Source organism: Aegilops tauschii, chromosome 1 (assembly GCF_002575655.3).
Source record: "Aegilops tauschii subsp. strangulata cultivar AL8/78 chromosome 1, Aet v6.0, whole genome shotgun sequence".
In the NCBI taxonomy this organism is placed as follows: domain Eukaryota; kingdom Viridiplantae; phylum Streptophyta; class Magnoliopsida; order Poales; family Poaceae; genus Aegilops; species Aegilops tauschii.
Genome location: NC_053035.3, coordinates 102730124 through 102874302, shown reverse-complemented (window position 1 = coordinate 102874302; position 144179 = coordinate 102730124). Strand labels below are relative to the sequence as shown.

The 144179-nt window shown below is 45.6% G+C and overlaps 2 protein-coding genes and 1 pseudogene across 4 annotated transcripts; 2 read left to right on the top strand and 1 right to left on the bottom strand.

The window, feature by feature from the left end:
- The first annotated feature begins 30510 nt into the window (after positions 1-30510).
- LOC109759833 (uncharacterized) lies at positions 30511-35605 on the top strand. The gene is made up of 3 exons (XM_045233072.2): positions 30511-31627; positions 31809-34650; positions 34729-35605. The coding sequence occupies exons 2-3, from the start codon at positions 34168-34170 to the stop codon at positions 35392-35394; spliced, it is 1149 nt and encodes a 382-aa protein (XP_045089007.1). The 5' UTR covers positions 30511-31627; positions 31809-34167; the 3' UTR covers positions 35395-35605.
- A 17180-nt stretch (positions 35606-52785) lies between these two features.
- LOC109759832 (villin-1) lies at positions 52786-58815 on the top strand. Of its 3 annotated transcripts, XM_073509302.1 has the most exons (19): positions 52810-53037; positions 53485-53584; positions 53686-53754; positions 53904-54140; positions 54231-54408; positions 54492-54627; positions 54712-54874; positions 55151-55301; positions 55391-55476; positions 55545-55700; positions 55907-55975; positions 56091-56159; positions 56259-56396; positions 56749-56782; positions 56996-57006; positions 57119-57259; positions 57334-57471; positions 57603-57665; positions 58092-58815. In XM_073509302.1, exons 1-19 carry the CDS (start codon positions 52985-52987, stop codon positions 58434-58436), a joined length of 2337 nt encoding a protein of 778 aa, XP_073365403.1. In that variant the 5' UTR covers positions 52810-52984; the 3' UTR covers positions 58437-58815. The 3 variants fall into 3 exon arrangements, 2 of the variants coding, with proteins under 2 accessions (XP_073365402.1, XP_073365403.1); XR_012203545.1 differs by lacking the exons at positions 57603-57665; positions 58092-58815 and adding an exon at positions 56531-56659 and having other exon boundaries at positions 56762-56909; positions 56996-57259; XM_073509301.1 differs by lacking the exons at positions 56996-57006; positions 57119-57259; positions 57334-57471; positions 57603-57665; positions 58092-58815 and adding an exon at positions 56531-56659 and having other exon boundaries at positions 52786-53037; positions 56762-56991.
- Positions 58816-62491: 3676 nt separating this feature from the next.
- Positions 62492-114217, bottom strand: LOC109759831 (uncharacterized; annotated as a pseudogene).
- Positions 114218-144179: the final 29962 nt, after the last annotated feature.

Below are 144179 nucleotides of genomic sequence, written 5' to 3'. Positions count from 1 at the left end.
AGGGCACCACGCAATTTCGTTGAGACGACACTGTATGAACTATGGTTTAGAGAAACCTAAGCTGTCGTTTCTTAAAAGTTTGGGGCTGCGACGCTTATGTGGAAAAGTTTCAAGCTGATAAGCTCGAACCCAAAGCGGATAAATGCATCTTCATAGAATACCCAAAACAGTTGGGTATACCTCCTATTTCAGATCCGGAAGCAAAGTGATTGTTTCTAGAAACATGTCCTTTCTCGAGGAAAAGTTTCTCTCGAAAGAATTGAGTGGGAGGATGGTGGAGACTTGATGAGGTTATTGAACCATGACTTCAACTAGTGTGTAGCAGGGCACAGGAAGTTGTTCCTGTGGCACCTACACCAATTGAAGTGGAAGCTTATGATAGTGATCATGAAACTTCGGATCAAGTCACTACCAAACCTCGTAGGACGACAAGGATGCATGCTACTTCAGAGTGGTACGTAATCCTGTCTTGGAAGTCATGTTGCTAGACAACAATGAACCTACGAGCTATGGAGAAGCGATGATGGGCCCGGATTCCGATGAATGGCTCGAGGCCATAAAATCCGAGAGAGGATCCATGTATAAAAACAAAGTGTAGACTTTGGAAGAACTACTTGATGGTCGTAAGGCTGTTGGGTGCAGATGGATTTTAAAAGGAAGACAGACAATGATGGTAAGTGTCACCATTAAGAAAGCTCGACTTGTCGTTAAGATGTTTTCCGGCAAGTTCAAGGAGTTGACTGCGATGAAACTTTCTCACTCGTAGCGATGCTAAGAGTCTGTTGGAATTATATTAGCAGTTACTGCATTATTTATGAAATCTGGCAGATAGGATGTCAAAACATTGTTTCCTCGACGATTTTCTTGAGGAAAGGTTGTATGTGATACAACCAGAAGGTTTTGTCAATCCTGAAAGATGCTAACAAGTATGCAAAGCTCCAGCAATCCTTCTAAGGATTGGAGTAAGCATCTCGGAGTTGGAATGTACGCTTTGATGAGATGATCAAAGATTTTGGGTTTATACAAAGTTTATGAGAAACTTGTATTTCCAAAGAAGTGAGTGGGAGCTCTATAGAATTTCTGATGAGTATATGTTGTTGACATATTGTTGATCAGAAATGATGTAGAATTTCTGGAAAACATACAGGGTTGTTTGAAAAGTGTTTTTCAATGCAAAACCTGGATTAAGCTACTTGAACATTGAGCATCAAGATCTATAAGGATAGATCGAAAACGCTTAATAGTACTTTCAAATGAATGCATACCGTGACAGGATTTTGAAGGAGTTCAAAATAGATCAGCAAAGAAGGAGTTCTTGGCTGTGTTACAAGGTGTGAGTATTGAGTAAGACTCAAGACCTGACCACGGCAGAAGAGAGAGAAAGGATGAAGGTCGTCCCCTATGCTTTAGATGTAGGCTCTACAGTATGCTATGTTGTGTACCGCACCTGAAGTGTACCTTGCCATGAGTCAGTCAAGGGGTATAAGAGTGATCCAGGAATGGATCACATGATAGCGGTCGAACTTATCCTTAGTAACTAGTGGACTAAGGAATTTTCTCGATTATGGAGGTGGTGAAAGAGTTCGTCGTAAAGGGTTGCGTCGATGCAAACTTTAACACTATCCGGATGACTCTGAGTAGTAAACCGGATTCGTATAGTAGAGCAGTTATTTGGAATAGCTCCAAGTAGCGTGTGGTAGCTGCATCTACAAGATGACATAGAGATTTGTAAAGCACACACGGATCTAAAAGGTTCAGACCCGTTGACTAGTAACCTCTCTCACAAGCGAGATATGAACAAACCCCATGGGTGTTGGATTCATTACAATCACATAGTGATGTGAACTAGATTATTGACTCTAGTGCAAGTGGGAGACTGTTGGAAATATGCCCTAGAGGCAATAATAAAATGGTTATTATTGTATTTCCTTGTTCATGATAATTGTCTATTGTTCATGCTATAATTGTATTAACTGGAAACCGTAATACATGTGTGAATACATAGACCACAACATGTCCCTAGTAAGCCTCTAGTTGACTAGCTCGTTGATCAATAGATGGTTATGGTTTCCTGACCATGGACATTGGATGTCATTGATAACGGGATCACATCATTAGGAGAATGATGTGATGGACAAGACCCAATCCTAAGCATAGCACAAGATCGTGTAGTTCGTTTGCTAAGAGCTTTTCTAATGTCAAGTATCGTTTCCTTGGACCATGAGATTGTGCAACTCCCGGATACCGTAGGAATGCTTTGGGTGTACCAAACGTCACAACGTAACTGGGTGGCTATAAAGGTGCACTACAGGTATCTCCGAAAGTGTCTGTTGGGTTGGCACGAATCGAGACTGGGATTTGTCACTCCGTATGACGGAGAGGTATCTCTGGGCCCACTCGGTAATGCATCATCATAATGAGCTCAATGTGACTAAGGAGTTAGCCACGGGATCATGCGTTACAGAACGAGTAAAGAGACTTGCCGGTAACAAGATTGAACGAGGTATTGGGATACCGACGATCGAATCTCGGGCAAGCAACATGCCGACAGACAAAGGGAACTGTATACGGGATTGATTGAATCCCCGACATCGTGGTTCATCCGATGAGATCATCGTGGAACATGTGGGAGCCAATATGGGTATCCAGATCCCGCTATTGGTTATTGGCCGAAGAGGTGTCTCGGTCATGTCTGCATGGTTCCCGAACCCGTAGGGTCTACACACTTAAGGTTCGGTGATGCTAGAGTTGTTATGGGAAATAGTATGTGGTTACTGAAGGTTGTTCGGAGTCCCGGATGAGATCCCGGACATCACGAGGAGTTCCGGAATGGTCCGGCGGTGAAGATCGATATATTGGATGAAGGGTATTGGAGTCCGGAAGTGTTCCGGGGGTACCAGGCTATGGCCAGCATGACCGAAAGGTGTTTCGGGAGCCCCGGCAAGTGTTGGAGGGCCTCATGGGCCAAAGGGGAAGGGGCAAACCAGCCCACTAAGGGGTGGTGCGCCCCCCACACCCTTTCCCACGTTACTTGGGGAGGTGGGGCGCCTCCACCTGCTTGGCTCGGGGGGCAAGTCTCCCTAGGATTTTCCCTAGGGAGATCCAATCTGCTTGGCCGCCGCCCCCTAGGGGAAACCCTAAGGCGCCTCCCCCTCTCCCCTTGCCCCTATATATAGTGGAGGGGTGGGAGGGCAGCCGCACCTCTTCCCTGGCGCAGCCCTCCCTCCTCATACACCTCCTCCTCCTCCTCCGTAGTGCTTAGCAAAGCTCTGCCGGAGAACCACGAGCTCCATTGCCACCACGCCGTCGTGCTGCTGGAGTTCTCCCTCAACTTCTCCTCTCCCCTTGCTGGATCAAGAAGGAGGAGACGTCCCCGGGCTGTACGTGTGTTGAACATGGAGGCGCCGTCCGTTCGGCGCTAGATCGGATCTTCCGCGATTTGAATCGCTACGAGTACGACTCCATCAACCGCGTTCTTGTAACGCTTCCGCTTAGCGATCTTCAAGGGTATGAAGATGCACTCCCTCTCTCTTGTTGCTAGCATCTCCTAGATTGATCTTGGTGACACGTAGGAAAATTTTGAATTATTGCTACGTTCCCCAACAAATTACTGCAGTTTTTAATACATTGATTTATATAGTACTATGCTATCAAACACAGCCTTATTTTGGGACTGAGGGAGTATAATATATTGGTTTTCGTGAGTCAAACCAATATATGCTTGTTCAAGATTATAGTATAGAATGTCAACATCTATAATGTAAAAATATGTTTGATGATGGATCTAAGGCCATCACTTTGAGAGATCAAATTGGTGAAATGACAAAGATGAAGGAGAACATGTTGACCAAACACCGAGATGCTAAAGTGGTTATGGCCGAGAAGAAAGAGAAGCACAAGGAGGAGGAGTTGTAGAAGAGGTGTGCCTTTAAGAAGGACAAGATAATCCCTAAAGTATTCCTGGTGATCTGAAGTATCTCCCATTATCAAGTTGAATGCCGATTTATCAGGATTATCAAAGTTGTATTTAATTTTTTCCACATAACCATCATCGGGGGTTTTAGGAGGTTCCTCATCTACAAGTACAACTATTTTTTTTGTTATTTCGTGTTCGAAATCCATAACTAAAGATATAAACAAGTTAGAACAGAAAATAAAAACTACTAACTAATAAAGCCAACAAGAGCACACGAGAATATTCACCCCACGCTATTGCTCCCCAACAACAGCGCCAGAAAAATGTCTTGATAACCCACAATTATTTGAGATCAGTTGTAGTCTTTTTTGATAAGTAAGACTGTCGAACCCGATGAGGAGCTAAAGTTAGAATTAATATTCTCTCAATTTTCTATCGACCATGGATACAACCCTACGCACATTTAACGTTCCTTTACCTAGAATAAGAATAAAACTACTTTGTACGTGTAATAGGATAAGTTTGCAAGAATAAACTACAAGTACTTTGCGAGATAATAAAAATTAATTATTTAGTGGAGAGCTTTTTGTAGAACAATAAGAAGAATTGTCCATAGGCAATTGAATATGACATGTGTGATACTTATTATATGCAATAAGGGAGAGACATACACTAACATATTTTTCGTACTTGGATCATATGCTCTTACGATTGAAACTCTAGCAAGCATCCACAACTACTAAAATTCGTTAAGGTGAACCGAACCATAGCATTAAGTAACAAGTCCCCTTTACTACCATACGCAACAATTCTCTTACTCGGGTTTAGGCTCCGTCACCCCGCAACCCACTATAAGCGAATCATGAACATATTGCAACAACCTACAACGGTAATCCCACATGCTTACCCGACAAGGAGGACACCATAGGACAACACCATAATAACATACAACTCATATCAATCACAACATACCACAATTAACCCGTGAGACAAAAAGGGTCTACTCAAATATCATAGGATGGAAACACATCATTGAATAATAATATGTGGCATAAAGCGCCATGTTTTAGTAGAGATTACAGTAGTGAGAGAAAGGTTACACCACTATAAGGAGAGGGAGAGAGTTGATGATGACGGCGGCGAAGTTGTTGGTATAGATCGCCGTCAGATGATTCCCCGACGCCACCAGGAGAGAGGGGCATTGAGCCCCCTCCTTCTTCTTCTTCTTCTTCTTCCTAGGCCTCCCCCTAGATGGGAGGAGGGTTTCCCCTCTAGTCCTTGGCCGCCGTGCCTCCCGAAGGTCAGGAGCCCTCCGATATTGGATCTCTCTCTCTCTCTCTCTATTTCTCTTCTGTTTCGTGTTCCTATATTCTGGCCCTTCACCGTTTCTTATATTCCGAAGATCCATAACTCCGATTGGGCTAAAATTTTGAGGGTACTTTTGCCAGGATATTAGCTTCCTTGCGGCAGAAGGACACCCCAACTGACCTTCGAGGCGGCCACAAGCCTGATTGGCACGCCACGGGGTAGGGGCGCACCGTGTGAGCTTGTGGGCACTTCGAGCATTATCCTGCGTTTATTCTTTTTTTCCAAAAATCACATATATTCGGAAAAAAATCTCCGCAAAATTTTATCGTGTTCGGATTTCGTTTGTTATGGATTTTCTGCGAAACAAAAAACATGCAACAAGCAGGAACTTGCACGGGGCACTCAATTAATATGTTAATCCAAGAAAAATCATATAAATTGTTGCCAAAAGTATATTGAAGTAGTAAAATATTAGTATGAAACAATGAAAAATTATAGATACGATAGAGACGTATCACTCCCCACTTTTCCAAGTGGGGAGGCCGAATTTGTGTGTGGGGGGGGGGGAGGGGGAGTCCTACTCCTCCCCTTGACCGGCGCACCAAGGAGGGGCTTCCCCTCCTTGGTGGCAGCCTCTCCTCTCCCCTCTAACCTATATATATACATGAGGTGTTGGCCCTTTTGTATACACAAGTTTTGGAGCCTCCTTTAGTTCATCTAGCCCTAGTTACAGTTGGTCCTAGTTGACTAATTAGAGCTTGATCTAGGTCCTCTAATCCTCATAATTAAAAGCCCAGCGTGGTATTAATCTCCTCTCTCTAATTGTCCGGCGACGATTAGCTGTGGACGGCAAAGCGTCGCCGGACCCTGAAGACCGCACGTTTGCAACCAAGTAGAGAGGTACCGGTTCTGCTTTCATTCTTCCGTTCGAGGGATTGTTCAAGGGCGGTTCGCAAGATCATCATAAATAGTTCAAGGGACTCCAAGTACGATCTACGCCGACTCGTCTACTTCCGATGCAACTTCGGAGTCGGTAACGATCATTGATCCAAACCCTATATGCATCTTCATATTGTACGTGGGTGATCATAGGGCGATTTTTTTCTACTATGTTTCCCAACAGTTCGGGCCTCCAAAGAGTAATACCCTACATCCCACTTCTTCTTGTTATTCATGGTGAGGGGATACCTCATGCAGAGGATTATGATGGTGTACGGGATTGCTACCGAGAGTTTGGATCTAAGATTGGATGATGAATGAGGACCCTAGACCTCCCTTTATATATACAAGAGAGGTCTAGGTTTGCACAGGGGTAGATGTGATCTTGGGCACCGTGCCCCCTGTTGGGGAACGTAGTAGTTTCAAAAAAATTCCTACGCACACGCAAGATCATGGTGATGCATAGCAACGAGAGGGGAGAGTGTGTCCACGTACCCTCGTAGACCGAAAGCGGAAGCGTTAGCACAACGCGGTTGATGTAGTCGTATGTCTTCACGATCAGACCGATCAAGTACCGAACGCACGGCACCTCCGAGTTCTACACACGTTAAACTCGATGACGTCCCTCGAACTCCGATCCAGCTGAGCTTTGAGGGAGAGTTCCGTCAGCACGACGGCGTGGTGACGATGATGATGTTCTACCGACGCAGGGCTTTGCCTAAGCACCGCTACGATATTATCGAGGTGGACTATGGTGGAGAGGGGCACTGCACACGGCTAAAAGATCCAAGAGATCAATTGTTGTCTCTATGGGGTGCCCCTCTCCTCCGTATATAAAGGGGGGAGGAGAGGGTCGGCCAAGGGGAGGAGGCGCGCCCAAGGGGGGAATCCTACTCCCACCGGGAGTAGGACTCCTCTTTTTCCTATTTGGAGAGGGAGAGGGAAGGAAGAGGAAGGAGGGAGGAAGGAAAGGGGGGGCCGGCCCCCCTCCCAATTCGGATTGGGCTTGGGGGGGCGCGCCCCCTCCCTTGCTCCTTTCCCCTCCTTTCCACTAAAGCCCATTAAGGCCCATATACCTCCCGGGGGGTTCCGATAACCTCCCGGAGCTCCGGTATTATCCCGATCTCACCCAGAACCATTCCGGTATCCAAATATAGTCGTCCAATATATCGATCTTTACATCTCGACCATTTTGAGACTCCTCGTCATGTCCGTGATCACATCCGGGACTCCAAACAACCTTCGGTACATCAAAACACGTAAACTCATAATATAACCGTCATCGAACTTTAAGCGTGCGGACCCTACGGGTTCGAGAACTATGTAGACATGACCGAGACACGTCTCCGGTCAATAACCAATAGCGGAACCTGGATGCTCATATTGGCTCCCATATATTCTACGAAGATCTTTATCGGTCAAACCGCATAACAACATACGTTGTTCCCTTTGTCATCGGTATGTTACTTGCCCGAGATTCGATCGTCGGTATCTCAATACCTAGTTCAATCTCGTTACCGGCAAGTCTCTTTACTCGTTCCGTAATACATCATCCCACAACTAACTCATTAGTTGCAATGCTTGCAAGGCTTAAGTGATGTGCATTACCGAGTGGGCCCAGAGATATCTCTCCGACAATCGGAGTGACAAATCCTAATCTTGAAATACGCCAACCCAACAAGTACCTTCGGAGACACCTGTAGAGCACCTTTATAATCACCCAGTTACGTTGTGACGTTTGGTAGCACACAAAGTGTTCCTCCGGTAAACGGGAGTTGCATAATCTCATAGTCATAGGAACATGTATAAGTCATGAAGAAAGCAATAGCAACATACTAAACGATCGAGTGCTAAGCCAACAGAATGGGTCAAGTCAATCACATCATTCTCCTAATGATGTGATCCCGTTAATCAAATGACAACTCTTTGTCTATGGCTAGGAAACATAACCATCTTTGGTCAACGAGCTAGTCAAGTAGAGGCATACTAGTGACACTCTGTTTGTCTATGTATTCACACATGTATCATGTTTCCGGTTAATACAATTCTAGCATGAATAATAAACATTTATCATGATATAAGGAAATAAATAATAACTTTATTATTGCCTCTAGGGCATATTTCCTTCACCCCTAGCCTTGGAGAGCATGAAGGTCGGATCCGCCTCTTAGGGCTTCCTTCTAGTTTTGGGCCTAGTGGGCCCTATGTATTTGAGGAGGCCGGGCTCCCTTATGTGAGATACGCTGGGTACAGGACCCTGTCACCGAGCCAACTCCTCGCTCATGTATTGTGTTTCCATCTTTGCTCTCTGCAAAAACAATCAGCAAATACGATCTGAAGTGAGCCTCAAGTCGGCCACTCGTGCCCAACCTAAGCCCTCGGGGCTACTGGGATCAACATCTATTAATTTGGTATGGTTTTCTCCTCAGGATTACGATCCTCAGGTCGGCCACGCGTGCTCGGCCTGAGTCTCGGGGGTTACTAAGATCAGTGTCAGATATGTTTTTATCGAATGGCTCACAAACATCTCCAAACTTTGCAACTTGGCCCATGATACAAAGCAAGCGAGTGCAACATGGGGCTTGTTACAAAGGCTGCACCTGACTCGAGGGTAGATCAGATGGAGTAGGTTGCTATTGATACAAAATGATTCGACCATTGCAACAAGAGAAGAGGTATATTGCAAAATAAGCAGATGCAACATGGTGCTTGTTCCAAAGGTTGCAGCTAACTCGGTAGTAGATCGAAAGAAGTAGTTTGCGGTTGGGATGAGATAGTTCGACCATTTCAACAAGGGGTATGTTGCAAAGCAAGCGAGTGCAACATGATACTTGTTGCAAATGTTGTAGGACTTGACGCTAGATCGGACAAAGCAGGTTGTGATTGGTGTTAAGCATCCAACCATTGCAACAAAGGGTTGTTTGCAAAGCAAGCGAGCACAACATGATGCTTGTTGCAAAGTCTGCGGTTTACTTGGCAGTAGGTTGAAGAGCGGTCTCACGCTTCATCGAACAACTATCGAGGCGGCCGTTCTAATCCAGTCTTCACTCGGTCGACGCGTAGCGTACACCAAAGAAAGAACACAATGTTTCTTACTACTATCATCATTCTGGTTTACTAGTCTCATTCATATTTTGGGTCATATTTTTATCATAATTTTAACAAATAAAATATAAGTTAAAAAACACCGGAGCACGGTTAGGAAGTGCATCGAATCCACGAGAAATGTCCAGTGATCCACTCCTCGATTACTTTGGTACCTTCCTGCTAAACTAATAGCAAGGCACACATTAGGTCTGGTACACAGCATTGCATACATGATAGAGCCTATGGCTGAAGCATAGGGAACATCTTTCATTTTCTCTCTATCTTCTGCAGTGGTCGGGCATTGAGTCTTACTCAACTTCACACCTTGTAACACAGGCAAGAACCCTTTCTTTGCTTGATCCATTTTGAACTTCTTCAAAACTTTGTCAAGGAATGTGCTTTGTGAAAGTCCAATTAAGCGTCTTGATCTATCTCTATAGATCTTGATGCCCAATATATAAGCAGCTTCACCGAGGTCCTTCATTGAAAAACTCTTATTCAAATATCCTTTTATGCTATCCAGAAATTCTATATCATTTCCAATCAATAATATGTCGTCCACATATAATATCAGAAATGCTACAGAGCTCCCACTCACTTTCTTGTAAATACAGGCTTCTCCAAAAGTCTGTATAAAACCATATGCTTTGATCACACTATCAAAACGTTTATTCCAACTCCGAGAGGCTTGCACCAGTCCATAAATGGATCGCTGAAGCTTGCACACTTTGTTAGTTCCATTTGGATCGACAAAACCTTCCGGTTGCATCATATACAACTCTTCTTCCAGAAATCCATTCAGGAATGCAGTTTTGACATCCATTTGCCAAATTTCATAATCATAAAATGCGGCAATTGCTAACATGATTCGAACAGACTTAAGCATCGCTACGGGTGAGAAGGTCTCATCGTAGTCAATCCCTTGAACTTGTCGAAAACCTTTTGCAACAAGTCGAGCTTTATAGATAGTAACATTACCGTCAGCGTCAGTCTTCTTCTTGAAGCTCCATTTATTCTCGATGGCTTGCCGATCATCGGGCAAGTCAACCAAAGTCCATACTTTGTTCTCATACATGGATCCCATCTCGGATTTCATGGCCTCAAGCCATTTTGCGGAATCTGGGCTCACCATCGCTTCTTCATAGTTCGTAGGTTCGTCATGGTCTAGTAACATAACCTCCAGAATAGGATTACCGTACCACTCTGGTGCGGATCTTACTCTGGTTGACCTACGAGGTTCAGTAACAACTTGATCTGAAGTTTCATGATCATCATCATTAACTTCCTCACTAATTGGTGTAGGCGTCACAGGAACCGGTTTCTGTGATGAACTACTTTCCAATAAGGGAGCAGGTACTGTTACCTCATCAAGTTCTACTTTCCTCCCACTCACTTCTTTCGAGAGAAACTCCTTCTCTAGAAAGGATCCATTCTTAGAATGAATGTCTTGCCTTCGGATCTGTGGTAGAAGGTGTACCCAACAGTTTCCTTTGGGTATCCTATGAAGACACATTTCTCCGATTTGGGTTCGAGCTTATCAGGTTGAAGCTTTTTCACATAAGCATCACAGCCCCAAACTTTAAGAAACGACAACTTTGGTTTCTTGCCAAACCACAGTTCATAAGGCGTCGTCTCAACGGATTTTGATGGTGCCCTATTTAACGTGAATGCGGCCGTCTCTAAAGCATAACCCCAAAATGATAGCGGTAAATCAGTAAGAGACATCATAGATCGCACCATATCTAGTAAAGTACGATTACGACGTTCGGACACACCATTACGCTGTGGTGTTTCGGGTGGCGTGAGTTGCAAAACTGTTCTGCATTGTTTCAAATGTAGACCAAACTCATAACTCAAATATTCTCCTCCACGATCAGATCGTAGAAACTTTATTTTCTTGTTACGATGATTTTCAACTTCACTCTGAAATTCTTTAAACTTTTCAAATGTTTCAGACTTATGTTTCATTAAGTAGATATACCCATATCTGCTTAAATCATCTGTGAAGGTGAGAAAATAACGATACCCGCCGCGAGCCTCAACATTCATTGGACCACATACATCAGTATGTATGATCTCCAACAAATCAGTTGCTCGCTCCATAGTTCCGGAGAACGGCGTTTTAGTCATCTTGCCCATGAGGCATGGTTCGCAAGTACCAAGTGATTCCAAAAGTCCATCAGTATGGAGTTTCTTCATGCGCTTTACACCAATATGACCCAAACGGCAGTGCCACAATAAGTTGCACTATCATTATTAACTCTGCATCTTTTGGCTTCAACATTATGAATATGTGTATCACTACTATCGAGATTCATCAAAAATAGACCACTCTTCGAGGGTGCATGACCATAAAAGATATTACTCATATAAATAGAACAACCATTATTCTCTGATTCAAATGAATAACCGTCTCGCATCAAATAAAATCAAGATATAATATTCATGCTCAACGTTGGCACCAAATAACTATTATTTAGGTCTAATACTAATCCCGAAGGTAGATGTAGAGGTAGCGTGCCGACAGCGATCACATCGACTTTGGAACCGTTTCCCACGCGCATCGTCACCTCGTCCTTATCCAGTGTCTGCTTAATCAGTAGTCCCTGTTTTGAGTTGCAAATATTAGCAACAGAACCAGTATCAAATACCCAGGTGCTACTGCGAGCTCTTGTAAGGTACACATCAATAACATGTATATCACATATACCTTTGTTCACCTTGCCATCCATCTTATCCGCCAAATACTTGGGGCAGTTCCGCTTCCTGTGACCAGTCTGCTTGCAGTAGAAGCACTCAGTCTTAGGCTTAGGTCCAGACTTGGGTTTCTTCTCTTGAGAAGCAACTTGTTTGATGTTCCTCTTGAAGTTCCCCTTCTTCTTCCCTTTGCCCTTTTTCTTGAAACTAGTGGTCTTATTGACCATCAACACTTGATGCTCCTTCTTGATTTCTACCTCTGCAGCCTTTAGCATTGCGAAGAGCTCGGGAATCGTCTTATCCATCCCTTGCATGTTATAGTTCATCACGAAGCACTTGTAGCTTGGTGGCAGTGATTGAAGAATTCTGTCAATGACGCTATCATCCGGAAGATTAACTCCCAGTTGAATCAAGTGATTGTTATACCCAGACATTTTGAGTATATGCTCACTGACAGAACTATTCTCCTCCATCTTGCAGTTGTAGAACTTATTGGAGACTTCATATCTCTCAATCCGGGCATTTGCTTGAAATATTAACTTCAACTCCTAGAACATCTCATATGCTCCATGACGTTCAAAACGTCGTTGAAGTCCCGATTCTAAGCCGTAAAGCATGGCACACTGAACTATCGAGTAGTCATCAGCTTTGCTCGGCCAGACGTTCATAACATCTGGTGTTGCTCCTGCAGCAGGTTTGGCACCTAGCGGTGCTTCCAGGACGTAATTCTTCTGTGCAGCAATGAGGATAATCCTCAAGTTACGGACCCAGTCTGTGTAATTGCTACCATCATCTTTCAACTTTGCTTTCTCAAGGAACGCATTAAAATTCAACGGAACAACAGCACGAGCCATCTATCTACAACAAACATGGACATGCAAAATACTATCAGGTACTAAGTTCACGATAAATTTAAGTTCAATTAATCATATTACTTAAGAACTCCCACTTAGATAGACATCCCTCTAATCATCTAAGTGATCACGTGATCCAAATCAACTAAACCATAACCGATCATCACGTGAAATGGAGTAGTTTTCAATGGTGAACATCACTATGTTGATCATATCTACTATATGATTCACACTCGACCTTTCGGTCTCAGTGTTCCGAGGCCATATCTGCATATGCTAGGCTCGTCAAGTTTAACCTGAGTATTCTGCGTGTGCAAAACTGGCTTGCACACGCAAGTAAATGGACGTAGAGCTTATCACACCCGATCATCACGTGGTGTCTGGGCACGACGAACTTTGGCAACGGTGCATACTCAGGGAGAACACTTTTATCTTGAAATTTAGTGAGAGATCATCTTATAATGCTACCGTCAATCAAAGCAAGATAAGATGCATAAAAGATAAACATCACATGCAATCAATATAAGTGATATGATATGGCCATCATCATCTTGTGCTTGTGATCTCCATCTCCGAAGCACCGTCATGATCACCATTGTCACCGGCGCGACACCTTGATCTCCATCGTAGCATCGCTGTCGTCTCGCCAACTATTGCTTCTACGACTATCGCTACCGCTTAGTGATAAAGTAAAGCAATTACAGGGCGATTGCATTGCATACAATAAAGCGACAACCATATGGCTCCTGCCAGTTGCCGATAACTCGGTTACAAAACATGATCATCTCATACAATAAAATATAGCATCATGCCTTGACCATATCACATCACAACATGCCCTGCAAAAACAAGTTAGACGTCCTCTACTTTGTTGTTGCAAATTTTACGTGGCTGCTACGGGCTGAGCAAGAACCGTTCTTACCTATGCATCAAAACCACAACGATAGTTCGTCAAGTTAGTGATGTTTTAACCTTCTCAAGGATCGGGCGTAGCCACACTCGGTTCAACTAAAGTTGGAGAAACTGACACCCGCCAGCCACCTGTGTGCAAAGCACGTCGGTAGAACCAGTCTCGCGTAAGCGTACGCATAATGTCGTCCGGGCCGCTTCATCCAACAATACCGCCGAACCAAAGTGTGACATGCTGGTAAGCAGTATGACTTGTATCACCCACAACTCACTTGTGTTCTACTCATGCATATAACATCAACGCATAAAACCTGGCTCTGATACCACTGTTGGGGAACGTAGTAATTTCAAAAAAATTCCTACGCACACGCAAGATCATGGTGATGCATAGCAACGAGAGGGGAGAGTGTGTCCACGTACCCCCATAGACCGAAAGCGGAAGCGTTAGCACAACGCGGTTGATGTAGTCGTACGTCTTCACGATCCGACCGATCAAGTACCGAACGCACGGCACCTCCGAGTTCTGCACACGTTCAACTCGATGACGTCGCTCGAACTCCGATCCAGCCGAGCTTTGAGGGAGAGTTCCATCAGCATGACGGCGTGGTGACGATGATGATGTTCTACCGACGCAGGGCTTCTCCTAAGCACCGCTACGATATTATCGAGGTGGACTATGATGGAGAGGGGCACCGCACACGGGTAAAAGATCCAAGAGATCAATTGTTGTCTCTATGGGGTGCCCCTCTCCTCCGTATATAAAGGGGGGAGGAGAGGGCCGACCAAGGGGAGGAGGCGCGCCCAAGGGGGGAGTCCTACTCCCACCGGGAGTAGGACTCCTCCTTTTCCTATTTGGAGAGGGAGAGGGAAGGAAGAGGAAGGAGGGAGGAAGGAAAGGGGGGTCGGCCCCCCTCCCAATTTGGATTGGGCTTGGGGGGCCCTCCCTTGCTCCTTTCCCCTCCTTTCCACTAAAGCCCATTAAGGCCCATATACCTCCCGGGGGGTCCGATAACCTCCCGGAGCTCCGGTATTATCCCGATCTCACCCGGAACCATTCCGGTATCCAAATATAGTCATCCAATATATCTATCTTTATGTCTCGACCATTTCGAGACTCCTCGTCATGCCCGTGATCACATCCGGGACTCCGAACAACCTTCGGTACGTCAAAACACATAAACTCATAATATAACCGTCATCGAACTTTAAGCGTGCGGACCCTACGGGTTCGAGAACTATGTAGACATGACTGAGACACGTCTCCGGTCAACAACGAATAGCGGAACCTGGATGCTCATATTGGCTCCCACACATTCTACGAAGATCTTTTTCGGTCAAACCGCATAACAACATTCGTTGTTCCCTTTGTCATCGGTATGTTACTTGCCCGAGATTCGATCGTCGGTATCTCAATACCTAGTTCAATCTCGTTATCGGCAAGTCTCTTTACTCGTTCCGTAATACATCATCCCGCAACTAACTCATTAGTTGCAATGCTTGCAAGGCTTAAGTGATGTGCATTACCGAGTGGGCCCAGAGATACCTCTCCGACAATCGGAGTGACAAATCCTAATCTCGAAATACGCCATCCCAACAAGTACCTTCGGAGACACATGTAGAGCACCTTTATAATCACCCAGTTACGTTGTGACGTTTGGTAGCACACAAAGTGTTCCTCTGGTAAACGGGAGTTGCATAATCTCATAGTCATAGGAACATGTATAAGTCATGAAGAAAGCAATAGCAACATACTAAACGATCGAGTGCTAAGCCAACGGAATGGGTCAAGTCAATCAAATCATTCTCCTAATGATGTGATCCCGTTAATCAAATGACAACTCTTTGTCTATGGCTAGGAAACATAACCATCTTTGATCAACGAGCTAGTCAAGTAGAGGCATACTAGTGACACTCTGTTTGTCTATGTATTCACACATGTATCATGTTTCCGGTTAATACAATTCTAGCATGAATAATAAACATTTATCATGATATAAAGAAATAAATAATAACTTTATTATTGCCTCTAGGGCATATTTCCTTCACCCCCTAGCCTTGGAGAGCACGAAGGTCGGATCCGCCTCTTAGGGCTTCCTTCTAGTTTTGGGCCTAGTGGGCCCTATGTATTTCAGGAGGCCGTGCTCCCTTATGTGAGATACGCTGGGTACAGGACCCTGTCACCGAGCCAACTCCTCGCTCATGTATTGTGTTTCCATCTTTGCTTTCTGCAAAAACAATCAGCAAATACGATCTGAAGTGAGCCTCAGGTCGGCCACTCGTGCCCAACCTAAGCCCCGGGGCTACTGGGATCAACATCTATTAATTTGGTATGGTTTTCTCCTCAGGATTACGATCCTCAGGCCGGCCACGCGTGCTCGGCCTGAGTCTCGGGGGTTACTAAGATCAGTGTCAGATCTGTTTTCATCGAATGGCTCACAAACATCTCCAACCTTTGCAACTTGGCCCATGATACAAAGCAAGCGAGTGCAACATGGGGCTTGTTACAAAGGCTGCACCTGACTCAAGGGTAGATCAGATGGAGCAAGTTGCTATTGATACAAAATGATTCGACCATTGCAACAAGAGAAGAGGTATATTGCAAAATAAGCAGATGCAACATGGTGCTTGTTGCAAAGGTTGCAGCTAACTCGGTAGTAGATCGAAAGAAGTAGTTTGTGGTTGGGATGAGATGGTTCGACCATTTCAACAAGGGGTATGTTGCAAAGCAAGCGAGTGCAACATGATACTTGTTGCAAATGTTGTAGGACTTGACGCTAGATCGGACGAAGCAGGTTGTGATTGGTGTTAAGCATCCAACCATTGCAACAAAGGGTTGTTTGCAAAGCAAGCGAGCACAACATGATGCTTGTTGCAAAGTCTACGGTTTACTTGGCGGTAGGCTGAAGAGCCGTCTCACGCTCTATCGAACAACTATCGAGGCGGCCGATCTGATCCAGTCTTCACTCGGTCGACGCGTAGCGTACACCAAAGAAAGAACACAATGTTTCTTACTAGTATCATCATTCTGGTTTACTAGTCTCATTCATATTTTGGGTCATATTTTTATCATAATTTTAACAAATAAAATATAAGTTAAAAAACACTGGAGCACGGATAGGAAGTGCATCGAATCCACGAGAAATGTCCAAACTTAGAAAAGAAATGTTTTTTTGCAGGGAAGAAAAGAAATGTTTACATGTTCTAATGAATCAGGTACTATGACCTTTAGATTGGGAAATTCGTGGAACAAGGCGTTTGAAGGCGAGCTTTAATTTGGAGGAAGACGAAACGAAGCCGTTTGGACTTCGTATGGAGCGATAAATGGTCGACAATGTACCAGTGATCGATGGGATAATAAAACGGAATCAATAACTTCCGAACGACCTGTTTTTCTCGTTCTCATCCTGTGACGCCCCCGATTTGACCGTACACTAATCATGCACGCAAATGTGTACGACCAAGATCAGGGACTCACGGGAAGATATCACAACACAACTCTAAAACATAAATAAGTCATACAAGCATCATAATACAAGCCAGGGGCCTCGAGGGCTCGAATACAAGTGCTCGATCATAGACGAGTCAGCGGAAGCAACAATATCTGAGTACAGACATAAGTTAAACAAGTTTTGCCTTAAGAAGGCTAGCACAAAAGTAGCAACGATCGAAAAGGCAAGGCCTCCTGCCTGGGACCTCCTAACTACTCCTGGTCGTCGTCAGCGGCCTGCACGTAGTAGTAGGCACCTCCAGTGCCGTGGGAGTCGTCGTCGACGGTGGCGTCTGGCTCCTGGACTCCAACATCTGGTTGCGACAACCAGATAGAAAGGAAAGGGGGAAAAAGAGGGAGAGAAGCAACCGTGAGTACTCATCCAAAGTACTCGCAAGCAAGGAGCTACACTACATATGCATGGGTATATGAGTAAAGAGGCATATCAGTGGACTGAACTGCAGAATGCCGGAATAAGAGGGGGATAGCTAATCCTGTCGAAGACTACGCTTCTGGACATCTCCATCTTGCAGCATGTAGAAGAGAGTAGATTGAAGTCCTCCAAGTAGCATCGCATAGCATAATCCTACCCGGCGGTCCCCTCCTCGTCACCCTGTTAGAGAGCGATCACCGGGTTGTATCTGGCACTTGGAAGGGTGTATTTTATTCAGTATCCAGTTCTAGTTGTCATAAGCTCAAGGTACAACTCCGGGTCGTCCTTTTACCGAGGGACACGGCTATTCGAATAGATAAACTTCCCTGCAGGGGTGCACCACGTAACCCAACACGCTCGATCCCATTTGGCCGGACACACTTTTCTGGGTCATGCCCGGCCTCGTAAGATCAACACGTCACAGCCCCACCTAGGCTCAACAGAGAGGTCAGCACGCCGGTCTAAACCTATGCGCGCAGGGGTCTGGGCCCATCGCCCTATGCACACCTGCACGTTGCGAACGCGGCCGCGAGCAGACCTAGCAACCCACACGATCACGGCGGTTACGTCAAAGCGGTCCAACACGGCGCGCGCCACTCAGTCGCTGACGTCAAAAGAGCTTCGGCTGATACCACGACGTCGGGATACCCATAACTACTCCCACGTAGATGGTTAGTGCGTATAGACCAAATGGCCAGACTCAGATCAAATACCAAGATCTCGTTAAGCGTGTTAAGTATCCGCGAACGCCGACCAGGGCCAGGCCCACCTCTTACCTAGGCGGTCTCAACCTGCCCTGTCGCTCCACCACAAAGATCCACTTGCGGGTACTCCTACGAGCCGACCCGACTTTAGTCATCACATGTATCATGTATATAGTATATAAGTATATGCCCGTGATCACCGCCCAGGTGATCACGGCCCGATAGTATAGCACAGCAGACGGACAAGAATGTAGGGCCACTGATGGAAATCTAGCATCCTAGACTAAGCAGATAGGATTGCAGGTAAAGGTAACAACAGTAGTTAGCAAGGATAGGCTATGCATCAGAATAGGATATCGAAAGTAGTAACATGCTACACTACTCTAATGCAAGTAGTAGAGAGTAGAGTAGGCGATATATGGTGATCAAGGGGGGGCTTGCCTGGTTGCTCTGGCAAGTAGGAGGGGTCGTCGACTCCGTAGTCGAACTGGGCAGCAGCAGTGTTGGTCTCGTAGTCTACCGGAGAGAAGGGGGGAAGAAACAGTAAATACAATGCGAACATAAGCATGACGATGCGTGACATGAGAATGAGCGGTGCTAGGGGTGCCCTAACGCGACAGTAGGTGTTACCGGGGAAGGGGGGGAACATCCAGGAGGTATTCCCGATGTTTCGCGTTTTCGGACAGACGGACCGGAGGGGGAAAGTTGCTAGTTCGATAGGTTAGGGAGGTGTGGTGGAGGAACGGACTGCGTATTCGGATTCGTCTCGTCGTTCTGAGCAACTTTCATATAGAAAACAATTTCATCCGAGTTACGGTTTAAAAGATATGAATTTTCAAAGTTTATTTGAATTTCTGGAATTATTTATATTCAGAAAAATGAATTATGACGTCAGCATGAGGTAATGCTGACGTCAGCAGGTCAACTGGTCGGCTGACCAGTCAAACCAGACAGGTGGGTCCAGTGGGACCCACATGTCAGCCTCTGTTAGTCTAATATCTATTTAAATTAATCTAACAGTATAATTAGAGGGGTGGGCCCCATATGTCAGTGAGTGATTAGTTAAAATAATTATTTTTATTTATAAAACATTTTCTTTTTAATTTTCTTTTTTAGTTTTTGCGGCGGGGCCCGCATGTCAGTGACTGGGCCTGCCCAGTCAGCAGTTGACTGGGTCAACCCAGTCAACTGGGCCCGTGGGGGCCACTGGCAGTGACCCAGGGGTGGGGCCCGGCCGGCCACGTCGGCAGGGCACCGGAGAGGGGCTCCGGCGAGCTCCAGCGCGGCGGCGATGCGCGGGTGAGCTTCGGGTTTCGCCCACAGTGGGTTTGCGGGGGCGGGGCTGGGCGCGTACGACGCGGCTCGACGTCGCGCGTCCAACGGCGGTGGCCGGAGGGGCTGGAACGGCCGGAGACGTGCGCTACGAACTCGCCGGCGGCGAGGAGCTACGGGTGCCCGAGGGGAGCTACGCTAGAGCGCGCGAACGGCCGAACTAGCTAGCTAGGTGGGTGCGGCACGGTGCGGTCGGGCTAGCGGGCCAACGCCCGTGACCATTTGGTCACCGGAGACACGCCGGCGGCGAGCTCCGCGGCGTGGCGTTCGGGCGCGCGCGGGGAAGTAGCTACGGAGCGCGAGCGAGCTAGCGGAGAGAGGGAGGAGGTAGAGGAGCTCACCGCGCGGCGCAAGAAGGGCCCGTGGGTGCTTAGGAGCAGCAGGTCGTCGCCGGGGAAGAAGGGGGTCGCCGGCGTCCGAAGATGAAGGCGAGCTTGGTGTGTTCGTTGTAGGGGCTCCGGTCTCCAACGGGCTGCACCAGACGCAGCAGCGGGCGACGGCGGTCCTTGGAGACACCTTGGGGCGGCGAGGCGGGTACGGTGGCCGTGTGAACGACGGTGAACGGCGGCGAGCGCTCTCGGGCAGAGGGGAACGGAGGGGAGAGGGAGGGGGATCTGGCGGGGGAGAAGGCGCAGAGGCCGAGGGAGAGCGGGGGCGAGTGGGAGAGAGGCCCGAGGAGGCGGGGGAGCTGGCGCCCTTATCCTCCCCGTCGCCGGCGAGGGGGTGCGGCGGGGACGGCCACTGTTCCGTCCCGGTCGGGGGAACAGGAAGGGGACGCGGGGGGGGGAGGTGGGCTGGGCCGGGGCGCGGGTGGCGGCCCAGCTTGGGCCGGGGGGGGTTTGGGCCGCGGGTCCAGTGGGGGGGAAAGGCCTGCTCCCCTTTTTTTTCTTTTTCTCTGACTGTTCCTGTTTTCTGTTTTATTTCATTTAAAAGTATTTAGACATTTTATAAAAATGTGTTTTCTCCACCATAATTACCAGTGTATTATTTAGAACCCACTGGACATTTTTGTTTGAATTTTTGAAAACTTTTATTTTCCACTTTAATTATATTTGAAGTTTGAACTAGGAGTTTGAAAAGGAAGGTGATCCAAATGTGATCAAGCCCTGTTTAGCACATGATTAGCTTAATCACAGGGGGTTACTGTAGCATGATTCTCAGGGTGTTACAAATCTCCTCCACTACAAGAAATCTCGTCCCGAGATTTAGGAGGTAGAAGGAAACAGTGTGGGGTATTCTTCGCGCAGACGATCCTCTCGTTCCCAAGTGGCCTCATCTTCAGAATGGTGCGACCACTGGACTTTGAGAAACTTGATCGCCTTCTGACGTGTGCGGCGTTCAGCTTGGTCGAGAATGCGGACCGGATGCTCCTTATAGGAGAGGTCTTGCTGCAATTCGAGCACTTCGTGATCCACCGCTCGGATTGGATCCTTGAAGCAACGGCGGAGCTGTGACACATGGAACACATCGTGAACCTGAGAAAGGTTCGGTGGTAGTTCCAGTTGGTATGCCACTTTTCCACGCCTTTCGAGAATAGTGAATGGGCCAATATAGCGAGGAGCTAGTTTGCCCTTGATCCCGAAGCGGTGAGCACCCTTCATAGGTGTGACTCGAAGATAAGCCTTTTCGCCAGGTTGATAGACCATGTCTTTATGATGACGGTCATACTGACTCTTCTGACGTGACTGAGCAGTCTTGAGATTCTCGCGAATAATGCGGACTTGTTCTTCGGCATCTTGGATAATATCCGGACCGAAGAGTGGACGTTCCCCAGTTTCTGACCAGTTCAGGGGGGTTCGGCACTTTCGTCCATATAACACTTCGAAGGGGGCCATCTTCAGACTAGCTTGATAGCTATTATTATAAGAGAACTCAGCATACGGGAGAGATTCCTCCCATTTCTTGCCGAAGGAAATAACGCAAGCTCGAAGCATGTCTTCGAGAACTTGATTGACGCGTTCAACTTGTCCTTGCGATTGAGGATGAAACGCAGTACTAAATGACAGATGAGTGCCCATAGCTTCTTGGAAACTTGCCCAGAATCTTGAAGTGAATAAGCTGCCACGGTCTGAACTGATAACCAATGGAATACCGTGGAGTGAAACAATCCTGGACATATAGAGCGTTGCCAACTGGCTAGCAGTGATCGTTTCTTTGACTGCCAGGAAATGTGCAACTTTGGAAAGCCGGTCAATGACGACAAGAATAGCATCATTACCTTTCTGCGATTTGGGAAATCCAGTGACGAAGTCCATCTCAACATGGTCCCATTTCCATTCAGGAATAGAGATAGGTTGCAGAGTTCCAGCAGGCCTTTGATGTTCTGCTTTGATACGACGGTAAACGTCACACTCAGCAACATAACGAGCAATGTCTTGCTTCATATTAGTCCACCAGAATCTCTGACGGATATCTTGATACATCTTTGTACTACCAGGATGGATACACAGAGGCGTATCATGAGCTTCTTTCATAACTTCCTGTGTCATATCCAGGTTTTTCTCTGCACATGGCACCACTAGGCGGCCCTTGAAGTATAGGGTGCCATCTTCAGAAATGGTGAAGAATGAGGGCTTTCCTCCTGCGAGGTAGCGCTTAATCTTGTAGGCTTCAGAGTCATACTTCTGTAGCCTTTTGATGCTGTCCTCGAGATCTGGTTTAGCAACTAGGGTATTGAGGGAACCCTGGGTAACAACGTGGAGGTTCACCTTGCCAAATTGTTTAGGAGGGGGAGCGAGTGCACCCGGAGGAACAATATGGAGGTTCAGCTTCCTGAATTCTTCAACAAGCGAGGGCTGAACTTTATGAACCTGGAGGTGGTTGCAGTAAGACTTGCGGCTCAAGGCATCAGCCATTACATTAGCCTTGCCTGGCGTATAGGAGATACCCAAGTCAAAGTCTGCAACAAGCTCCATCCACCTCTGTTGACGGAGGTTCAGATCTGGCTGAGTAAACAGATACTTCAGACTTTGGTGGTCAGTGAAGATCTCGCAACGATTACCGAGAAGGTAATGTCGCCACTGCTTCAGCGTATGAATGTCGGCAGCAAGTTCGAGGTCGTGAACTGGGTAGTTCTCTTCGTGAGGGCGCAATTGTCGAGAGGCATAAGCAATCACTCTGCGGTCTTGCATTAGGACACAGCCTAATCCTTGACGGGAAGCGTCGCAGTAAATGACAAAGTCCTTCTTAGTATCAGGTGGAGCTAGAACTGGAGCAGAAGTCAACTTGTCTTTGAGTGCTTGGAAACTTTCCTGACATTTGTCTGTCCATTGGAACTTGACGCCCTTATGCAACAGGTTAGTCAGAGGCCTGGCGATCTTGGAGAAGTTCTCGACAAATCGACGGCAATAGCTGGCGAGACCGAGAAAACTTCTGACTTGCTTAACGTTCTTGGGAGGGGTCCAATCAAGAATAGCCTGAACTCGCTCGGGGTTGACGGCAATACCATCCTTAGAGATGACATGCCCCAGATAGGTTACTTCGGGTAGCCAGAATTCACATTTGGAGAACTTGGCATAAAGTTGATGTTCTCGTAGCTTTTCCAGCACAAGACGAAGATGTTCAGCATGTTCTTCTTCGTTCTTGGAAAATATCAGGATATCATCCAGATAAACCACGACGAACTTGTCGAGGTAATCCATGAATATGTAGTTCATCAGACGAGAGAAGGTGGCTGGAGCATTGGTTAAACCGAAAGACATGACGGTGTACTCGTATGAACCATAGCGAGTCACGAAGGCGGTCTTTGGGATATCCTCTTCGCGAACACGGATCTGGTGGTAGCCCAACCTCAAGTCGAGCTTAGAGAACACTGACGAACCCGCCAGTTGATCATACAGATCATTGATCCGAGGAAGAGGGTATTTATTTTGAATGGTAGCTTGGTTTATAGGACGGTAGTCTTGAACTAACCGGTTTGTCCCATCCTTCTTCTTGACAAAGAGAGAAGGTGCTCCCCAAGGAGAGCAACTTGGGCGAATGAATCCTTTGCGAAGAGACTTGTCGATTTCCTCCTTAAGCTCAAGGAGTTCATGCGGCGGCATTTTGTAGGGTCGCTTGGCTATAGGAGTGGTGCCTGGTTTCAAGTCGATGATGAATTCGACAGCTCTAGCAGGGGGAATCCCCGGAAGTTCTTCAGGAAAGACGTCGAGGAATTCACGCACGACGGGAATGTTTTCAATGCCCTCGAGTGGTGCAGCGTTCAATGCATTCAATGCATAGAGCCTTGCCTCGGCATTTTGCACCAGATGGGCTTGGTAAGTAACTATCTCATCCGAAGGGTGTAGCAGATGGACGGTCTTAGTGGTGCAAACGATTGAAGCAGTATGCGCTGTTAACCAATTCATTCCCAGAATGAGATCAATGCTACAGGACTTCAGTACGATGGGAGAGACAAGAAATTCCAGTCCTTCAATTTCAACAGTAACATCGCGACTAACCATAAAGGTTTGACATTGGCCCGCTGGGGTGTGTACCACTAGCGGAGTGTTTATCTCTTCGTGATTAATGCCATGCAGGAATGCAAATTCTGCTGAAATGAATGAATGGGATGCTCCTGTATCAAATAAAACGGATGCTGGTACTGAATTTACGAGGAGTGTACCCATCACAGTAGCAGGCTGGTCTTGAGCTTCGCTGAGATCAACGTGGTTGGCATGAGCACGACCATAAGACTTAGCATTGTTGTTGCGGGGCTGGTTGTTACCACGGCCAGCTGCTGGAAGGGCCAGTTGATTCTGATTCTGATAGCAGTTCCTGGCAAAGTGACCCGGTTGACCACACTTGAAGCACAGACCATTATCGGGAGTGGGAACAGGAGCCCCAGGTGGGGGAGCTAGTAGCTTTGACTGCTTAGATGGTGGAGGAGGCAGACGCGGTGCAGCATAAGATTTCCTGGGAGCAGGTGCATTTGGACGATACATGCTGTTCGGGATCCATATCTTACGCTTCTGTGAGGGCGAGCCCGAAGATGAGCCCGTGTCACGGTTGCGCCTCTGAGAGCTCTGGTATTCCTGCAGACCAGTCTCGACATTGATGGCCTTATTCACCAAGGTGGCGAAATCGGCAAAGTCATGCACTAGAAGTGCGAGCTTGATGTCAGCTTGAAGGCCATCACGGAACTTCTCCTGTCTGCGTGCATCAGTTGCAATGTCTTCTTCAGCATAGCGGGACAAGTCCAGAAACTCCCGCTGATAAGCTTCGACAGTTTTGTTGCCTTGGGTGAGGTTGCGGAACTCACGCTTCTTCCGGTCCATGACTCCCTGAGGAATGAAGCGGGCACGGAAAGCTGCTTGGAAGTCTGGCCATGTGATGATTGTTCCAGCTGGCAGAGTACGCCTGTGGCTGTCCCACCATTGAGCTGCGGGTCCCTTCAAGAAGAAGGAAGCAAAATTGACATAGCTGGCAGGGGCTACATCAGCAGACTCCATCTCATAGGTGATGTCACGGAGCCAGTCATCAGCATCCAAAGGCTGAGTTGAGCTGCGGTAGATGGTTGGGTTGAGGCGTATGAAATCTTGAAGAGTAACTTGGGCTGGCTGCTGGTTCATATTGGGGCGAGGAAACTGAGCCATCATATTTTCCATGAATTGGCGGTTCAGTTCAAACTGTTGGATCATACCAGCCATGTACTCAGGTGGTGGTGGGGCATCGCCACCACGACCACGACCACCTGGTCTAACCATCCTGCTAATATATAACAGGGGTAGTTCAGCATTGAGAAAATTGGCAATGACAAGAATCATTCATGATGAAACATGCATAATGAAAGGAGCACGATAGCTACTACATAGTAGTCGGCATAGCTTACAAAAGGGGTCATGCATAGAGTTCAGTACACAGAGTTCAGTACATAGACTAAAACATCATAGGCGGCACACAGGCTCGCGGCGAATGCCTTTAACACTACAAACAAGCCTACATCAGTCCCAAGAGGTACTGTGGAGGTAATCGTAGCCCGACAGCTGGTAGTGAGGCAACGGATAGCTCTCCACATCAGCAGACTGGGGGCCGCGGATACTCAGGTGTAGAGCCCGACGCTCAGGTGGCAGAAGAGGACCAAGTGCGGGAGAGTAGCCTCCCACCTCTGGCCAACCGACACCGTGGGGCATCACGGTCCTGGCTGGGTAGATCGCAGAACGCGGTACCTGTCCAGACCGGACAAAGGGGTGCAGCAGCGTCAGAGCACGGTAAAGGTGCTGACGGGTGGTGTACATCTCGTGGCGAAGAGCTCGGTTAGCTCGATCCAGCCCATCAGTATGCAGAACCAGGTGCTGATGGTAGAAGGGTTCTCGGGTGACAGTGGAGTAGGCAGCAGTATAGTATCCCTCTGCACCAACATCAGAGGCGATAGCAATGTGCCTGAAAGGGGAGGTGTCCAACTCCCGATACTCTCCACGAAGACGTGTCAGAGCAGCATAGGCTGCATCGTGGACAGCCATATCGATGGTCACACCAACACCATGTGCGGTGTGCAGCACAGTAGTGGAGTCGTACTCCCGAGAGTAGAGGTGGACGATGGCACGGTACTGCTCCTGGTTAAAGTCCTGGTACTCCTCGTAGACGGTGTACTCAGGGTGCCAGCGATAACCCAGATAGGTCATCATCTCAGCTAGCACCGCAGGTGATCCCGAGGCACCAATGGCCATCGTGTGGCGAACAACCTGCCTCGTGGGTTCCATCTGAAAGCAAAGACGTTTCAAAGGAGTCAAATGACAGTGTGTGAATTGATCAAAATACTATTCTGAGAAACAACTATGGCTTATCCAACTTTGGGGTGAATGTGGTCACGGGATCCTAGTGTTAGAGTTAGTAAATTCGTTTAACCCGAGTAGAAGAGAGTTCAGAGTCCCAGAGTAAAGGTCGAGGAGTAAAAGATCCTAGTACCACCCAATGGCGACGTGGGCCCGTAAGCCGCACAGCCATGTTAGTAAAAGTTTTGCAATGACTAGACTCGACTTCGGCCAAGGAGTGTGGAAGGGGGGTTCCTACAGGCAGTTGGCTCTGATACCAACTTGTGACGCCCCCGATTTGACCGTACACTAATCATGCACGCAAATGTGTACGACCAAGATCAGGGACTCACGGGAAGATATCACAACACAACTCTAAAACATAAATAAGTCATACAAGCATCATAATACAAGCCAGGGGCCTCGAGGGCTCGAATACAAGTGCTCGATCATAGACGAGTCAGCGGAAGCAACAATATCTGAGTACAGACATAAGTTAAACAAGTTTTGCCTTAAGAAGGCTAGCACAAAAGTAGCAACGATCGAAAAGGCAAGGCCTCCTGCCTGGGACCTCCTAACTACTCCTGGTCGTCGTCAGCGGCCTGCACGTAGTAGTAGGCACCTCCAGTGCCGTGGGAGTCGTCGTCGACGGTGGCGTCTGGCTCCTGGACTCCAACATCTAGTTGCGACAACCAGATAGAAAGGAAAGGGGGAAAAAGAGGGAGAGAAGCAACCGTGAGTACTCATCCAAAGTACTCGCAAGCAAGGAGCTACACTACATATGCATGGGTATATGAGTAAAGAGGCATATCAGTGGACTGAACTGCAGAATGCCGGAATAAGAGGGGGATAGCTAGTCCTGTCGAAGACTAAGCTTCTGGACATCTCCATCTTGCAGCATGTAGAAGAGAGTAGATTGAAGTCCTCCAAGTAGCATCGCATAGCATAATCCTACCCGGCGGTCCCCTCCTCGTCACCCTGTTAGAGAGCGATCACCGGGTTGTATCTGGCACTTGGAAGGGTGTATTTTATTCAGTATCCAGTTCTAGTTGTCATAAGCTCAAGGTACAACTCCGGGTCGTCCTTTTACCGAGGGACACGGCTATTCGAATAGATAAACTTCCCTGCAGGGGTGCACCACGTAACCCAACACGCTCGATCCCATTTGGCCGGACACACTTTTCTGGGTCATGCCCGGCCTCGTAAGATCAACACGTCACAGCCCCACCTAGGCTCAACAGAGAGGTCAGCACGCCGGTCTAAACCTATGCGCGCAGGGGTCTGGGCCCATCGCCCTATGCACACCTGCACATTGCGAACGCGGCCGCGAGCAGACCTAGCAACCCACACGATCACGGCGGTTACGTCAAAGCGGTCCAACACGGCGCGCGCCACTCAGTCGCTGACGTCAAAAGAGCTTCGGCTGATACCACGACGTCGGGATACCCATAACTACTCCCACGTAGATGGTTAGTGCGTATAGACCAAATGGCCAGACTCAGATCAAATACCAAGATCTCGTTAAGCGTGTTAAGTATCCGCGAACGCCGACCAGGGCCAGGCCCACCTCTTACCTAGGCGGTCTCAACCTGCCCTGTCGCTCCGCCACAAAGATCCACTTGCGGGTACTCCTACGAGCCGACCCGACTTTAGTCATCACATGTATCATGTATATAGTATATAAGTATATGCCCGTGATCACCGCCCAGGTGATCACGGCCCGATAGTATAGCACAGCAGACGGACAAGAATGTAGGGCCACTGATGGAAATCTAGCATCCTAGACTAAGCAGATAGGATTGCAGGTAAAGGTAACAACAGTAGTTAGCAAGGATAGGCTATGCATCAGAATAGGATATCGAAAGTAGTAACATGCTACACTACTCTAATGCAAGTAGTAGAGAGTAGAGTAGGCGATATCTGGTGATCAAGGGGGGGCTTGCCTGGTTGCTCTGGCAAGTAGGAGGGGTCGTCGACTCCGTAGTCGAACTGGGCAGCAGCAGTGTCGGTCTCGTAGTCTACCGGAGAGAAGGGGGGGAAGAAACAGTAAATACAATGCAAACATAAGCATGACGATGCGTGACATGACAATGAGCGGTGCTAGGGGTGCCCTAACGCGACAGTAGGTGTTACTGGGGAAGGGGGGAACATCCGGGAGGTATTCCCGATGTTTCGCGTTTTCGGACAGACGGACCGGAGGGGGAAAGTTGCTAGTTCGATAGGTTAGGGAGGTGTGGTGGAGGAACGGACTGCGTATTCGGATTCGTCTCGTCGTTCTGAGCAACTTTCATATAGAAAACAATTTCATCCGAGTTACGGTTTAAAAGATATGAATTTTCAAAGTTTATTTGAATTTCTGGAATTATTTATATTCAGAAAAATGAATTATGACGTCAGCATGAGGTAATGCTGACGTCAGCAGGTCAACTGGTCGGCTGACCAGTCAAACCAGACAGGTGGGTCCAGTGGGACCCACATGTCAGCCTCTGTTAGTCTAATATCTATTTAAATTAATCTAAAAGTATAATTGGAGGGGTGGGCCCCATATGTCAGTGAGTGATTAGTTAAAATAATTATTTTTATTTATAAAACATTTTCTTTTTAATTTTCTTTTTTAGTTTTTGCGGCGGGGCCCGCATGTCAGTGACTGGGCCTGCCCAGTCAACAGTTGACTGGGTCAACCCAGTCAACTGGGCCCGTGGGGGCCACTGGCAGTGACCCAGGGGTGGGGCCCGGCCGGCCACGTCGGCAGGGCACCGGAGAGGGGCTCCGGCGAGCTCCAGCGCGGCGGCGATGCGCGGGTGAGCTTCGGGTTTCGCCCACAGTGGGTTTGCGGGGGCGGGGCTGGGCGCGTACGACGCGGCTCGACGTCGCGCGTCCAACGGCGGTGGCCGGAGGGGCTGGAACGGCCGGAGACGTGCGCTACGAACTCGCCGGCGGCGAGGAGCTACGAGTGCCCGAGGGGAGCTACGCTAGAGCGCGCGAACGGCCGAACTAGCTAGCTAGGTGGGTGCGGCACGGTGCGGTCGGGCTAGCGGGCCAACGCCCGTGACCATTTGGTCACCGGAGACACGCCGGCGGCGAGCTCCGCGGCGTGGCGTTCGGGCGCGCGCGGGGAAGTAGCTACGGAGCGCGAGCGAGCTAGCGGAGAGAGGGAGGAGGTAGAGGAGCTCACCGCGCGGCGCAAGAAGGGCCCGTGGGTGCTTAGGAGCAGCAGGTCGTCGCCGGGGAAGAAGGGGGTCGCCGGCGTCCGAAGATGAAGGCGAGCTTGGTGCGTTCGTTGTAGGGGCTCCGGTCTCCAACGGGCTGCACCAGACGCAGCAGCGGGCGACGGCGGTCCTTGGAGACACCTTGGGGCGGCGAGGCGGGTACGGTGGCCGTGTGAACGACGGTGAACGGCGGCGAGCGCTCTCGGGCAGAGGGGAACGGAGGGGAGAGGGAGGGGGATCTGGCGGGGGAGAAGGCGCAGAGGCCGAGGGAGAGCGGGGGCGAGTGGGAGAGAGGCCCGAGGAGGCGGGGGAGCTGGCGCCCTTATCCTCCCCGTCGCCGGCGAGGGGGTGCGGCGGGGACGGCCACTGTTCCGTCCCGGTCGGGGGAACAGGAAGGGGACGCGGGGGGGGGAGGTGGGCTGGGCCGGGGCGCGGGTGGCGGCCCAGCTTGGGCCGGGGGGGGGGGGTTTGGGCCGCGGGTCCAGTGGGGGGGGAAAGGCCTGCTCCCCTTTTTTTTTCTTTTTCTCTGACTGTTCCTGTTTTCTGTTTTATTTCATTTAAAAGTATTTAGACATTTTATAAAAATGTGTTTTCTCCACCATAATTACCAGTGTATTATTTAGAACCCACTGGACATTTTTGTTTGAATTTTTAAAAACTTTTATTTTCCACTTTAATTATATTTGAAGTTTGAACTAGGAGTTTGAAAAGGAAGGTGATCCAAATGTGATCAAGCCCTGTTTAGCACATGATTAGCTTAATCACAGGGGGTTACTGTAGCATGATTCTCAGGGTGTTACACATCCCGAACGCCCTATGCACCATTGGATCAGGGGCGCGAATCTTACAGATGCGGAGGGGACAGGTCAGCAAACAAAATCGTTCGGGACGAGGACCTGTCGCTGCGAACGCTTTTTCCTCCTCGCCGCACTCTCTTTCTCTTCCTTATCCATTCTTCCTGCCTCACCCGCACCACTCCTCCTCAGCCCCGATAGCTAGGCACCGCCGCTCGCCGGAGCTCCCCTCAAGCTCCCAAGCCATGGCCGCTGGCCCTCTGCATCGCCGCTGGATTTCCGGCGCCTCCCCAACCCTCCACCGCGAATAGATCTGCATCCCGTGCGCCATCGCCAGCCCAAGCGGCGGCGCCCTGCCGCGAGGACCAGAGGGCGACTCCGCACCCACCTGAGCAAAGCTGCTACTGGCCGGCGGTGAGGCTGACCCGCACATATCCCGTGCGCCATCGCTGGCCCATGTCTGGGGAGGCGAGCTTCGCGTCGGCCCAAGCAGCGGCCCCCAGCATGAGGCCCGGCGGGCGAGGATGCGCCGACCTGAGCAAAGCTGTTGCTGGCCAGCGGTGAGGCTGATCCATTCTGGCCTCGTCGACCTCGCATCCGCCTTCCGCCGCGTCGCCCAGTGCCAGGCGGGCTCCCGGCGCATCTTCCTTTGTCTCACTGTCGCCTCCCTACTTGGCAGGCCCGCCCGCGACCCCTCCCCCTTCCCTTTGTTCTATCTCTGGATCCCCTTCTTTTTGCTGTGTTTTTGTTGTTTGATTCTGTCTTCAGATAGCACATGGCAATTTATTCACATAACATGGCTACTTCATATTTTAGGGACAAAATTTAGAGTGCTGAACATATTAAGTTACCATGGAAAAATTGATGTTATAATTGTATGCATGGTCATGTAAGTTGCCATGGCAAAATACTTTCTGGTACATACATCGTAATAAAAGTTGCCATCATTTTTTCATACAGTAAATGATGTATATGGCAATTAAGCATTATTTTGTGGGGAGTTCATGGAATTCATTCGTAACTCGCCATCCACGGGTTCGGCAGCGATGGTCTCCTCCCTCCCTGCATCCGCCAGAGAGGCCACGACAGCTCGCCGACGGCGGGCCTCGAGGTGGCCGAGCGAAAAGCGGCGGTGCTCCGGGTCTTGGGAACTCCTCACCACCACGGCCATGGTAGCGGCAACAACAGCCAAGACCACGGTCACGCCAAGCAGTAGCAGCCGTTCAGGTTCGTCCCGGGGTGCTTTACTCCTTGCAATTTTTGACGCAGTTTTTGCTCCAGCTCATGACAAACTACGTGTTGTGATACTAATCGATCACATTTGTATGTCCATTTTTATCTGTACACTCACTGCAAAAACTACGCGATGTAATGCTAATCTTGACCAAATTTTGATGCATTTTCACAGATAATTCATGGGAAATTATGTGATGCGATGCAAATTGAACCAAAACTCGTATGTGTAAATTGTTACAGTAATCTGTGTACCTTACACTACTTTTCTCATGTGTTTGCACTGATATGTGGGTTGCTCAAATTTTGAAGCAGCTTGGACGTTACCATCAGTTTCTAGTTCACTTTGGCATGTCTCAAATCCTGCGATATTTTTGCTAGCTGATTTTCTGACTCAAGTTGTGATAAATTAGTAAGTTTGCTATGTACTGAAGTTAGTTTAGTTTCATGTGTACCCGAGGTTCTGCTTGAAATAGTTACCATTGTAATAGACATATATTTGCCATCGTATTTAGCACGATATTGCGAGAATAGACACAATTGCCACAACTCTGATGTATATTTTTTGCCTCCAAAGTTGCCATGTCTCACTATACAATTTTTTCTTAAATTTACCGTCTCACTGTACAATTTTTCTTAATTTTTCCTGGAAGATGGCAAATATAGTTATGGAATCATGGCAAATTTAGTTCTCGGATTATGGAAAATTCATTGCTTTCTTGCGGTGGCAACTTTTGATTTTGGATCATGGCGCGGTATTACTGTTTTCAAACATGGCATCTAATCGTACACTTTCTGCCATGTAAACATCAAAATTTTAGTTAATTCATCATGGCAAATTTAGTTTACTCATCATGGCAAATTTGCTTCCTGGAAGATGGCAAATATAGTTATCAAAGCATGGCAAATTCATTGCTTTCTTGCCATGGCAATTTTTTGATTTTTAAAATTGTCACCATACTTCTTGAAATTTTCAAAAACAACATAAAATGGAAAATATTGCGATGGCATGTTTTACTAATTATTTCACCTTTATTAACATGGCAAATTTACCTAAATTTTCATGACAATTTTTTAACATTTATTGCCATGGCAAGTTTTATTATTTATTTGCCATGCCAAATTTACCTTTTTATTAAGATGGTAAATTTACCTAACTACCCACGACAATATTTAACTTTTATTGCCATGGAAATTTTTACTATTTATTTGACTTTTTATTAACATGGAAAATTTACCTAAATCCCCATGGCAATATTGAACTTTTATTGCCATGTCAAGTTTTACTTTTTTTTGCCATGTCTAATATACTTTCATTAACACGGCATATTTACCTAAATCTACATGGCAATATTTAACTTTTATTGCCATGGCAAGTTTTACTTTTTTATTTGCCGATGTTAAATTGACCCTTATTAACATGGCAATTTTACCTAAATCCCCATGACAATATTTAACCTTTATTGGCATGGAAAGTTTACTTTTTATTTTGCCATGGCTAATTTACCTTTATTAACATGGCAAATTTATCTAAATTCCCATGGCAATTTTTAACTTTTATTGCCATGGCAAGATTTACTATTTTATTTGACCTATATTAACATGGTGAATTTATCTATATTAACACGGTGCATTTTTTGTTTTTTGCTTCACATGATGGCGAATTTATATAGTAAAAGCATATAGATTTTAGTCCATATTTCTTGTCATCATGGTACGGATGCAAACTGCCATGAACTTTTTCTTTCTGTTTTGTGCCATTTCACAAAAAAGATCTTTTTTTACCTTGGCAAAATTTGTTTATATTGATGATGGCAATTTTTGGTTTGACACCATTGGCATTTTTTTTAGTAGTATCTTGTTTCTTCAAAAAAATTATCTATCACGACATTTCTTTTTGGACTTTTTCGGTAATGGCAAGTTCATATGTGTCCCCACTGCACATTTTTGCCATGTTTTTGATTGGTAAACAACAATAATTGCCATGGAAAATTCATACATTTTGACATCTTTGCAAGGAAGATCTTTCTGGTTCATTCATCTTATAGTGGTAGAGATCTCATGGTTCATTCATGCATTTTTATTTTTGGAGCATTTGTGATTATTTTCAAGTGCATGGCAAAATCTGGCCTTTTTTTGAGTGGAGCAACATCTGGCCTTTATTAGTTATACGTCCAATGGTGGGCTTTTTTATTCACAGTAAAAATTGGTGCAAACTGGGCTTTTGTTTCTTTTTCTTGTTTCACAACAAAAAGGCCTGTAGGCTGCTGAGGTAGGGTGTTCGGGCTGGATGATTCTCGTCCCGAACGCATGCGTTCGATCGATGCCTCCACGTTCGGTCTTGGCTCCCCCAGACCGAACGTTCGACAGTTATCGGGGTCCTAATAAAAAGGCAGCGTAGCCTTCCTCAAAAAAAAAAAAAAAAAAAAACAGCGTAGCCCAAGAGGCTTGCAAACAGCTAATGAGGCGACCACCTACACGTTACTAGTGCTACAAACAAGACGCTGTCTGAGTGAGGCGACCACCGGCGAAGTATGGCGTGGTCCATCGCAGCGAACACAGGCGGCAGCTCACAGCAGACGGACGGAGAGGGGGCACCGCGCCCGTCAGAGGACGCCGCGGCGGCGTGGGGGTCCGGGCGCGCCAGGCCAACTTCCGATGCCTGGGGCACAGGCACCAGGTTGCCGGTGGACGACGCGGTCGTCGAAACCTGGGGAACCAGGCCGTCGACGGATGCCCGGTTCACGGACAGCTGGGCCAGCTTGGTGACAACAGAGCCGCGGGTCACCGGCGGCACTTGGGGCCCCTGGTCATCAGCGGCACAGGGCGCTGGGTCCTGGCGCAGCTGGCCATCGGAGGCGGCGCGGGAGAACTGGAGCGGCTGGGCGCCGGAAAGGCGTCCCTCCACGGTTCCGTGGCCGTCGGAGCACGCGGTGATCACGAACGTGACTGTGGAGGATGCCCGTGCCCTCCACTGCGGCGTCTGCGGCCTCCCACTCAAGCCGCCAATCTTCGAGGTACAACATACACATACGCACACGTCCATCCTTCCCTCAGCCATAGACAACACGTTTCTTACATGGAGATGCTTTCAGTGTGACCTGGGGCAGGCGGTGTGCTCGGCGTGCCGCGGCCCTGGCTACCGCCGGTGCCGCGCCATGGAGAACCTGGTGGCGACCGTCCGCGTGCCGTGCCCCAACGCCGCTCACGGCTGCGACGCCACGCCGGCCTACTACGACATGCATGCACACGGACTGGCGTGCGCGCACGCGCCGGGCACGCGCTGCCCCGCGGACGCCTGCGAATTCGTCGGCTCAATGGCAGCGCTCCTGGACCACTTCACCGCCGTGCACGGATGGACGCTCACAACCGAGGACGGCGTCGGGAAGAGCTTCGACGTCGACCTCCAGGACGGCTTCAACGTCGTCACCACGGCCGTCCGTGACGGCGGCAACCAGCTCTTGCTCCTGCTAAACGTTGTGAGCCACCCGTTTGGTCGCACCATCGCTGCGGTCTGCATTAGTCCTTACCCCGCTGCCGTCGAGTCATGGTCGTCGGCTGCTGCATCCAAGACGGTGCAACTCGAGCTCCGCTACTCGGCAGCTAGCCATTACCAAGAATCTGAATTCAATGTTCCTTTCGCCGATATCGCCGATGGATTCCCAGACGTCAGCGAGTTGGCCCAGTTCGTCGTGCCCAAGTCTGTTCATTCAGACGACCATGCTACTACGCTGGTCACGGCCTATATTACCATCAAATAGCTTGGTCATCACCACCTTATCCTACTATCTAATTTATCCTGAAGGCTTGATGCGTCTCGATTAGTACTACTACTAGTCCATAAGATCATTTCCCATTGAGCTAGAACTGTTGTCACTTAATTATGATGCAAACCAAGAGAGCAACTTTTGAATTTCTGAACTTATTATCACCTGGATTTAATTCAGACCCATGCTGATGCTCTCATGGTCACATTTTGTTGGCATGTATTTCATCAAAATGTACACAGAGCAGCCTATATTTTAGGGCGTGTTTCCACTTTTGAGAGTGAACTGGTTTTTCTCGTGCCACACATTTTTTTCAGGGAAATTGCAGAGTATTGATTAGTTCATGAGTCTATTGTTTAATACTCCTAATGCTTACTTTGATGTTTAGGGCCTCGTTGATTGCAGAATTGTAAAAGCGCAGTAATAGAGAAAGTACAGGATTGGAATGTCATGTCCATGTGAATCCTACGTGATTTGAGTTTGTTTGATCGTGTCGTTGGAAAGGCAAACGATCTTTTCCAAAAGGGTTGGGGGAATTCCAGATTTCTTATGAAATGAAATATAAATGTTTTTTTTACAAAAAATCTTATAGGATTCAATCATATGTAGGGAAAAACCACAAGCATATAAATCATTCAAAAATCATATGAAAATTCTTTGAGTCAAATATTAACATCCATAATACTAAATCAATACCATTACATTCATAATGAAATTGTTAATATGTTATCAAAAATTGACAAGACAAAATATTTATCCATATGTATCAAAATAACCAATTTTTTAGAGAAGTGTTATTTATCATTAAATACTTGTTGAAAATGTTTATTTTGTATAAGCTTTTTTTGCGAGAAAACTTCCTATCTATTCATCTTCAATCATGGCAGTACAACAAACACCGAACATAATAAAAAATACATCCAAAAATCTGTAGACCACCTAGCGACGATTACAAGCACTGAAGGAGTCGAAGACGCACCACCGCCATCGCCCCTCCCTCGACGGAGTCTGGCAAAACTTGTTGTACTAGACAGTTGGGAAGTCGTCGTGCTAAGGTCCCATAGGACCAGCGCAACAGAACAGCAACTGCCGCCGATGAAGGGTAGCATAGATCAGAAAGACCCAACCTGAAGAAACACAAACATAGACGAACTGCGACCAGATTCGAGCAAATCCATCAAGCACATATCCGCCGAAGACACGCCTCCACACGCCCACTGACGAAGCTAGACGTACCACCGGGACGGGGGCTAGGCGGGGAGAACCTTATTCCATCTTTAGGGAGCCGCCGTCGTCTCGTCTTTCTAAGCAGGACAAAAACCCTAACAAAACTCGAAGAAACATCAGAGCCCTCCCGCCGGCAAGGGCGGGGATCCACAGCGCCGCCATGGCCCTAAGGCCAACAGAGTCGAGGTTGACTGACGGCGGCGACGGCGGGAGGCAGAGGAACCCTAAGTTTTCTATAAACTTGGTCAAACTTTGTACATTTAAGTTAGCACAATGTTAATATGGATAGTTAATAAAAACAAGTGAAGTACTTAGTATTTAACAGAACCAAAAACAAGATAGGGTTACAACCAACACTTCTCTAAGAACCGGCGACGCAGTGTCCAAATCGACTTTCAAACAACTTTGAACGTATCACCGGAAAAGAGATTAATAGAGGTATATACTACAAAGAATACTGTGTACTATTGGGTTTGTAATAAGTACGTTAGAAATTTCTAGTGGTACACCTTTTATAAACTTGAAACAACCAGTCAGGGACCCTTGTGGTGCTAATGATGTACTGGTCGACCAAAAAGCACTCAACAAGTATTAAAAAAAATTCTAGAATGTAGGGATCACATACATCTACCACGTATTAAAATTAAATTTGAATTCAGAGCTTGAGAAACAAAAAGAAAATAAATCAGTGTTGATCACTTTAATGGGACAAATTTGTGGTCCAGTTTAGCATGATTTGGACACTTGTATGTATTTTCGACATCGGCGCACAGGTATCATCAGCATGGCGGATGCACTGAAAATTCTCCTAGCGAGACCTTGTTGGCGGCTATGATGACACTATTGGGCATTGTTGCCTACTTTGAGGTGTAGTCGTGGCCTTCGATTGCACCTACCTCCCGCTTCTCTATCTTTGGCGAGAACCCTATGCTCATTTGGCCAAAATAGGTGGTGTTAGTGTCACATCGTCGTTCCTTATTTGGGGGTGCAGTCTTCAGCGCCGGAGCTAGCTCTAATAACACCGGGTGGCTGCCCGGGCTCCATCGTTGCATCTTCTTGGAACTCTATGGAAAAGGTCTGTTTGAACTAGGATTTCTTTCTTTGGACCATTCAAATTTACCACAAAAATCTTGTCGAGGCTCCAAGAATTGACTACATCCCCCACTAGCCAGTCTCTGTTTGCTAAGTCTTCTAATGTGGCAACACAATGCGATGGCCTTCCCTCTTTTGGAGGCAAGGCTTGTTAGCCGCGAGCAATGATAGTGCTCACATGTGCGGGGTGTGGGCTTTTGGGATGTAACGTACATAGAAATTTGTGCATCCTTGGTAACACCCTTACTGAGTTTCAGTTAATATTTTTTGTTCTGCTCATCAACAAGGCTCATGTTTGCATCCTGGTGGACTTACACCACCTTAATTATAATAGGGGTTGACTAGGACCACCTTCGTGTCTTGTGGCCATACTTTCGGGATGAAAAACATTGTTGTGATGCATCAATGAAGCCTCTATGCATCGCCATTTCGCTATAGAGGTTGAGCAAGGCAAGTTTACTATCATTGTAGTCACATCTCAGTTGTTTAGAATGATCATGTTTTTCCTTTTCCTGGCCTTTTTGTGAATGTCCGAGTGCTAGGTGCAATGCTCATATGCAAATCCTTCTATTTGTTCAGTGTTAGTGTTGAAAGATTTCTTGTTTTAAAAAATGGCTTGCTCCCAAGCGCATTCGAGAAAACGATGCAATTCTAGGGAGGATAAAAAGTTGTAGGGAGTTTGTATTTCGAGTACCTTTGCATGGATTTTCCTACCGTATCGGGGTTGAGTGACAACATAGTGGACCGCATCTTGCATCCATGGGCCGTTGGGCTTACGCCACGAGGACATTTGATGCCCAACTAATTGATGTACCGGGAATCCTATTCAGCACCTTCAGCGCAACCTACTGTGTTAATGGTATGTGAAGCCTGAAGGCGGTCGGAATGGGCCGACCCCAGTCGCTCAGTGATTTCTTTTTTCCTGTTGGTTTCTGAACCGGTATTTTGTTCTTTTTCATTTTTTGTTCAAGCATGAGAACTTCTCTCAAATTTGTAAACATTTTCTCAAATTTTTGAGCTTATTTTTTCAAATTAGCAAACTTTTCAAAAATTGGTAGACTTTTTCCTAAGTCGTGAACTTTTTATTTCACGAACGTTTCCAAAAATTGTGAAATTTATTCAGATTTATGAAGTTTTTAAATTCGTGAACCTTTTCGTTTTTGTGTTTTTTTTTCAAATCCATGAACCTTTTCTAACTCATGAACTTTTTTTCAGATTTTGTGAACTTTTTGGAAAGTTAGTGGTCAACTGGTTGCTGGTTAACGGTCGACCGGCCAACTGGAACATTTAACTAGGAACCGAATGAACAAGGGGACCAAGTGAGCTACTTGCCCTGTTTAGGCCCCTTCCAATGCTCCATCTTGTACAGGTGTTAAGGCTGCCATATAGACAAAAAAATCTGATGTGGCAAGATAATTAAGAGGAGAGAGATGAGTGTGGTGACCCCAGGAAGAAACAATGCCAAGCGCGAGAACCTAGGCAAAACACTTAAATGGAAGAAGCCCACCAATGCAAGAAAAACTTTAGTTGCAAAATCATTAAATGAAGGATGCTTAGCACCAACAAGTTAAGCACCTATGCGTTGAGGGCTTTAGTTGCTAAAGTTTTTAATGTGCTTAGCACCTCATGTAAGCACCGGTGCATTGGAAGAGGCCTTATTGGGCTGGACCACGAACGGGCAGCGTGTGAGCGCTCTTTATACAACTGGCACATAAGACGCCAATTAGGAGCATTCTTAATGGATATCCCATGATCTAATTTTTTTGGTGGGTACCTATTCCCAACAAGTGAATTCTATACCCAACCCAAAACAATATAGTCTACTTTTTTGGGTAAAAATAATATAGTCTACTTTTTTCTATTCAATCCACAACCCAGACCAATGTACAAAAACTCGTATAAAACCATCTTCAGTTTTCAGTTTACAACCATGATTGAATTTTTAATATATTTTGTTTGAGGACACATAGGAAAACAAGTATCAAATTATTGGAAATTCTTTGAATCAAATTATTTATAAGAAAACCCTATGGGTATAGAGTCCCATGGGCTTCAGAATTAGGAAACGAAGTCACCTCAGGAACTTAAAAGCTAAGAGCATCTCCAACGCCGACCCAAAAATTCCCCCCGCATCCGTCTGCGGACAGATGGGTACCAGTCCGCAGACACGGATCGGGAGGCCGCCATCCAAGGCGCTGCATATATTTCAAATTCTTTTTCAAAAAACCAAATGATATTCATGTAAACTTGCCCGGGTTTCATATAAACATGACAGATTTCATACCGGATGAAAATGATTACATTTTGGACATATTTTCCACTAAAAACGCAATCGGACTTGTCTACGGCCGGAGCGGCAAGTCTCCAACGTCGTCCCTATGACCGGTAGCAGTGAGCCGTGGAGGTATATGCTTCAGCGCAAAGGATGACTCGCTTCCCCACCGCTCACCGGAGTGAAACATCGTCTGATGCTTCAGCCGGAGGGGAAGGGTCCCTACGCTGCACGGAACAAAGTTGGTTCTTGGGTGAGGGGACGAAGGTGGCCCGCGAGAGGGCAAGACACTGGCTGTGTACGCCGGCGGTGCCTCGGCGGTGGCCTTCCTGGGACCCAAGCGGCGGCGGCCTCCCGTATTCTACTTCTCCTCGATGATGGCGGCGGACGGGGACGCGCTGGGCACCGACTTGTCGACCTCTGCGCACCCGGCTTCTGTCTCTGCCTGCATGACACGGTCGCAGGCACGGGAAATGTGGGACGACGCGGCGGCGTTGACGACAACGACGATGGCCGTGCCGGCGTGGAGCAACTCGCCACTCCTCCTCGAGCCGGCCTAAAGGGACGAGTTGCTGAACCACGCGCCGGCTTGAGGCAGCAACTGGCTCTGTTGGGCTAGGCGAGGGAGGTGGAGCAGCTAGTTTCTCGCTCGTATCCGGCCGGCTCGGAGGGCCACCCTGCCGGCTTTTATGCCGGAGAATTGCTCTTCCTGCTCGTTGGATGCCATCAAAAGAGTGGAGAAAATGGTGAAAGGAGAAGATGGGGAGTGGCGAACTTGATGCTACGATTTTTGCCCCGGGTGTGGCCTCGTTTAAATAGAAGGCAGACGGGAGGAGCTTGCCAGTGCAATACCAGGGGATACTATTGTTGGGGAACGTAGTAATTAAAAAAAATTCCTATGATCACGCAAGATCTATCTAGGAGATGCATAGCAACGAGAGGGGAGAGTGTGTCCACGTACCCTCGTAGACCGAAAGCGGAAGTGTTTAGTTAACGCGGTTGATGTAGTCGAACGTCTTCACGATCCAACCGATTGAAGTACCGAACGTACGATACCTCCGTTTTCAGCACACGTTCAACTCGATGACGTCCCTCGAGCTCTTGATCCAGTAGATGGTCGAGGGAGAGTTCCGTAAGAACGACGGCGTGACGACGGTGTTGGTGATGTGATCCGCGCAGGGCTTCGCTAAGCACTACGACAATATGACCGAGGTGGTAAACTGTGAAGGGGGCACTGCACACGACTAAGAAACAACTGTGGTGCCTTTGGGGTGCCCCCCGCTGCTACCTCTTGGGCATGCGTGGGTTTTCCCTTGAAGAGGAAAGGGTGATGCAGCAAAGTAGCATAAGTATTTCCCTCAGTTTTTGAGAACCAATGTATCAATCCAGTAGGAGACTACACGCAAATCGCCTAGTAGCTGCACAAACAATCAAGAACCTTGCAACCAACGCGATAAAGGGGTTGTCAATCCCTTCACGGCCACTTGCAAAAGTGAGATCTGATAAAGATAACAAGATAAATATTTTTGGTATTTTTTTGTATAGATTGGAAAATAAAGATTGCAAAATAGTAAACTAAAATTATAGATCGAAAATTTATATGATGTAAAGTAGACCCGAGGGCCATAGGTTTCACTAGTGGCTTCTCTCAAGATAGCATATATTACGGTGGGTGAACAAATTATTGTCGAGCAAGAAAATCGCATAGTTATGAGAATATCTAGGCATGATCATGAACATAGGCATCACGTCCGTGTCAAGTAGACCGAAACGATTCTGCATCTACTACTATTACTCCACACATCGACCGCTATCCAGCATGCATCTAGAGTATTAAGTTCATAAGAACAGAGTAACGCATTAGGCAAGATGACATGATGTAGAGGGATAAACTCAAGCAATATGATATAAACCCCATCTTTTTATCCTCGATGGCAACAATACAATACGTGTCGTTTCCCTTTCTGTCATTGGGATCGAGCACCGCAAGATTGAACCCAAAGCTAAGCACTTCTCCCATTGCAAGAAAGATCAATCTAGTAGGCCAAACCAAACTGATAATTCGAAGATACTTGCAAAGATATCAAATCATGCATATAAGAATTGAGAGAAGAATCAAATATTGTTCATAGATAATCTTGATCATAAACCAACAATTCATCGGATCTCGTCAAACACACCGCAAAAAGTATTTTACATCGGATAGATCTCCAAGAAGATCGAGAAGAACTTTGTATTGAGATCCAAAGAGAGAGAATAAGTCATCTAGCTAATAACTATGGACCCGAAGGTCTGTGGTAAACTACTCACACATCATCGGAGAGGCTATGGTGTTGATGTAGAAGCCCTGCGTGATCGAGATTAGGATTTGTCACTCCGATTGTCGAAGAGGTATCACTGGGCCCTCTCGGTAATGCACATCACTATAAGCCTTGCAAGCAATGTGACTAATGAGTTAGTTGCAGGATGATACATTACGGAATGAGTAAAGAGACTTACCGGCAACGAGATTGAGCTAGGTATGAGGATACCGACGATCGAATCTCGGGCAAGTAACATATCGATGACAAAGAGAACAACGTATGTTGTTATGCGGTTTGACCGATAAAGATCTTCGTAGAATATGTAGGAACCAATATGAGCATCCAGGTTCCGCTATTGGTTATTGACCGGAGACGAGTCTCGGTCATGTCTACATAGTTCTCGAACCCGTAGGGTCCGCACGCTTAACATTCGGTGACGATCGATATTATGAGTTTATGTGATTTGATGTACCTAAGGTAGTTTGGAGTCCCGGATGTGATCACGGACATGATGAGGAGTCTCGAAATGGTCAAGATGTAAAGATTGATATATTGGACGGCTATATTCGGACACCGGAAGTGTTCCGAGTGGTTTCAGAGAAAACCGGAGTGCCGGAGGGGTTACCGGAACCCCCCGGGGAAGTATTGGGCCTTAGTAGGCCTGAGGGGAGAGAGAGGGCAGCAGCCCAGGAGCTGGCGCGCCCCCTCCCATGAGGAGTCCGAATTGGACTAGGGGAGGGGGGCGCGGCCCTTCTTTCCCTCTCCCTCTCCCTCTCTTTCCTTCCCCCTTCCCTCTTCCTAGTTGGACTAGGAAAGGGGAGTCCTACTCCTACTAGGAGGAGGACTCCCCCCTCCTTGGCGCGCCCCAAGGGCTGGCCGGCCTCCGCCCTTGCTCCTTTATATACGGGGGCAGGGGGGCACCCTAGGACACACAAGTTGATTGTTCCAAGCCGTGTGCGGTGCCCCCCTCCACAATAATCCACCTCGGTTATATCGTAGCAGTGCTTAGGCGAAGCCCTGCGTCGGTAGCAACATCATCACCGTCATCACGCCATCGTGCTGACGGAACTCTCCCGCAAAGCTCTGCTGGATCGAAGTTCGTGGGACGTCATCGAGCTGAACGTGTGCTGAACTCGGAGGTACCGTGAGTTCGGTACTTGGATCGGTCAGATCGTGAAGACGTACGACTACATCAACCGCGTTGTTATAACGCTTCCGCTTTCGGTCTACGTGGGTACGTGGACAACACTCTCCCCTCTTGTTGCTATGCATTACCATGATCTTGCGTGTGCGTAGGAATTTTTTTGAAATTACTACGTTCCCCAACACATACGAACGGAAATGTTTAGCGGGGACTGACTTTGTGGGATGTACTTGCGACCGGAAACAATTTTGCCGTATAATTGTATTTTTTAGCTCTACTATACATATTTCCGTATTTGAGTGCTCGCCGGTCGCACACGATCTCATTTTGCTGAACGTGTGTGCCAGGAGGGCATATCCCCAACGGTTTCTGGGTCGTGTGGGAAGGACACCCCTATCGCCCACACTCACTTGGCGACGGTTCCAAATGCCGTCGCGGAAAGGGGTAAAAAACCGTTTGTTTAGGACCAACGCGCACCAGTGTATACCTTTCACTTTGCCATCCTTCTTATCCTCCAAATACTTGGGGCAGTTCTGCTTCCAGTGACCAGTCCCTTTGCAGTAGAAGCACTCAGTTTCAGGCTTAGGTCCAGACTTGGGCTTCTTCACTTGAGCAGCAACTTGCTTGCCGTTCTTCTTAAAGTTCCCCTTCTTTCCTTTGCCCTTTTTCTTGAAACTAGTGGTCTTGTTAACCATCAACACTTGATGCTCCTTCTTGATTTCTACCTCCGCAGCTTTTAGCATCACGAAGAGCTCGAGAATTGTCTTATCCATCCCTTGCATATTATAGTTCATCACGAAGCTTTTATAGCTTGGTGGCAGTGATTGAAGAACTCTGTCAATGACACTATCATCAGGAAGATTAACTCCCAGTTGAGTCAAGTGGTTGTGGTACCCAGACATTCTGACTATATGTTCACTGACAGAACTATTCTCCTCCATTTTGCAGCTATAGAACTTATTGGAGCTTCATATCTCTCAATTCGGGCATTTGCTTGAAATATTAACTTCAACTCCTGGAACATCTCATATGCTCCATGACGTTCAAAACGTCTTTGAAGTCCCGATTCTAAGCCGTAAAGCATGGCACACTGAACTATCGAGTAGTCATCAGCTTTGCTCTGCCAAACGTTCATAACGTCCGCAGTTGCTCCTGCAGCGGGCTTTTTACCTAGCGGTGCTTCCAGGACGTAATTCTTCTGTGCAACAATGAGGATAATCCTCAAGTTACGGACCCAGTCCGTGTAGTTGCTACCATCATCTTTCAACTTAGCTTTCTCTAGGAGCGCATTAAAATTCAAGGGAATGGTAGCACGGGCCATTGATCTACAACAACATAGATATGCAAAAACTATCAGGTACTAAGTTCATGATAAATTAAAGTTCAATTAATCATATTACTAAAGAACTCCCACTTAGATAGACATCCCTCTAGTCATCTAAATGATCACATGACCCATATCAACTAAACCATGTCCGATCATCACGTGAGATGGAGTAGTTTTCAATGGTGAACCTCACTATGTTGATCATATCTACTATATGATTAATGTTCGACCTTTCGGTCTCAGTGTTCCGAGGCCATATCTGCATATGCTAGGCTCGTCATGTTTAACCCGAGTATTCTGCACGTGCAAAACTGGCTTGCACTCGTTGTATGTGAACATAGAGCTTATCACACCCCATCATCACGTGGTGTCTCGACACAATGAACTGTAGCAACGGTGCATACTCAGGGAGAACACTTATACCTTGAAATGTAGTGAGGGATCATCTTATAATGCTACCGTCGTACTAAGCAAAATAAGACGCATAAAAGATAAACATCACATGCAATCAAAATATGTGACATGATATGGTCATCATCATCTTGTGCCTTTGATTTCCATCTCCAAAGCACCGCCATGATCTCCATCGTCACCGGCTTGACACCTTGATCTCCATAGTAGCATCTTTGTCGTCTCGCCAACTATTGCTTCTACGACTATCGCCACCGCTTAGTGATAAAGTAAAGCAATTACATGGCGATTGCATTTCATACAATAAAGCGACAACCATAAGGCTCCTGCCAGTTGCCGATAACTTCTACAAAACATGATCATATCATACAACAATTTATATCTCATCACGTCTTGACCATATCACGTCACAACATGCCCTGCAAAAACAAGTTAGACGTCCTCTACTTTGTTGTTGCAAGTTTTACATGGCTGCTATGGGCTTCTAGCAAGAACCGTTCTTACCTACGCATCAAAACCACAACGACTTTTCGTCAAGTGTGTTGTTTTAACCTTCAACAAGGACCGGCTGTAGTCAAACTCGATTCAACTAAAGTTGGAGAAACAGACACCCGCTAGACACCTGTGTGCGAAACACGTCGGTAGAACCAGTCTCATGAACGCGGTAATGTAATGTCGGTCCGGGCCGCTTCATCCAACAATACCGCCGAATCAAAGTAAGACGTTGGTGGTAAGCAGTATGACTATTATCGCCCACAACTCTTTGTGTTCTACTTGTGCATATCATCTACGCATAGACCTGGCTCGGATGCCACTGTTGGGGAACGTAGTAATTCAAAAAAATTCCTACGATCGCGCAAGATCTATCTAGGAGATGCATAGCAACGAGAGAGGAGAGTGTGTCCATGTACCCTCGTAGACCGAAAGCGGAAGCGATTAGTTAACACGGTTGATGTAGTCGAACGTCTTCACGATCCAACTGATCCAAGTACCGAACGTACGGCACCGCCGTGTTCAGCACACGTTCAGCTTGATGACGTCCCTCGAGCTCTTGATCCAGTAGAGGGTCGAGGGAGAGTTCTGTCAGCACGACGGCGTGGCGACGGTGTTGGTGATGTGATCCGCGCAGGGCTTCGCCTAAGCACTACGATAATATGACCGAGGTGGTAAACTGTGGAGGGGGGGCACCGCACACGGCTAAGAAACAACTGTTGTGCCTTTGGGGTGCCCCCCTCCCCCGTATATAAAGGAGGAGAGGAAGGAGGCCGACGGCCATGAGGGGGCGCGCCAAGGGGGAGTCCAACTAGGATTCCCAATCCTAGTAGGACTCCCGTTCCTATTCCAAGAGGGGGAAGGAGGGAAGGAGAGGGAGAGGGAGAGGAAAGAGGGGGCCGCGCCCCCTCCCCCCAGTCCAATTTGGACTCCCTTGGGGGGGGGCACCCTGTGGGCTGCCCTCTCCTACTCCCTTATAGCCCATTAAGGCCCATAACCTCCCCGGGGGGTTCCGGTAACCCCTCGGTTCCTTGATAAATATCTGAAACGTCCCGAAACCTTTTCGGTGTCCGAATACCTTCGTTCAATATATCAATCTTTACCTCTCGACCATTTCGAGACTCCTCGTCATGTCCGTGATCTCATCCGGGACTCCGAATAAACTTCGGTCACCAAAACACATAACTCATAATACAAATGGTTATCGAATGTTAAGCGTGCGGACCCTACGAGTTCGAGAACTATGTAGACATGACCGAGACACATCTCCGGTCAATAACCAATAGCGTAACCTGGATGCTCATATTGGCTCCTACATATTCTATGAAGATCTTTATCGGTCAAACCGCATAACAACATACGTTATTCCCTTTGTCATCGGTATGTTACTTGCCCGAGATTGATCGTCGGTATCATCATACCCAGTTCAATCTCGTTACCAGCAAGTCTCTTTTACTCGTTCCGTAATGCATCATCCCATAACTAACTCATTAGTCACATTGCTTGCAAGGCTTATAGTGATGTGCATTACCGAGAGGGCCTAGAGATACCTCTCCGATACTCGGAGTGACAAATCCTAATCCCGATCTATGCCAACTCAACAAACACCAGCGGAGACACCTGTAGAGCATCTTTATAATCACCAAGTTATGTTGTGACGTTTGATAGCACACAAGGTGTTCCTCCGGTATTCGGGAGTTGCATAATCTCATAGTCAGAGGAATATGTATAAGTCATGAAGAAAGCAATAGCAATAAAACTAAATGATCATAACGCTAAGCTAACGGATGGGTCTTGTCCATCACATCATTCTCTAATGATTGATCCCGTTCATCAAATGGCAACACATGTCTATGGTTAGGAAACTTAACCATCTTTGATTAACGAGCTAGTCAAGTAGAGGCATACTAGGGACACTCTGTTTGTCTATGTATTCACACATGTACTAAGTTTCCGGTTAATACAATTCTAGCATGAATAATAAACATTTATCATGATATAAGGAAATATAAATAACAATTTATTATTGCCTCTAGGGCATATTTCCTTCAACTATATCCATGTGAGGGTGAAACATGGACGACAAAACTGCCCAGTTGCGGAACAGTCGTGGCCCTTGCATCATTATGTGTTCCCAATCCCCTAGGCGGAATGCCTGGAGGATAAATCAATTGGGGCCAACAGGTCTGAACCTTACTTGATGCACCGGGTTCCACGCAGCTCTCATGTCCTTTTAGAACGCAGCCTGACAGCAGTTTTTGCCGGTGTGAACCCTAGACAAAGCCAGCCACTGGGCGCTTTCTTGAAGTTTTGGGTCATCCTCATCAATCACCACATCCTCAAACTCCTCATCGTTAAGATCCAATTGATTGAAAAAACCTTCGAGATCGGACTTGGCAGCCACCGCGTCGCCGCCGCCGCCGCTCGTGGTCGAGTGAGCATCCGAGGGAGACGCCATCCAGTCAGGGCAGAGGGTCTACCCGTAGAGAGATTGAGGATCGCAGGCCTAGGTCTGCCTGATCGGTTGGGAACTCGGAGGCAATCGAGATCACCAAGGAGGAAGGAAACCCTAGCCGCCAGCGTAGGGGGAAAACACAGCTGAAGTATATTTCTAATATATTTTGTGTGAGGACACCATAGGAAAAACAAGTATCAAATTATTGGAAATTCTTTGAATCAAATTATTTATAAGAAAACCCTATGGGTATAGAGTCCCATGGGCTTCAGAATTAGCAAACGAAGTCACCTCAGGAACTTAAAAGCTAAGAGCATCTCCTACGGCGACCCGAAAATTTTCCCCGCATCCGTGTGCGGACAGATGGGTACCAGTCCACAGACGCGGATGTGGGAGGCTGCCATCTAACACTGCAGACATTTCAAATTCTTTTTCAACAAACCAGATGAAATTCATGTAAACTTGGCCGGATTTCATATAAACATGTCGAATTTCATACAAACCGGACGAAAACGATTACATTTTCGACATATTTTCAACTAAAAACAAAATCAGACTAGTCTACGGCCGGCGCGGCAAGTCTTCAACGTCGTCCCTATGACCGGCAGCAGTGAGCCGCGGAGGTATATGCTTCAGCGCAAAGGACGACTCGCTTCCCCATCGCTCATCAGAGTGAAACCGTCGTGTGATGCTTCAGCCGGAGGGGAAGGGTCCCTACGCTGCACGGAACAAAGTTGGTTCTTGGGTGAGGGGACTACGGTGACCGGCGAGAGGGCAAGACACCGGCTGTGTACACCGGTGGTGGCCTTCCTGGGACCCAACCGACAGCGGCCTCCCGTATTCTACTTCTCCTGTGGCGGACGGGGACACGCTGGCCAGCGACTCGTCGACCTCCGCTCATCCCGGCTTCTGTCTCTGCCTGCATGGCACGGTTGCAGGCACGGGAGATGTGGGACGACGCGGCGTCATCGATGGCAGCCACGATGCCCGTGCCGGCGTGGAGCAACTCGCCACTCCTCCTCGAGCCGCCCTAAAGGGACGAGTTGCTAAACCACGCATCGGCTTGAGGCGGCAATTGGCTCCGTCGGGCTAGGCAAGGTAGGTGGAACAGCGAGTTTCTCGCTCGTATTAGGCCGGCTCGGAGGGCCACCCTGGTGGCTTTTATGCCGGAGAACTGCTCTTCCTGCTCGTCGGATGCCATCGAAAGAGTGGAGAAAATGATGGAAGGAGAAGATGGGGAGTGACGAACTTGATGCTGCGATTTTTGTCCGACGTGTGGCCTCGTTTAAATAGAGGGCAGACCAGAGGAGCTTGCCCGACGTTGCGTTTAATGCCGACCCGCTCGTGAACGGACGTGTGGCCGAAGTAGGTTCTTTGGCTTCCACGCGGGTTTAATGGAGGCATTTGAATGCTGCGAGGAGGCGTGTTCAGCCGCGCGTGTAGCGGGCGGCGCCCTCGGCCGCCACGCCGCTTCAATGGCGGAGGCAGTAAGAGGTCGCGTCCGTCCTGAGCCGCTTTCAATATGAAGCGGCGCGCTCTATAGCGCATGAATGTGGGCAGCTGGCGCTGGGCAAAAACACGCGCGAGCGAGGGAGGAGGGGTTTGGATGGGCCAGGGCGGTCAGAAGCGGGAGTGACGCGGTCCGAACTCCCACAGAGTTCCCCACGTTTGTCTCCGGTTTGCGGGAGAAAACACATCCGGACCACGCCGCAGATCGATATAGGACCATGTTGGATGGCTTCCACGGTTCGGACGGCTGCGGAAGATTTGAGGGTGGGAAGCCCTAAGTTTTAGAAAAAAAATAACTTGAAAGCTAGCCGTCCTGTCGCACACATTTGCGGGCGTTCGATTTGGGGCGCGTTTGGTAGCATGCATTAAAGACCAACCAGGCTAATTACAGCCGTACAGAATCGTGTACTGCTGTTTGGCTTCAGAGAGGCTCTCAGTGTATCCAGGATCTCTTGCCAGTAGATTGTAATCCTATAATTTTGGAATAAAACTCCTCTTTGCCACAAAAAAAAACCCAACCAGGCTCTAGCGGGCTAAGTAGCAAGTTGTTTAGTTGCCTAGCTGTCACGTAGAAGCTGGTCCGCACGGAGCACCCTTAGCCTGGCTTGTGAGGAACGCTCAAATTGACAGTTTTTTCATATGTAGGCTGGGCCTAGTGCAATTTACATTAAAAAAATGTGAGCTAGGCTTGATACAAGCAATCAAACAACATGCAGGTAATGACCGAGCAATCAAAATGGGAACCTTTCGGTATCTCCGAGACCGTGTTTGGGAGAAGGTGAAGGGGTGGATGCAAAAACTCTTGTCTTATGCGGGGAAGGAGATCTTGATTAAAGCAGTGGCACAGGCGCTCCCGGTCTTCTCCATGGCATGTTTCAGGTTACCGAGAGGACTTTGTGAGAATATCACGAAGATTATCCGGCAGTTTTGGTGGGGCAGTAAGGCGGGGAAGCGCAAGCCCAGCTGGGTGGCTTGGGACGACATGGTCAGACCAAAACACCTTGGGGGTTTGGGATTCAGAGATATGGAAATTTTCAATCTAGCACTACTCGCCAGGCAAGCTTGGAGAATCTTGAGCAAGCCATCCTCTCTTAGTGCGAGGATTTTGAAGGCAGTATACTTCCCAGAGACTTCTTTGCTTGATGCAGAATTAGGAAGCAAGCCATCGCAAATATGGCGGGCAATACTTGATGGACGAGATATGTTGAGACATGGAATCATAAGAAGAATTGGCAATGGTCAGTCTACAGAAATTTGGAGACACAACTGGCTTCCGCGCCCGGGCATGATGAGACCAATTGTGTCTTTGATTAATAACCCTCCTGAGCTTGTTTCTGACCTGTTAATCCCAGCAACAGCATCCTGGAACGAAGCGCTAGTGCGTCAAGTTTTCTTACCTATAGATTCTGAGGCCATTTTGTCGATCCCCCTGTGTACTAGGAACATTGATGACTTCTGGTCATGGAGTGCTGACCAACGAGGTATGTTCACTGTCAAATCAGCCTACAAAATGATACTTCAAATGAAAATCACAAGGGAAAATTGGATTGAAGAGGCAGCGGGCGCGTCAGGTGATAACAGGGAAACAAGCGACTGGTCGAAGCTTTGGAAGATTGATGTTCCATCTAAACTGAAAATGTTCCTGTGGCGGCTGGCTAGATCTTCTATGCCTACTGCAGATCTTCTTCAGCATTGGAACATTGCTACCTCGGCGGCATGCAGATTATGCGGAGCTAGAGATTCTTGGAGACATGCGCTTATAAACTGCTCAATGGCAAGAAGCGTGTGGGCTTTAGCTGATGAAGAAATGGTGGAGTTAATGTGCTAGAATGAATCTGAAAACGCTAAGGAATGGATCTTCCAAATGAACAGCAAGTTATCGCATGATCAACTAGTGTGTATGGTGATCACGCTATGGGCTATATGGGGAGTGAGAAGGAAAGCAGTTTATGAGGATATCTTTCAAAGCCCAATGTCAACACACTCATATATTCAGTCCTACTGGAGTGATCTCCAAGTCTTGAAAAAACCGCACATTCAGCACTCACATCCCAGGCCAGTGAGGCCATCCCATTGGATCCAACCGCCGGAGCACTTGATGAAGGTGAATGTAGATGTTGCGGTTTCTGGACGACGAGGTGTAGGCTCAGTGGCAGCAATTTGCAGAAACAGAGATGGACTCTATCTAGGTGCTTCATCGGTGGTATTCAGAGGGATAACTGATCCGACAACTTTGGAAGCTCTAGCGACAAGGGAGGCCCTGGCATTGGCAGATGATCTAAACATACAAGCTATACATGTGGCTTCCGATTGCTCAGTGGTGATAGATGATCTCAAGAGAAGAAGCGGGGCTGGTTATGGGGCTATTATACATGAAATACTAAAGTACTCTACTAGTTTTACTTCGTGTAATTTTGTTCATGAATTTAGGAGCTCGAACGTCGAAGCTCACAATCTAGCAAAGCATGCACTAAAATTGGGGCTTGGTCGCCATGTTTGGTTGAGCCACCCTGGGGATCTTCATTTCGTCCATGTAAACTATGTGACGGATCAATAAAGCTTTGCTGATTGGGACGCGGCTAATCTGCACCCGAGCTGAACAGTAAAATCGAATTTTTTTTTCAAAAATTTCAAAAAAATTCAATTTGTTTTTGAGAGAAACATTGACAAAAGTTGTAAGTGCTTGCAAAAATTCGTCATGAAATCACATTCCTAAAAGGCGTGGCAAAAAAAAAACAGTACTCTGAAAAAAGCTACTTTCAAACGCATTTTGATGCACTGAATTTGTTTTTTTTTGCCACGCCTTACAGGAATGTGATTTCATGATGAATTTTTGCAGGCACTTTGAACTTTTGTCAATGTTTCTCTCAATCTTTTTTGGAATTTTATGATTTTTTTTATTTTTTTGGATTTTACTGTTCATGCGGGAGCATATGAGCTCGGGTACAGAATGGACTTTTCGTGCTGATTGTCTTAAAAAAAAAGGTAATGACCGAGAGATACTGAACCAGAAACTAACCAAACGCGTCCTTGTTGATTGCGGAGATGCCCCTACAACACGGGGAGTGCGAGTCAGACAGCACGGTAAATTCGCACGTCACGCCCTTCAAGGCAAAGCAATGGACGCGCTCTCTATTTCTCTCGCCATTACCTTTCTCGGCTCTGGTGGAGCCCGCTGGAGGGGAAAGTGCGTAATTGTTTAGCCTCTGCAGCTCCACCAAACTTCACTACCAGCTGCTTGCTCACCTTTCCTTTTCTTCTTTTCTTCATCTTCTTCCTCCCCTGCTCTGGTCACTTGTTTGGTGGGGACGAGCTCGCATTGCCTCCTCTTGCCGCCGTGCTTCGAGGGGCCATGTCGACAATGAAGGGCGTCGACGGCGAGTTCCTCGGCGTCGGCGACAAGGCGTACGTCCCCTCTCCTGCTCCCTAACCCCTCACCCTCTTTGCTGTTCCTTTTCTTCTTTTTCAGTTGTTCTCTCGGACTAGATTCCGGGCAAAGCTTGGATCAGCATTTGAATATGCCTCCCTGATTCCTTCTCTTCCCCCCTCTCATCTAATTTTACCCTTTCGCTTCAGAAAATGCCACTGTTCATTTTTTTTACCGGGGAGCAGCAGTACTGCAATAACGCTGCTCTGTTACTACTTAGATCTGTAAGAAAAGTAACTGCTTGGAACTCTCAAATCAGGGAATGAACGTGGAAATAAATGTTTGTGTCTTCAAAAGTTTTATGCATTAAGAAATATTGTTCTTCATTTTACCCCAGTGAAGTAAATGTTATGCAGTATAAATCTAGCTTAGGCTGTACAATTTTTTATTAAAATTTTTAACTTTAAATTAATACAATATTCCAGAGGGCTGGATATCTGGTGTATTATGGGCACCAATGTAGTCCCAATTGCAAAATCCTTGCATGGCAAGTTCTACACTGGGAACTGCTATATCATACTCCATGTAAGTCCTTCTCCAGGGTAGGCTGCTTCAGCTGTAAAATCGTACATTTTATTAGCCTATTTACATCACTGAGTAATTTCAAATGTTGTACAATGTTTCAGACAGCTGAAGTCAAGAGCGGAACTCGAAGGCATAATGTGCATTACTGGATAGGGGAGGAGGCCAAAGAGGTGTGTGTGTGTGTGTGTGTGTGTGTGTGTGTGTGTGTGTTACGACCACATCAATTAATTGGGCCCTCTTGTCACTCTTTTCTTAGCAATGCCTTTTGCTTATGACTTACTTTGTGTCCTGCTGTCCATCCTGCATTTTGGTCACCTAGGAAGATTGTTTGATGGCCTCTGACAAGGCCATTGAGTTGGATGCGGCGCTGGGCTCTCACGCGATCCAGTGCAGGGAAACACAGGGCGAAGAATCCGACAAGTTCTTGTCATACTTCAAACCATGCATCATCCCTGTACAAGGTAGCTTCTCTTCGCACTGGAGAAGATCTGGGGATGAATGCGACGGGACCACGATGTTTCGGTGCGAAGGAGAGCATGTAGCTCGTCTAAGAGAAGTAAAAATTGCTACACCAAAGAATTTCCAGCACATCTCAGTGAGTCAATGCAAGACTACTAACGACTGACAACTCTGATGATGTTTGTAGGTTCCATTTTCGCGGTCCTCTCTGGATCATAAGGCGGCATTTATAGTGGACACACCATCCAAGATTTTCCTTTTCAGCGGTTGTAATTCTTGCATACAAACAAGGGCTATGGCACTAGATGTCATAAAGCATCTGAGAGAAAACCGACACTGCGGCAGATGTGAGATCGGGATAATAGGTAGTGTTGAATGAAATTACATCTCCATTAGCAAGGATAGAATATTCTTAGGTTTTTATTTTTGTTTGTTACTGATTGTATAGAGGATGGAAAGCTTGCTAGTGATTCAGATGCTGGTGAGTTTTGGAACCTCTTTGGAGGCTATGCGCCTATTCCTCGTGATGTACCAGACGCAGCCAATGGGGGACCGATGACTACCTCACCCAAGAAACTTTTTTGGTGACTTCCCCCGCTTAATTCAGACTCCATTTGTAACCTTGAGTTAGTATGTAAAACTATATTTGTAAACTTTCCTGTATGTAGGATTAACAAGAGAATCCTTGTTCCCATGGAGACACACGTTTTAGAAAGAGAAATGCTGAAGTCCGACAGAAGTTACATACTGGACTGTGGAACTGAAATATTCTTGTGGATAGGGATGACAACACTAGTTTCAGAGAAGAAGACATCTGCTACCGCATTAGAGGTAAGCATAAGGATACCTGATTATTTTCCTTTTTCCTTTTTGCTATCATTGCATATCTGCTAGTTATTTTGTAGGCTAACTTGGTAGGAAAGTTCCTACCAGAACCACAATTGTTTTCTTAATATGCTCATATGCATATATTTGTTATCTTCAGAAAATATATAGTTCAGATGAGTTACAACCATACAAGAAACAGATGAGGGGTGCTAACATGTTTGATTAGTGGTATCTACTTTAGTCTTTCCATAAGCTTGAAACAAATTCTTATTTTTGTAGGAGTACGTACACTTACAAGGCAGATCATCAATTGGCCGCACTGTTATAATGACTGAAGGTCATGAAATTGTCGATTTTAAGCTGCATTTTCAGCATTGGCCTAAGAATGTTGTGCAGAAGTTGTACGAGGCAGGGCGGCAGAAAGTGGCAGGTGTGAGGACCATAGTAATTTTCTGTAACTATTGGTTTCATTAAATCTGCGAATATCATGGCAAGGTCTAATGCAGAATTGTGTTGCAGCAATTTTCAAGCATCAGGGATATGATGTTGCAGAAATTCCAGATGATAAACCTCGGCAGCTCATCAGTAGTAATGGTTGTCTGAAGGTAAAATTCATTGCCTAGATGCGATGCATGCGTGAATCCGTCTTTTAACAAAATAGGATATACCACAGGTTTGGCTGGTGGACCGTGGTTGTGTAACACTCCTTTGCACCGAGGAGCAGGAGCAACTTTACAACGGAGATTGCTATATCATACAGTACAGCTACGCTGAAGATGGAAAAGATTATCATCTGTTCCTTGCTTGGTTTGGACAAGATAGTGTACAGGTTTACTCTTTGCTAGTCTTGCGTAAATCAAAGGCACTTTTTCATATTTTCCCTTGCTAAGGAACACTTTCACCAATCAGAAATTAAAGCCATAACATGGTCAGCTGCAGCCATGCTACTGAGATAGTGATTGATTCTGTTTACGCATATAGCATGTTGTCAGTAGTTTGCATGTTACTTAAATTAGTTTGTGAATTTGGCTGCAGGAAGATAGAGTTGCCACAGTTTCATTGATGTCAAGCATGGCTGATTCAGTCAAAGGACGTGCAGTTGTGGTGAGCTAATTCACTCCTTAATCCCACTCTAAATCCTAGCGTTGACAAACAAAAATAAAAACAGAGTCTTTGCCATGCTATTCAAGTATCACTCAATTGCGAAGTGCAATTTCAGGGGCAAGTGCTTGAGGGCAGAGAACCAGAGTTGTTTTTCCTAGTATTCAAGTCATTGATCATATTCAAGGTATACTTCTCATGTTGCGTGGTTCATGTACTTGGATGTTAATGAAGGGATGCATACTACTTGGATATGAATGCTGGAGTTTCTCATCTTCGTTCGCAGGGTGGCAGGAGTACTGCATATAAGAACTCTATTCTGCAGAAAAGCAATAGAACTGAACAGTACCAGAAAGATGGGGCTGCATTATTCCGGGTTCAAGGGCTGAGACCTGATTGCATACAAGCCATTCAGGTTCATCTGGTGAGTTTGGGCAAAACCAGAATACAAATGCATATTCAGAGTTAGCCTTTTACGCCAAATCACACTTAAATATCATTTAATCCTCTGCTGTTCTAAATCATCCTATGGTTACTGGATTACTTACTGAATTGCAGGCCGCAAGTTCGCTTAATTCGTCACACTGTTACATTTTGCAAGACGGCGCTTCTTTCTTTACGTGGCTAGGAAGTCTTTCTTCACCCAGTGACCATGTTCTACTTGATAGAATGATGGATAAGTTGTGTGTAAGGATAACACTGCAAACAAACCCCTTTGTGTCTTATTACAATATTTCTATAGATTGTAATGTATTCCCCTTATGGACTATATTTAGTGCTATTTTGCAGCCACTGAAGCAATCATTGTTAGTAAGAGAAGGTTCTGAACCTGACCGTTTCTGGACAACATTAGGAGGAAGATCAGAATACTCCAAAGAAAAGTGTGTCAAGGGTTGGCCAACAGATCCACATCTGTATACGTGTACTTTTCAACAATGTGTGTGCAACAATGTTATATATTTTTCCTTCCAATAGCCTCTGCGCATAAGATCAGTTCTGACCCTGCTATATGATTGTTTTCAGGTCTGTTCAAGGTTAGTGCTATTTTACAATGAACCACAAGAAATGAAGGATACATCCGACTCGTACCTTGTTGATTTCTGTTGAAAAGGTTGAATAGTTTCTTATGGTATTCCATTCTTCCAGGCAAAGGAGGTATTCAGCTTCTCGCAGGATGATCTGGCAACTGAGGAGACGTTGATACTGGACTGCGGCGAAGAAATCTTCGTCTGGGTTGGACTTCACTCAGGTGTCACGTCCAAGGAGCACGCCCTCGACTTCGGCAAGGTCATAGTGTTTCCAACTTGTGATTATGCGACGGGGAAATCACAAAACTCAGTGTGCTTCTCCATTACCTGCAGATGTTCCTTCAGGCAGGCATTGCTCGGGATGGACCACGGTCGATCAATGACACAACCGTGTATGCTGTCGCGGAAGGGGATGAACCTGCATTTTTCACCAGCTTCTTCAACTGGGATAGCTCAAAACAAGCTGCAGCTGTAAGTGCTACTGAAGTGCACATCAATGCTGGCTTCATTTTGAGTTGTTCACAAATCTCATAAAATGTGGCTGCCCACTCGATCAATTCTAGATCAATCTAATGACTAGTTTCTCTATTTGTTGCATGTAGATGCTGGGCAACTCATTTGAGAGGAAGCTGGCAATGCTGAAAGGGCTTTCACCAAAAATGGAGGTTATAGTTTATTACCTTATCTCACTAATTTCCTTCAAAACAACCTGTCTCAACAGTAAAAATTTGCCTGAAGACTAATAGTTTAACTATCAGCTGAAAACAATCTGTCACCGTGCATACTCAATGGAAACCACATTTATGAAATTTGGGGAAAATCTAACAGAACATTTTATACAAGGGGGGTGATATTCTATAAACCTGTTAAATGCCGGAATTAAATTTCATCGCATTTCGAGGATATAAAAATTCTACGTGAATAGTGATTTAATACTACTGTTCATAGCAGCATTTATTTCATTGCTTGCCAATACCATAACTTCCAAAATGAAATTGCTAGCCCCTTTAAAACTAATAAAATTAGACATAGTTACAGTCTGACGTTTGCCAACTGTTTTCAATCTTAAAATGGCCCTCCTTCTGTGACAGACACCGGACAGGAGCTTGCGCAAGTCTTCGTCGCGAAGACAGGAGATATCGTCAGAGCCAACAACACCGGAGCAGCAGCAGCAGCAGCCGGCGGCGGCGAGGAGGACGTTTGGGTCTGCCTCTGCCGGGAGGACCGCTAGGGAGAGACTGCCGCCACCTTCATCCGCAGCGTCGGCGTCGCCGGCAACACCATCCTGGTCTCTCAAGAGCCGCGCGTCGTCGTCGCCGTCGACGCCAGCAACGGCGCGGCGGCTCTTCCCTTCCTCCTCGCTGCACGCGCCGGGGACAGCGGCCGCACATCTCCCCTCCCCTACGGCCATAGGGAGTCCTGGTCGACGACGGTGAGCAGAGCTCCCTGGTGCACACCGGAGGAGGATAGGTGAAACCTGTACCTGTACCGTAACATACGCCCGATATTTGCTTGCCCTAGGGGATGAACTGCAGTCAAAGTCCTCCATCAGAGAACGTGATTTCGCCTCGTCCTAGGCTAATCAGAACGAAAATGTCATAAAACTAGTACTCCCTCCGTTCGTTTTTATAAGATGTTTTGGACAGCCAGCTTTGAACTATTTTGGGCATTGTCCGAATGTTCTAAAACGTCTTATAAAAATGAAGAGAGAAAGTATCGTGCATGCCAACTAAGTATTTTTGGTGAGATGGCACACATTTAAGTATCATGGTATGAAACCGTATGAAGTAAGATGCATAGTAATAAATTGAGTAACTATGATATCAAGATATTGTTGGGGAACATAGTAATTTCAAAAAAATTCCTACGCACACGCAAGATCATGGTGATGCATAGCAACGAGAGGGGAGAGTGTTGTCCACGTACCCTCGTAGACCGTAAGCGGAAGCGTTATGAGAACGCGGTTGACGTAGTCGTACGTCTTCACGATTCGACCGATCCAAATACCGAACACATGGCACCTCTGAGTTCAGCACACGTTCAGCTCGGTGACGTCCCACGAACTCCGATCCAGCAGAGCTTCGAGGGAGAGTTCCGTCAGCATGACGGCGTGATGACGGTGATGATGATGCTACCGACGCAGGGCTTCGCCTAAGCACCACTACGATATGACCCAGGTGGATTATGGTGAGGGGGCACCGCACACGGCTAAAAGATCAACTGATCAACTTGTGTGTCTATGGGGTGCCCCCTCCCCCTTATATAAAGGAGTGGAGGAGGGGGAGGGGCCGGCCCTCCTAGGCGCGCCCCAAGGGGAGTCCTACTCCCACCGGGAGTAGGACTCCAACCCTTCCAAGAGTAGGAGTAGGAGAGAGGGGGAAGGAAAGGGGGGCGCCCCCCCTCCTTGTCCAATTCGGACTAGAGGGCGAGGGGGCACGTGGCCTGCCCTGGCCGCCCCTCCTCTTCTCCACTAAGGCCCAATAGGCCCATTACACTCCGGGGGGGGGGGGGGGGGGGTGTTCCGGTAACCCCCCGGTACTCCGGTATTTGTCCGAACTTGCCCGGAACCTTTCCGAAGTCCAAACATAGTCATCCAATATATCGATCTTTATGTCTCGACCATTTCGAGACTCCCCGTCATGTCCGTGATCATATCTGGGACTCCGAATTACCTTCGGTACATCAAAACACATAAACTCATATTACCGATCGTCACCGAACGTTAAGTGTGCGGACCCTATGGGTTTGAGAACTATGTAGACATGACCGAGACTCGTCTCCGGTCAATAACCAATAGCGGAACCTGGATGCTCATATTGGCTCCTAAATATTCTATGAAGATCTTTATCGGTCAAACTGCATAACAACATACGTTGTTCCCTTTGTCATCGGTATGTTACTTGCCCGAGATTCGATCGTCGGTATCTCAATACCTAGTTCAATCTCGTTACCGGCAAGTCTCTTTACTCATTCTGCAATACATCATCCCGCTACTAACTCATTAGTTGCATTGCTTGTCAGGCTTATTGTGATGTGCATTACCGAGAGGGTCCGGAGATACCTCTCCGACAATTGGAGTGACAAATCCTAATCTTGATCTATGCCAACTCAACAAGTACCATCAGAGACACCTGTAGAGCACCTTTATAATCACCCAGTTACGTTGTGACGTTTGGTAGCACACAAAGTGTTCCTCCGATATTCGGGAGTTGCATAATCTCATAGTCGTAGGAACATGTATAAGTCATGAAGAAAGCAATAGCAATATACTAAACGATCGAATGCTAAGCTAACGGAATGGGTCAAGTCAATCACATCATTCTCTAATGATGTGATCCCGTTAATCAAATGACAACTCATGTCTATGGCTAGGAAACTTAACCATCTTTGATTCAACGAGCTAGTCAAGTAGAGGCATACTAGTGACACTTAGTTTGTCTATATATTCACACATGTACTAAGTTTCCCAGTGCCAGCTGCTGTTTTTTGCTTGTTTTTGGTTTCGTAGAATATCAATACCAAACGAAGTCCAAATGCCATGAAACTTTTTGGAGATTTTTTCTGGACATAATGAACACTTGAAGTTTCGGGAGAAGACCAGACGTGGGAGCATGGGCCCACCACCCACCAGGGTGGGCCCAGGGGGTAGGCGCGCCCTGATGGGTGGTGGGGCCCCTGAGGCTCCGTCTGACCTAATTCCGCCTCTATAAATACCCATAAATCCCAAAACCCCCGGGGGAGTCCACGAAATACTTTTTCCGCCGCCGCAAGTTCCAGAACCACGAGATCCAATCTAGAGGCCTTTTTGGCACTCTGCCGGAGGGGGAAACAATCACGGAGGGGTTCTTCATCAACCCTTGCTGCCCCTCCCATGATGCGTGAGTAGTTTATCACAGACCTACGGGTCCATAGTTAGTAGCTAGATGACTTCTTCTCTCTCGATGTTCTTCAATACAATGCTCTCCTAGATGTTCTTGGAGTTCTATCCGATGTAATTCATTTTTACGGTGTGTTTGTTGAGATCCGATGAATTGTGAGTTTATGGTCATATCTATCCATGAATATTATTTGGGTTTTCTCTGAACTCTTTTATGCATGATTAATATAGCCTCGTATTTCTTCTCCAATTTATTGGTTTGGTTTGTCACACATCCTTGTTGCTACATTGACACACATCAAATCCAACATTGACATTGTTTATCCCAAGATTTATGTTGCTACATCGGCCTCATGGTGAACTGCGGTATAGTGATTACCTAAACATAAGATTACGTAAGACAATCGAGGCACTTTTAGTAAACAAAGGACATGAGAGGCCCGGGAAGTGCCACAAATACAAAGCTACATTGCGGAGGGGGGTGGTAAGAATGGAGTAGCTCCTTGCGTAAAAGAGAGAGCAGATGCTATGATGCATGGCTCTGTCGACCACTCAAGTTTGGAGAAGATGAAGAGAACATCAAAATCCATCAATGCATATTGATCCCTTGAGCGAGTGGAACTAGGAAAAAATGAAGAGGAAGGGCAACAGTGGAGGAGATAAAGGATACTATCGACAAGATGCCACTCTATGCAAAAAACTAAAAAATAATAATGACATGGCTTCACCAAAGTTCTAAAGGAAGTAGATCGTAAGTATATGCACAAGCGAAATGCTAACTCATAAATGTTTAGTTGGTAAGAAACTAGTATGCACTAAATGTAGTTGATTCAACAACATTTTCACAACTTCATCATGTGTTTCAACTACATTTTTCATGTGTTTCAACTACATATATCGCTCGTTCAACAACAATGTTTCAACTGCATCGCGTGTTTCAGTTACACTTTTAAAACTGCATCGTCTATTCTAGCTACACTATATGAATTGCGATGTTTTGGACACAATTTTTTTTCAACTTCACTTATTCAACTCTATCATCTTAACCTCAAGTGTGTCTGACTGCTCCCTTTTTGTTTTCGTTGATTTGTTGGCCACCCTTCTTCCTCCTCTAGTGGTTTCCTCTTCCAACTGACCCATTTGTATCGTCGGGAGCACCACCACCTCCACCCTAACTGACAACATTGTTGCACATTGCCCCACTACCCTTTCTTATCTGATATGCTGCCGCTCATGCCTTTCCTCTAATTCCCACCCACCGTGCCATATATTCTGTCGTTGATGACCACACACCTCTCAATTTGAACCTACCAACCCTCTGCTAGTCCTCCATGCAGATGTCGAGGCCAGCAACATCGTTTCTATCTCGGGCACATTGGAGACGCCGCGGCTGGCCGTCTCACCTTTGCAATTTCTTTTTCAACCTCTTCTCTACCGAAATCGACTGAAACGATTTCCCGAGGATTAGCAAACACGAACAAATTAATGTACCTCCCCAAATGGACCACATAAAGTACCACTACAAAATACTCAAATCAAACAAAGTACATAAGCACAACACATACAATCTCAGTGTTCTCCATAGACATGAAATCCTCCGGGGACATGTATGTCTCACTTGAATCTAGGCAGTCGACTGAGGGTGACCACCTCCCGGTCCTGCGTGGCAAACTCGCTCGAGGCCATCTGCACCACGTCGATGTCATCAGGGTCGCTACCGCTACCACTACCTCCAGCAGAGCCGCTCGGACAAGCCGCGTCCATGCTGTAGTAGTAGGACCAATCACTAGCTCCACCACCCATGTTGCCCAGTTGGTTGTTGGCAGAGGACTCATGGTGCATCTCTGCCACCGCCTTCAAGTTGCTTGTCGGGAGGGTATGTTGTCCCGTGAACGCGGACATGTTCATGCTTGCATTGACTGCCTGCTGGATGTCTTGCTCACTAACCATCTGCGTTGGCAACAGACCGTAGGACAGGAAATGGTTCAGGTGTGCATTGGGAGGGATGTAGTGTGAGTACCCCTTGTTTTGCCCATCGACAACATTCAAATCCGGCGCCCAGTACTGCATGTTGGTCGGGTTTGGGTGGTAGTACATACCAGTCATGGCCGGATTGGGGTAGGTCTGGTGCGCCTGCGTGGTAGGGGCGATGATGATGGTAGCGTCTCTACGGGCCATCCCCATCTTCTCACCGTGCTCTTGGTCATGATACAATGGTGGGGACACCAGAGGTGTCTCCGCTGGTGGTCCAGTGTGCGGCTCCAGGCTGCGGATGTACTCCGCAAGAAGGGAGAGCTGGCTAGGAGGTGGCTGCTTGCTGTTCCTCTTCTTGAGCTGGCGCTTTGCGTTCAGACTACGCTTGGTGGCATTGTAGTTGTTCTTGACGGCGTTCTCCGACCGGTCGGAGAGTAGCCGGGCGATCACCGACCAGCGGTTCCCCCAAGTCTGATGCAACTCGATCAGATCCATGTCTTCCGCGTCGGTCCAGATTTTCCTCTACAAGGGAAGTATTCATGAGTTCATTAATTATGATAAAACATTCAGTTGAAGTACAATTGAGCACAACACAACAAACCGAAAGTAGTATCTACTACCTTTACCCAGAAGCATTATATTTTTAGAAGTCAATCGAGAGTCACTTTTCTACCATGCAGGGATATGCCGTGCATGCATCCACCATTCATCATTGCTTTCAGATTTATCTTACCTTATTTTGTTGTTGGCAAATTTTGTGTTGTTTAAGAGTACTAAAATTTTATTAAAATATGTATCTTGTTTCATAGTGCATCATAATCTTTTCTCGTGTACCAACAAATAACAATGCACTTGTTTCAGATCAGATTTGCTGGTATGTAATGGAACATTACGTTTCACTTTGAAACAAAAGAAAAAACTAATTCAACACTCTAAAACAAGATATATAAAATTCGCCAAGATCAGAAAACATAGCTAGGATCTCAAATTATCTAAGGAACCTCAAAGTATCTCAGGAATCTATTGGTTAGAGAACTTCCAGCTAAGCCTAATACTCTCACAAAATTGATTTATGCCACATATAAATAGATGAAATGGTGGAATGAGCCTGATAGAAAAATGGAAAGAAAAAAGTTAGTATGTGAATAATTATTTGGAGAGGATCGACCCATACAAAAAAATGACATGGCTATTTATTTTGCATTTATCTTATTAAAAATTACACATATTTCACGTGTGCTACAATTTTGGGAATCGATATTATGCAATTTGAGGTGCCCAAGATTTACAAAACTTAAAAAAAAACAGTTAGCAATATCGATTATATCACAAGTGCAAGTGTCATTTTTATTTATAGGTTTTGTGCTCTTTTCGTTGGAACAAGGAAACATATTTACCTTTCTATTGATTAACAAGAGAACTTCGTAAAATAAGAACCACAAAGACACCAAATTACTCTCCTACATTACACTACTCAAAAATGCTTAGCCCCCCAATATCCCAAAGAGGCTCCTCGTCTTGGATGAGGTAAACAATGACCGCCATCAGCATCACTTTATTTCGAAAGACACATGCGTTCCTTTCCTTCGAAATATCCCATCGAACAAGAAGGAGCAAAGAATATAGAGATTTCCTCGGCTACGAATTATTGAGGAGGATTTCTTTCCACCAAGACTTCATCATCTCAAAACAATGACAACGCATCATACTAGCATGAAGACGAAGATAAGAGATCATGTCGTTCCAAACTTGAGGCAAGAACCGATACTTGATGACGAGGTGAGGCACTAATTCTTGCACTTGGTTGCAAAGAGGGAACCAGTCGCAATTTGGTCACTGTCGACGTTGCAACCTCTATCCTTCAATCCTATTTTTGATGGATAACCAAGCAAAGAACTTACATTTTAGGACGGCCAAACCTTCCAAGCTGTGTCATGCAAATTGGATCAGATGAGGCTGACGAACTGAGCCGTGTAAGCCGACGAGCCAGTATAATTCCCATCGTTGGTCAACTTTCTCATGGTTGTATCTGGGATGTTTGGTTGGATGAAGACATGCATTGGCAAGTTTGTCTTACAGAATGATGAATTATTGGATGTGCTCTAGCTTCAGGCCTCCTTGACTACCACTATGTAGAACCCAAAACTTATCTCTTAAAACCATGTCCACAATGCAACCTTTCTTGTGGATTTTTTAAATGGTGCTATATCTTTATGCATCACTCCCTCCAGCCATGAGGACTCCCAAAATTTGGCTTTAGTTCTATTACTAGTCATACCTAAGTGGTCGCCACTAATAGATCACTTCATCATTGTTGCATGACATCCCCATACTGCACCCCACCCTCTGCTGGCCATCCTAGTCAAGCCATAACCATAGTAAGTGAAGCACGAGGGCAAACTTCCAAGATTAAGAATTTCTGGGCCAACAAACTCCTCCAACTTGCAAAATTGCTCCTAGTTAATTTCACTTGCCTTCTGTCACTTTGTTTATCCTCACCCAAAGATAGGCACACCTCAAGCTATCAATCTTCTTAAAAACCTCCACCAGGAGGTCAAACAGTGTAAGATGGTGTATGGCCACAGCCGTGAGCACCACCTTGACCAAGAACATGCGGCCTGCATTATGAAAATGTTTCCCTCTCCAAGGTGCTAATTTCCCAGCGGCTTAATCTTCAAACTATTGCAAGTGGACCGTCCTTAATATTTTGACCATGAGGGATAGTGCAAGGTAACATATGGGGAAGGATAAGAAACATGTCGGGAAGGACTAGAGTATGTCATCAAGGTTGGTGTTATTGCACCAGATAGGTGAAACATGGATCTTTCTGCAATTTGTAACAAGGCTGATAGTATATCCAAAAGAGGCAACCGTGGTGGCGAGGAATTGGACTTGTTGCTTGATAGGGGCACATAAAACAACCACATTATCAAGGTAAAGGGAACCACAATGCTCGTGCGATGCCCATCAAGAGGATGAAGTTTTCCTTAGGTCATATACTTGCTAAATACATGGTGCAGCACGTCAATGGCGAGCTAAAAGAGAAAAGGGGACAGTAGACCCCTAAAAATGCCACAACCATGCTTGATCTGATCCTCGGTAATCCATTGAGAAAAACTCAAGAAGAAGTCGAGGAGGGGAGGGTTGAGATCCATCCCCGGATGTGGCCTTTGAAGCCATGTTGACTAAACATTTCTGTAAAATGGCCCCACCTAAAGGAATCCAAGGCCTTCTTTATGTTGAGCTTGAAGAGGAGCATGTGTGTCTTGATGTGGTAAAATCTTCTAGCCACATTGGGCACATAAATGAGTTATCGTGGATGCTTCTCCTCTTAATGAAAGCAATTTGTGCAATGGAAACAATATCATTCATCTGTAGAGCCAACCTCATGTAAAGAGTTTTGTCAATGAGCTCGGCCACATCATGCATAAGGCTAATAAGCCCAAAATACTCATTCGGTGAACAAAGGGATCAGGTCATGGGAACCAAGCAACAAATCTCAAGGATCGCAGGTATTAAAGAGGGGGATGCTAATGAAGGAAATATGCCCTAGAGGCAATAATAAAGTTGTTTTCTATATTTCCTTATATCATGATAAATGTTTATTATTCATGCTAGAATTGTATTAACCGGAAACTTAGTACATGTGTGAATACATAGACAAAACAAAGTGTCCCTAGTATGCCTCTACTAGACTAGCTCATTAATCAAAGATGGTTAAGTTTCCTGACCATAGACATGTGTTGTCATTTGATGAACGGGATCACATCATTAGGAGAATGATGTGATGGACAAGACCCATCCGTTAGCTTAGCATAATGATCGTTAAGTTTTATTGCTATTGCTTTCTTCATGACTTATACATATTCCTCTGACTATGAGATTATGCAACTCCCGAATACCGGAGGAACACCTTGTGTGCTATCAAACGTCACAACGTAACTGGGTGATTATAAAGATGCTCTACAGGTGTCTCCGAAGGTGTTTGTTGGGTTGGCATAGATCAAGATTAGGATTTGTCACTCCGAGTATCAGAGAGGTATCTATGGGCCCTCTCGGTAATGCACATCACTATAAGCCTTGCAAGCAATGTGACTAATGAGTTAGTTACGGGATGATGCATTACGGAACGAGTAAAGAGACTTGCCGGTAACGAGATTGAACTAGGTATTGAAAGTGCGTTATATGGACTAGAGGGGGGGGGGTGAATAGGCGATTTTTATGAATTCTTCACTGAGGAATTTGCCAGTGAGGAAATTCCTTAGCGAAGAACTACTTGCAGCGGAATAAGTACTCAAAAGTATGCATAGCAGAACACAAGCATGGTCATCATGATGAAATGAAGACAAGCATAGAGTACAGAAAGCGTAAACACAGGATAACACAGGATGAAGACAAACAGACTGAAGAAACTGAACTGAGGAAATTGAGAAAGTCTTCAGTCAAAGTCTTCAAACACATATATGACAAGCACACAACACAGTTATGAGGAAATGAAAGAGTTGAGGAAATAGAACCAGTTGGCTTGGTGAAGACAATGATTTGGTAGACCAGTTCCAACTGCTGCCTCAGTTGTACATCTGGTTGGAGCGGCTAGGTATTTAAACCTGAGGACACACAGTCCCGGACACACAGTCCTCACCGTATTCTCCTTGAGCTAAGGTCACACAGACCTCGCCCAATCACTCATGGTAAGTCTTCAGGTGACTTCCAAACCTTCACAAACTCGGTCACTCGGCGATCCACAATTCCTCTTGGATGCTCTAGACCATGACGGCTAACCGTCTGGAAGAAGCACAATCTTCAAAGGTAACAAGCGTCGGATCCACGCAGGATCAGTCTTTTCAGTGATGCTCAATCACTTTGGGTTTGTAGGTGTTTGGGTTTAGGTTTTCCTCACTTGATGATTTTCACTCAAAGTCCTCGGAGGATGGGATGCTCTCAAATGACAAGTGTCAGTTTCTCTCGGAGCAGCCAACCAGCTAGTGGTTGTAGGGGCGGCTATTTATAGCCTAGGGAGCAGCCCGACATGATAAGACATAAATGCCCTTCAATGATATGACCGTTAGGTGGGTAGATATTTTGGGACAGCTGGCGCATAGCAAAGCAACGGTCGGAAATTTGAGTATCAAATTCCTCAGGGCTATCATGTTCCTCACTGTGTAGGCAATTCGCACTGGCGAATTCCTAACTCCTTAGTCAGAACAAATTCCTCAGAGACCAGAAGAACTTCGTCTCTGTCACTGAAGAATATGACTAAACTGCATGAGATTTCCAATGGCTTCACTCGAAGGGATTGGTAGGTGTAGGATTTTGAGTTGAGCATCACATGGAAAATTTTCCTTAGTATTTCCTCGACCCCCTTTAATAGTACGGTGTTTCCTATGACTCAAGAAAGAGAAAATGAAACTACGAAAACAAAAGTCTTCACGCTTCATGTTCCTCAAATGAATACCAAGTCTTCAAGGTCACACCAATTTCTTCACTTTCAAAGTCTTCAGAAAGTCTTCAGAAATCCAAAGTCTTCAGTCGAAGAACTTCATTTTTAGGGGTCGACTTTCTCTGTAAATATCAAACTCCTCATAGACTTATAGACCTGTGTACACTCATAAACACATTAGTCCCTTAACCTATAAGTCTTCAATACACCAAAATCACTAAGGGGCACTAGATGCACTTACAATCTCCCCCTTTTTGGTGATTGATGACAATATAGGTTAAGTTTTCAACGGGGATAAACATATGAGGTGTAAATACTGATATTGAGGAATTTGATTGCAAGATATAGAAGAACTCCCCGTGAAGATGTGCATAGTGAGGAATTTGCTTTTGAAGCAATGCACACTTGGAGAGTAAAATCATGGAGATCTCCCCCTATATCTTGTAACTCATACACGCATTTGACATAATATATGAAGAATTTGAAATGCATGATGAAATATGGTGACTGATGTAATTCAACATGCGTGCAATAACATTAACGAGGAATAAGCATGCAGAAGAAACAACAAAAGTATCAGGCCACCATAGAGTTTAAGTTTACAACTCGATCCAACAAAGTCATCAGAAGAACGAGAGTTGTAACTTAGAAAAAAACGCCCATATAGATAGACCCGCTTGAAGACTAACTCAAATTTCTCCCCCTTTATCATCGAATGACCAAAAGGTTCGAAAATGAGGACTAACGCCCCTGAAGAATATCAAGTTGATGAAGGAGCGCCAGCGTTGTTGGGGTCGTTTGTTGATGTAGGGCCTGCCGCAGTGTCGTCCAAGTCTTCATGCTCGTCGGTGTCACGCGATGAAGAATAGGAGTTGGCCACCAAGGACGGAACCTTGACCTTCTTGTATTTCTTCGGTGGAGGTGCAGACCAGTCAAAGTCCTCCTTGAGACCCATTTTCTTCAGATCTTCTGTGCTATAAATGTGCGACAGAACAGCCCAGGTGCGGTTGAGGGTTTCATGAAGGTAGTAATGGTTTTTCTTCACTGCATTGTGGGTAGCAGTCATGTTGTGAAGAATTGAACCAAACTGACGCTTGACCCATTTGTGATTGTGATCAACCTTCTGGTGAAGACTGAGGAGAAGCTCATGGTCAGTCATCACCCTGGGAGCTGTGCCTTGAGGATTTGGCTTGGTTGCGTTGGCGGCAGAGTCATGGGTGGCAGAGTCATCATTGGTGGAGTAGGATGCAGCCTTGCGAAATTGACCATCCAATGGACGAATGCCTTCATCAATAACATCAGTAGCCTTGCCCTTTTCATCAGCTGAGGAAAATGTCTGTTTGAGGACTTCAATCGGGGGCAAGTAGCTGCAATGGTTCAATGTATCAGCTTTGTAGTTGAGTGAAGACCTTTTTCTGATGAATCTCATAATCCACAGAGCATAAGGCTTCAACTCAAACGGTGACATTGCGACATTGGACAGAGTCCTCATGAAGAAATCATGGAAGTTGACGGGAACGCCATGAATGATATTGATTAGCAGATTCTTCATGATGCCAACGACTTCTTCTTCATTCGAGTCGTGGCCCTTGATAGGACTCAATGTCTTCGTCAGAATGCGATAGACAGTCCGAGGCACATATAACAATTCCTTCACAAGGAATTTAGTTCTTAGGGCCTGACCTGGCTTTAATGGCTTCATCAGCACTTGCATATAGTGATCTGTAAGCTCAGGTTCACTGTAGACGCAACGAGCAGGTTCAAGGGGAGGACTAAGAGGCAAAGCACGAAGCAATTCAGTAGCTGGTGCCTTGTAGTGAGTATTTTCAGACATCCAGTCCAGCACCCATGAATTCACATCTTCAGAGTCTCCGATGATGTGCAGAGTTGCATAAAATTGAAGAATGAGCTCTTCATTCCAATCACATATATCAGTGCAGAAATTTAACAGTCCAGCATCATAAAGAACACTGAGGACTGGCACGAAGCACGGCAGAGATTCCATATCCACGTGAAGAATGTGCTCATGATCGAAGACTTTGTCTTTGTTGAACAGCACTGAGGAATAAAAATTTGCCTGGCTGGCAGTCCAGAAACACCTCTTCCTAATGCGAGCAGAGTCATAGGGGTTGTAATCAGTGAAGGATACGTGCTCACCGAAGAAACCATTAGCCTTGAATTTTTGCTTCCTTGAGAATGGATCCTTTGGCTTGGGCAGAGGAGTGTCAGTCAGTTGCATTACAACCTCAGGAATCGCAATCTCAGGTTCTTCAGGCTGAGGAATTTCTGGTTCCTTTTCAGTGGTAGCCTGGGTCTTCAATTCTTCATTTTCATTTTCTTCAGCACTAGTGGCTGGAATTTCTTCATGAGCTTCATCAGATCCCATTTGAACTGTAGTTGCTGGGGACTGAGGAATTTTTTACAATGGTGTGAAGAGTGGAGAGTTGGGGTGCTGACTTTCCCAAAAGTCATCATTCATCACTGGTGTGGTACAGCCAATGTCCACGTCTTCATCTTCTATTTCTTCAGCAGTAAACTGAGGCATAGGCGAGGAAACTGTGGGGGTTGAAGGGATTTTATCCACTTCAATTTCTTCATCCATCTGCTCTGACGAAGCAGCAGAAGGATTTTCTTCATCAGATCCGCTAGGGATCACATATTCTTCATCAAAAGGGACTATTTCCTTTGATGGCATGGAGGAAACAGGAACAACATCAATTGGATTAGCAAATGAGCTTGTCAATTTCCTCATCTTCTTCGGTGCTGAAGAATCTGCGGGAGCTGATGCTTTCCTTTTCTTCACTACTGCACGCTCTGCAGCCTTGGTCTTCTTCACATCTGATGCAGATGGAAGAATTGGAGTTGGGGTAGGCGCAGGAAGAGCAGAGGAATGTGGTTGATTTTCTTCAGGCACAACTGATGCAGTTGCCCTGACCTCTTCATTTTCTTCAGGCGCACCACTAGTGGATGCCCTGGCAATTTCATCAGCGGCTGGAATGCAGTCATCAGCCCTGGAACTCACATTTTCTTCAGCAGCCTGAATGTCATCAGTGGTGCTGGCATGTTCTTCAGTTGGCTGAGCAGATGCTTCAGCCTGAGGAATTTCTTGTTGCGATGGGGCTGCAACATTTGAGGTGAACTTCTCAGTCAGTTTAACAAACCTGACCTTGGCTCCTTTCCAATCAGCATAGTAAGCATTGGAATCATCGCTGAGGACTTTGATTTCAGACTGGATCTTCACAAGTTCATCAGTTGTCATAGAGACAATGTTGTTCTTCAGGAATTTCTCCTTCCTGTACTGCGCTTTCTGGAGCTGCCTGGCCTTCTCAAATTTCCATTTCTCTTCTTGGATGAAGGCAGTCAGCATATGACTTTGGCCAGGAGTCAGCTTGAAGTCAGGCATAGGAGTGTTTGGGTCCTTGTGTCAGAGATCAATGTAATCGAGGATCAACTTTGGATCCAAAAGCATAGGCACATTTGTGCCCTTGGCTCTAGTGGCCCTGACTTGCCTATCTCTGATGATTTCAGCAAGTTCTTCATCATCAGCTTCGTCTTCTTCAGACGGCACTTGGAAGGCGACCTGCTTCTTGTGAGGACTTGGGCGAGAGCCTCGTCCAGCAATGGTCTTTGTCTTCAGCAGAGAGGGTCCTGTTGAAGAATTTGGTGCAGCTGAGGAACTAGCTGAAGCTCCTGAGGCAATAGAGATGCCTGTAGTCCTTTGGCACGTGGCAAGATGCACAGGTGCTGAGGATTTGGTCGGAGCAGCTGAGGACTTTGGAGGAGCAGGAGCAGCGTGAGGAGTTGGCCGTGAGGACATTGACGGTGAAGCACTTGGCTTACGCGCAGGCTTCTTTGCCATGGATTTCTTCGGCTTGACAGAGACCTCAGCGGCAGCAACAGCAGCAGAGTCTTCATTGAATTTCCTCACTGCTTCTCTAGCTTGTTTAGCCAGCTTGGCCTGGCGCTTGGCCCATTCATCAGGATAATCCTCACCACGCTTGAGGCTGGTGAGATCAGCTTCTTGGCCAGGTGCCAACGGAGGTCTTGAGCATGGAGGATTGAGTGCGAATTTCTTCATGTACTTGCGAGTCACATACCTGTACTCCCTCCACTCTCTTGCCCATCTCTTCTCTATCTTCTGAATGCGCACCTTGCGCTGATTTTTATCTTCCTCGGGGGGTGTGCAGTACCCAGCATAGATGTCCTCAAGGATTTCAAATGCAGTGTTGATCTCAGGCCTCTTTCCTCCTTTCTGTGGCTTCTTTCCATCCGCCATTTTCTTCAGATGAGGAATTTGAACAATTGAATTCTCTGAAGAAGTATGCAACCTTTCTTCGAGGAACGCTGCAAATGAGTTAAGTTGATGAGAACCTAGTGATTCAGCAGCGGACACGAGTACCTGTGAACAGCGTATAGTTGCGAGGAATTTGAAGAGGTCATATGCGTTCTCAGAAGATTTTTCAAAAAGAACAAGTTTGAGGAATTTGACCAGATGAGTCTTGAAGAATTTCACTAAGCGTTCTTCGTCTTAGGTTCCAGAGTTGTATAGATCGAAGATCCACACAATTGAGGAATCTTGAACAAAAATTATTGCTTAGAGAAACAAATCAAGAACAGATGACATGTGAGGTGTTTAGTGTGTGAAGAATTTGAAGAATAAACACCTTTGAAGATTTTGTAGAAATCATTTGAATCAAGGAGGGCAGTAAAAGTAACTTTTAATTACCCTGAACAAAGAACACGACGAACTGTGAGGTAGAGATGAGAAGTTCGTCTGTGCAGATCTTCCACGCCCTAACTCGGCGGAGGAAGACGGCTACGGCGGCGGCGGAGTGAAGATTTCCGCGGCCGGCACGAGTACGGCGGCGACGAGGTCGAGGCAGTGAAGCTCTTCCTCACCGGCGACGATGAAGTAGCGGCGGCGCTAGGGTTTGAGAAGCTCGAGCTAGAGAGAGGTCGAGCGGAGTAAAGGAAGTGAGGAAGGGGAGAGGGGGTATTTATAGCCACGGTGAAAAACTGTTCGCCCAAAGAAATTGGACGAACATGCCCCTAACCCTTCTCATTCGCTTGACATGTGTCACCCACGTACTGAGAAGTGGAGATCGTGTTAGATCGTGGGTGAATAGATAAGTATTTCGTGGGATGCGGAATGGTTTGAGCGGCAAAGCCAAAAATTTGGATAAGATAAGTTAAAAGTTCCGTTCGCAAATTCTTCAGCTGACAAGGACACAGTGAAGATTTTGAACGAGTTTCAAATAGAACGCACATGAAGAATTTGTGAATATATTGGGTTGAGTATAGCATAGAGGGGTAGGGTCCGATCATATTCACTTAGCAGAAAAAGCAACTTGAAGAATTAGCCATAAGTGAATGCTGTAGAGAACATAAACTCATATATATGTATATAGCCAATGAAGAAAAACGACGGAGAAGGTGAAGACAATGCAAAGTTGAAGAACATGAACAACTGAGGAATTTCATCTGAGGAAAAACTCAAATTGAAGATTTTAAACTTTTGTGGTGGCGTGACCCACCGTATAAGAATGATGATTTCAGACACCGCGTACAATTGTCGTAGTGCTCTGAGAATCAAATTCTTCGTTAATTTCTTCACACTTAGAGTGTTATTCTTCATTGATTGAAGAAAAACGTTTCTTCATGTGTTGCACGTCTAAGTCATCAATTTTGCATAAGTGTTAGGATGAGTGTCCTTTTCAAAGAACATTCGAAGATTCTAAGATATTTAGCTCACACCGCAACTTGCTAAATCTCTTCTCATCCAAGGGCTTTGTGAAGATATTGGCTAGCTGTTCTTCAGTCTTCACATGCTCAATAGAAATGTCGCCCTTCAACACATGATCGCGAAGAAAATGATGACGAATCTGAATGTGCTTTGTCTTCGAGTGCTGAACTAGGTTGTGAGCAATCTTGATGGCACTCTCATTGTCACAGAAGAGAGGCACATTCTTCACGTTGACGCCGTAGTCCTTGAGAGTTTGCTTCATCCACAGGAATTGAGCACAACAAGAACCAGCAGCAATGTACTCAGCTTCAGCAGTAGAAGTGATACACAGTTCTGTTTCTTCGAGGACCAACAGACCAGAGATCGTCCGAGGAAATGACATGTACCAGATGTTGACTTGCGGTCCACACGATCACCAGCATAGTCAGAGTCAGAATATCCAATGAGATCAAAAGCCGAGCCCATGGGGTACCATAATCCAAGTGTTGGTGTGTGAGCTAGATATCGAAGAATATGTTTCACAGCCTTATGGTGTGATTCCTTCGGTGTAGCTTGAAATCGGGCACACATGCAAACACTAAGCATAATATCTGGCCTAGATGCACATAAATACAATAAAGAACCAATCATGGAGCGGTATACCTTTTGATCGAAGTCAATACCATTTTCATCAGTGCACAGATGACCATTTGTGGGCATCGGAATTTTGACGCCTTTGCAATCTTGCATGCCGAATTTCCTCAGTACATCCTTGAGGTATTTCTCCTGAGATATGAATATGCCATTGCGCTGTTGACGAATTTGAAGACCTAAGAATAATTTCAACTCTCCCATCATATACATTTGATATTCTTCACTCATCATATAGGCAAATTCATCACTATAACGTTGGTCAGTACAACCAAAGATAATATCATCAACATATATTTGGCACACAAACAGTTCACCATCATACCATGCCCGAGGGGCCTGCTTGAGGCCATAGAGGGCCTTATTGAGTCTGAAGACTTTGTCAGGATGCTTTGGATCTTCAAAACCTGGGGGTTGAGCAACATATACTTCTTCCTCAAGCTTACCATTGAGGAATGCACTTTTCACATCCATTTGATATAAAGTGATATCATGATGGTTAGCATAAGCAAGTAATATGCGAATAGCTTCAAGTCTAGCAACAGGTGCAAAAGTTTCATCGAAATCAATTCCTTCAACCTGTGTGTAGCCTTGAGCTACAAGCCGTGCCTTATTCCTCACCACAAGGCCATTTTCATCTTGCTTGTTGGGGTAGATCCACTTTGTGTCAATGATATTGTGCTTGCGAGGATCTGGACGTTTGACCAGTTCCCAGACGTTGTTGAGCTCGAATTGATGTAATTCTTCTTGCATGGCCTGAATCCACTCAGGCTCCAGAAATGCTTCATCTACCTTAGTGGGCTCTGTGATAGAGACAAAAGCATAGTGCCCACAAAAGTTAGATAAATGTGAAGCTTTTGAGCGTGTGAGAGGACCTGGTGCTTCAATGTCATCGATGATCTTTTCAACTTGCACTTCTTTTGCAACGCGAGGATGAGCAGGTTGTCGTCGAGGAATTTGATCAGCATTTTCTTCAACACCATTTTCTTTAGCATTTTCTTCAGGTGCATTAGCTCGACGTTCTTCACGTTCTGGAATGAATTCTTCAGCAGATTCTTCGGTAGGAATGACATCCTCAGTAGCCTTGAACTTGATAGTTTCCTCAGGTGCTGGTTCATCTATCACAGAGGGTAGGTGCTCTCTTTGCGAGCCATTAGTTTCATCGAACCGCACATCTACAGTTTCAACAACCTTGTGAAGAACGTTGTTGAAGACTCTGTAGGTGTGCGAGTCCTTTCCGTAACCAAGCATAAAACCTTCATGTGCTTTCGGTGCAAATTTAGCATTGTGATGAGGATCTCTAATCCAACATTTAGCACCGAAGACTTTGAAATAACTCACATTGGGTTTCTTGTCAGTGAGGAGTTCATAGGCAGTCTTCTTGAAGAATTTGTGAAGATATACCCTGTTGATGATGTGGCACGCAGTATAAATTGCCTCGATCCAGAAGTGACGAGGCGTCTTGTACTCATCAAGCATAGTGCGAGCCATCTCAACAAGAGTTCTGTTCTTGTGCTCCACGACGCCATTCTGCTGAGGAGTGTAAGGAGCAGATAACTCATGAGTAATACCAAGTTCATCAAGATAGTCATCAAGACCAGAATTCTTGAACTCAGTTCCATCGTCACTTCTGATGTGCTTGATCTTCACACCAAAGTTGGTTGAAGCCCTCGAGGAAAATCGTTTGAAGACTTCCTGCACTTCATGTTTGTAAGTAACAATGTGTACCGTTGTGTATCGAGAGTAATCATCAACAATAACAAAGCCATAGAGAGATGCGTCATTAGTGACTGCTGAGTAATGGTTAGGACCGAAGAGATCCATATGAAGCAATTCAAATGGTCGAGTAGTGGTCATGATAGTCTTCGCTGGATGCTTAGCTTTGGTCATCTTTCCAGCTTCACAAGCTCCACACAAGTGATCCTTGAGGAATTTGACATTCTCAATGCCAATGACATGCTTCTTCTTCCCAAGCGTGTGCAAATTCCTCATGCCTGCATGACCAAGTCGTCGATGCCATAGCCAGCCTTCTGAAGCTTTTGCAAGTAGGCACACGGCTGGTTGCGGTCCTATAGAGAAATCAACAATATACAAGTCTCCTCTCCTAAAGCCTTCGAAGACTTTGGAATTGTCAGCTTCCATAACCACAACACAACGATACTTGCCAAAGACAACAACCATATCAAGATCACAAAGCATTGAGACAGACATGATGTTGTATCCTAAGGACTCAACAAGCATGACTTTGTCCATGTGTCAATCCTTTGTGATCGCAACCTTACCTAGACCCAATACCTGACTTTTGCCTTTGTCAGCGAAGATGATATGCTTCAGATGCGATGGTGATAAGGGAGCATCCATCAATAGATTCTTGTCACCAGTCATGTGATTTGTACATCCACTATCGAGGACCCACTCAGTGGCTTTGGGTTGATCATCCTGCAGATGAATTAGTGCAGCTTACGAACTTCATATACTTCATCAGAATATGACATCACAATTCATCAGACCAATTTCATCAAGCAATGCAGCAGTTAAAATAGTATGAGGACGTGAGAAATGAAAGTTCATTTCTTCATGATTAGCCTGCGTCCTTTCAGGCACTTTTCAGGTCTCCAGCAAATTCTTCAGACGTTTAAGTACGTCTGGAGACCTGACCCTGCATAAAAGATTAGTTCTTTTTCTTCACCACCCACATCTGAAGGGGTGGCAAAGAGTTCATCACTCTGCGAGCTCCATACGAGAAAGGTGGCATAGAAGCCAATCCATTTCGTTTCACATAAGAGGAGTTAGGGTAAGCATATGAATAAGCAGAGAAATTCTTCGAGGACTTGTGAACATAATGATTAGAAGAATAATGCTCATATTCATAGCCCTTAGCTCTTCCCTGCGAAACAGAGTTGTTAGCACGATGATGTTCATATGAGGACTTTGATCCTTTTGAGGAATATGATCCACGTGAGGAATTCGATCCGTATGAGGACTTGGATCCATATGAAGAATTTAGTCCATATGAAGAATTTGATCTGGGGTTCCTATTCTTCATAGGTGGTGTCATGAGGACATTCACCTGAAGACTTTCAAGGCACCTTTTGGGAACCCAGATTTTCTTCATAGGAGAACCGTTCCTGCAGTTAGTGCCAACATATCTAGCAAATACTTCACCATTCTGATTTTTAAACAGTTTATAGTTGGAGTCAAATGACTCATCAGAAGAATGAGAAGATTCACATGTAAAGCCAGATAAATTAGATGGATCAACTGGAGGTCCCTTTGCAGCAACCCATGAGGTTTTGGGGTACTGCTCAGGCTTCCAATATGTACCATCAACATTGAGTTTCCTCTCAAAGGCAATACCCTCTTTCCTAGGGTTCCTGTTGAGGATCTGCTTTTTAAGCACATCACAAAGAGTCTGATGCCCTTTGAGGCTTTTGTACATGCCTGTCATGTACAATTCCTTCAGCCCTGCATCGTCAGTGATACTAGCAATGTCCTCAGATGAGGAATTAGTGATAGCAGAGACAGTTGAAGAATTTGTAGCATTAGAAGCATTTGAACATTCAGGTGAAGAATTAACAAATTCACGTTCAATGCATTTCAAACATGGAGGAACAAATTCTTCCTGAGCAGCGCTGATTTGTTGAGCAAGTAATGAATCGCGCCCCTTCTGAAGATCTTCATAACTCACTCTTAGCTTCTCAAGATCTTGCTTTCTTTGAAGAAATTCATAAGAAAGCTTCTCATGATCAGATAAGAGAGTGTTATGATGACCTTGAAGGTTGTCAAACCTAGTCTGAAGTCTCTGAAGATTTCCAGTCAAGGTTTTAGTGTGATCCATTTCTTCACCCAACATATCATCACTTTTGTCTAGCATGTTTTGACCCTTTTCAAAAGCCCTTTGTTGTTTCACAACAATCTTAGCAAGTTTAGAGTAGCTGGGCTTGAGGTTTTCATCAGATTCATTCTCACTAGATTTAGAGGAGGTATATTTGAGTACCTTGGAACCCTTTGCCATGAAGCAATAGGTGGGAGCGTAGTCATCATTGCCTTCATCAGCCTTGTTGGTGAAGCCATTTTCTTCAGAGTTGAAGATAGACTTGCTGACGAATGCAGTAGCGAGAGCTAGACTCGCTATTCCAGACTCGGACTCCTCAGATGCCTCCTCTTCCTCATGTTCCTCAGATTCAGCTTCAGAGTCCATTTCCTTGCCAATGAATGCCCGAGCCTTCTTGGAGCTGCTCTTCTTGTGAGATGAAGACTTTGAGGATTTTGATGATGAAGATTTTGAGGATTTCTTCTTTTTCTTCGCATCATCAGAACTGTAATCCTTGCATTTCTTCTTCTTTGATTCCTTTTCCCACTGAGGACAATCTTGAATGTAGTGTCCAGGTTTCTTGCATTTGTGACAAAGCCTCTTCTTGTAGTCACTGGATGAGGAATCATTGCTCCTTGAGGATCTTCCAAAGCGACCACGTCTTGAGAACTTTTGAAATTTCTGTTGGGAATCGTAGCATAATTTAAAATTTTCCTACGCTCACCAAGATGCATCTATGGAGTCTACTAGCAACGAGGGGAAAGGAGTGCATCTACATACCCTTGTAGATCGCGAGCGGAAGCGTTCCAATGAACGTGGATGACGGAGTCGTACTCGCCGTGATCCAAATCACCGATGACCAAGTGCCGAACGTACGGCACCTCCGCGTTCAACACACGTACGGTGCAGCGACGTCTCCTCCTTCTTGATCCAGCAAGGGGGAAGGAGAGGTTGATGGAGATCCAACAGCACGAGGGCGTGGTGGTGGATGTAGCGAGTCTCCGGCAGGGCTTCGCCGAGCTTCTGCGAGAGAGAGAGGTGTTGCAGGGGAAGAGGGAGGCGCCCAAGGCTGTAGGTTGCTGCCCTCCCTCCCCCCCTTTATATAGGCCCCCTGGGGGGGGGGGCGCCGGCCCAGGGAGATGGGATCTCCAAGGGGGGGCCGCGCCCAAAAGGGGGGGAAGGGGTGCCTTGCCCCCCAAGGCAAGGGGGAAGCTCCCCCCTAGGGTTCCCAACCCTAGGCGCATGGGGGAAGGCCCAAGGGGGGCGCCCCAGCCCACTAAGGGCTGGTTCCCTTCCACTTTCAGCCCACGGGGCCCTCCGGGATAGGTGGCCCCACCCGGTGGACCCCTGGGACCCTTCCGGTGGTCCCGGTACAATACCGGTAACCCCCGAAACTTTCCCGGTGGCCGAAACTTGACTTCCTATATATAATTCTTCACCTCCGGACCATTCCGGAACCTCTCGTGACGTCCGGGATCTCATCCGGGACTCCGAACAACTTTCGGGTTTCCGCATACATATATCTCTACAACCCTAGCGTCACCGAACCTTAAGTGTGTAGACCCTACGGGTTCGGGAGACATGCAGACATGACCGAGACGCCTCTCCGGTCAATAACCAACAGCGGGATCTGGATACCCATGTTGGCTCCCACATGTTCCACGATGATCTCATCGGATGAACCACGGTGTCGAGGATTCAATCAATCCGTATGCAATTCCCTTTGTCAATCGGTATGTTACTTGCCCGAGATTCGATCGTCGGTATCCCAATACCTTGTTCAATCTCGTTACCGGCAAGTCTCTTTACTCGTACCGCAATGCATGATCCCGTGACTAACGCCTTAGTCACATTGAGCTCATTATGATGATGCATTACCGAGTGGGCCCAGAGATACCTCTCCGTCACACGGAGTGACAAATCCCAGTCTCGATCCGTGCCAACCCAACAGACACTTTCGGAGATACCCGTAATGCACCTTTATAGTCACCCAGTTACGTTGTGACGTTTGGCACACCCAAAGCACTCCTACGGTATCCGGGAGTTGCACGATCTCATGGTCTAAGGAAAAGATACTTGACATTGGAAAAGCTCTAGCAAACGAAACTACACGATCTTTTATGCTATGCTTAGGATTGGGTCTTGTCCATCACATCATTCTCCTAATGATGTGATCCCGTTATCAATGACATCCAATGTCCATAGTCAGGAAACCATGACTATCTGTTGATCAACGAGCTAGTCAACTAGAGGCTTACTAGGGACACGTTGTGGTCTATGTATTCACACATGTATTACGATTTCCGGACAATACAATTATAGCATGAATAATAGACAATTACCATGAACAAAGAAATATAATAATAACCCTTTATTATTGCCTCTAGGGCATATTTCCAACAGTCTCCCACTTGCACTAGAGTCAATAATCTAGTTACATTGTGATGAATCGAACACCCATTGCGTCTTGGTGTTGATCATGTTTTGCTCTAGGGAGAGGTTTAGTCAACGGATCTGCTACATTCAGGTCCGTATGTACTTTACAAATATCTATGTCTCCATTTTGAACACTTTCACGAATGGAGTTGAAGCGACGCTTGATATGCCTGGTCTTCCTGTGAAACCTGGGCTCCTTCGCAAGGGCAATAGCTCCAGTGTTGTCACAGAAGAGAGTCATCGGGCCCGACGCATTGGGAATCACCCCTAGGTCGGTAATGAACTCCTTCATCCAGACTGCTTCCTGTGCTGCCTCCGAGGCTGCCATGTACTCCGCTTCACATGTAGATCCCGCGACGACGCTTTGCTTCACTCGAAGGGATTGGTAGGTGTAGGATTTTGAGTTGAGCATCACATGGAAAATTTTCATTAGTATTTCCTCGACCCCCTTTAATAGTACGGTGTTTCCTATGACTCAAGAAAGAGAAAATGAAACTACGAAAACAAAAGTCTTCACGCTTCATGTTCCTCAAATGAATACCAAGTCTTCAAGGTCACACCAATTTCTTCACTTTCAAAGTCTTCAGAAAGTCTTCAGAAATCCAAAGTCTTCAGTTGAAGAACTTCATTTTTAGGGGTCGACTTTCTCTGTAAATATCAAACTCCTCATAGACTTATAGACCTGTGTACACTCATAAACACATTAGTCCCTTAACCTATAAGTCTTCAATACACCAAAATCACTAAGGGGCACTAGATGCACTTATAGGTATGAGGATACCAATGATCGAATCTCGGGCAAGTAACATACCGATGACAACGGGAATAACTTATGTTGTTATTGCGGTTTGACCGATAAAGATCTCCGTAGAATATGTAGGAACCAGTATGAGCATCAAGGTTTCGCTATTGGTTATTAACCGGAGATGTGTCTCGGTCATGTCTACATAGTTCTCGAACCGTAGGGTCCGCACACTTAATGTTCGATGACGATTTGTATTATGAGTTATGTGTTTTGGTGACCAAAGATTGTTCAGAGTCCCGCACGAGATCACAGACATGACGAGGAGTCTCGAAATGGTCAAGAGTTAAATATTGATATATTGGATGATAGTATTTGGACACCGGAATGGTTTCGGGACGTTTCGGATATTTATCGGAGTACCGAGGGGTTATCGGAACCCCCCAGGGAAGTAATGGGCCAACATGGGCCATAGGGGAGAGAGAGGAGAGCCCAGAGGGGGTGGCGCGCGCCCCCCATGGACTCTCCGAATTGGACAAGGGGAAGGGGGCCTCTCCCTCTCCTTCCCTCTTTCCCCCTCCATGAGAAGGAAAAAAGGGGGCGAATCCTACTAGGAGTGGAGTCCTAGTAGGACTCCCCCCCTTGGCGCGCCCCTTGATGGCCGGCCTCCTCCTCCCCTCCTTTATATACGGGGGCAGGGGCACCCCGAGGCACAACAGTTGTTCTCTTGGCCATGTGTGGTGCCCCCTGCACGGTTTACTCTTTCGGTCATAGCGTGTAGTGCTTAGGCGAAGCCCTGCGCGAATCACATCACCATCACCATCACCACGCCGTCGTGCTGACGAAACTCTCCCTCGACCCTCTGCTGGATCAAGAGTTCGAGGGACGTCATCGAGCTAAACATGTGCTCAACTCGAAGGTGTCGTACGTTCCGTACTAGATCGGTTAGATCATGAAGCCGTTCGACTACATCAACCGCGTTGACCTCACGCTTCCGCTTTCGGTCTACGAGGGTACGTGGACACACTCTCCCCCTCTCGTTGCTATGCATCTCCTAGATAGATCTTGCGTGATCGCAGGAATTTTTTTGAAATTGCATGCTACGTTCCCCAACAGTGGTATCCGAGCCAGGTCTATGCGTAGATGATATGCACGAGTAGAACACAAAGAGTTGTGGGCAGTAATAGTCATACTGCGTACCACCAACGTCTTATTTTGATTCGGCGGTATTGTTGGATGAAGCGGCCTAGACCAACCTTACATGACCACGTTCATGAGATCGGTTCCACTCACAGACATGCAACTGGTTTTGCATAAAGGTGGTTGGCGGGTGTCTGTTTCTCCAACTTTAGTTGAATCGAATTTGACTAGGGCCGGTCCTTGTTGAAGGTTAAAACAGCACACTTGAGGAAAAATTGTTGTGGTTTTGATGTGTAGGTAAGAACGGTTCTTGCTAGAAGCCCGTAGCAGCCATGTAAAACTTGCAACTTCAATGTGGAGGACGTCTAACTTGTTTTTGCAGGGCATGTTGTGATGTGATATGGTCAAGGCATGATGTGATATAAGTTATTGTATGAGATGATCATGTTTTGTAAAAGTTATCGGCAACTGGCAGGAGCCTTATGGTTGTCGCTTTATTGTATGAAATGCAGTCGCCATGTAATTGATTTATTTTATCACTATGCGGTAGTGATAGTTGTAGAAGCAATAGTTGTCGAGACAACAACGACGCTACGATGGATATCAAGGTGTCAAGCCGGTGACTATGGAGATCATGACTGTGGTTTGGAGATGGAGATCAAAGGCACAATATGATGATGGCCATATCATGTCACATATTTTGATTGCATGTGATGTTTATCTTTTATGCATCTTATTTTGCTTAGTACGACAGTAGCATTATAAGATGACCCCTCACTAAATTTCAAGGTATAAGTGTTCTCCCTGAGTATGCACCATTGCGACAGTTCATCGTGCCGAGACACCACGTGATGATCGGGTGTGATAGGCTCTACGTTCACATACAATGGGTGCAAGACAGTTTTGCACGTGCAAAATACTCGGCTTAAACTTGACGAGCCTAGCATATGCAGATATGGCCTCGGAACACTGAGACCGAAAGGTCGAACGTGAATCATATAGTAGATATGATCAGCATAGAGATGTTCACCATTGAAAACTACTCCATATCTCACGTGATGATCGGACATGGTTTAGTTGATATGGATCACGTAATCATTTAGATGACTAGAGGGATGTCTATCTAAGTGGGAGTTCTTAAGTAATATGATTAATTGAACTTTAATTTATTATGAACTTAGTCCTGATAGTTTTTGCATATCTATGTTGTTATAGATCAATGGCCCGTGCTACCGTTCCCTTGAGTTTTAATGCGTTCCTTGAGAAAGCTAAGTTGAAAGATGATGGTAGCAACCACACGGACTGGGTCCGTAACTTGAGGATTATCCTCATTGCTGCATAGAAGAATTACTTCCTTGAAGCATCGCTGCTAGGTAAAAAGCCCGCTGCAGGAGCAACTGCGGACGTTATGAACGTTTGGCAGAGCAAAGCTGATGACTACTCGATAGTTCAGTGTGCCATGCTTTACGGCTTAGAATCAGGACTTCAAAGACGTTTTGAACGTCATGGAGCATATGAGATGTTCCAGGAGTTGAAGTTAATATTTTAAGCAAATGCCCGAGTTGAGAGATATGAAGTATCCAACAAGTTCTATAGCTGCAAGATGGAGGAGAATTGTTCTGTCAGTGAACACATACTCAGAATGCCTAGGTACCATAACCACTTGACTCAGTTGGGAGTTAATCTTCCTGATGATAGTGTCATTGACAGAGTTCTTCATCACTACCACCAAGCTATAAAGGCTTCGTGATGAACTATAATATGCAAGGGATGGAAAAGACAATTCCCGAGCTCTTCGCAATGCTAAAGGCTGCGGAGGTAGGAATCAAGAAGGAGCATCAAGTGTTGATGGTTAACAAGACCACTAGTTTCAAGAAAAAGGGCAAAGGGAAGAAGGGGAACTTCGAGAAGAATAGCAAGCAAGTTGCTGCTCCCGAGAAGAAGCCCAAGTCTGGACCAAAGCCTGCAACTGGGTGCTTCTACTGCAAAGGGACTGGTCACTAGAAGCGGAACTGCCCCAAGTATTTGGCGGATAAGAAGGATGGCAAAGTGAAAGGTATATTTGATATACATGTTATTGATGTGTACCTTACTAATGCTCGTAGTAGAGCCTGCGTATTTGATACTGGTTCTGTTGCTCATATTTGCAACTCGAAATAGGGGCTACAAATTAAATGAGGATTGGCTAAGGATGAGGTGACGATGCGCATCGGAAATGGTTCCAAGGTCGACATGATCGCCGTCGGCACGCTACCTCTACATCTACCCTCGGGATTAGTTTTAGACCTGAATAATTGTTATTTGGTGCCAGTGTTGAGCATGAACATTATATCTGGATCTTGTTTCATGCGAGACAGTTATTCATTTAAATCAGAGAATAATGGTTGTTCTATTTATATGAGTAATATGTTTTATGGTCATGCACTTTTGATGAGTGGTCTATTTTTGTTGAATCTCGATCGTAGTGATACATTCATAATATTAAAGCCAAAAGATGCAAAGTTAATAATGATAGTGCAACTTATTTGTGGCACTGCCGTTTAGGTCATATTGGTGTAAAGCACATCAAGAAACTCCATGCTGATGGGCTTCTGGAATCACTTGATGCTTGCGAACCATGCCTCATGGGCAAGATGACTAAGACTCCGTTCTCCGGAACAATGGAGTGACCCACTGACTTATTGGAAATAATACATACTGATGTATGCAGTCCGATCAGTGTTGAGGCTCGCGGCGGATATCGTTATTTTCTGACCTTCACAGATGATTTGGCATATATGGGTATATCAACTTAATGAAACACAAGTCTGAAACATTCGAAAAGTTCAAAGAATTTCAGAGTGAAGTGGAAAATCATCATAACAAGAAAATAAAGTTTCTATGATCTGATCGCGGAGGCGAATATTGAGTTATGAGTTTGGTCTTCATTTAAAACAATGTGGAATAGTTTTGCAACTCACGCCACCTGGAACACCACAGAATAATGGTGTGTCCGAACGTCGTAACCATACTTTATTAGATATGGTGCGATCTATGATGTCTCTTACCGATTTACCACTATCATTTTGGGGTTATGCTTTAGAGACGGCTGCATTCACGTTAAATAGGGCACCGTCTAAATCCGTTGAGACGACACCATATGAACTGTGGTTTGGCAAGAAACCTAAGTTGTCGTTTCTTAAAGTTTGGGGTTGTGATGCTTATGTGAAAAAGCTCCAGCCTAATAAGCTCGAAACCAAATCGGAGAAATGTGTCTTCATAGGATACCCAAAAGAAACTGTTGGGTAGACCTTCTATCACAGATCCGGAGGCAAGATAATTGTTGCTAAAAATGGATCCTTTCTAGAGAAGGAGTTTCTCTCAAAAGAAGTGAGTGGGAGGAAAGTAGAACTTGATGAGGTAGTTGTACCTTCTCTCGAATTTGAAAGTAGTTCATCACAGAAATCAGTTCCAGTGATGCCTACACCAATTAGTGAGGAAGTTAATGATGATCATCATGAAATTTTCAGATCAGGTTACTACCAAACCTCGTAGGTCAACCAGAATACGTTCCGCACCAGAGTGGTACGATAATCCTATTCTGGAAGTCATGTTACTAGACCATGACGAATCTACGAACTATGAGGAAGCGATGATGAGCCCAGATTCCGTGAAATGGCTTGAGGCCATGAAATCTGAGATGGGATCCATGTATGAGAACAAAGTGTGGACTTTTGTTGACTTCCCGATGATCGGCAAGCCATATGGATCTTCAAGAAGAAGACTGGCGCTGACGGTAATGTTACTGTCTACAAAGCATGACTTGTTGCGAAAGGTTTTTGACAAGTTCAAGGAGTTGACTACGATGAGACCTTATCACCCGTAGCGATGCTTAAGTCTGTACGAATCATGTTAGCAATTGCCGCATTTTATGATTATGAAATTTGGCAAATGGATGTCAAAACTGCATTCCTTAATGGATTTGTTAAAGAAGAGTTGTATATGATGCAACCAAAAGGTTTTGTCGATCCTAAAGGTGCTAACAAAGTGTGCAAGCTCCAGCGATCCATTTATGGACTCGTGCAAGCATCTCGGAGTTGGAATATACGCTTTGATAGTGTGATTAAAGCATTGGATTTTATACAGACTTTTGGAGAAGCCTGTATTTACAAGAAAGTGAGTGGGAGCTCTGTAGCATTTCTAATATTATATATGGATGACATATTGTTGATTGGAAATAATACTGAATTTCTGGATGGCATAAAAGGATACTTGAATAAGAATTTTTCAATGAAAGACCTTGGTGAAGCTGCTTATATATTGGGCATCAAGATCTATAGAGATAGATCAAGACGCTTAATTGGACTTTCACAAAGCACATGCCTTGATAAAGTTTTGAAGAAGTTCAAAATGGATTAGGTAAAGAAAGGGTTCTTGCCTGTGTTACAAGGTGTGAAGTTGAGTCAGACTCAATGCCCGACCACTGCAGAAGATAGAGAGAAAATGAAAGTCATTCGCAATGCCTCAGCCATAGGTTCTATCATGTAAGCAATGTTGTGTACCAGACGTGATGTGTGCCTTGATATTAGTTTAGCAGGGAGGTAGCAAAGTAATCCAGGAGTGGATCACTGGACAACGGTCAAGAATACCCTGAAATACCTGAAAAGGACTAAGGATATGTTTCTCGTTTATGGAGGTGACAAAGAGCTTGTCGTAAATGGTTACGTCGATACAAGCTTTGACACTGATCCGGATGACTCTAAGTCGCAAACCGGATATGGATTTATACTGAATGGTGGAGCTGTCAGTTGGTGCAGTTCCAAGCAGAGCGTCGTGGCGGGGTCTATGTGTGAAGCGGAGTACATAGCTGCTTCGGAAGCAGCAAATGAAGGAGTCTTGATGAAGGACTTGATATCCGGTCTAGGTGTAATACCTAGTGCATCGGGTCCAATGAAAATCTTTCGTGACAATACTGGAGCAATTGCCTTAGCGAAGGAATCCAGATTTCACAAGAGAACCAAACAGACGCTTCAACTCCATCCGCGGTCAAGTCAAGGAAGGAGACATAGAGATTTGCAAAATACATACGGATCTGAATGTTGCACACCTGTTGACTAAGCCTCTTCCACGAGCAAAACATGATCAACACCAAGACTCCATGGGTGTTAGAATCATTACTATGTAATGTAGATTATTGACTCCAGTGCAAGTGGGAGACTGAAGGAAATATTGAAGGAAATATGCCCTAGAGGCAATAATAAAGTTGTTATTTATATTTCCATATATCATGATAAATGTTTATTATTCATGCTAGAATTGTATTAACTGGAAACTTAGTACATGTGTGAATACATAGACAAACAGAGTGTCACTAGTAGGCCTCTACTTGACTAGCTCGTTGAATCAAAGATGGTTAAGTTTTCTAGCCATACACATGAGTTGTCATTTGATTAACGGGATCACATCATTAGAGAATGATGTGATTGACTTGACCCAATCCGTTAGCTTAGCACTTGATCGTTTAGTATGTTGCTATTGCTTTCTTCATGACTTATACATGTTCCTATGACTATGAGATTATGCAACTCCCGAATACCGGAGGAACACTTAGTGTGCTACCAAACGCCACAACGTATCTGGGTGATTATAAAGGTGCTCTACAGGTGTCTCCGATGGTACTTGTTGAGTTGGCATAGATCGAGATTAGGATTTATCGCTCCAATTGTCGGAGAGGTATCTCTGGGCCCTCTCGGTAATGCACATCACTATAAGCCTTGCAAGCAATGTGACTAATGAGTTAGTCGGTATTATGAATTTATGTGTTTTGATGTACCGAAGATAGTTCGGAGTCCCGGATGTGATCACGGACATGACGAGGAGTCCCGAAATGGTCGAGATATAAAGATTGATATATTGGATGACTATATTCGGATACCAGATGAGTTTCGGGGGTCACCGGATAATTAACGGAGTGCCGGGGGGTTATCGGAACCCCCGGGGGGAATAATGGGGCAACATGGGCCACGTGAGAGAGAGAGGAGGGGGCCATAGGGCTGGCCGCCCCCCCTTGGGAGTCTGAATTGGACAAGGAGGGGGGGGGGCGGCGCCCCTCTTTCCCTCCCTCTCCTTCCTTCCCCCTTCCTCCTCCTAGTTGGACTAGGAAAAAGGGGAGTCCTACTCCTACTAGGAGGAGGACTCCTCCCCTCCTTGGCATGCCCCAAGGGCTGGCCAGCCTCCCCCTTGCTCCTTTATATACGGGGGCAGGGGGCACCCTAGAACACAACAACAGACATTGTCTTAGCCGTGTGCGGTGCCCCCCTCCACCATAATCCACCTCGGTCATATCGTTGCAGTGCTTAGGCGAAGCCCTGCGCCGGTAGCTTCATCATCACTGTCATCACGCCGTCGTGCTGACGAAGCTCTCACTCGACAAACACCTGGATCGAGAGTTCGTGGGACGTCACCGAGATGAACGTGTGCAGATCGCGGAGGTGCCATACTTTCGGTACTAGGATCGGTCGGATCGTGAAGACGTACGACTACATCAACCGCGTTGTCATAACGCTTCCGCTTTTGGTCTACGAGGGTACGTAGACAACACTCTCCCCTCTCGTTGCTATGCATCACCATGATCTTGCGTGTGCGTAGGAATCTTTTTGGAATTACTACGTTACCCAACAGTGGCATCCGAGCCAGGTTTATGCGTAGATGTTATATGCACGAGTAGAACACAAGTGAGTTGTGGGCGATAACAGTCATACTGCTTACCAGCATGTCATACTTTGATTCAGCGGTATTGTTGGATGAAGCGGCCCGGACCGACATTACGAGTACGCTTACGCAAGACTGGTTCTACCGACGTGCTTCGCACACAGGTGGCTGGCGGGTGTCAGTTTCTCCAACTTTAGTTGAATCGAGTGTGGCTACGCCCGGTCCTTGTTGAAGGTTAAAACATCACATACTTGACGAAAAATCGTTGTGGTTTTGATGCGTAGGTACGAACGGTTCTTGATCAGCCCATAGCAGCCACGTAAAACTTGCAACAATAAAGTAGAGGATGTCTAACTTGTTTTTGCAGGGCATATTGTGATGTGATATGGTCAAGACATGAAGCTAAATTTTATTGTATGAGATGATCATGTTTTGTAACAGAGTTATCGGCAACTGACAGGAGCCATATGGTTGTCGCTTTATTGTATGTAATGCAATCGCCATGTAATTGCTTTACTTTATCACTAAGCGGTAGCGATAGTTGTAGAAGCAATAGTTGGCGAGACGACAACGATGCTACGATGGAGATCAAGGTGTCATGCTGGTGACGATGGTGATCCTGACGGTGCTTTGGAGATGGAGATCAAAGGCACAAGATGATGATGGCCATATCATATCACTTATATTGATTGCATGTGATGTTTATCCTTTATGCATCTTATTTTGCTTAGTTCGACGGTAGCATTATAAGATGATCTCTCACTAAATTTCAAGGTACAAGTGTTCTCCCTGAGTATGCGCCTTTGCGAAAGTTCGTCATGCCGAGACACCACGTGATGATCGGTGTGATAAGCTCTACGTTCACATACAACGGGTGCAAGCCAGTTTTGCACACGCAGAATACTCAGGTTAAACTTGACGAGCCTACCATATGCAGATATGGCCTCCGCAGGATTGACGAGCCTAGCATATGCATACTCGGGTTACTTGCAACTGCCGGTGTTTTCCAGTAGCACCGAGCCTATAGTTGCCGATGATTGGGTACGCCGTATTGGAAGGGAGTTGACCACCGCAGGATTCACAGATGCTGAGAAGGTGCGTTTTGCCGCACATCAATTGGATGGACCAGCAGCCTCATGGTGGGAAAATTATACGGCCACTTTCCCCATAGCCAACGTCAGTTGGGATCAGTTTCAGCAAGCTTTTCGCACAGCCCATGTCTCAACTGGAGCTATGAACATGAAGAAGCGTGAGTTTCGCAACTTATGCCAGGGGAACCGTACTGTGGCTCAGTACGTGGATGAGTTTAGCAAGTTATCTCGCTATGCCCCTGATGATGTGGCCACAGATGCCACGAAACAGGAGAAGTTTATGGAAGGGCTGAATGATGAGATGAGCATGCAGTTGATGGTGGCAACATTCAACAACTACTAGGAGTTGGTAGATAAGGCTCTTATGATTGAAGGGAAGCAGCAGCAAATTGAGAGCCGTAAGAGGAAGTATGGGCAAGGGAGGTATAATTCAGGAGCTCAGCAGAAACCTCGCCTAACCCCGAACTCGGGAGGACTTGTTCGTAACCTTGGAGGTCATAACCACACCGGAGGAAGTTCGCATAACCACAATGGTTCTAAGAATGGGACTGGGAATGGAACAAGCAACAATCAGAACCGCTCCAATCCAGCCACACCCGCCAAGATAGATCTAAGTCACATTACTTGCTTTAAGTGCGGGAAGACTGGACACAATGCCACGGAGTGCCCTGAAGCGAAGAATGGAAACGGCAATGGGAGCGCTGGGAAGAAGCCCAATCCATTCAACAAAGGACAAGTGAATCACGTTAACATGCAGGAGGTTGAAGAGCAGCCAGACGTGGTTATAGGTAAGTTTTTGGTTAAGTCTTTCACCGCCCTTGTTCTTTTTGATAATGGTGCATCGCATTCATACATATCAAGGGGATTCGTGGATAAGTTTAAACTACCAACCCAAACCCTTAGGACCCCTCTGTTAGTGAGTTCACCTGGAGCAGAGTATATGGCTAGTCGATGGTGCGACCAGATACCCCTAACCATTGGTAGCCATGTTTTCCCGTCAGACCTAATAATTTTGGAGTCATAAGGATTGGATGTGATATTAGGCATGGACTGGATGTCAAAGTATGGAGGAAGCATTGACTGTGCTAGTAAGTCGATTTATCTCACCACCCCGGAGGGAAAAAGGATTAAGTATGTATCTAGGCATGCGCCTAGGAGGAGCCACGTAAATACCCTCACGAGAGTTGTTCAGGAGGAAGTGCCTATAGTGAAGGATTACCCGGATGTTTTTCCAGAGGAGTTACCAGGCATGCACCAGATCGAGACATCGAGTTTTTGATAGAGCTATTGCCAGGTACAGGGCCAATATCAAAGAGACCCTATCGGATGCCCGCAAATGATCTGGAGGATATTAAAAAGCAGATCAAGGAGTTATTGGAGAAAGGTTACATTCGATGGAGTTCATCACCACGGGGAGCCCCAGTGCTTTTGGTTGAGAAGAAGGATAAGTCTCTAAGAATGGTTGTTGATTATCGTGCGTTAAATGAAGTGACGATCAAGAACAAATACCCATTGCCGATGATCAATGATTTGTTTGACCAACCGCAAGGAGCTAAGGTGTTTTCAAAGGTCGATCTGCGATCAGGATATCACCAGCTGAAGATTCGAGAGAAGGATATACCGAAGACAGCATTCACCACACGGTACGGGTTGTATGAGTATACGGTCATGTCATTTGGACCGACTAACGCCCCTGCCTACTTCATGAGCATGATGAACAAAGTGTTCATGGAATATTTGGATAAGTTTGTTGTGGTGTTCATTGATAATATAATGGTATACTCGAAGAATGAGGAGGAGCACGAAGAGCATTTGCGTTTAGTTCTCGAGAAACTCAGGGAACACCAGTTGTATGCCAAGTTCAGCAAATGCGAGTTTTGGTTGAAGGAAGTCGGATTCCTTGGACATGTTATATCAGGAGAAGGTATAGCGGTAGACCGCACCAAGGTTCAGTCAGTCACTGAATGGTTGGCACCCACTTCAGTTAGCGAGATCCGCAGTTTCCTTGGACTCGCGGGATACTATCGAAGATTCATTGAGAATTTTCCAAGATTGCAAAGCCAATGATGGAGTTATTGAAGAAGGATACCAAATTTAAATGGACGGAAGAATGTGAGGCAAGCTTTCAGGAGTTAAAGAAACGTTTGACTACAGCCCCAGTGCTGATTCTACCAGATATACGCAAGGATTTCCAAGTGTATTGCGACGCCTCTCGCCTAGGACTTGGAAGTGTGCTTATGCAGGACGGAAGAGTTGTTTCGTATGCCTCATGACAACTAAAACCGCACGAATTGAATTATGCCACGCATGATTTGGAGTTAGCAGCAGTAGTGCATGCGCTCAAGACTTGGAGACATTACCTTATTGGAAACCGTTGTGATGTGTACACGGATCATAAGAGTTTGAAGTACATTTTCACAGAAGGAGCTGAACCTTAGGCAGAGGAGATGGTTGGAGCTCATAAAGGATTATGACATGAAGCTGCACTATCATCCAGGCAAGGCCAATGTCGTAGCAGACGCTTTGAGTCGGAAGAGTTATGCTAACACCCTAGTGAGCACGGGATTGCCAAAGGAGTTAGCAGAGGATCTCAGGGAACTTTGATTGGTGATTGTTCCTAGAGGTTTTGTTGCAACAATGGAGGTTCAGTCTACATTGTTAGGAAATATTCGAGAAGCTCAGAAGGATGACAAAGAGATTGCCGAGATAAAAGAGAGAATGAGCAAGGGAAAGGCCAAAGGTTTTCGTGAGGATGAGCACGACACCTTATGGTTTGAGGACCGTGTTTATGTGCCCAATAACACAGAGATCAGGAAGTTAATACTTCAGGAGGCTCATGACTCACCATACTCGATACACCCCGAAAACACCAAGATGTATTTGGATTTGAAGGAACATTTCTGGTGGACTGGTATGAAGAAGGATATTGCCGAGTATGCAGCCGTATGTGATGTATGTCAGAGAGTGAAGGCAGAACATCAAAGGCCAGCAGGATTGTTACAGCCTATGCCGATACCCGAATGGAAGTGGGATAAACTTGGCATGGATTTTATCACCGGATTGCCCAAGACCAAATCAGGATATGATTCTATATGGGTAGTAGTTGATCGCTTGACCAAAGTAGCTCACTTTATCCCAGTGAAAACAACCTATACAAGTGCGAAGTTGGCCAAGATATACATGACCAGGATCGTATGTCTGCATGGAGTTCCGAGGACCATCGTATCAGATAGAGGAACACAGTTTACATCAAAGTTTTGTCATCAACTACACAAGACTTTGGGAACGAGATTGGAGTTCAGTACAACATTTCACCCGCAGACGGATGGACAGACTGAGAGAGTCAACCAGATTCTGGAGGACATGTTGAGGGCTTGTGCGCTGGATTATGGATCTAGTTGGGATGGCAATTTGCCCTACGCAGAGTTCTCATACAACAATAGCTACCAAGCCAGTTTGAAGATGGCACCGTTCGAAGCCCTGTATGGACGAAGGTGCAGAACACCGTTGATGTGGGATGAAGTTGGAGACCGACAGTTGTTTGGACCAGATTTGATCAAGGAGTCTGAAGAGAAGGTTAAGTTGATCCGAGATAGACTGAAGGTAGCTCAGTCCAGGCAGAAGAGTTATGCAGATTCGAAACGCAAGGAGGCAACCAATGAAATTGGGACAGAGCATATCTGCGAGTATCACCCTTGTGAGGAGTGAAACGTTTTGGAGTTAAGGGAAAGTTAGCCCCGAGATTTGTAGGACCATATCATGTTTTGGAACGTATGGGAGAAGTTGCCTACAAGTTGGAGTTACCTGAAGGACCGTTAGGAGTTCATGATGTGTTTCATGTTTCACAGCTGAAGAAGTGCCATGCTGAGATGGCCGATATACCGTTAAGAGATATAGTACCCTTGGAGGCGATTCAGTTGGAAAGTGATCTGACCTATGAGGAGAAGCCAGTCAGGATTCTTGAATTTGCCAGCCGAGTCACCCGCAGTAAGGTTATCATGTTTTGCAAAGTTCAGTGGAGCCACCATACCGAGGATGAAGCCACCTAGGAACGAGAGGATGATCTTCGCAAAGACCACCCACACCTATTTTCTAGCCAACCCGAATCTCGAGGGCGAGATTCATCTTAAGGGGGGTAGGTTTGTAACATCCCAAATTTTCAATTTGGAATGTTATACATAGATCATCCATGCATATCATATTTTATTGCTTTTCGTCTTGCGATCCTCGAAATCCTAAGCAGCTCAAGGACCCTCAGAGAGAGTTGGGGATTTCATTGTTTTCATATTTGAATTTTATCAAATATTGAAACGAGGATTATTGGTTTTAAGTATTTTTCTCTCCAAAAATATTTCATGTTAAAATATATGAGAGGAGATAATATGACTTCTCCAAAATAATTGAAATATTGGAGGAAAAATATTAAAATCAAATATTTGATTTTATTCGGATTTTATTGCTATTTTATTTGTATTAGAAAAATTGCACATTTTTCAAAATTGCATTTTAGGGCCAAGAAAATGTTCATCTCGTTCTAAATATTTTATTTAGACGGTGAAAATTTGTTTTGAAATTTATAGATTTTTATTTTATTTTCTAGGATTTATTTAAGTTCTGGCGAAATTATTTATAAAAAAAAATCTCTCCAGCGCCCGACTGGGCCGAAGCCCAGCCGAGCCGGCCCAACCGCCCCGCACCTCGTCTCCCTCCAGGAGACCGGGAGGTCGCCGCCGCCGAAGCCGAGTCCGGCCTGGACTCCTCTTCCCGCGCCGACGAAGCCCCTCCCCCAAGCAAGCCCCCTCCCCTTTATAAGCCGCCGCCCCCGCCCCCAAATCGCCACCCCGTCGCCGCAAGCAGGAGCAGCAGCAGCCGCCGCCCGCCGCAACCGCACCACCGTTGCCCCGCCGCCCCGCCGCACCGCCCGCAGCCCACCCCGCCCAGCCGGAGCCGCCGCGGAACCTGCCGGAGCCACCGCCGATCCGATCTCGCCGTTCATTTTTTTTGGTTTAGGTAAAACCGTCGGTTTTTTTAAACCCTAGTTTCTTTTTTTAGATTGGTTCGCCGGTTTTCACAGTTTAGTTTATATAGCGGACGTTCGTCCGTACGTTCGTTTTAACGAACGCTTTTCGCTCGTTAGTTACAGACAACGAACGTTCGTTCGTTAGCCTGTTCGTCAGTTTTCTTTTTCTTGGATTTTTCGCGATTATTTTCGATCGTGATTTCTGATCCGATTTTCGTTTTAGTTTATCTTTTCGCTCGTTTATTCGAATCACGCGATTCAAGCGCCTAGATCTTCGTCTCTAAACCCTCTTTCTGTTTAATCAACTTGAACAAGATTTTGGTACTGTAAAATTTGACTTTAGTTCAGATTAGTAAACGGATCTTGTTTCTTTCGCAGTTTGAGTTTCGTTGCTCCCTTTGATTTGATTCTTTTCGCAAACCGGAGTTCTTAAGTTGAACTTTCTGGTCAATTCTTCTTATTTGAGTTTTGTCCGTGCATCTTTGCTTGATTGCTTATGTATGCTATTGTTTGTTTGCGATAGAATTCCCGGAGTGCGAAGCGTGCTACTACGAGTCCCTAGGTTTTGCGGATCGTCAGCAAGGCAAGTAACACATTGATCATACTCCTTTCATACCCAGTTTTTATGCATTAGTTCCAATCCTCAAACATTGCATGATTAGGATGTGAATAACTTGTGGGTATTGGGAAGTAGTTGATGAGGTAGAACCTATTGCCCTGTTATATTCAAACCTTGGGAGTTACTTCTACGTATCGCTTATATTGCTATGCTATGCTCGTAGACGTGGTTTGGGTGAGTGAATCCATGACAGATGTGAGATTGTTAATTAATGGTTCAACTAAGGTGGCAACTTAAATACACATCTGGGTGGATTGCTTGTCGGGCACCTGGAGAATCCAGTGTTGTCCTAGGATATCCCGGAGTACTCGTGTGATCATCCTAAGGTCCGCCACCCAGGCTCAAAGGGAACTGAGATATTTTCATGCTAGAAAATTCCGTGTGCAGCCACAAGCTATTATGGGCTCTAGCATAGTTGAGTAAGTCGCATGAGCTCTTGAAGAGGTGGATCAGCAGGTAGAGGGATGTAGGTTTGGTATGGTCTGCCCGGAGTAAAGAGTTAATGTTTCTAAAAGACTGTGTCTCGGTCATCCGTTTCTCAAACACCATGTAGTGCGAGAAATCCAACGGAGGAGATCGAGTCTTGTGGGGAAAAGTGCGCAAACCTCTGCAGAGTGTACAATCTAATCATGGTTAGCCGTGTCCCCGGTTATGGACATCTTGAGTATCTAGTACTTGAATTATCCTAAGTATCTCATCACTCTAAATTAATATTGTTGGGTTGTTAATTACTTTTAATTGGGATTGAGTTGGAGGAACCTTCTCAATGATGTTTCAACTACCATGATAATTAAAATAGAACTTATTCCTTTGTTGTAGGGAAAAATTGGCTTTTCGCAAAAACTATAACCATAGAGTTTTCCACCAGCCAAATATGCATGTAGTGATAGCATTATTCTGTTCTTGCTCTACTGTGTTATATTGCCAGCATATTCCATGTGCTGACCCGTTTTCGGGCTGCAACGTATTATGTTGCAGACTTTTCAGACGAGGAGTAAGGTTCGTTAGGTCGTTGCCGTGCAACTCAGCTATGCCGTTGGAGTTGATGGACTCACTTTATCTTCCAAGCCTTCCGTTGTTATCGTATTAGGTGGCCTTAAGCCATATTTATTGTAATAAGTTCTCTTCTGAGACATTCAATGTAATAAGTGTGTGATTGCTACTCTATTATAAATCCTTCGAGTACTGTGTGTGTCAGCATTACCGATCCAGGGATGACACTGAAGCACAGATACTTGACCATTTGAGGTCGGGTCGCTACAAAAAGGATACTTGAATAAGAGTTTTTCAATGAAAGACCTCGGTGAAGCTGCTTATATATTGGGCATTAAGATCTATAGAGATAGATCAAGACGCTTAATTGGACTTTCACAGAGCACATACCTTGACAAAGTTTTGAAGAAGTTCAAAATGGATCAAGCAAAGAAAGGGTTCTTGCCTGTGTTACAAGGTGTGAAGTTGAGTCAGACTCAATGCCCGACCACTGTAGAAGATAGAGAGAAAATGAAAGTCATTCCCTATGCTTCGGCCATAGGTTCTATCATGTATGCAATGTTGTGTACCAGACCTGATGTATGCCTTGCTATAAGTCTAGCAGGAAGGTACCAAAGTAATCCAGGAGTGGATCACTGGACAGCGGTCAAGAACATCCTGAAATACCTGAAAAGGACTAAGGATACATTTCTCGTTTATGGAGGTGACAAAGAGCTCGTCGTAAGTGGTTACGTCGATGCAAGCTTTGGCACTGATCCAGATGACTCTAAGTCACAAACCGTATACGTATTTATATTGAACGGTGGAGCTGTCAGTTGGTGCAGTTCTAAGCAAAGCGTTGTGGTGGGATCTACGTGTGAAGCGGAGTACATAGCTGCTTCGGAAGCAGCAAATGAATGAGTCTGGATGAAGGAGTTCATATCCGATCTAGGTGTCATCATTGTTGAGGAAATCGTTAACTGGTAGCTGCTCGGTTGGCTCGTGAGTAAGAGATTAATCGGCTAATCGGCAAGTTAATCGGCCATTTAATTATTAATTAGACGATTTTTCAGTTTATCGGCTACTCGGTGACCCTACGAGTAGGGATTAGTCGGCAAGTTAACTAGTTAATCGGATGAATTCTTGAACGGGGGTGTCATACCTAGTGCATCGGGTCCAATGAAAATCTTTTGTGACAATACTGGTGCAATTGCCTTGGCAAAGGAATCCAGATTTCACAAGAGAACCAAGCACATCAAGAGACGCTTCAATTCCATCCGCGATCAAGTCAAGGAGAGACATAGAGGTTTGCAAAGTACATACGGACCTGAATGCTGCAGACCCGTTGACTAAGCCTCTCTCACGAGCAAATCATGATCAACACCAAGACTCCATGGGTGTTAGAATCATTACTGTGTAATCTAGATTATTGACTCTAGTGCAAGTGGGAGACTGAAGGAAATATGCCCTAGAGGCAATAATAAAGTTGTTATTTATATTTCCTTATATCATGATAAATGTTTATTATTCATGCTAGAATTGTATTAACCGGAAACTTAGTACATGTGTGAATACATAGACAAACAGAGTGTCACTAGTATGCCTCTACTTGACTAGCTCGTTCAATCAAAGGTGGTTAAGTTTCCTAGCCATAGACATGAGTTGTCATTTGATTAACGGGATCACATCATTAGAGAATGATGTGATTGACTTGACCCAATCCATTAGCTTAGCACTTGATCGTTTAGTATGTTGCTATTGCTTTCTTCATGACTTATACATGTTCCTATGACTATGAGATTATGCAACTCCCGAATACCGGAGGAACACTTAGTGTGCTACCAAACGTCACAATGTAACTGGGTGATTATAAAGGTGCTCTACAGGTGTCTCCAATGGTACTTGTTGAGTTGGCATAGATCGAGATTAGGATTTGTCACTCCGATTGTCGAAGAGGTATCTCTGGGCCCTCTCGGTAATGCACATCACTATAAGCCTTGCAAGCAATGTGACTAATGAGTTAGTTGCGGAATGATGCATTATGGAACGAGTAAAGAGAGTTGCCGGTAACGAGATTGAACTAGGTATTGAGATACCGATGATCGAATCTCGGGCAAGTAACATACCGATGACGAAGGGAACAATGTATATCGTTATGCGGTTTTGACCGATAAAGATCTTCGTAGAATATGTGGGAGCCGATATGAACATCCAGGTTCCGCCATTGGTTATTGACCGGAGACGTGTCTCGGTCATGTCTACATAGTTCCCCAACCCGTAGGGTTTGCACGCTTAACGTTCAGTGACGATCGATATTATGAGTTTATGTGTTTTGATGTACCGAAGATAGTTCGGAGTCCCAGATGTGATCACGGACATGACGAGGAGTCTTGAAATGGTCGAGACATAAATATTGATATATTGGATGACTATATTCGGACACCGGATGAGTTCCGGGGGTCACCGGATAATTAACGGAGTGCCGGGGGGTTATCGGAACCCCCTGGGGGACTAATGGGCCAACATGGGCCTTGTGTGAGAGAGAGAGGAGCGGGGCATAGGGCTGGCCGCCCCCCCTCTTGGGAGTCCGAATTGGACAAGGAGGGGGGCGGCGCCCCCTCTTTCCCTCCCTCTCCTTGCTTCCCCCTTCCTCCTCCTAGTTGGACTAGGAAAAAGGGGAGTCCTACTCCTACTAGGAGGAGAACTCCTCCCCTACTTGGCGTTCCTCAAGGGCCGGCCGGCCTCCCCCCTTGCTCCTTTATATACGGGGGCAGGGGGCACCCTAGAACACAACAATTGTTGGGGAACGTAGCAGAAATTCAAAATTTTCTACGCATCACCAAGATCAATCTATGGAGTAATCTAGCAACGAGGGGAAGGGGAGTGCATCTACATACCATTGTAGATTGCGATGCGGAAGCATTGCAAGAACACGGATGAAGGAGTCGTACTCGTAGCGATTCAGATCGCGGTTGATTCCGATCTAAACACCGAAGAACGGTGCCTCCGCGTTCAACAGACGTGCAGCCCGGTGACGTCTCCCACGCCTTGATCCAGCAAGGAGAGAGGGAGAGGTTGGGGAAGACTCCGTCCAGCAGCAGCACGACGGCGTGGTGGTGATGGAGGATCGTGGCAATCCTGCAGGGCTTCGCCAAGCACCGCGGGAGAGGAGGAGGGAGAGGGGTAGGGCTGCGCCAAAAGAGAGGAAGTCTCATCTCTATGGCAGCCCCCAAACCCCCACTATATATAGGGGAGGGGGAGGGGCTGCGCCCCAATCTAGGGTTCTCCCCCAAGGGGTGCGGCCAGCCCTAGATGGGACTTGGGGGGCGGCCAAGGGGGGGAGAGAGGGGGGCGCCCCACTAGATGGGCCTTAGGCCCATCTGAGACTAGGGTTTCCCCTTTCCCCCCTTCCTGCGCCCTGGGCCCCCTTGTGGGAGGCGCACCAGCCCACCTAGGGGCTGGTCCCTTCCCACACTTGGCCCATGCAGACCTCTGGGGCCGGTGGCCCCACCTGGTGGACCCCCGGGACCCTCCCGGTGGTCCCGGTGCGTTACCGATAGCACCCGAAACTTTTCCGGTGACCAAAACAGGACTTCCCATATATAAATCTTTACCTCCGAACCATTCTGGAACTCCTCGCGACGTCCGGGATCTCATCCGGGACTCCGAACAACATTCGGTAACCACGTATATCTATTCCCTATAACCCTAGCGTCATCGAACCTTAAGTGTGTAGACCCTACGGGTTCGGGAACCATGCAGACATGACCGAGACGTTCTCCGGTCAATAACCAACAGCTGGATCTGGATACCCATGTTGGCTCCCACATGTTCGACGATGATCTCATCGGATGAACCACGATGTCGGGGATTCATTCAATCCCGTATACAATTCCCTTTGTCAATCGGTATGTTACTTGCCCGAGATTCGATCGTCGGTATCCCGATACCTTGTTCAATCTCGTTACCGGCAAGTCTCTTTACTCGTTCCGTAACACATTATCCCGTGATCAACTCCTTGGTCACATTGTGCACATTATGATGATGTCCTACCGAGTGGGCCCAGAGATACCTCTCCGTTTACACGGAGTGACAAATACTAGTCTCGATTCATGCCAACCCAACAGACACTTTCGGAGATACCTGTAGTGCACCTTTATAGCCACCCAGTTACATTGTGACGTTTGGTACACCCAAAGCATTCCTACAGTATCCGGGAGTTGCACAATCTCATGGTCTAAGGAAATGATACTTGACATTAGAAAAGCTCTTAGCAAACGAACTACACGATCTTGTGCTAGGCTTAGGATTGGGTCTTGTCCATCACATCATTCTCCTAATGATGTGATCCCGTTATCAACGACATCCAATGTCCATGGTCAAGAAACCGTAACCATCTATTGATCAACGAGCTAGTCAACTAGAGGCTTACTAGGGACATGGTGTTGTCTATGTATCCACACATGTATCTGAGTTTCCTATCAATACAATTCTAGCATGGATAATAAACGACTATCTTGAACAAGGAAATATAATAATAACAACCAATTTATTATTGCCTCTAGGGCATATTTCCAACAACAACATACATTGTCTCAGCCGTGTGCGGTGCCCCCCTCCACCATAATCCACCTCGGTCATATAATTGCAGTGCTTAGGCGAAGCCCTGCGCCGGTAGCTTCATCCTCACAATCATCACGCCGTCGTGCTGACAAAGCTCTCCCTCGACACTCAGCTGGATCGAGAGTTCGTGGGACGTCACCGAGCTGGACGTGTGCAGATCGCGGAGGTGCCGTACTTTCGGAACTAGGATCGGTCAGATCGTGAACACGTACGACTACATCAACCGCGTTGTCATAACGCTTCCGCTTTTGGTCTACGAGTGTACGTAGACAACACTCTACCCTCTCGTCGCTATGCATCACCATGATCTTGCGTGTGCGTAGGAATTTTTTTGAAATTACTACGTTACCCAACAAATATGCCCTAGAGGAAATAATAAAGTCTTTATTTATATTTCCTTATATCATGATAAATGTTTATTATTCATGCTAGAATTTTATTAACTGGAAACTTAGTACATGTGTGAATACATAGACAAAACAAAGTGTCCCTAGTATGCCTCTACTAGACTACTCGTTAATCAAAGATGGTTAAGTTTTCTAACCATAGACATGTGTTGTCATTTGATGAATGGGATCACATCATTAGGAGAATGATGTGATGGATAAGAACCATCCGTTAGCTTAGCATAATGATCGTTAAGTTTTATTGCTATTGCTTTCTTCATGACTTATACATATTCCTCTGACTATGAGATTATGCAACTCCTGAATACCGGAGGAACACCTTGTGTGCTATCAAATGTCACAACGTAACTGGGTGATTATAAAGATGCTCTATAGGTGTCTCCGAAGGTGTTTGTTGGGTTGGCATAGATCAAGATTAGGATTTGTCACTCTGAGTATCGGAGAGGTATCTCTGGGCCCTCTCGGTAATGCACATCACTATAAGCCTTGCAAGCAATATGACGAGATTGAACTAGGTATTGAGATACCGACGATCGAATCTTTGGCAAGTAACATACCGATGACAAAGGGAATAACGCATGTTGTTATTGCGGTTTGACCGATAAAGATCTTCGTAGAATATGTAGGAACCAATATGAGCATCCAGGTTCCGCTATTGGTTATTGACCGGAGATGTGTCTCGATCATGTCTACATAGTTCTCGAACCCGTAGGGTCCGCACGCTTAATGTTCGATGACGATTTGTATTATGAGTTATGTGTTTTGGTGATCGAAGATTATTCGGAGTCCTGGACGAGATCACGGACATGACGAGGAGTCTCGAAATGGTCGAGAGGTAAAGATTAATATATTGGATGATAGTATTTGGACACTGGAATGGTTTTGGGACGTTTCAGATATTTATCAGAGTACCGAGGGGTTACCAGAACCAGGGGAAGTAATGGGCCAACATGGGCCATAGGGGAGAGAGGAGAGCCCACAAGGTGTGGCGCGCGCCCCCCTATGGGATGTCCGAATTGGACAAGGGGAAGGGGGCGCGGCCCCCCTTTCCTTTCCCCCTCTCCCTCTCCTTCCCTCTTTCCCCCTCCATGAGAAGGAAAAAGGGGGGCGAATCCTACTAGGAGTGGAGTCCTAGTAGGACTCCCCCCGTTGGCGCGCCCCTTGATGGCCGGCCTCCTCCTCCCCTCCTTTATATATGGGGGCAGGGGGCACCCCAAGGCACAATAGTTGTTCTCTTAGCCGTGTGCGGTGCTCCCCTCCACAGTTTACTCCTCCCGTCATAGCATCGTAGTGCTTAGGCGAAGCCCTGCGCGGACCACATCACCATCACCGTCACCACGCCGTCGTGCTGACAAAACTCTCGCTCGACCCTCTGCTGGATCAAGAGTTCGAGGGACGTCATCGAGCTGAACGTGTGCTGAACTCGGAGGTGCCGTACGTTTGGTACTAGATCGGTTGGATCGTGAAGACGTTCGACTACATCAACGGCGTTAACTTAACGCTTCTGCTTTTGGTCTACGAGGGTACGTGGACACACTCTCCCCCTCTCCACTACAAAAAAATACACTTCCGTGATGATACGTGTTTGTCATAGTAGGTCACGCTTTCTGTCATGCATGTACATCCATGACGATTTTATGATAGAATCAAGATAGTCATACCTGTGCTGTCGTAGAAGTGTTCCATGACATTACCAAAATTATCATCACGGAAGTGTCCACTTCCATGATGATAAATCGCGTGTCATAGAAGTGCTTTCGTAAAGGGAGACCGAAACGTGGCATCCACCGTAACGGCTCGCCGTTAAGCTATCGGGTCCGGTTTTGGATCCGATAACCCGTTAACAGCCCGGACCAATGGTGATTTTCCACGTGTCAAAGTCTCATTGGCCGAAGGAAACACGTGTCTGCTCCTCGGTGGGCCAGATGTCGCCCGTCCATTGGAGGAGACATGCCTATGATACGTCGACACGTGGCAGGGTCCAATAGAAGCCCATATAGGCTAAATGGGCCGGCCCAACTAAAGGCCCACAAGATTTTGCAGACCATAATGGGCCGGCCCAACTAAAGGCCCACAAGAATTTGCGGACCATAATGGGCCGGCCCAGCTAAAGGCCCACAAGATTTTGCGGACCATAATGGGCCGGCCCAGCTAAAGGCCCACAAGATTTTGAGGACACTAGTGGGCCGGCCCATTCACAGGCTGCCATGTTTTGGGCCAAATGCCGGCCCATATTTGATCCGGTCCATTAACAGCCTGCCATGTTCTGGGCCTAATAAAGGCCCATATGAGATCCGGCCCGTTAGAAGCCTACCACGTTCTGGGCCAAATTACGGCCCAGATAATATCCGGCCCTTTAAGAGGCTTTGGGCCAAATTATGGCCCATATCAGATTCGGTCCGTCAACTAGACGCTATACTTTTGGGCCCACTTGCTAAAGGCCCATTTATTAATTCGACATGATATTAGTTTCGACCTGTTAAAGGCCTATTTAACATTTCGGCCCTATATTTATTTTGGCCTGTTAAAAACCCGTCATATAGTTGGGCCTAACTACGGCCCGGTTTGCATCCGGCCTGCTCACACCCGATAATCTGATTGGGCCAAACAAGGACCTAGATAATTTTGGCATGTTAACGTCCCGTGATGTGATTGGCACAATCATGGGCCGGGGTCTATTTCGGCCTGCTGCCGGCCCGTGAGCTGTTCGGCACGTTTCAGGCCCAACCTACTTTTCAGCCTCCTAAAAGCCCACTGAGTTTTCTTGCGAAAATGGGGCCGGCGGTTTACTCGGCCTATTAAAGGCCCGAATCTACTTGTGGGCCAGTTTACATTTAGACCTATTAACGGACCAAGATGATTGGGCCCATGATGCGGATCATACATAGTGATTTGCATGACGGCCCGATTATGTACCGTAATTTTACGGTTTGGTCGGTTTACTGTGAAGATAGTATATATATACAGTAAAATAACTACAGCATCATGAATAAGAAAAAACCTAGACTATAAAATAAAGAAATTACGGCATATTACATCCACTGGGCATCAAAGTTCGCCACTATGATAATAAAGCACAAGCAGACAACAGATTACATACACTGGGCATCAAAGATCGCCACCAGTGCAAATAAACACGCCGAAAAAATAATATACAAAACCGTCAGCATTTCAATAGAGTTCAAGAAAGGTTTGCCCTGCTCGGGAGCTGCAGTGCAAGCAACTGAGCAAGCTGATGAGACTGCGCTTGTTTGACACTTATATCCTCCTCACTCTGAAAGATAAACAAGCAGACAGATGACAGGTTTTGCACATATAAGTATGAGTGCTGACAATTCATCACATTTCTTACTGACGAATAAAGTGACACAGCACATTGGCGACAACACTTTATCCTCCGCCTTGGTGCACTCGCCGCGGCGCCGCCGTCCAGCCCTGTCAACATAGTGAATCGGGAGAGGACTGTAGTTGTGACCGTGCGGACCCACCAGGTCCACTCCCGAACACAAGCAAGCGCCTCTTTTACTACTCAGATGCACCCCTCGTTTTTTTACTCTAATCCACCCTGCTGATATCTGGGACCCACATCATTTTCAACGTATAGTCAATTAACGACAGAATTGCACAACTTTTTTTTGAGTAGTAATTCGGAAGAGCAGGCTATAAACTGGGTTGTGCGGTCTCTGCGGCCCGTCTAACAACATGACCAGCCCAGCAGTTTTTTCTTTGGGAAAATAGGTAGCCCAGTATTTCTTTTTGAAGAATACCCAAGCTAGGCCTATTTGTTTTCTTCGACTTACTGGGCTGCAAATCTTTCAAGACGAGGACGGATGCATTCCGGCCTAGCCAAAGAGTATGTTCAGTGTCTGTTAAAAGTAATATCAAAGGGGTTGAAAATTCCAAAAAAATTATATCAAATGGGAAATTAGTTTTTTTGTTTTTGTTCTTCACTGATATTTTATATTTCATTGGATTTAACATGACATAGTACTAATTTATTTTTAAATTTGTTTTAGTATGGCTACTAACTTTTGGATTAAGAATATTTTGTTCCCCATCAAAAATTTGCGAATTTTCAAAATTTCGCACATATTTAGTTCAATTTTTAAACCCTGGTACTGACCAGAAAATGGGCAGCAATTCTAAAAATGGAAAATGGGCTGCAATAAATTCCATATGAATTAGAAAATGAGTAAAAATTATAAAAATAATAGCAAATGGGTTGTACATGCCACATATTTCGAGGCTGACTTGTTTACGCAAGGCTTTGTCAGACAACACACGATTCTAGCAGCAGTGACTGTTGGATGTCCATCCAACGGCCGACGTGCTTCTTCAATCTCTGATCTTCCTGCTACAGCCGCCTAAACTAGCGCCGGCGGGACAGCCCGCTCCCACCTCTTGTGGACGCTATGATGCCGCGTAGGCTTCACCGGCGCATCCTACTCCCTCCGCTGGCCTGGCCGCACGCAATCAACTGCCTCCTTATTACGCGAAAAAATGACTCCTCCCACTGACATCTGGGGCGCACCAGTTGGGAGGCTGACCTGTGGGCCTACTAAGTTGACGCGTACGCAGGACTTGTCAACTTAGTCAACAAACGATTCTAGCAGCAGTGACCGTTGGATTTGAATCGAACGGTCCTGCTGCTTCTTCAATCACTGCTCTTCTTGCACCAGCCGCCCAAACCACCGCCGACGAGACCGCCTGCTGCTGCCTCCCGTGGCCGGCTGTGCTTCCGCGGAAGCCTCACCGCCTCCTACTACTCCCACCGCTGGCCAGGCCCTGCGGCGACGACAACCTCACACCGCAGCCAAACAAGTGAACCCTCGTACTCCTCTCCGCATGGGCATCCACTTCCGCGTCTTCCCCGGCTCCGCGTCGTCCCCTTCCTAGGCCTCGCCGTCGTCCACCGCCCTGGTGCTCTCGGCGCGGCATGGTCAACATGGTCAAGGAACGACTTCCATCAGAAGAGTACTGTACGTGGATAGGCTGACAGCTGGGTCCACGGCCACAGCAAGGAAGTGCCTCCTTATTACGTGGAAAATAATGATTCCTCCACCTGACATCAGGGACCCACCGGACGGGCCACCGTCTTTTGTGAAAAAAAACGTTTCCCCCTGACTGCTGGGACCCACCAGCTACATCTTCGCACGCAAGGAAGTGCGTCCATATTACAGGCAAAAAAATGATTCACCCCCTGACTGCTGGGACCCACCAGCTACATCTTCGCACGCAAGGAAGTGCCTCACAGTCGGGACCCACTTGGTCGAAGCGTACGTAGCGTTGTCATTCTGGTCGCGAACGTGTACGTACATACTGGTCGATCGGTCTGTCTGCAGGCTGCAGCGATGAACCGTGGCCGTGCAAGGAAGGGCATGTGTGGTAGTAGAGGCGCGCACATAGCATGTACACATACGTACAGCGGCCAGGGTGCAAGAAAGAAAATACGGCCACGTACGTACATACGGGCGGGGTCTCGAACGCCTACTCGCGCATACGTACGGCCAGGGCTCGTGTACATGGCTGGGTCAGAACGGAGAAACTGCGTCATCCTCGTGTTCATGGGGAGGCAACGAAATGCGTCGTGCTCATCGGGAGGAAACGGAACGCGTGGGAGCCAACCGGCTTGGACAGAACAACCGATGGAAACGAGGCCTGGCGTACCGCAGAACGGAGGAAACGGCCTTGTGTTCGACCGGCCATGGTGGAAACGGGATCCTGTTCTTCGGGAGGGGTCTGGCGTACCGCAAAACGGAGGAAACGGACCTCCTACGGTCGAAACGGGGTCCTGTTGATCGGGAGAGGTGTGGCATACCGCAAAATGGAGGAAACGGACTTGTGTTGGAGCGCTAGGTCGAAACAGGGGTCCTGTTCATCGGGAGGGGTGTGGCATACCGCAAAATGGGACTCCACGGGATACAGTTCATCTCCACCGTCGACTGCCTCCACGGGCTACTGTTCATCCACCGTCGACCTCCTCCAGCCTCCACCTGTGACTGTTCATCCACGGGCTCCTGTTCATCCAGCCTCCACCGCGGACTCCTCCACCGGCTACTGTTCAACTAGCCCTCTGCACGGGGGTCCTGTTCAACCACCCCTCCACGGGCTACTGTTCATCCAGCCCTCCACCGGCTACTGTTCAACCAGCCCTCCATGGGGTCCTATTCATCCACCCCTCCACAGGGTCCTATTCATCCACCGGCTCGATCGATTGGGGTACTGTTCAACCAGCGGCAACGGCCTCTACTACAACGGGTTCCTGTTCATCCAACCCCCACCGGGAACTGTTCATCCAAACCCCCTCAACAACGCTCACTGTTCATCCAGAGGCAGCATCGGTCGGCTTCAGTTAGCAGCAGTAGCGAAGGAATCACACTCGGGTTCAGTTAACAGCAAGGGGACCCACCAGCTACATCTTCGCACGCAAGGAAGTGCGTCCATATTACAGGCAAAAAAATGATTCACCCCCTGACTGCTGGGACCCACCAGCTACATCTTCGCACGCAAGGAAGTGCCTCACAGTCGGGACCCACCTGGTCGAAGCGTACGTAGCGTTGTCATTCTGGTCGCGAACGTGTACGTACATACTGGTCGATCGGTCTGTCTGCAGGCTGCAGCGATGAACCGTGGCCGTGCAAGGAAGGGCACGTGTGGTAGTAGAGGCGCGCACATAGCATGTACACATACGTACAGCGGCCAGGGTGCAAGAAAGAAAATACGGCCACGTACGTACATACGGGCGGGGTCTCGAACGCCTACTCGCGCATACGTACGGCCAGGGCTCGTGTACATGGCTGGGTCAGAACGGAGAAACTGCGTCATCCTCGTGTTCATGGGGAGGCAACGAAATGCGTCGTGCTCATCGGGAGGAAACGGAACGCGTGGGAGCCAACCGGCTTGGACAGAACAGCCGATGGAAACGAGGCCTGGCGTACCGCAGAACGGAGGAAACGGCCTTGTGTTCGACCGGCCATGGTGGAAACGGGATCCTGTTCTTCGGGAGGGGTCTGGCGTACCGCAAAACGGAGGAAACGGACCTCCTACGGTCGAAACGGGGTCCTGTTGATCGGGAGAGGTGTGGCATACCGCAAAATGGAGGAAACGGACTTGTGTTGGAGCGCTAGGTCGAAACAGGGGTCCTGTTCATCGGGAGGGGTGTGGCATACCGCAAAATGGGACTCCACGGGATACAGTTCATCTCCACCGTCGACTGCCTCCACGGGCTACTGTTCATCCACCGTCGACCTCCTCCAGCCTCCACCTGTGACTGTTCATCCACGGGCTCCTGTTCATCCAGCCTCCACCGCGGACTCCTCCACCGGCTACTGTTCAACTAGCCCTCTCCACGGGGGTCCTGTTCAACCACCCCTCCACGGGCTACTGTTCATCTAGCCCTCCACCGGCTACTGTTCAACCAGCCCTCCACCGGTTACTATTCAACCAGCCCTCCACGGGGTCCTATTCATCCACCCCTCCACAGGGTCCTATTCATCCACCGGCTCGATCGATTGGGGTACTGTTCAACCAGCGGCAACGGCCTCTACTACAACGGGTTCCTGTTCATCCAACCCCCACCGGGAACTGTTCATCCAAACCCCCTCAACAACGCTCACTGTTCATCCAGAGGCAGCATCGGTCGGCTTCAGTTAGCAGCAGTAGCGAAGGAATCACACTCGGGTTCAGTTAACAGCAAGGGATCGATCAATCGCTCGGGTTCAGTAATGCGTAGCCTGCAGTGCAATCGCTCGGGTTCAGTTAGAGCCCAACGCCTCACTCGAGTTCAGTTAGAGCCCAACGCCTCGCACACACGCGCATACGTACGAGAGAAACGCGCATCGCTCGGCCCCGACCACCCATCGTAACTGGGAACTCCCTAATATTTTCCTCGCCCTCGCTTCTACCACGGTTTTTTCCGTCATGGACGGCCCAATGAATGTCATGCAGCTGCGTCTCCGGCCCGCCCAGGACGAAAAGCCCATTTTTTGTCATGATTTTTTTGTCATAGAAGTAGGACCCCACCACATCTATGATGATACCGGGTTTTGTCACAATTATTGTCATAGAAGTGTCATAAGTATGACAGATAAAAATTTCGTTCAACCCAAAATGTCACGGATGTGTCTTTTTTTGTAGTGCTCGTTTCTATGCATCTCCCAGATAGATCTTGCGTGATCGTAGGAATTTTTTGAAATTGCGTGCTACATTCCCCAACAGCTAACACTCGTTACCTTCACTGGAGGATCAATGGGCGGAGGAGGAAAAATCTTATACTTCATCTCAAACATGGGATTGACTAGCTCATGGATCATGAACGCATCATTAGGTAAACCAAGTGATCAGGCTGTCCCCGTGACGTATCGCCCGTCGGCGATCACATCGCGTGGCCACCTTCGCCATCATGCTCCGTCAAAGCATCCTCCATACTGTATTCATGCTCCAGACAGTTCATCCAAAAATCTGAATTGCTGAAGAGAGACGGGCAATATGTTTCAACACGTCCCCTCGTGTCTAGGCTATTTTAGTCCTTAGGGGTGGGGTTGATGTAGGCCGCCAAATCTTTATTAATACCGCGTTAGTAGACTTGAGACCTCTTGGCTCGGATACCATATTGAACTCATGCTCGACTAGCACATCCAAAAAACCAAACTGGTTGAGAGAGATGGGCAATATATTTCTACACTCCACAACCATCGTCAAATCATAGTCAAGTTTGAAAAGCATCCGGAGTGTGACGCTATGTCTGGCATCCTCTCCTAAAATAGAGCCATGAAGGGTTAACCTCTTCCTTGTTGACCTGTTCAACATCACCAATGACTCCCATCCATTGGTAGAGAAGCCTCTGCAGGATCTGTGCGATGGGAATGACCCTATTCTTGGCATGCCGGCATGGGCTATGCCGACTTGTCAAAGTCTTTGACCTTTGCAAGATGTCTCCCTCCTTGTTGTGGGTGACCAGGGCGGAGTGGAGCTAGGAGCAGGGATAATGGGAGGCAACATTGACACAAAAAGTGGTGCGCTAGGCGAGGGCCTTGCCGGGAGCGCAACTAGAATGCAAAGCATCCATCTCTGTCGTCATTGGGTCGTTGTCCAAGAGCACTAGGAATGCCACGAAGCTAGGCATGAAAATGGGCATGCGGTTCTTCATCAGGCCCAAAGAGGAACGGTGGGGGGGGGGGGGTCGGTGCATGGGTTTATGCATGCACAACTCATCATAGGGCTCATAGCAGTGGGTAGGGGGGCTTAGTGCATGGACTGGTGGCGTGCACACATCTCCATCGGCGAAGCAGGCCGCAGCTGCATACCAAAGTAGGGTCCGCCTTGCGCAGTGAGTACGGTCTGGAGGGAGTGGAGTGGAGCTCAATTTTGTCGCAACCCACATATATCTCAAATGCTAACCCAGGAGCAAGAAAATCTACTCCTATTCACCTAATTTAGGAAAACCATAATAAATAAAAAGCAGCAATTTCACAAATAAACAACATCAAAATTTTGGAACATGTGTATCCCACTATCAACATGTGACTTATTTTGTCTATATGATTGAACTAATAAAAGTACCACACCTCAAATGCAATTTGTGTGCTGGAACGACTCTTACTTTAGGGAATACCCTATTGAGGCAAGTCGCAAATATGTAGCAGCAATAATTTGAAAAATAACAAAGACAAAAAAACAGTAATCTTATCTCTATCTAGGGAACCTTCCTGGGGACGAAATCCCAGCAAATGCCGCACATACCACAGGATCAAGATCTGATGATGGCAGTTTCTTTTGATAAAGAATGCACTAAAATAAACAAAATGCCATGCTTTTGTTGTTGTCAAAAATACCATCCGCAAACACTAAAACTGCTAGCAGCGCCGTTTGCAAATGCCATCCTAGACAGCGAATGGTCGCTGGCTATTGTGGTCCAAATTCGGTAATGCTTGGGCGATCACTTAGTGGCCAAGAATTAGAAAATTAGGACACACCATTTCAATTAGCAAATTTGGATATTTGTAAGTGCAAGTTCGACTTTTTTATTTATAGATTGAACACAGAATTCCTATACACATTTTAAATGCTAATTGTGGGCAGGAACAGCGGTCCCTATTAATTTCCCAAAATTACTTTTAGTGGTGTAAATGAAGAAAGTAATTGCCACATTTACTGAGTATACTAAAGACATGCAATACTACTAACTATTTTTCCGGGAATTAATACCCACCTCCGAATGGTGACCAAACTATAGGTGCAAATTTTTGGACGTATAATCATGTGATTCAACTAAAGAAAGTATCACATCTCAAATGCTAATTTGTGGGCTGGAACATCGACTCTTACTATAGGGATACCAAATTTTCGCAAGTCACAAATAGGTAGAAGCAATAATTTGACAAATAATCAAGATAATTCTAAAACTTGGTGATCACTTAGTGGCCAAGAATATCTTCTCTACTACTTAAAAAGAATCTAAGGTTCCCATTTCACCCTCTCCTTTGTCCAACCTCTCTCTCTATATATAGTTCCCCCTTATGTTCTCCTATTTGATTTTTCCTCACACCTCTGATTTTTCTCAGATAATAATATTTTTTGGTAAGTCAATAAATTATTACCAAATAAGTGATTAACAATAAGATGACATTTTGATTCCCATCTCTGATCTTTCTCCTAAATAATATTTTCTTTGGTAATTCTATAAATTCTCACCAAATAAGTGCTTAGGAATAAGATGGCAGGGAAATCATGACAATTGCATACAATAACTTCCTAAGATTATAGCGCACCAATGTAATAATAGACGTGCACCCACGGGCTAATCTACAAAAATGTTTATACTCCCTTTGCAATGCACGAACAATTATCTAGTTTAATAAAAAATGAGACACCAAGTCAGTTACTCCCTCCATTCACAAATATAAGATGTTCTAACGACTTTTCCGAATTGTACGTATATACATTTGATTTAGTGTGTTTGTTCACTTACTTCAATCCTTGTAGTCCATATTCAAATATCTAAAACATCTTATATTTGTGAACAAAGGGAGTAGTAAATTTTGATATTTGTACGTGCAAGTGAGATTTTATTTATTTACGGATTGAACACAGAATCCTTGGACACATTTCAAATGCTAATGTGTGGGCAGGAACATCAATCCTTATTAATTTAGAAAATTACTTCCCTACAATTTTTTTCTTCAAAAAATTACTTGGGTGATCATTTAGTGGCCTAAATGAAGAAATTAATTGCCACATTTACTGATTAGACTAAAGACAGGGAAGACTACTAACTATTTATCCTAGAGTTAATACCCACCTTCAAATGGTGACGAATCAGATTAACGCAGCGAAGAATTTCTTTCCGTAAGCACACTCGATCATAGATCATAAAAATTCCCCACATCAAGCTGATGGAAGGGACTAGGGAGTTAATAAATTTAGATCTCGCGTGATCACCTCAATGTTGGGGTCAAGTTGGTTGGTCCATCTCTCCCGGCACTGCTTCCCGCTCCGGCCGGGGAGGTACATCGCGACCTTCGTCCACCTCCCGATGCCGAACTCCTGCACCTTCGCCCTGAGCAGCCTGCAATAAAATCACAAAGAAAACTGACGAAGCTGGAGCCAATGAAGGACAAAGAAAAAGGTTTGCAATTAGGGTTGGATTTTGTACATACCTTTGAATTGTGTGAGCTGCTGGCCGCTGGATCTGGCACGCGGCGGCCCCCGAGCAGGCACCGCGATTGCCGTAGGGGCGTTGCTGCTCCCGTTGCCGGGGAATCTGGTGGGATCCATCTCGCTGATGCCACCAGAAGCTCTTGATCTGGGGCCCGGGATGACGACCGCCCCGGCTGGAGCACCACCATCATTATGGACGAAGTGGTTCCCGGGCACCGAGGCCGCCACATCCCAGTCGAAACAGGCCCTCCCTTTAGCCATCAGTGCGGACTCCGAGGTTGGATCGGAGCAATGGCAGCAGGAACACTTGCGGTAGAGATGGGGCAAGCAAAGGAAGAAGAAGGGGAGTACTCTCTGGCTATTCTATGGGAGAAATGCATGTGTCAGAGACGGGTCGATGGGTCTGCGCCTGATATAGAAGGGGCGGCTCCCCATGCCCCCATCGGTCGGTCCATTCTCCCGCCCCCAGCTCCACATCACACGACCAGGAGGCGTCCCACTTGGCAATAACGTTCCGACTACTGGTTTTCAAGTTTGCTGTAGATCCTATGCATCGGGTGTATGCAGTCTGTGGAGAGGTTTGCGTGGTCCAGGGTGGGTCAGACATGTCAGTACAGATATGCTGAAGCGCAGCACCCGTGCCCGCATGGAGGTATGCGTGCAAATTCAGGGGAAACCGAACTCTTGTTGGCGTGCTTCGTGATCATTTGCAGCTAAGTACAGGGTGTGTTTGGATATAGCGTGATAAATATTTCCTAAAATCTTAAAAGTGCACGCGCAATTTCTGATTAAAACAAGCGGCCGAATTTTTTAAGCGAATGAAACGAGCGGCCGGATGCTCGCCGCTCGATCAAATGCAGCCCGGCCCACAACTGTGCACGCGCAATTTTAGCCAACCGTAGCGGCTGCGTTTGGAGACAATCGATTCGCTTCATTCGTGTACACGAACGTACACGAACGAAGCGAATCGATTGTCTCGAAACGCAGCCGCTACGGTTGGCTAAAATCAATTGTCAGGATACTTACTGGGTGGGAGTATTTTACAATTCATTTCATTTGATAGTCAGGATACTTACTGGGTGGGAGTATTGGGAGAGGCTGTTTTTCTTCTGTTTTGCACTGCCGCTGCTTAGGAGTAACAGATTTGCGCCTGCCTCATTCTGATTTGCCGAGACAACGGCCAAACAGGTGCATGTTGTTTACGCATTGTGGTGAGTCTGCTTGCCATTTTCTAGGTGTAGGTGTTTGAATATGACCTCTCTGGTGACCTATCTGGGTGAAAGAAATAGCTTGATGTGGATATTCTATGTTCTATTCCCGATGGATAGCACGATTTGCTGGTATTCCTGGATCATTCCAAACTCACTTACTATCAGATTATCATTCCTAGGGCATGGCCCGTCCACCCACACAGTCGCTGCCGCCGCTCTGGGCTACCTCGTCCAACAAGCCGCCACAACGCAAAACTCCTCCACCTCCATTGTTCCGACCTTAACCTTCATAGCTGCTCCAATGTCTCTTGTCGACACCATAGCTGATGTTAGACCCTATGTATCCATCGTTCTTGACCTAGCCTCCCACAACTATTATCATTGGCGACATCTTTTCGATCTCCATCTTGGGTGATGCAATTTCCATTCTCATGTGGCTGCCAATGGCGTTCCTCGTCTGGATGATCCTCAATGGGTCAAGGATGATCTTGCCATCATTTAGTGGTTCTACACCCGGATCTCTATTGAAGTCTTCAATAGGCTCGACCATGAGGGTGCCATTGTTGTCAACATCTGGACTGCTCCGCGCCATCTTTTTCAGAGCAACAATGATGCCTAGAAGAAGGCCCTCCACGCCGAGCTCCGCAACATTCAAAGCGATGCTCCAGTCCACCTCTTCTGCCAATGCATCAAAGCTATCGGCGATGAGCTTCGTGAACTCGGCGACGCCGTCAGCGACTTGCAGCTCACCAACATCATTGCCGTCGGCCTCAAAGAAAACTTCGACAAGCAGGCCTCCTTTATCCCGATGATGTGGCCTCCTCAGACCTTCGCTGAGGTGTGATGTATGTTGCAGCTGGGGGGTAGGGAGGGCCTACCGAGCTTGTCGCTTCCTCATGCCCCTCTGAGGTGAAACCGATGCAAAAAATTCCTATAAATATATAAAACCCCTGAAAGAAACCTAGAACTTCCAGGCCGCCGCCGCAAGCCTTTGTACCCAAGCGATCTCTTGGAGGCCCTCTCTAGCACCATGCCGAAGGGGAAAATCATCACCGGAGGCCATCTTCGCCATCCTAGCGGTCTTCGTGATGAGGAGGGAGTAGTTTACCCTCAGGGCTGAGGTTATGTACTAGTAGCTATGTGTTTGATCTCTCTCTCTCTCTCTCTCTCTCTCTCTCTCTCTCGTGTTCTTGATTTGGCACTATATTGATGTACCATGAGCTTTGTTAAGATTGTTGGATCATATGTTGTTCTGCCCCTCTCTATCTTGTTGTGATGAATTGAATCTTGCTCTTTGAGGTTTTGTTATGTTGGATTGAATATTGGATTTGAGATCACTTGTATGTCTTGTATGTGGATACGCGTGGTGACAATGGGGTATTCTATTGAGTTACTTGATGTATGTTTTGGTATTCAACTTGCAGATTCCTCTGGTAACATTGGGGTAATCTAAGCATAGGGGTTGATACACGTTTTCGTCCTACGTTCTTCAATAGAAACTTTGGAGTGATTCTTTGTCGCATTTTGAGGCATTGTTATATGATTCAATTATGTTAGCACTGTCGAGAGATTGCATTAGTGGAAGTATGAACCCTGGGCTTGTTTTTAAGCATTGACATACCGTTTGTGCTCCGTTTTATCATTTGCTACCTTGCCATTTTTATTTTTTTCAGATTACAAAAACCTATATCTACTTTCCATACTACACTTGAATCACCATCTCCTTGCCGAACTAGTGCACCTACACAATTTACCATTGTATTGGATGTGTTAGGGACACAAGAGATTTCTTGTATTTGATTGCAGGGTTGTTTTAGAGAGACCATCTTCATCCTACGCCTCCCACGGCTCGATAAACCTTAGGTCATCCACTTGAGGAAAATTTGTTGTTGTCCTACAAAACTTTGTAGTTGGAGGCCCAGCAACATCTACAAGAATAAAATTTGTGTAGTAGACATCAGTGCCTCTTTCATTCAGACTCGTCCTCACTGCTCACTAGGTTGGGTTTATTTAAGTGCATAGCTCACCTCTTTTGCATGCGAGTGTGATATCTCCTCTTTATTGATCCGGTATTGGAAGAAAAAAGAGTATCACACACCTAATTCTCCAGAGGTGACCCTGGGTTATTTAACCCATGAGAGGAAGATTCCCTTGAAGCGGATGGTCTCTAGCAAGCTTTTGCTTAAGTGTCAAATTCATCTTTTGACCGGATCAACAAGCAAATAGTGATCCAAACTCCTATAATAAAGAGAGGTACGGGTATGAGGTCTTATGCTTACAACCATATATTTGCAATGGGATCAAATATACTATCCGTTATGATGCTGGAAGTCACCCGTCGAGATGTGCTTGTCATAGATCGAAGTGGGGGATGTGTCCAAATAACATCTTGACCGACACGAGTCCTGCATCAAGAATTAGTTGTCCTACCACAGGCCCTATCCGTCGCGCGGGATTACCTCGATAATTGAGATAATGAAATCAAACAAGAGCTTTGGGTGTTTAATGACTACACCTCATGTATCCCCAAGGATATGATCCATGTTACCCTACTGAACCTTACTGTCACCCGTGTTCGGTATAACACTTCACGGTCCTCTTGCTCCTAGCCTTACCGATGCTCGATCTCCATGATCCTGGGTACCTACAGGGATGAAGAATGCGGACAAGACAAGAGACATCTTCATGGAACAATTTTTTCACAGATACGAGATGTTATATCAAAGACATCAATTGATCCCCTCAACAAATACCTCAGGTTGCAAGGCTTATGCCTCAACCCATACCTTACCGAACTACTCACACATGGAAATCAGATCGCGGGGAAGAAAACATTGAAGAACACATCTTGAGATTAACTGATTGCAATGTGTTTTACAATGGATGCCTTGTGCGATGCACAATTACAAGTATGAATGGGATGGATGAGCACTATGGTGGTGGTGGAGATGGCTATGGAGATGGCGGCGGCTAAGGTTTGTGGATGCTGAAGAAGAGGTCTTGGCTGCTGTGTTCGTCGTCTGGTGCTCTCTCTGTTGAAATTTCGATGGGGTCCCTTTAACGAAACTTGTTCGGGTGGACGATCTGCCTTGAAATCCATGCCATACAGGTGCTCATACGGGCACTTGCGCCCGTATGGAATGCTGATACGTCTCCAACGTATCTATAATTTTTGATTGTTCCATGCTATTATATTATCTGTTTTGGATGTTTAATGGGCTTTACTAAGCACTTTTATATTATTTTTGGGACTAACCTATTAACTGAAGGCCCGGTGCAAATTGCTGTTTTTTTGCCTATTTCAGTGTTTCGCAGAAAAAGAATATCAAACGGAGTCCAAAGGAATGAAACCCTCGGGAGAGTTATTTTTGGAACAAACATGATCCAGAGGACTTGGAGTGGACGTCAGAAAGAAGCGAGGAGGCCACGAGGTAGGGAGGCGCGCCTGCCCCTCTGGGCGCGCCCGCCACCCTCGTGGGCCCCTTGCAGCTCCACCGACCTACTTTTTCCGCCTATATATACCCATATACCCCGAAAACATCCAGGAGCACCACAAAACCCTATTTCCACCGCCGCAAACTTCTGTACCCGTGAGATCCCATCTTGGGGCCTTTTCCGGCGCTCCCCTGGAGGGGGAATCGATCACGGAGGGCTTCTACATCAACACCATAGCCTCTCCGATGATGTGTGAGTAGTTTACCACAGACCTTCGGGTCCATAGTTATTAGCTAGATGGCTTCTTCTCTCTCTCTAGATCTCAATACAAAGTTCTCCTCGATTCTCTTGGAGATCTATTCATCGTAATTCTTTTTGCGGTGTGTTTGTCGAGATCTGATGAATTGTGGGTTTATGATCAAGATTATCTATGAACAATATTTGAATCTTCTCTGAATTCTTTTATGTATGATTTTTTATCTTTGCAAGTCTTTTCGAATTATCAGTTTGGTTTGGCCTACTAGATTGATCTTTCTTGCAATGGGAGAAGTGCTTAGCTTTGGGTTCAATCTTGCGGTGTCCTTTCCGAGTGACAGCAGGGGCAGCAAGGCACGTATTGTATTGTTGCCGTCGAGGATAAAAAGATGGGGTTTATATCATATTGCTTGAGTTTATCCCTCTACATCATGTCATCTTGCCTAATGCATTACTCTGTTCTTATAAACTTAATACTCTAGATGCATGCTGGATAGCGGTCGATGTGTGGAGTAATAGTAGTAGATGCAGAATCGTTTCGGTCTACTTGTCGTGGACGTGATGCCTATATACATGATCATGCCTAGATATTCTCATAGCTATGCACTTTTCTATCAATTGCTCGACAGTAATTTGTTCACCCACCGTAATACTTATGCTATCTTGAGAGAAGCCACTAGTGAAACATATGGCCCTCGGGTTTATTTTCCATCATATAAGTTTCCAATCTATTTTATTTTGTAATCTTTACTTTCCAATCTATATCATAAAAATACCAAAAATATTTATCTTATTATCTCTATCAGATCTCACTTTTGCAAGTGGCCGTGAAGGGATTGACAACCCCTTTATCGCGTTGGTTGCAAGGTTCTTATTTGTTTGTGTAGGTACGAGGCGACTTGTGTGTAGTCTCCTACTGGATTTATACCTTGGTTCTCAAAAACTAAGGGAAATAGTTACGCTACTTTGTTGCATCATCCTTTCCTCTTCAAGGGAAAAACCAACGCAGTGCTCAAGAGGTAGCAAGAAGGATTTCTGGCGCCGTTGTCGGGGAGATCTACGCCAAGTCAAGTCAAGTCAAGTCAAGACATACCAAGTACCCATCACAACTCTTATCCCTTGCATTACATTATTTGCCATTTGCCTCTCGTTTTCCTCTCCCCCACTTCACCCTTGCCATTTTATCTGCCCTCTTTTTCCGTTCGCCTCTTTTTGCTTGCTTCTTGTGTCGCCGTGTGTCGTCATGGCTAGTCCTTCTATCATTGTTAGTACTCCCGATCATGAAGTTCTTAATTTTAAACAAAGGGAGGGAGAAAATCTAAAAGATGCTTGGCATAGAATTTGCAATGCTCAAAATAGATCTACTAGGAAGCAATCTACTTCCGTTCTTCTTCACAATTTTTATGTAGGCATCACTCCTTGGAACAGATATATTCTTGATACCATTACCGGAGGGAATTTCTTGGGTAGCCATACCTTTGATTCTTATAATGCTATGATAGATTTGTTTGGCCCACCACCTCTTTTGGTTAATGGAACTATTTTAACTTTGGAACATGTGATGCAAAGGCTTGAAATTATTGAAATAAAGTTGCTACTATAGAGTTGATTGAAAATTTGGATAAAAATATCCACAACCAAATTACCCAATATGGATCTAAGGTAGGAGTTGCTCTTAAATTTTTTAAAGAAAAAAACCCATAGTTAACGAAAAGATAGATCAAGATTCCACAAGAATTGATAAAATTGAGGATATTATTACCAACTTAGGGTCTGCCTTTTCTTCCGTGAAAAATACTCCAAAACCTCCTAATGCTAAAATTGCCAAATTGATGTATGTTCCTAGAAATAAGGGTGAAACTTCTAGTAAGGGAAATGCGGATCTCAAATCCATAAGTGTTCACCCAACTTTCTTGCTATCATTAAGGAACCTTTTGCTACAAATGATTTTCTCGATTTCTTGCCTAGGAGGTTGATCATTAATAAAAAGAAGGAAACTCCTAAGGGTTATAAGTGTTCAATTGAAGAATTGCCTACAAAAGATGATAATACCTAGATCTATCCTTGCCTTTTTGCCTAGCTAGGGGCGTTAAACGATAGCACTTGTTGGGAGGCAACCCAATTTTATTTTTGTTTCTTGCTTTTTGGTTCTGTTTAGTAATAAATAATTCATCTTGCTTCTGTTTAGATGTGTTTTCATGTTTTAATTAGTGTTTGTGCCAAGTAGAACCAATAGGATCTTCTTGGGTGATAGTTGTTTGATCTTGCTGAAAAAGACAGAAACTTTGCTCTCATGAAAATAATTGTTAAAATTCACCAGAACGTGATAAGATACCAATTCTTTTTGCAGTAGATCAATATACAAATTTTCCAGGCTGTCCTAGTGTTTCAGAATTTTTGGAGTTCCACAAGTATTCGAACAAATCTGATTGTTAAAGACTGTTCTGTTTTTGACAGATTCTGTTTTTCGTGTGTTGTTTGCTTATTTTAATGAATCTATGGCTAGTATCGTAGGGTATAAACCATAGAGAAGTTGGAATACATTAGGTTTAACACCAATATAAATAAATAATGAGTTCATTACAGTACCTTGAAGTGGTGGTTTGTTTTCTTTCGCTAACGGAGCTCATGAGATTTTCTGTTGAGTTTTGTGTTGTGAAGTTTTCAAGTTTTGGGTAAAGATTTGATGGATTATGGAATAAGGAGTGGCAAGAGCCTAAGCTTGGGGATGCCCAAGGCACCCCAAGGTAAAATTCAAGGACAACCAAAAGCCTAAGCTTGGGGATGCCCTGGAAGGCATCCCCTCTTTCGTCTTCGTCTATCGGTAACTTTACTTGAGGCTATATTTTTATTCACCACATGATATGTGTTTTGCTTGGAGTGTCTTATATGATTTGAGTCTTTTTTTTTAGTTTACCACAATCATCCTTGCTGTACACACCATTTGGGAGAGACACACATGAATCGGAATTTATTATAATACTCTATGTGCTTCACTTATATCTTTTGAGCTAGATAATTTTGCTCTAGTGCTTCACTTATATCTTTTTAGAGCACGGTGGTGGTTTTATTTTATAGAAATTATTGATCTCTCATGCTTCACTTAAATTATTTTGAGAGTGTTTTACAACAGCATGGTAGTTTGCTTTGGCTATAAAATTAGTCTTAATATGATGAACATCCAGGATGGGTATAATAAAAACTATCATATAAAGTGCATTGAATACTATGAGAAGTTTGATACTTGATAATTGATTTGAGGTATGAAGATGGTGATATTAGAGTCATGCTAGCTGAGTAGTTGTGAATTTGAGAAATACTTGTTCTAAAGTTTGTGATTCCCGTAGCATGCACGTATGGTGAACCGTTATGTGATGAAGTCGGAGCATGATTTATTTATTGATTGTCTTCCTTATGAGTGGCGGTCGGGGACGAGCGATGGTCTTTTCCTACCAATCTACCCCCCCCCCCTAGGAGCATGCGCGTAGTACTTCGTTTCGAAAACTAATAGATTTTTGCAATAAGTATGTGAGTTCTTTATGACTAATGTTGAGTCCATGGATTATACGCACTCTCACCCTTCCACCATTGCTAGCCTCTCCAATACCACGCACCTTTTGCATTTATCATACACCCACCATATACCTTCCTCAAAACAGCCACCATACCTACCTATTATGGCATTTCCATAGCCATTCCGAGATATATTGCCATGCAACTTACCACCGTTCCGTTTATTATGACACGCTTCATTATTGTCATATTGCTTTGCATGATCATGTAGTTGACATCGTATTTGTGGGAAGGCCACTGTTCATAATTCTTTCGTACATGTCACTCTTGATTCATTGCATATCCCGGTACATCGCTGGAGGCATTCACATAGAGTCATATTTTGTTCCAAGTATTGAGTTGTAATTTTTGAGTTGTAAGTAAATAAAAGTGTGAGGATCATCATTATTAGAGCATGTTGGAGAACGTAGCAGAAATTTAAAATTTTCTATGTATCACCAAGATCAATCTATGGAGTCATCTAGCAACGAGAGAGAGGGGAGTGCATCTACATACCCTTGTAGATCGCGCGCGGAAGCGTTCAAGAGAACGGGGTTGATGGAGTCGTACTCGTCGTGATCCAAATCACCGATGATCCTAGCGCCGAACGGACGGCACCTCCGCGTTCAACACACGTACGGAGCGGGGACGTCTCCTCCTTCTTGATCCAGCAAGGGGGGAGGAGAAGTTGATGGAGATCCAGCAGCACGACGGCGTGGTGGTGGAAGTAGCGGGATCCCGGCAGGGCTTCGCCAAGCGCAAGCGGGGAGGAAGAGGTGTCACGGGAGGGAGGGAGGCGCCAGGGCTTGGGGTGCTGCTCCCATGCGCCTCCCCACTATATATAGGGGTGGAGGGGGCTGGTTTCTTGCCCTCCAAGTCCATTGGGGCGTTGGCAAAGGTGGGGGAAAGAAATCCCATCATTTCCCTTCCCCACCAATTGTTATCCCCCTTTTTTAGGGATCTTGATCTTATCCCTTCGGGATATGATCTTATTCCTTCTAAGGTGGGATCTTGGTGCGCCTTGACCAGGGGTGTGGGGCCTTGCCCCCACTACCCACGTTCATGTGGGTCCCCCCATGCAGGTGGGCCCCACTTCAACCTTCTAGAACCTTCCCGGTACAATACCGAAAAATCCCGAACATTTTCCGGTGGCCAAAATAGGACTTCCCATATATAAATCTTTACCTCCGGACGATTCCGGAACTCCTCGTGACGTCCGGGATCTCATCCGGGACTCTGAACAACTTTCGGTTAACCGCATACTAATATCTCTACAACTCTAGCGTCACCGAACCTTAAGTGTGTAGACCCTACGGGTTCGGGAGACATGCAGACATGACCGAGAGGACTCTCCGGTCAATAACCAACAGCGGGATCTGGATACCCATGTTGGCTCCCACATGTTCCACGATGATCTCATCGGATGAACCACGATGTCGAGGATTCAATCAATCGCGTATACAATTCCCTTTGTCAGTCGGTACGTTACTTGCCCGAGATTCGATCGTCGGTATCCCAATACCTTGTTCACTCTCGTTACCGGCAAGTCACTTTACTCGTACCGTAACGCATGATCCCGTGGCTAACTCCTTAGTCACATTGAGCTCATTATGATGATGCATTACCGAGTGGGCCCAGAGATACCTCTCCGTCATACGGAGTGACAAATCCCAGTCTCGATTCGTGCCAACCCAACAGACACTTTCGGAGATACCTGTAGTGCACCTTTATAGCCACCCAGTTACGTTGTGACATTTGGTACACCCAAAGCATTCCTACGGTATCCGGGAGTTGCACAATCTCATGGTCTAAGGAAATGATACTTGACATTAGAAAAGCTCTAGCAAACGAACTACACGATCTTGTGCTATGCTTAGGATTGGGTCTTGTCCATCACATCATTCTCCTAATGATGTGATCCCGTTATCAATGACATCCAATGTCCATGGCCAGGAAACCATAACCATCTATTGATCAACGAGCTAGTCAACTAGAGGCTTACTAGGGACATGTTGTGGTCTATGTATTCACACATGTATTACGGTTTCCAGTTAATACAATTATAGCATGAACAACAGGCAATTATCATGAACAAGGAAATACAATAATAACCATTTTATTATTGCCTCTAGGGCATATTTCCAATAGTCTCCCACTTGCACTAGAGTCAATAATCTAGTTCACATCACCATGTGATTAACACTCAAAGTTCACATCGCCATGTGACTAATACCCAAGAGTTTACTAGAGTCAATAATCTAGTTCACATCACCATGTGATTAACACTCAATGAGTTCTAGGGTTTGATCATGTTATGCTTACGAGAGAGGTTTTAGTCAACGGGTCTGCAACATTCAGATCCGTGTGTGCTTTACAAATCTCAATGTCATCTTGTAGATGCAGCTACCACGCGCTACTTGGAGCTATTCCAAATAACTGCTCTACTATACGAATCCGGTTCACTACTCAGAGTCATCCGGATTAGTGTCAAAGTTTGCATCGACGTAACCCTTTACGACGAACCCCCTTTCCTCCTCCATAATCGAGAAAATTCCTTAGTCCACTAGATACTAAGGATAAGTTCGACCGCTGTCATGTGATCCCTTCCTGGATCACTATTGTACCCCTTGACTAACTCATGGCAAGGCACACTTCAAGTGCGGTACACAGCATAGCATATTGTAGAGCCTACGTCTAAAGCATAGGGGACGACCTTCGTCCTTTCTCTTTCTTCTGCCGTGGTCAGGTCTTGAGTCTTACTCAATACTCACACCTTGTAACACAGCCAAGAACTCCTTCTTTGCTGATCTATTTTGAACTCCTTCAAAATCTTGTCACGGTATGTATTCATTTGAAAGTACTATTAAGCGTTTTTGATCTATCCTTATAGATCTTGATGCTCAATGTTCAAGTAGCTTAATCCAGGTTTTCCATTAAAAACACTTTTCAAATAACCCTGGATGCTTTCCAGAAAATTCTACATCATTTCTGATCAACAATATGTTAACAACATATACTCATCAAAAATTCTATAGTGCTCCCACTCACTTCTTTGGAAATACAAGTTTCTCATGAACTTTGTATAAACCCAAAATCTTTGATCATCTCATCAAAGCGTTCATTCCAACTCCGAGATGCTTACTCCAATCCTTAGAAGGATTGCTGGAGCTTTGCATACTTGTTAGCATCTTTCAGGATTGACAAAACCTTCTGGTTGTATCACATGCAACCTTTCCTCAAGAAAATCGTCGAGGAAACAATGTTTTGACATCCTATCTGCAAGATTTCATAAATAATGCAGTAACTGCTAATATAATTCTAACAGACTCTTAGCATCGCTACGAGTGAGAAAGTCTCATCGCAGTCAACTCCTTGAACTTGCCGGAAAACATCTTAACGACAAGTCGAGCTTTCTTAATGGTGACACTTACCATCATTGTCTGTCTTCCCTTTAAAATCCATCTGTACCCAACAGCCTTACGACCATCAAGTAGTTCTTTCAAAGTCTATACTTTGTTTTCATACATGGATCCTCTCGGATTTTATGGCCTCGAGCCATTCGTCGGAATCCGGGCCCACCATCGCTTCTCCATAGCTCACAGGTTCATTGTTGTCTAGCAACATGACTTCCAAGACAGGATTACGTACCACTCTGAAGTAGTACGCATCCTTGTCGTCCTATGAGGTTTGGTAGTGACTTGATCTGAAGTTTCATGATCACTATCATAAGCTTCCACTGCAATTGGTGTAGGTGCCACAGGAACAACTTCCTATGCCCTACTACACATTAGTTGAAGTGACGGTTCAATGACCTCATCAAGTCTCCACCATCCTCCCACTCAATTCTTTCGAGAGAAACTTTTCCTCGAGAAAGGACCCGTTTCTAGAAACAATCACTTTTGCTTCTAGATCTGAAATAGGAGGTATACCCAACTGTTTTGGGTATTCTATGAAGATGCATTTATCCGCTTTGGGTTCGAGCTTATCAGCCTGAAACTTTTTCACATAAGCGTCGCAGCCCCAAACTTTTAAGAAACGACGGCTTAGCTTTCTCTAAACCATAGTTCATATGGTGTCGTCTCAACGGAATTGCGTGGTGCCCTATTTAAAGTGAATGCAGTTGTCTCTAATGCCTAACCCATAAACGATAGTTGTAATTCGATAAGAGACATCATGGTATGCACCATATCCAATAGGGTGCAGTTATGATGTTCGGAAACACCATCACAATATGGTGTTCCAGGCGGTATTAGTCGTGAAACAATTTCCACAATTTCTTAATTGTGTGCCAAACTCGTAACTCAGATAATCATCTCTATGATCATATCAGAGACATTTTATCCTCTTGTCACGACGATCTTCAACTTCACTCTGAAATTACTTGAACCTTTCAGTAATTCAGACTTGTGTTTCATCAAGTAAATATTCTCAGCATCTACTCAAATCATCTGTGAAGTAAGAACATAACGATATCCACTGCGTGCGTCGACACTCATTGGACTGCACACATCAAATGTATTACTTCCAACAAGTTGCTCCCTTGTTCCATCTTACTGAAAACGAGGCCTTTCAGTCATCTTGCCCATGTGGTATGATTTGCATGTCTCAAGTGATTCAAAATCAAGTGAGTCCAAATGATCCATCTGTATGGACTTTCTTCATGCATATATACTAATAGACATGGTTCGCATGTCTCAATCTTTTCAAAAACGAGTGAGTCCAAAGATCCATCAACATGGAGCTTCTTCATGCGTTTTATACCAATATGACTCAAGTGGCAGTGCCACAAGCATGTGGTACTATCATTACTATCTTATATCTTTTGGCATGAACATGTGTATCACTACGATTGAGATTCAATAAACCATTCATTTTAGGTGCAAGACCATTGAAGGTATTATTCAAATAGACAGAGTAACCATTATTCTCCTTTAATGAATAACCGTATTGCGATAAACATAATCCAATCATGTCTATGCTCAACGCAAACACCAAATAATAATTATTCAAGTTTAACCCCAATCTCGATGGTAGAGGGAGCATGCGATGCTTGATCACATCAACCTTGGAAACACTTCCAACACATATCGTCATCTCACCTTTAGCTAGTGTCCGTTTATTCCGCAGCTTTTATTTTGAGTTACTAACACTTAGCAACCGAACCGGTATCTAATACCCTGGTGCTACTAGGAGTACTAGTAAAGTACACATTAATATAATGTATATCCAATATACTTCTGTCGACCTTGCCAGCCTTCTCATCTACGAAGTATCTAGGGTAGTTCTGCTTCAGTGACCGTTCCCCTCATTTCAGAAGCACTTAGTCTCGGGTTTGGGTTCAACCTTGGGTTTCTTCACTAGAGCAGCAACTGATTCGCCGTTTCATGAAGTATCCCTTCTTGCCCTTGCCCTTCTAGAAACTAGTGGTTTTACTAACCATCAACAATTGATGCTCCTTCTTGATTTCTACTTTCGCGGTGTCAAACATCGCGAGTTGATCAAGGATCATCATGTCTATCCCTGATATGTTATAGTTCATCACGAAGCTCTAATAGCTTGGTGGCAGTGACTATGGAGAACCATCACTATCTCATCTGGAAGATTAACTCCCACTCGATTCAAGTGATTGTAGTACTCAGACAATCTGAGCACATGCTCAACGATTGAGCTTTTCTCCCTTAGTTTGCAGGCTTAAGAAACTTGTCAGAGGTCTCATACCTCTTGACGCGGGCATTAGTCTGAAATCCCAATTTCAGTCTTTGGAACATCTCATATGTTCTGCGACGTTTCAAAACCGTCTTTGGTGCCACAGTTTTAAACCCTTAGCATCACACACTGAACTATCACGTAGTCATCAAAACGTGTATGTCAGATGTTTCGTAACATCTACAGACAACGCTCGAGGTTCAGCACACCGAGCGGTGCATTAAGGACATAAGCCTTCTGTGCAGCAATGAGGACAATCCTCAGTTTATGGACCCAGTCCGCATAATTGCTACTATCAACTTTCAACTAAATTTTCTCTAGGAACATATCTTAGTAGAACTAAAGCGTAAGCTACGACATTATTTGCAAAGACCTTTTGACTATGTTCATGATAATTAAGTTCATCTAATTATTTAATGAACTCCCACTTAGATAGACATCCCTCTAGTCATCTAAGTGATACATGATCCGAATCGACTAGGCCGTGTCCGATCATCCCACTTAGATAGACATCCCTCTACTATACGACTCATGTTCGACCTTTCGGTCTCTTGTGTTCCGAGGCCATGTCTGTACATGCTAGGCTCGTCAAGTCAACCTAAGTGTTTTGCTTGTGTTCCGAGGCCATGTCTGTACATGCTAGGCTCGTCAACACCCGTTGTATGCGAACGTTAAAATCTATCACACCCGATCATCACGTGGTGCTTTGAAACAACGAACCTTCGCAACGGTGCACAGTTAGGGGGAACACATCTCTTGAAATTTTAGTGATGGATCATCTTATTTATGCTACCGTCGTTCTAAGCAAATAAGATGTAAACATGACAAACATCACATGCAAATCATAAAGTGACATGATATGGCCAATATCATCTTGCGCCTTTTGATCTCCATCTTCGAGGCGCGGCATGATCACCTTCGTCACCGGCATGACACCATGATCTCCATCATCGTGTCTTCATGAAGTTGTCTCGCCAACTATTACTTCTACTACTATGGCTAACGGTTAGCAATAAAGTAAAGTAATTACATGGCGTTTTTCATTGACACGCAGGTCATACAATAAATTAAGACAACTCCTATGGCTCCTGCCGGTTGTCATACTCATCGACATGCAAGTCGTGATTCCTATTACAAGAACATGATCAATATCATACATCACATATATCATTCATCACATCCTTTTGGCCATATCACATCACATAGCATACCCTGCAAAAACAAGTTAGACGTCCTCTAATTGTTGTTGCTTGTTTTACGTGGCTGCTATGGGTTTCTAGCAAGAACGTTTCTTACCTACGCAAAAGCCACAACGGTGATATGCCAATTGCTATTTACCCTTCATAAGGACCCTTTTCATCGAAACCGATCCGGCTAAAGTGGGAGAGACAGACACCCGCTAGCCACCTTATGCATCAAGTGCATGTCAGTCGGTGGAACCTGTCTCACGTAAGAGTACGTGTAAGGTCGGTCCGGGCCGCTTCATCCCACAATGCCGCCGAATCAAGATAAGACTAGTAACCGTAAGCAAATTGAACAAATCGTCGCCCACAACTACTTTGTGTTCTACTCATGCATAGAATCTACGCATAAACCTGGCTCATGATGCCACTGTTGGAGAACGTAGCAGAAATTTAAAATTTTCTACGTATCACCAAGATCAATCTATGGAGTCATCTAGCAACGAGAGAGAGGGGAGTGCATCTACATACCCTTGTAGATCGCGCGCGGAAGCGTTCAAGAGAACGGGGTTGATGGAGTCGTACTCGTCGTGATCCAAATCACCGACGATCCTAGTGCCGAACGGACGGCACCTCCGCGTTCAACACACGTACGGAGCGGGGATGTCTCCTCCTTATTGATCCAACAAGGGGGGGAGGAGAAGTTGATGGAGATCCAGCACCACGACGGCGTGGTGGTGGAAGTAGCGGGATCCCGGCAGGGCTTCGCCAAGCGCAAGCGGGGAGGAAGAGGTGCCACGGGAGGGAGGGAGGCGCCAGGGCTTGGGGTGCTGCTCCCATGCGCCTCCCCACTATATATAGGGGTGGAGGGGGATGGTTTCTTGCCCTCCAAGTCCATTGGGGCGTTGGCAAAGGTGGGGAAAGAAATGCCATCATTTCCCTTCCCCACCGATTGTTATCCCCCTTTTTTTAGGGATCTTCATCTTATCCCTTCGGGATATGATCTTATTCCTTCTAAGGTGGGATCTTGGTGCGCCTTGACCAGGGGTGTGGGGCCTTGCCCCCACTACCCACGTTCATGTGGGTCCCCCCATGCAGGTGGGCCCCACTTCGGAACCTTCTAGAACCTTCCCGGTACAATACCGAAAAATCCCGAACATTTTCCGGTGGCCAAAATAGGACTTCCCATATATAAATCTTTACCTCCGGACCATTCCGGAACACCTCGTGACATCCGGGATCTCATCCAGGACTCCGAACAACTTTCGGTTAACCGTATACTAATATCTCTACAACTCTAGCGTCACCGAACCTTAAGTGTGTAGACCCTACGGGTTCGGGAGACATGCAGACATGACCGAGAGGACTCTCCGGTCAATAACCAACAGCGGGATCTGGATACCCATGTTGGCTCCCACATGTTCCACGATGATCTCATCGGATGAACCACGATGTCGAGGATTCAATCAATCCCGTATACAATTCCCTTTGTCAGTCGGTACGTTACTTGCCCGAGATTCGATCGTCGGTATCCCAATACCTTGTTCAATCTCGTTACCGGCAAGTCACTTTACTCGTACCGTAACACATGATCCCGTGACTAACTCCTTAGTCACATTGAGCTCATTATGATGATGCATTACCGAGTGGGCCCAGAGATACCTCTCCGTCATACGGAGTGACAAATCCCAGTCTCGATTCGTGCCAACCCAACAGACACTTTCGGAGATACCTGTAGTGCACCTTTATAGCCACCCAGTTACGTTGTGACGTTTGGTACACCCAAAGCATTCCTACGGTATCCGGGAGTTGCACAATCTCATGGTCTAAGGAAATGATACTTGACATTAGAAAAGCTCTAGCAAACGAACTACACGATCTTGTGCTATGCTTAGGATTGGGTCTTGTCCATCACATCATTCTCCTAATGATGTGATTCCGTTATCAATGACATCCAATATCCATGGCCAGGAAACCATAACCATCTATTGATCAACGAGCTAGTCAACTAGAGGCTTACTAGGGACATGTTGTGGTCTATGTATTCACACATGTATTACGGTTTCCAGTTAATACAATTATAGCATGAACAACACGCAATTATCATGAACAAGGAAATACAATAATAACCATTTTATTATTGCCTCTAGGGCATATTTCCAACAGAGCATTGTCCCAAGTGAGTAAAGGATGAAGGAGACTATGGTTCCCCCACAAGTCGAGATGAGACTCCGGACGAAAACAAAGGAGAAAAAGAGGCCATAAAAAAGGCCCAAAAAAAGAGAAAACAAATAAAAAATGAGAGAAAAAGAGAGAAGGGACAATGTTACTATCCTTTTGCCACACTTGTGCTTCAAAGATGCACCATGATCTTCATAATAGAGAGTCTCGTATGTTGTCACTTTCATATACTAGTGGGAATTTTACATTATAGAACTTGGCTTGTATATTCCAGTGACGGGCTTCCTCAAAATGCCCTAGGTCTTCGTGAGCAAGCGAGTTGGATGCACACCCACTTAGTTTCTTTTGTTGAGCTTTCATACACTTATAGCTCTAGTGCATCCGTTGCATGGCAATCCCTACGCACTCACATTGATATCTATTGATGGGCATCTCCATAGCCCGTTGATACGCCTAGTTGATGTGAGACTATCTTCTCCTTTTTGTCTTCTCCACAACCACCATTCTATTCCACATATAGTGCTATGTCCATGGCTCACGCTCATGTATTGCGTGAAGATTGAAAAAGTTTGAGAACATCAAAAGTATGAAACAATTGCTTGGCTTGTCATCGGGGTTGTGCATGATTAAATACTTTGTGTGATGAAGATAGAGCATAGCCAGACTATATGATTTTGTAGGGATAACTTTCTTTGGCCATGTTATTTTAAGAAGACATGATTGCTTTGTTAGTATGCTTGAAGTATTATTATTTTCATGTCAATGTTAAACTTTTATCTTGAATCTTTCGGATCTGAACATTCATGCCACAATAAAGAAAATTACATTGAGAATTATGCTAGGTAGCATTCCACATCAAAAATTATGTTTTTATCATTTACCTACCCGAGGACGAGCATGAATTAAGCTTGGGGATGCTTGATACGTCTCCAACGTATATATAATTTTTTATTGTTCCATGCTATTATATTATCTGTTTTGGATGTTTAATGGGCTTTACTAAGCACTTTTATATTATTTTTGGGACTAACCTATTAACCGAAGGCCCAGTGCAAATTGCTTTTTTTTTGCCTATTTCAGTGTTCGCAGAAAAAGAATATCAAACGGAGTCCAAACGGAATGAAACCTTCGGGAGAGTTATTTTTGGAACAAACGTGATCCAGAGGACTTGGAGTGAACATCAAGAAAGAAGCGAGGAGGCCAAGAGGCAGGGAGGCGCGCCTGCCCCCCTGGGCGCGCCCCCACCCTCGTGGGCCCCTCACAGCTCCACCGACCTACTTTTTCCTCCTATATATACCCATATACCCCGAAAACATCTAGGAGCACCACGAAACCCTATTTCCACCGCCGCAACCTTCTGTACCCATGAGATCCCATCTTGGGGCCTTTTCCGACGCTCCGCCGGAGGGGGAATCGATCATGGAGGGCTTCTACATCAACACCATAGCTCTTCGATGATGTGTGAGTAGTTTACCACAGACCTTCGTGTCCATAGTTATTAGCTAGATGGCTTCTTCTCTATCTTTGGATCTCAATACAAAGTTCTCCTCGATTCTCTTGGAGATCTATTTGATGTAATTCTTTTTGCGGTGTGTTTCTCGAGATCTGATGAATTGTGGGTTTATGATCAAGATTATCTATGAACAATATTTGAATCTTCTCTGAATTATTTTATGTATGATTTGTTATGTTTGCAAGTCTCTTTGAATTATCAGTTTGGTTTGGTCTACTAGATTGATCTTCATTGCAATGGGAGAAGTGCTTAGCTTTGGATTCAATCTTGCGGTGTCCTTTCCCAGTGACAGCAGGGGCAGCAAGGCACGTATTGTATTGTTGCCGTCGAGGATAAAAAGATGGGGTTTATATCATATTGCTTGAGTTTATCCCTCTACATCATGTCATCTTGCCTAATGCGTTACTCTGTTCTTATGAACTTAATACTCTTGATGCATGCTGGATAGCGGTCGATGTGTGGAGTAATAGTAGTAGATGCAGAATAGTTTCGGTCTACTTGTCGCGGACGTGATGCCTATATACATGATCATGCCTAGATATTCTCATAGCTATGCACTTTTCTATCAATTGCTCGACAGTAATTTGTTCACCCACCGTAATACTTATGCTATCTTGAGAGAAGCCACTAGTGAAACCTATGGCCCCCGGGTCTATTTTCCATTATATAAGTTTCCAATCTATTTTATTTTGCAATCTTTACTTTCCAATCTATATCATAAAAATACCAAAAATATTTATCTTATTATCTCTATCAGATCTCACTTTTGCAAGTGGCCGTGAAGGGATTGACAACCCCTTTATCGCGTTGGTTGCAAGGTTGTTATTTGTTTGTGTAGGTACGAGGCGACTTGCATGTAGTCTCCTATTGGATTCATACCTTGGTTCTCAAAAACTGAGGGAAATACTTACGCTACTTTGCTGCATCATCCTTTCCTCTTCAAGGGAAAAACCAACGCAGTGCTCAAGAGGTAGCAAATGCCGTATTTTCTGCTGTCTTTGCAGAAACGTCTCCTGTTGATTATTTCTTCCTCCAATCTTCTTCCATTCCATTTCCACACGCAATTTCTTCCATGTTTGGCCCGTTTCCTATGAAAACACATCAAGGAGAAGATGTGTCTAATCCTTTGCATTCATTAGTTATTAGTACCAATATCAGAGTGAATATATCTTTTTAATTGAAATATCTTGGTTTAAAGCAAGGTGAAGTGAGTGTAAAAATATTATTCAGCAGCTACCTAAGCTTAAACTTGATCGTCCTCGAGCAACAAATCCGAATCATAAGGAACGCAGTTGTTTAAATCGAAATAACGAGAAGGTTTTGGTTCACTTACGATCGGTATGCCTAGATAGCCCTCCGCTTCTTGACCTGAAAACTTAGAATAGTTGTAGCAGTGGCATGGTTATAGTGGAAGTGTTAGTGAAGCAAACATAATCAACACAAAGTTCTTGATCTACTAGATAAAACAACTTTGCAACACTCTATTCTATTTACTCTAGACAACACTTGCTTGCCGGGAATGCACATAAGAGTTTTTCTTTAGATAGAGCCAATAAAACATAGGTTAGGGAGTGAAAGAATGCAGTAAAATATGATGGTCTAATGCTCTTAAGTACACCCACAGTCATTTCCTCCTCAAGGCTCCCAAGCACTTCATTTCAATCATTATGTGTTGGAACTTTGATTGACACATGAAGGGATTATGCCAACTAAATGATTATGCATAGGTTTTCGTTGTGGCTTAATGTTTAGGAACTATGGACCTCTGATATATGTCTCTTGTGAGCTCTTTTGATCAGTTCCTTTATTTACCACATACACACCATTTGAAGAGAAAGCTGAATAATATGCGTTTGTAGTGTTGCCACTACGTATGATAAGAAACTCATAGCCAAAATCCAAGCTATCGCTCTTGGTGGATCATTCATTGGCCAATGGACCTCAGCATAACATCAAGAAAGGTGACGACGCCACATTTACACACATATATGTGCATATAGTAGCAGGGCCATGGCACTAGCAAGGAGTTGAAGCACCATGTAAGAGATAGAACACAATTTTTTGGCATAATCTCGTTCACCCTTCAACTAAGTTCCTCTAGACAATTTAATCCACAACTGTTATCAAGTCTATTGAAATTAACAACATGGGGGTTCAGAAGTTCAAACATCACTCCTACTACAATTTTCTCAACTCCCAAGTCTTGAAAGACCTTCTCTTGTGCAAGGTTATCATTAGTTAATATCATTTCATTCAGAAACAATCCCACAACAACTCTTGGTTATCTAAACTAAACAGAACAAAGGCTACAAAATTATTTCAGCTACTAGAACAAAACCTTCATCTTAACTATCAAGACTTACTCCCATCTACACTTATCACACATACTACTACTACATCAACTCTAAGCATTTCAAGTGCAAAAGACATGGGTCGTAGGACATACCTTCACGGTTGTGAATTTACACACTTCTCTTCCTTACTCTTGCATTCCTCATTGTCTGGTGTTGATCAAATCCTCTAAAAAATGCAAACAAACTACAAACGGCAAGATAAAGAGAAAAACGAAGCTTATTCTATTTTTGGTTTTTGAAAACTACCTTGAAAACAAAAAATTGCATAGCGAAAGAAAAAGAAAAAGCAAATAAAAGCAAAGTGTTGGAATAAACCAACAGAGTGTTTGGAAGCTCCTCGAGCTTAAGTACAACCTTATTATAATTTATTCAAATACCGCCACATCTCGATGTAGAAGTGGCGATAACATCCCTCAAGCTTAGGCTTTTACAAGCCCAAATTGGCGAGATCATTGTGGAGGTTGGCCAGGAGCCCACTCCTGGCTCTAGTTGGAGAAGTTCATGTTCATGTAGGCAGACGTGCTTCAAAGAGATGCGGCGGGGTTGCTCATATCATCAATGGAGCCCTGTAGGCTGACGAGGTCCGTGTAGGTGGTGTAGTCTTGTTGGGGCTGTTCTTGGGGTTGCTCCTCTTCTTCGTTGGTGGCAAGTTTTGCTTCATCTACTTGTTCTAGTTCTGGGCCTTCTTGGTCAAAAGTTGCATCTCCTTCCTGTGCAATATAATGGAATTTTCCATGCTCGATGGAGAAACGATTAGGCATACGAGTAGGCAACAAGTGTGCCACTCCAAGAATTCTAATGCAATAACGACCATTACGAACTATGACCATTCCAGCGCTAGTAAGAACACGAATGTTAACAACGGTGTTACCGATAATGGGGCAAAGGTGACTGTAGGCCAACATAGTTCTGATGCCCCCAATCCAATCATGCACTAACCATACACGCAAATGTGCACGATCAAGATCAGGGACACACCATAAGATATCACAACACAATTCTAGACACAAATTAAAGTCATACAAGCTTTATATTACAAGCTAGGGGCATCGAGGGCTCGAATACAAATGAGTCAGCGGAAGCAACAATGTCTGAGTATAGACATAAAGTAAACAAGTTCGCCTTAAGAAGGCTAGCGCAAAAGTAAGAACGATCGAAAAGGCAAGGCCTCCTGTGTGGGAGCCTCCTAACTACTCCTAGTCGTCAGCGCTCTCCACGTAGTAGTAGGCACCATTGGGGTAATAGTAGTCATCGGCGGTGGCATCTGGCTCCTGGGATCCGTCATCTGATCGCAACAAACGGGTATAGAGGGAAAAGAGGTAGCAAAGCAACCGCGAGTACTCATCCAAAGTACTCGCAAGATTTACATTAGATCTACACTACATATGCATCGGTATCAATAAAGGGGTAGTTTCTGTGGACTAAAATAAAAAGTGCCAGAATAAGAGGGGGATAAGATAGTCCTATCGAAGACTACACTTCAGTCAGCCACCATCTTGAAGCAGCAGAAGAGAGTAGCTGGAATAGAACAAGTGTCATCGTATAGCAATAATCCTACCCGGAGATCCTCTCGTCGTCTCCCTGTGAGAGAGCGATCACTAGGTTGTGTCTGTCACTTATCTGGGCGTGTTTTATTATCCAGTTTTAGTTGTAAGAGGTTGGAATACAACTCCAAGTCATCCTGTTACCGTGCACACAACTATTCAAATAGATTACTTCCCTGAAGGGGTGCGCCACATTGCCGACACGCTCGATTACTCTGGCCGGACACACTTTCCTGGGTAATGCCCATCCTTGGAAGATCAACACATCTTAGCCCTACCTAGGCTCTCCAGAGAGGTCGGCATGCCTATAGGATCAAAAGTATGTCTAGGGAGGTGATTAGACTACTTGACCAAATTAAAATCTAACCTTTTCCCAATTTTAGTTGTGGACAGATTTTAGCAATTAACACAAGTCAAGCAATCAACCTACACTGCAATTCTAAGAGTGTAGCAGCGGAAAGTAAAACATTGCATAGGGAAGGGTTTGGAGAGTGCAAACACAATGAAGACACGAAGATTTTTGGTGTGGTTCCGATAGGTGGTGCTAACGTACATCCACGTTGATGGAGACTTCAACCCATGAAGGGTAACGGTTGCGCGAGTCCACGGAGGGCTCCACCCACGAAGGGTCCAAGAAGAAGCAACCTTGTATATCCCACCATGGCCATCGCCCATGAAGGACTTGCCTCACTCTGGTAGATCTTCATGAAGTAGGCGATCTCCTTGCCCTTACAAACTTCTTGGTTCAACTCTACAACTTGACGGAGGCTCCCAAGCGACACCTAACAAATCTAGGAGATACCATTCTCCAAAAGGTAATAAATGGTGTGTTGATGATGAACTCCTTGATCTTGTGCTTCAAATGATAGTCTCCCCAACACTCAACTCTCTCTCACAGATTTGGCTATGGTGGAAAGATGATTTGAGTGGAAGGCAACTTGGGGAAGGCTGGAAATCAAGATTCTTATGGTAGGATTGGAATATCTTGATCTCAACACATGAGTAGGTGGTTCTCTCTCAGAAAATGTATGGTGGAAGTGTAGGCACGTTCTGATGGCTCTCTCACGTATGGAGAAGGGGGTGGAGGGGTATATATAGCCTCCACACAAGATCCAACCATTACACACATTTGACCAATCTCAGTGAGACCGAATAGCTAAACTCGCTGGGACCGATTAGTTCAAAATGTGAACATTAAGAATCTTGGTGGGACCGACTAGAACAACTCGGTGGGATCGATGTGCTAGGGCTTAGGGCAAACCTCATCTCGGTGGCGCCGATTGCATCAACTCGGTGAGACCGAAGTGAAGTAATAAGGCAATAGAGACTTGGTCAAGCCATCTCGGTGAGACCGATTGCAATTTCAGTGAGACCGAAATAATTGCAACTGATAACAGGGAGTTGGCAAGGCCATCTCGGTGAGACCTAGATCCGTATCGGTGTGACCGAACTGTTAGGATTTCTGGCTGTGGCAATGTCATGTGAACTCGGTGGCACCGGATAGAATGAATCATTGGGGCCGACATGGAGTTTAGGGTTTTGACATATTTGGATGGAAACGGTTGGCGACGACGGGATGGTGGTGTCGGGGCACGTCCACGGGACGACAAGCGACAGAGGGGCGAGATGGGGCGCATTGAGGGGGGAGGGAGGAGAGGTAGGGTTAGGGTTCGGGCGCGGGAGTGGGGGCACCGGGGTTAAGTACGAGGGTCGGGGCAGCCGATGGTCGCCACTGCGGCCACGGAGCCGCGGATGGCCGCCACGGAACCCCCACCCCCCGCCCGCCTCTGTGGCAAGGGGATGAGTGGGGGACGGCTGGCCCGGCTTGGTGGCAACTTGGCCAAGTGGCCGAGGGGGGTGTTTCGTATTTTTATTTTTATATATTTATTTATTTACTTATTTTATGTTTACTATTTTCAATTTATTTTAGTTTTAATAAAAAAAAATTAGCACCTAAAATAGTGTTACAAAATATGTCTCTGCCACAAAAAGTTTAGTACAAAAATAAATTACTTTACAATTTTTATTATTTAAAAGCATTTAAATAATAGATGTGGCCCCTGTTTTAATTATTTTAGGGCATCTAGGCACTTCTAAAGCAGTTGGTTTCTACACCATAATTAACTATGAACTATTTGCAACATTATGAACATTTTTTTTTCATGTTTGTGAATTTCTTAATTTCACTCATAATTTGAATTTAAATTTGACTTTGTTTTTTCATCAAGTGATAATTAGCTTAGTAGGCATGGTGACAAGGCATCATTAGGGTGAGGTTACTGTAGCATGACACCGGGGGTGTTACAATACTGATCACTCCGCCGCACACGATATCTCCTTGTGCATGATTTGCTTGATGCGCGAGGTCCAGCAAAAGTATTGCCCCTAGATTGGGCAGGTAACCGATGTCAAGGTTTGTTGCTTTCCCGAGAACTAGCATGTTCTCTTCATTCACCTTAGAAACTTCTCCTCGTGCCTGCAATGAGTTAGTGATAACATCATAGAAATAACGTATAGCAGACTTTCAATGCAACTAACTCTTGAGCCTGGTGTGCTCATCAAATTAGAAGTTTGCCTTGGGTGCGGCTTGGTGAAATCAAGAACATGGCAGATGTCATCATCATTGTTGGTGAAGCCAAAGTAATCACACCACTGCTGAAAAGTGATGTTGAAATCTTGGTCTAGGAGACGGAAAGTGATCATCTCCTCCTCATATGCGTTGGGCAACATACCAACATTATGCGAGAGAGTACTAAAGAACTCAAGCGTCAAGCGTTCATATGTATCACATCCCTGATAAAAAAATGGCGTAACCCGGAATTATGACAAAGCAAATTGAAATCATGAGTAATACCTAGCTTGGCGAGTGTTACCGCACAAGCCCACTTAGTTGCTTTGATCCTCCTCAAGCTTAGTTGCCTAAACTTTCTTGTAGCTTCATGGTTCGTGAAGACGACCCCCTGGGTAAAAACTTGCCGTGGTGGTGCAGTGGATGAACTCAAAGCACCGCGTACGTGAGAAGACCCCCGTGTAACATCTATAAAACAATATTCCAATCCAACACATATAAGCTATACTGATAGAATGGCAATCACAACATCATACTCCTCTAAAAACATCAGTGAATCCAAGCCAAACTCAAATTTGAATCAAAATATGGATCTCCTATCCATGGCAATGCTAGGCATGTAGAACGTGGATTCGTAAAAAATAATTTGGGGATCGAAGGAGAAACATACCATAGATCGATCACACGTAAGGATTTGAACTGAAATCAAGCGAGTAGAGAGATCGGGTGAAGTATTGCTAGGGTTTGGAGAGGTTTGGAGGAAGAAGAAGAAGAAGAAAAGAGAGAGATGGGGAAAAATACCTCCTTCCAAAACAATACATAGACATATTTCCAATATTTAAACATAATTCAATTGGCACAACGCAAAGCCTTCATTAGAACTACTATTCCAAACTTACTTCTTCGTATAGAACTTCAATCACTCTTTTTATTCAAACTAAAATAAAAACTTACTTGTCTACATTATTCGCGTGGGTTGCCTCCCACAAAGTGCTTGTTTTCTATTGGTTAGCTCGACCATAGTGATGACCAAGGTGGTACAAACACACTGAGACTGTAGCTTCTAGCATTCACAAGGATGCCTTTCCCTGAGTAGGCCATCCTTTTCTTTTTCCTGGGGAAATGTCTCACAAAAGGATCTTTAGCAGGTAAATCAAATCTAACATTCACGTCAAACACACTTATCACGGCTTTGATAGTCCTTAGAAAAGGTCTACCAAGAATTATAGGAGCAATTGGATTTCAGGCACATCCACTATCACAAGATCAATCATGGCAGGGCAATCATTAATTTGAACTATAGCACCATGCTTGATGCCTAATGCCTGAGTAAAAGTAGAGTTAGCCATATTCAATAAGATCTTAGTATTAACATAAGGGCCGCAATTAAGACTATCATAAACTGATTTGGGTATAGAGGAAACACTTACCCCAAGATCACATAAAGCATTAAACTTATTCAATCCTACCTCAATTTCAATGGTAGGTTCAAAAGCATCCTCTTGCTTAGCTGGTAACTTACCGTAGAGCTTCTTCTGTCCGTCATCAAGTTCACATACCTTGGCTGCAGCTTGTTCAACAAAAACATTATATGCTTCATTGTTACTTACCTTCGATAGTGGATACTTGATGGATATAATTTTCACAAAGTCAGTCTGCAATTGTATAATTGTATTCTGGCACATGACTTGTGTCAAGTACTTCAGCTTTCTCCTGATTGCTTCTCACCCTTTTAACTTCTTCAATTGGACTGGGCTCTTGTTTACCTGCAAACTTAGCCAAAATTAGTGTTTGGCTCTCTGTTACTTTAGCCACTTGTGCTTCCATATTCTTGAATCTTCCTTCAATTATATGCACATCATTCGTTAGTCCAACAACCTTACTGGTTAACTCACCAAGTAAGTTAGCAAGGCTCTTCAAGATATTCTTGAACTTTTCATTCTGCTCGGTTTGACTAGCAATAAAACTTTTAAGATTTTCTTCAAGAGTATTTCTATTGCTAGCATTAGCTCCATTAAAATTATTGGATGCTCCTCCATTAATAGGATAAGGAAGTCTAGGAGCATATACATTATTTTCCCAATTAGGATTGTAGCTCTTATGAGCAATAAAATTCACATCACTAGTTTGATCACTAGTGATAGCGTTCATGTTTACCTCTTCTTCACCTTTTATCACGGAGATAAGTTCATCAAGCTTAGTTGTTAACTATGTGCTGCTATCTTCCATGGAATTCACTCTTTTTGTGGTATTTGTATCAACATGCCATTGGGCGCGGTTCTCTTGCATATCATCTAGTAATTTCTTAACATCTTCTATGGGTTTTCCCATGATCGCTCCTCCTGCAGCTATATCAAGCATAGATTTCGACATATGGTTCAAACCATTGTAAAAAATATGGAGAAATAACCATTCCTCCATTCCATGATTGGGGCATTTTCTAATAGCTTCCTTCATTCTATCCCACGGAAGTGCTAGTGGCTCACGTTCCTCTTGCTTGAAACCTGTAATCTGAGAACGTAATTGCATAATCTTTGCAAGTGGACAATACTTAGATAAAAATTTACTGCAACAATTATCCCAAGAAGTAATGCTACCCCTAGGTAGTGCAAGAAGCCATTCCTTAGCTTTTCCTCTTAAGGAAAAAGGAAATAGATGCAATTTCAGTGCGACAGGATCATAATCCTTTATGCGTGTCATGTTGCATAATTCAGTGAAATTGTGTAGGTGCATACCGGCATCCTCAGAAGTAGAGCCTCCAAAATGGTCCTGTTGAACCATGGAAACTAAGTTTGGTTTAATCTCATACTCAGCGGCTGCTACCTCAGGTCGTGCTATAGGTTCACGCATGAAGTTGTTTCTGGGAGTAACAAAACTGCCAAGATTACGAGCCATAGTAATATTTTGTTTTTTTTGAACTGACAACACTTGCAACAAAAATGAAACTTAAACTAAAAACATCAAATTAAAGACAAAACCTGAAAATTAACTTCAATAAAAACTCTAAACACAAAGACTAGGAATACAAACTCCTCCTCGGCAACGGCTTCAGAAAAAGGGCTTGACATCTCCTTTTTATTGATCCGGTGTTAGAACTAAAAAGAGTATCCCGCACCTATTTCCCCAGAGGTGACCCTGGGTTATCGAACCCACGAAAGGAAGATTCCCTTGAAGCAATGGTCTATAGCAAGCTTTTGCCAAAGTATCAAATCCAGCTTTTGATTGGATCAGCAAGAAAATAGTGATTCAAACACTTATAATAAAGGGAGGTACCGGTATGAGGCCTTATGCTTACAACCATGTATTTGTGATGGGATCAAATATAATATTCGTTACGATGCTGGAAGTCACCCGTCGAGATGTGCTTGTTATGGATCAAAGTGGGGGATGTCTCCAAAAAACATCTTGACCGGCACGAGTCCTGCATCAAGAATCAGTTGTCCTACCGCATGCCCTATCCATTGTGTGGGGTTACCTCATGTATCCCAGAGGATATGGTCCATGTTACCCTACTGAACCTTACTGTCACTCGTGTTCGGTATAACACTTCACGGTCCCCTCACTCCTAGCCTTATCAGTGCTCGATCTCCATGATCCTGGGAAACTACAGGGATGAAGATCGCGGACATGACAAGATACATCTTCATGAAACAATTCTATTTCACACATAAGGGACGCTATATCAAAGTATTCCATTGATCCCATCAACAAATACCTCGGGTTGCAAGGCTTATGCCTCAACCCATACCTTACCGAACTGCTCACACACGGAGATCAGATCGCGGGAAGAAAACATAGAAGAACACATCTTGATTGATTGATTGCAATATATTTTACAATGGATGGCTTGTGTGATGCATGATTACAGGTATGAATGGGATGGATGAGCACTATGGTGGTGCTGGAGATGGCTATGGAGATGTCGGCGTCTAGGGTTTGTTGATGATGAAGAAGGGGTATTGGCTGCTGTGTTCATCGTCTGATGCTCTCTCTATTTACATCTCGATGGGGTCCTTTTAACAAAAGTTGTCCAGGTGGACGATATGCCTTAGAATCCACGCCATACGGGCGCGCCCGTATGGAATGTCGTCTTTTCTGCTGTCTTTACAGAAACGTCTCATGTTGATTCTTTCTTCCTCCATTCTTCTTCCATTCCATTTCCACACGCTATTTCTTCCATATTTGGCCCATTTCCTGTGGAAACACATCAAGGAGAGGATTTGTGGAATCCTTTGCATTCATTAGTAGCAATGTTGGAGCGAACATCTCTTTTTAATTTAAATATCTCGGTTCAAATGAAGGCGAAATGAGTGTAAAAATATTACTCAACAGAGTGGCAGCATACTCGCACACGCACGGCTCGCTGAGTTGCACACTCTCATTGGATTAGTTGCTCACGTGCAATTGCGGAGTTGCACGCAATTGCCCGCATAGTGGCACACGCACGACCACGATTTGCACACTCTCGTCAGCATAGTCGCACACGCTGCTGCGTGGAGGTGCACACTCTCAACGGCATAGTAGCTCGCGCACGAATGCCGGGAGTTGCACATATGCGGCGGCATAGTCGCGCACACAGAATCACAGAGCTGCACATTCTCGTCGACGTAGTAGCTCACGCCAGAGTTGACACTTTCATTGGCCTAGTCGCACATGAGCGGCCGCAAAGTTGCAAACTCTCATCCCCAAAGTCGCACATGCACAACCACATAGTTGCACACTCGTCATTATATGCGCACATGTGCGACCGCGAAAGTGCACATTCTCGTTGGCATAGCAGCTACACACGACTACGGGAGTTG

Excerpts from the sequence above, each read along its gene's own strand:
- LOC109759833 (XM_045233072.2), top strand. The coding sequence starts at position 34,168 with ATGGCGTGGTCCATCGCAGCGAACACAGGCGGCAGCTCACAGCAGACG. Across the intron at positions 34,651-34,728 it reads TCAAGCCGCCAATCTTCGAG|TGTGACCTGGGGCAGGCGGT; the intron begins GTACAACATACA and ends AGATGCTTTCAG.
- LOC109759832 (XM_073509302.1), top strand. The coding sequence starts at position 52,985 with ATGTCGACAATGAAGGGCGTCGACGGCGAGTTCCTCGGCGTCGGCGAC. Across the intron at positions 53,755-53,903 it reads TAGGGGAGGAGGCCAAAGAG|GAAGATTGTTTGATGGCCTC; the intron begins GTGTGTGTGTGT and ends TTGGTCACCTAG. Across the intron at positions 55,302-55,390 it reads AGGGCGGCAGAAAGTGGCAG|CAATTTTCAAGCATCAGGGA; the intron begins GTGTGAGGACCA and ends ATTGTGTTGCAG.